The sequence below is a fragment of the Podarcis filfolensis genome (genome assembly GCF_964270895.1).
Source record: "Podarcis filfolensis genome assembly, chromosome: 18".
NCBI classification, from domain to species: Eukaryota; Metazoa; Chordata; class Lepidosauria; order Squamata; family Lacertidae; genus Podarcis; species Podarcis filfolensis.
In genome coordinates, this window is record NC_139622.1 from 12,785,552 (window position 1) to 12,922,679 (window position 137,128).

General features: G+C 51.1%; 9 protein-coding genes and 1 long non-coding RNA gene across 26 annotated transcripts in view; 4 read left to right on the forward strand and 6 right to left on the reverse strand.

Moving 5' to 3' along the window:
- CAPS (calcyphosine) overlaps positions 1-3,987 on the forward strand; it is a 4,392-nt gene extending 405 nt beyond the window's left edge. The window contains exons 2-5 of the mRNA XM_083594920.1: positions 774-872; positions 1,339-1,516; positions 2,459-2,668; positions 3,758-3,987. Of these exons, the coding sequence (XP_083451046.1) occupies positions 774-872; positions 1,339-1,516; positions 2,459-2,668; positions 3,758-3,859 (589 nt within the window). The 3' untranslated portion in view covers positions 3,860-3,987. The remainder of the gene's footprint in view (positions 1-773; positions 873-1,338; positions 1,517-2,458; positions 2,669-3,757) is intronic.
- On the reverse strand, positions 3,914-27,053 carry RANBP3 (RAN binding protein 3). 4 transcript variants are annotated; one of them, XM_083594628.1, is made up of 18 exons: positions 26,946-27,053; positions 24,242-24,297; positions 21,062-21,235; positions 17,804-17,840; positions 16,970-17,056; positions 15,427-15,498; positions 15,270-15,335; positions 14,695-14,787; positions 13,535-13,641; positions 13,175-13,264; positions 12,564-12,667; positions 12,319-12,397; positions 11,082-11,184; positions 10,149-10,273; positions 9,441-9,561; positions 7,903-8,045; positions 7,379-7,559; positions 3,914-6,641 (listed from the first exon to the last, which is right to left on the reverse strand). In XM_083594628.1, exons 1-18 carry the CDS (start codon positions 26,983-26,985, stop codon positions 6,598-6,600), a joined length of 1,722 nt encoding a protein of 573 aa, XP_083450754.1. In that variant the 5' UTR covers positions 26,986-27,053; the 3' UTR covers positions 3,914-6,597. The 4 variants fall into 4 exon arrangements, with proteins under 4 accessions (XP_083450754.1, XP_083450755.1, XP_083450756.1 ...); XM_083594629.1 differs by lacking the exon at positions 26,946-27,053 and adding an exon at positions 25,699-25,817; XM_083594630.1 differs by lacking the exon at positions 21,062-21,235.
- Positions 8,122-8,692, reverse strand: LOC310753658. The gene is made up of 2 exons (XR_014543431.1): positions 8,443-8,692; positions 8,122-8,277 (listed from the first exon to the last, which is right to left on the reverse strand). It is a non-coding gene; the product is annotated as an uncharacterized lncRNA (long non-coding RNA).
- Positions 27,054-27,817: 764 nt separating the features above from the next.
- On the forward strand, positions 27,818-33,647 carry LOC310753230 (uncharacterized protein; the record flags this gene model as incomplete). The annotated part of the gene is made up of 4 exons (XM_083594287.1): positions 27,818-27,984; positions 28,228-29,756; positions 31,267-31,332; positions 32,407-33,647. The coding sequence occupies 4 exons, from the start codon at positions 27,818-27,820 to the stop codon at positions 32,484-32,486; spliced, it is 1,842 nt and encodes a 613-aa protein (XP_083450413.1). The 3' UTR covers positions 32,487-33,647.
- Positions 33,648-36,221: 2,574 nt separating this feature from the next.
- Positions 36,222-41,310, forward strand: ZNF414 (zinc finger protein 414). Its single transcript, XM_083594736.1, has 7 exons — positions 36,222-36,917; positions 37,160-37,258; positions 37,799-37,906; positions 38,124-38,229; positions 38,866-39,392; positions 40,068-40,226; positions 40,740-41,310. The coding sequence occupies exons 1-7, from the start codon at positions 36,698-36,700 to the stop codon at positions 40,814-40,816; spliced, it is 1,296 nt and encodes a 431-aa protein (XP_083450862.1). The 5' UTR covers positions 36,222-36,697; the 3' UTR covers positions 40,817-41,310.
- A 405-nt stretch (positions 41,311-41,715) lies between these two features.
- MYO9B (myosin IXB) lies at positions 41,716-86,427 on the reverse strand. 12 transcript variants are annotated; one of them, XM_083594322.1, is made up of 42 exons: positions 86,314-86,414; positions 74,646-75,539; positions 68,361-68,455; positions 68,054-68,116; positions 67,447-67,546; positions 66,841-66,941; positions 66,421-66,550; positions 65,940-66,029; positions 65,215-65,331; positions 64,661-64,795; positions 64,132-64,253; positions 63,645-63,786; positions 63,365-63,560; positions 61,615-61,690; positions 59,658-59,747; positions 58,416-58,529; positions 57,866-57,905; positions 56,956-57,078; positions 56,420-56,500; positions 55,822-55,932; positions 55,368-55,490; positions 54,226-54,375; positions 53,437-53,603; positions 52,312-53,214; positions 51,600-51,657; positions 51,055-51,185; positions 50,327-50,481; positions 49,789-49,979; positions 49,456-49,554; positions 49,077-49,253; positions 48,693-48,734; positions 48,410-48,521; positions 48,174-48,247; positions 47,781-47,973; positions 46,866-46,994; positions 46,335-46,440; positions 45,774-45,905; positions 45,201-45,324; positions 44,077-44,124; positions 43,052-43,185; positions 42,741-42,880; positions 41,716-42,366 (listed from the first exon to the last, which is right to left on the reverse strand). In XM_083594322.1, exons 2-41 carry the CDS (start codon positions 75,492-75,494, stop codon positions 42,742-42,744), a joined length of 6,162 nt encoding a protein of 2,053 aa, XP_083450448.1. In that variant the 5' UTR covers positions 75,495-75,539; positions 86,314-86,414; the 3' UTR covers positions 41,716-42,366; position 42,741. The 12 variants fall into 12 exon arrangements, with proteins under 12 accessions (XP_083450448.1, XP_083450449.1, XP_083450450.1 ...); XM_083594323.1 differs by lacking the exon at positions 44,077-44,124 and having other exon boundaries at positions 86,314-86,427; XM_083594324.1 differs by lacking the exon at positions 59,658-59,747 and having other exon boundaries at positions 86,314-86,418.
- A 1,233-nt stretch (positions 86,428-87,660) lies between these two features.
- Positions 87,661-95,122, reverse strand: HAUS8 (HAUS augmin like complex subunit 8). Its single transcript, XM_083594830.1, has 10 exons — positions 94,995-95,122; positions 93,705-93,757; positions 92,911-92,932; positions 92,428-92,508; positions 91,614-91,684; positions 91,098-91,172; positions 90,637-90,795; positions 90,392-90,533; positions 89,465-89,606; positions 87,661-87,919 (listed from the first exon to the last, which is right to left on the reverse strand). Exons 1-10 carry the CDS (start codon positions 95,113-95,115, stop codon positions 87,799-87,801), a joined length of 987 nt encoding a protein of 328 aa, XP_083450956.1. The 5' UTR covers positions 95,116-95,122; the 3' UTR covers positions 87,661-87,798.
- A 1,051-nt stretch (positions 95,123-96,173) lies between these two features.
- Positions 96,174-99,366, forward strand: MPV17L2 (MPV17 mitochondrial inner membrane protein like 2). Its single transcript, XM_083594954.1, has 5 exons — positions 96,174-96,388; positions 97,295-97,465; positions 98,042-98,118; positions 98,201-98,329; positions 98,834-99,366. The coding sequence occupies exons 1-5, from the start codon at positions 96,211-96,213 to the stop codon at positions 98,903-98,905; spliced, it is 627 nt and encodes a 208-aa protein (XP_083451080.1). The 5' UTR covers positions 96,174-96,210; the 3' UTR covers positions 98,906-99,366.
- Positions 99,367-103,333: 3,967 nt separating this feature from the next.
- Positions 103,334-112,927, reverse strand: RAB3A (RAB3A, member RAS oncogene family). The gene is made up of 5 exons (XM_083594866.1): positions 112,625-112,927; positions 106,719-106,946; positions 106,268-106,386; positions 105,306-105,430; positions 103,334-104,051 (listed from the first exon to the last, which is right to left on the reverse strand). Exons 1-5 carry the CDS (start codon positions 112,835-112,837, stop codon positions 103,861-103,863), a joined length of 876 nt encoding a protein of 291 aa, XP_083450992.1. The 5' UTR covers positions 112,838-112,927; the 3' UTR covers positions 103,334-103,860.
- Positions 112,928-126,667: 13,740 nt separating this feature from the next.
- The window catches only part of LOC310753308 (3',5'-cyclic-AMP phosphodiesterase 4C-like), a 53,386-nt gene continuing 42,925 nt past the window's right edge, over positions 126,668-137,128 (reverse strand). For all 3 annotated transcript variants that reach the window (XM_083594453.1, XM_083594454.1, XM_083594455.1), the window contains 9 exons: positions 136,723-136,816; positions 134,441-134,628; positions 133,933-134,031; positions 133,362-133,526; positions 132,654-132,753; positions 131,560-131,714; positions 131,108-131,230; positions 130,206-130,388; positions 126,668-129,663 (listed from right to left, as the gene is read on the reverse strand). In XM_083594453.1, coding sequence (XP_083450579.1) covers positions 129,163-129,663; positions 130,206-130,388; positions 131,108-131,230; positions 131,560-131,714; positions 132,654-132,753; positions 133,362-133,526; positions 133,933-134,031; positions 134,441-134,628; positions 136,723-136,816 — 1,608 coding nt within the window. In that variant the 3' untranslated portion in view covers positions 126,668-129,162. The remainder of the gene's footprint in view (positions 129,664-130,205; positions 130,389-131,107; positions 131,231-131,559; positions 131,715-132,653; positions 132,754-133,361; positions 133,527-133,932; positions 134,032-134,440; positions 134,629-136,722; positions 136,817-137,128) is intronic.

The following is a 137,128-nucleotide window of genomic DNA, read 5'->3' on the forward strand; positions in this document are numbered from 1 at the left end:
CTCCCCTGGGTCTTGGGATGCTCTGGCCGGTTTGATCCCAGCCGAGGGAATTTTAAATTTAATTCCCCAAAGAGCCAAGGAGGGAGATTTAAGTGGAGGTTGCAAAACCAAGGCGAGGCTGAGCCCCGTCCAAGAGGCAATTCCGGGTTGTGGTCTGAGAGGGATCTCGGGGGAGCGGAGCCAAGAGCAGGGGAGGAAGGCGGACGTGGTTTGGGAAGGAGGGAGCCGGCGGACAGGAGTTTCCCAACATGCTGGGGGCTCCAGAGGGGGGCCAAATTTTCTTTTAATTTTTATCTACGATACTTCCTTGTTTATAGTACAGCACATTATTGCTTTCATTTTATGGATTGATGGTAAAATTCACGTTAAATTGCAGTTGTAGGGTTTGCTTTTAAAAGTCTGGAACGGATTAATCCGTTTTACATTCCTTTCTATGGGAATGCACTTCGGTTTTGGAACGGACCTCTGGAACGGATGAAGTTTGAGAGCCAAGGCACCACTGTATTCTTAAATGCTCTGGCCTCCTAGACAGCACCCTAACCACAGCTGACGGCAGCGAAGGTGTTTTGGGGACCATTTGCTCCCGAGCACTGCAGGGGGTTGGGCTGGATGACCCCTTAGGGTCCCCTCCCAACTGATTATGCCAGAAAATTCAGTGGGCCCGCAATGACTGAACATTGGGTGCGACCCATTCATTACAACACATTTTAGCAGGGCGACAGGGAAGAGGGCGAGGGGCCTGATCTACCCTGGGTGTATTTTTCCCTCTGCAGATTCCCCGGCGCCAAGGTCAAAATGGAGACGGGTGCCATCGTGAAACTCCGGGCCAAGTGTCTGGAAAGAGGGGCCTCGGGGATTAAGGGGCTGGCCAGGTACGTAAAGGACAGATTTGTTCTGTCTGACAGCCGTTACTCGTTTCTTGCCGAATACCAGAGCTTTTCCCCCCTAAAAAATATATTTAGGGGTGCTCTCATTTTGACTCAAGAAAATCACCAATTTATAGTTCAAATTGGGGGAAATAAACACAGTAAATGGACAAAAGTACAAATGATTCACAAAATATTTAGGGGTACGCATACCCCCGTGTCCCCTCTAAAAGCACCATTTTATTATCTTGTCCAGAAATATTGGCATGTGTTTTAATCGCCCCCCCCTCCAAGCGTAGCGATTTTAATTTAATTGCAAACGCTTTAAACAGCTGTTTTCGCTGGCAAGTTTACCATTTCATCCTTCCTGTAGACCACTTTGTCAATATATTTTTTTGCACTCCAGCGGAATATAGAAAATAAATAAAACAAATATCTCACGGGAAAGCAAAACCTTCCTTTTCTCTTGCAGGTTTTTCCGGGTCATGGATGACGACCGGAGCAAAACCTTGGACCTGGAGGAATTTGTGCAGGGGCTCCGCGACGCAGGGGTCCCCCTGGAACGGGCCGAAGCGCAGGAGATTTTCGCCTTCTGCGACAAGAACCGGAGCGGCACGCTGGACTTTGACGAATTCCTGGAGGCCTTGCGGGTGAGCGAGTCTCGTTCCTCGCCGTTCTAATGTAGACTGCCTCCATCCATGGAGGCTCCATTTCCATGCCGCAGCAGCAGAAACTCTCTGCAACGGGCCCTGCTTGTTTTAATCCTTGCGTTTTATTCTGTGAACTGCCCTGGGATCTCATGACGAAAGGTGGTATACGGATCAAATAAATAAATAAATTCAGAAGCACTCCTGCGTTAAGTTGTCCGATCCTCTTTCCAAAGTTGGTGGTCGTCCCTGCCTCCAGTGGCAGAGAGTTCCGCTGTTTAACTCTGCACTTCATGAAGACGTTCTTCCTTTTATCTATTCCAAATTTCCCAACGCTCAGCTTCGGTGTATGCCCACGAATTCTACTTGTATTATGAGAATTTTATTTTTTATAAGGCCTGCATCCCATTACCCCAGTTTTCCTTGAACTAAAAAGGTCGCAAAACCTCCTTTAAACTTCCCCGCCACCCATCCACGTTGCTGCCCCCACCTAGCAACTTTAAACAATCACAGGCAACAAGCAGCTAATAAGAATATTAGAAACTAATATCTAATTCCGTTCATGCAACAACGATAGACTCTCATTCTCTGCGATTCTATTACATACTTTCTGTTTAAGAATTTCTAAGCTTGGAGCTTCTATTATCGCAAGGTTACTGGGTTGTGACTGTTGAAAGGCTTGTTTGCCTCTGTGATATTATTTGACTACTTGTTCTAATTTGGTACCTGCATCCATCATCCATCTATCTATCTATCTATCTATCTATCTATCTATCTATCTATCTATCCACACACATTACTAATATTCTTATTAGCCGCGTGTTGCCTGTGATAGTTTAGAGTTCATCTATTTTTGCAATACAGGGAAATTCCTTTGTTAAACCCCTTAGTAACTGACAGAAACTGCCACCTTGCTTCTCTCTCTCTCTCTGCTTCTCCTCCCAGCCCCCCATGTCCAAGGCCAGGAAGGAGGTCATCCACCAGGCCTTCCAAAAACTGGACCAGACGGGCGACGGCCTGGTGACGGTGGAGGACCTCCGCGGGGTCTACAACGGCCGCTCCCACCCCAAGTTCAAGAGCGGCGAGTGGACGGAGGAGCAGGTCTTCCGTTCTTTCCTGGACAGCTTTGACTCCCCGGACAATAAGGACGGGAAGGTGAGAGGAAGGGACACCCAGGGTCATCTAGTCCAACCCCCGGCAATGCAGGAATTTTTCCCCCAGCGCGGGGCTTGATGGGCTGCTAGCCTGATTCGGCACAGCTCTTCTCAGGTCCTTTGGGATGGAGTAACCTGCCGTTTTGGCTGCCGCTCCTCCCACCTGCATCGCTAACCATTGCCCATGCTGGTCCCTGGGGATCCCAAAGCCCAGGGGCCACAGATCGCCCTGCCTGGACATAAAAACCTGGCTGGTTTTCACCTTATGCCAAAAACCGCCCTGAGATCTATGGGTGAAAGGAGGTATAAAAGCTGATATAACTGGCCACAGTGGGGCATGCTCTGGTTATCTCCCGCTTGGACTACTGCAATGCGCTCTACGTGGGGCTCCCTTTGAAGGTTACCCAGAAACTGCAATTAATCCAGAATGCGGCAGCCAGACTGGGGACGGGGAGTGGCTGCCGAGACCACATAACTCCGGTCCTGAAAGAGCTACATTGGCTCCCAGGACGTTTCCGTTCACAATTCAAAGGGTTGGTGCTGACCTTGAAAGCCCTAAATGGCCCAGTATACTTGAAGGAGTGTCTCCACCCCGGACACCGGGGTCCATCTCCCGAGGACGGATCCCTCCCTGCGAGAAGCGAGGTTGCAGGGAACCAGGCAGAGGGCCTTCTTGGTGGTGGCTCCCACCCTGTGGAAAGCCCTTTCCCTCAAGGCAATAAACCATCTGACTTTTAGAAGACATCCGAAGGCAGCCCTGTTTAGGGAAGTTTTAAATGTCTGATGTTTTATTGTGCTTTCAATATTCTGTTGCGAGCTGCCCAGAGCGGCTGGGGCAACCCAGTTAGCTGGGCAGGTTATTAAGAATAATTTTTACGCCGAGAACTGCCCCAAGATCTATGGGTGAAAAGAGGCATACAACTTTGGTTAGTACTTACATAACGACGACCTTAGAATCCGAGAACTGCAGAGTTGGATGGGATCCCCGAGGGTCCTGTAGTCTTTCCCCCCGGCAAGGCAGGAATAAATGGTCGTGAGGGTGGTGCGTGTCGAATAGGCGGCAGACCCGTCAGGCTTTCTGTACCTGCAGGTGACGGCCGAGGAGTTCCTGAACTACTACAGCGCCGTCAGCGCCTCCATTGACAGCGACGAGTATTTCGTGGGCATGGTGAAAGCCGCCTGGAAGATTTAGCGAGAACGGAAGAAAAACCCAGCCAAGCAAGCAAGCAAGGACTTATTGTACAAGTTTTGTCTCTTTTTTTTTTAATGTAATTCCCAAATACATCTGATATGACAATTGTACAGAAATCTTCCAAAACACAGGGGGCGTTGTCTGAGTCTTTTGCTTTTTTGGGGGGAAATCGTATTTTGCTTTTTCCCAACTAGTTGGGCTCGAAGTGGGCAGGCGGCGGGGGGAGCGTTGAAAACGGGGGGGAAGGAAGGGAAAAGTTTCAACGCAGCAGCCTTCTTCTCTGGCCCAGCCAACCTTCCTCCATCCCTGGGGAGAGGAACAAGGATGCCATAATAAAACGCAGGGCCAGGGAGGGGGGACAGAAAAGGGGGAAAAACAGTGTTTTCTGACCGGCTAAAGTATGCACAGGAAACGAGAGACGAGAAATTATTTTTAAAATTCCATCTTCCCGTCTGCCCTCTCCTCTTCTTTCGCCACAAGTGACCTGTGTCCGGCTCCAAACCACATCCATAAATAGCTGCCAGATATATATATATGTGTGTGTGTATAATTTCTTTCCGCCCCCCCCCCCGAAAGGATGAACTCTGTGGGAGGAAAACTGTTTAAACACATTCAATGCAACGTTAACCACTGGAACCATTCGAGCGCTGCCCTCTTGCGAACCCTTTCGCACATGCGAGACCCAAATGGGGGAGCCCTCAGCCCCCTTGCCACGCCTGCGTAAACACACATCTTGCGAGTCTCTCTCACGCCGAGGACCAGATTTTCCCACCCAATTTTCTCCGGTAAAAACAAAGAGCCGGGAAAGTTGTCGCTCTTCGGAGAGGCAGAAACGGCCAGCGCTGGAGGAGCCGTCATGCGGGGGAGACAGGAGCCGGGGCTGCCTCGGCTCAAGGGGCAAAAACGCCCTTTGGCCTTCTGGGCACTGCTGAACTAGAACTCCCGCCTTCCCGGACTAGCTGGGAGTCGTAGTTCAGCCGCACCAGGGCTCCCCACCAGGCATGGCCCTGTTGACTTGGAACTGTGGGCCCAGCAGGAGTAGCGGCCTGCTTTTCCAACCATTCTCCGTGGATTGGTGTATCTCCCCCCCTCCGCCTTCTTGCCAGCCGTTTCATGCGTGGCCCGGCCGAGGTGTAGGAAGCAAGGGGGTGTCCCCCCAAATCCCACCTGTGCCCCCATCCAGAACCTGAAGGGTGCCATGTCCGGTTCCCGGCCACATACGTTTTGAGGCTGCCTTTGTTTTACCCTGGAGGCATCTTCGCCGCCCACTAGTAATCCAGAAAAAGACGGAGCGACCCATCTTTGGCCAGTAAAAAGCCGCAGGGGCAGAGAATAGAGCCCCCCCGCCCCGTCCTAAAGATGGTGATTCCAGGGCACGTTCCGATTTTTAAAGTAATGAATAATAACACACAGCAGCAAGTTTTTACCAAGCCAGAAAAGAAATAAACACACAGACCCGAAACCCCAGGTAGGCTGACCGAGGGGAAAGGCGCTTGGGGCGGGTATCTCTTTTCTCTCTTTGCGTGCCCAGCAAATATTCCCAGATTGGCCGGGGCGGGGGGAGCAAATCAAAGCCCATTCTCACCCTACAAACTGGCTGTTTGGCGCTGTGACAAGACCAGGAGGAAATTTGGGGGGAATTTGCTAGGAAGGAAAAACCAAGACACACACAAGCCGACAAACACATTGGTGCCAGTTATATATATATGCGTGTGTGTGTTAATATATATATATATGGCTTTGCTTGTCTTAAATAAGAACAGAAAAGAAGGTCCCCCCCCCCATTTGCTCAACACACAAGAGAGATGGAGGATCTGGTTCAAAACTGCGGGGGCTACCTTTCGAAGAGAAGTTTGTGCCACGACTGAAGCCAGGCAAACCAGTAGTAATAATAATAATAACAGCAACAAACCGGAGGAAGGAATTGGCCTGGTGAGATGTGACTGGGGGGAAAGGCAGAGTTTAAAAACATCCCCCCCCCAAAAAAAATTAGCAAAGCCTCTCTCCGCATCAGCCACGAGGCGAGGAAGGAGAAAACATGACAAGAGATGTCCGTCGGACGAAAGACGGGAGCAAAAAGGTTCTTCTGTTGGGGGCAGTGTTTTTTTCTAAAAAAAAGAGGAGGGGAAATGGCAAATTGGGGTGAGGGGAGAGAAGAGAGTCTTCCGTGTGGAATCCGGCAGGGATGGCGGTCGGAGAAGGGATTCGTCTGCGGCGCAGGCCTGGAGGGCTACCGGAGAGGAGAATCGGGAGGTTCCCCGTGGGCAAGTCGTGGCAAGTCTCAAGGCGCCTCCCCCCCCCAAATATTCGCCAAGTGTGGGGGGGGGCAGAGAGAGGAAGGGAGGAAAAGGGGATTCCTCTCCTCCCTGGGCTCATCAATATGATGAGCATTTTCTTTCTCTTTTTGTACATGTCCCAAAACCACATTCAGCCTGTTTTGTCCAAAGTCCGCTGCGTTTTCTCGTTTTAATATGGAATCGACAGATCCGCCCCCCTGCCCCGCCCCCCAAAAGTCCAACGCACGATGGGGGAGGAAGGGGGGAAAGAAAAAGAAAAAACAAAAAACCAGAACTGGGATGTGCAGAGTTCGTCAATCTCGAGCGCTTCCGTCGCTGCCCGGAGCAAGAGCTGGTTGGAGGGAGGGCGGTCCTCCCCGCCCCGCAAGAGGGGGGTCTGCAAAGAGGGCGGTGGTGTCGGCGGGGGGCGGCGGCTCTTGCCGGCGGCGCGGATCGCGGCTGCTATGTGCCGCCCGTCGTCTGCCCGTCCCCTTCGTTTGTGGGACCTGCGGGTGGGGGGGAGAGAAGGAGGCGATGCAAAAGCAGCCGATGGCGCTCACCTAGGGAGACCAGAGCACGGCTCCAGGCGACTAGAGTAATTTCCCCCGCCCCTAACGCTTCATTACGAATTTTCTGCAGCTGCCAAATAAATCCAAATGACATGCAGATAAAAAAATAAAACCCACAAAATAGGATAACGGACGACCCTCCATATAAGCGCCCTCAAGGGCTCGCTGCGAAGCCGGCACACAAAGGGGCAAAAACGATCTTAAGAGAACATGAAAATGGAACAAAAACCACAACAGCAAAGCCTTGCGCCGTTCTTTGAGGGTTGTGGAAAGTTGGGAGTTTGAGCAAAGTTGGGAGGGAGCAATTACAGTGGATTTTTGGTTTTTTAAAAAGTAATAAAAATAATATAATAATTTATTCTTTATACCCCACCCATCCGGCCGGTTTCCCCAGCCACTCTGGGCGACTTCCAACAAAGGGTTGAAAAGACATTAAAACATCGGCCAGATTGGCGGGGAAGAAATAAATAATAATAATAAACATTCCCACACACTCTACAACGCTGTGTGATTATCTCCCTTCCAACCCCCAACCCCCCAACAAAAAACCCCCATTCCTTGCAAATCCTCAAACCTCCTCTGCCGTTAGTAAAGCCCCCGGTCTAGGAAACTGAAAATGCAACGCCGAAAAACGTGGGAGATTAAGGCCCCTGGAAAAGGGAGCCCTGGCTCACCACTTCCGGGCGACCCCGAGGGGGCGAGGACGTCGTCGTCGCTGTCCTCCTCGTTGGACTGGGTCACTTCGGGCTCCGGCGCCGCACTGCTGGCTTCCTGCTCCTGCTCCACCCGACTCCGCAAGGCCAGGATCCGGTGGTGCAAGGCCGCATAGAGCTGCCCCGTGTCTTTGGAGCTGGCCTGCGGGGCAAAGAGGGGCTCGCTCTCAAAACCCCTTCACCTCTTCCCCCTTCTTCTTCTTCCTAATGTAACCCTAATACAGGGGTAGGCAAACTAAGGCCCGGGGGCCGGATCTGACCCAAGCGCCTTCTCAATCCGGCCCACGGACGATCCGGGAATCAGCGTCTTTTTACATGAGTAGAATGTGTGCTTTTATTTAAAATGCATCTCGGGGTTGTGGAGCATAGGAAAATTGGGCGTATATATTTTAAAGAATTCCAATTTTCGCACAATTTAGGCTAATGCAATTTCTGCGTCAGTTTAGGGGGGGAAAGTATGACACATGGAAATCCCGCCTCCTTACCGATATAAGGAAGACCTTGACTCCTTGGTCCTCTGTGTCCATCGCTGTGATTCGGATGCTCTTTTCGCTGGCTTTGTCGATCTGCATCTGAGCCCACAGTTTGGTGTTCAGGATTAGCCGAAGACTGCCTTGCGTTCTCATCACTGAGGAGAGAGAGAGATTTCAAAAGAGCAAACAAGCGTTTATTTCGGATCACAGCGTCTCCAGCCCCATCGTTCAGCCCGGACACCGGGGTCCTCCTCCCGAGGGCCTTCTGGCGGTTCCCTCCCTGAGAGAAGCGAGGTTACAGAGAACCAGGCAGAGGGCCTTCTCGGTGGTGGCGCCCTCCCATCAGATGTCAAGGAAATAAACAACAACCTGACTTTTAGAAGACACCTGAAGGCAGCCCTGTGTAGGGAAGATTTTAATGTTTGGTGTTTAATTCTGTTTTTAATCTGTTGGGAGCCGCCCAGAGTGGCTGGGCGAACGCAGCTGGATGGGCAGGGTATAAATAATAAATTATTATTATCATTATTAACAACAAAATGACTTTCAGAAGACATCTGAAGGCAGCCCTGTTCAGGGAAGTTTTTAATGTTTGATGGTGTTTTTCAAGTTCTGTTGGGAGCCGCCCAGAGTGTCTGGGAAACCCAGCCAGATGGGCGGGGCATAAACTTTATTATCCTCATCATTTTTGCATCATCTTGCTGTCAGAAAGCTCCTCCTCGTTTCCGTCGGAATCAGTGGCATTTGAATATCTTTCTAAGGAAGTGCTCTATCTCCTCTGGGGGTCCTGCTCAGCCCCAACGACCGGCTTAATAATAATAATAATAATAATAATAACTTTATTGTCATTGCCCCCTCTCGGGGACAACGAAATTACTTGACTGCTCCATAAAAACACTAATTAAAACAATACAGTATAGTACAGCAAGGAAGATTAGATGACTTTCAAAGTCCAGGCTTCCCATTCAGGGCCGAGATCGCTCTGGAGAAGAAGCTGTTCTTAAGACGGCTCGTTCTTGTCTTCATCGTCCTGTATCTCCGTCCCGACGGCAGGAGCTCGAAGAGACAGTGACCAGGATGCGATGGATCTTTTACTATGTCCAGTGCCTTCCTATGGCACCTTGTGGCATAAATCTGCTCTAAGGTGGAGAGTGGGCAGCCAACAATGCTCTCTGCTGCCTTAACAACTCTGCACAACCCCATCCTGTCCTGGGTAGTACAGCTTCCGTACCACACACATAAGCCATAAGTGAGCACGCTCTCAATGGCACAGTGATAGAAGGCAAGCAGCAGTTTCTGCGGAAGATGGTTTTTCCTTAAAATTCTCAAAAAGTACAATCTCTGCTGCGCCTTCTTCACAAGCCCCCTTGTGTTGACACTCCAGGACAGATCCTCTTGTAATTCAATGCCCAAAAATCTGAACGTTGTTACCCTCTCCACACAGACCCCATCAATCAACGCTTTGCAACGCTTCCCCTGGCAGACGCTTCCCCGGCTGGCCCCCGGCTGCGACCCCCAGTTCACGGGCGCTTCCCCTCTGCCCCTGCTCTTACCAAGGCGCGACTGTAGCGTCCCGTCGTCCGTGGAAGCCATGTCGTTGAGCCGCAGGAGTCCCCGGCCTCTTTCGACCCAAGACTGGGAGTTCTTATCAAAGACAAACAACTTGCATTGTATCTGCAACAGAGGAAAGGGGCTGAAGGACGTTAGCAGCGAAGGCAGCAGAGATCGAAAGCTGCAGGAGGAAAGACCGCCGTTCCCCGCAAAGCCCTGCGAACGGGAACTCCAGGACGGGCCCAGCGCAGAAGGCGGAGGCGGCAGCAAGGAGCATCTGCGGGAAAAGGAAACTGGAGCATGCGCAGAGCGCCGAGAGTGGCGTGAAGGAGGCTGCGAGGGGAACTGGGGCCGCCAATCAACAAAGTGTAAACCAAGTCAATGGACTATGCCGAACTGGCAAAACTGGGAAGCTCAGAAATCAAGAAGACAAGAACTGTGCCTTGGTTTTTTGAACGGTTTCGGGAGTCAGGTGGACTTCCGGAAGGGATTCCATTCGAGAACCAAGGCACGACTGTATATTATTTTATATTTAGTATAGTATATCATATAACACTTGCATTGTTTAGCCTGCTCCTTCTCCCAAATCAGGATTCAAGTCCACTTCTGACGGCTGCTGTGCTTCTGACCAATCCAACTGTCTTAAACGTTGCAAATGTCCCTGCAGAGATGGCACATGGGATGCTGCCGTTGCCACTTCTCCTGCTTACCTGTAGGACGTTGCTCTCGGCTTCTTCCCCCGTGATCACCTCCACCTTCTCCAGAAGACACCTCCTGGCCGTCGCCTTCGTGTAGGCTGCAGCAGACTCGGCCAGCGACTCTGAAATGTTGTTGGCTGGAGAACGGATAAGCCACATCATCATCATTATTATTATTAAAATTAAAATTCAATCTTCACTGGTTTAAAAATGAGACAAGACACACAAATAATAAAAACACAGCACATAACTCACAAAAAAAGAAAACAGTACAACGCGAAAACACAAAAACGTATCAGCCATCGACTTCCGACCTCCTTGCTGAGTTTCTTTGCTTCCTTGCTACTCGCCTCTATTTTTCAATAAACTTAGCCTGTATTATATCTTATTTGTGTTTTTTATACCGTATGCAATTCCGAGAGTTACTCAAAGCATTCCAAAGTTTTAATATAAGGACAATATTGTTTAAAATGTTCTTTTAAATACCGCCTATGAACCTCCCATTCCTTTTTAAACTTTTGGGTCAACTAAAACGGAAACACCATTTACCTTCCTGCCACAGCAGTACCTATTTATCTACTTGCACTGCTTTGCTTCCAAACTGCTAGGTAGGCAGGAGCTGGGACAGAACAATGGGAGCTCACTCCATCGCAGGGGTTCGAACCACCGACCTTCTGATCGGCAAGCACAAGAGGCTCAGTGGTTTAGACCACAGCGCCACCTGCGCTTACCTTAAAATAAAATAAAATAAAATAAAATAAGCCGCATTATTGGTGGCGGAGTGGAGAGGGCTTCTGAAACGTCACAGCACGAATGGTTCCTCCCCTCCCTGCTTTGACACCCGGGTCGAGGAAGAGCCCAGCTGCCAAAACGCACCGGACTTCGGTGCGTGCGACTCTTGAGTTGATGGAGAGACGGGGAGAAGAGGGAGCCCGACGACTGTACCTTTCTCGGGAGTGGCTTCTTGCGACGAAGACTCCGAGCCCGAATCTCCGCCGGCGTTCTCCTTGACGCTGTCCGTGCTGGCTTCGCTCGACTTGGGGGGGCTCTGCCGGAAAGGAGCGGTGGTCAGAAAACAGGGACACTACCGAGGAAAGGCTCCAGGCCGGCTTCCAGGGGGACGGGACCTGGCGGCTGTCCTGGGGCTGCATCCTGCTGGGAAGTTGAGCCGGCTGCCCTGCAATAAGTTCCCACCTGGGTGGGACTTGCCCACAAGTATTTGAATTCTTGAATGGACTCCCCAAGGCGGTTGTGGGCTCTTCTTCCTTGGAGGCTTTTAAGCAGAGGGAGGGGTCCCTTTCCCTTTCCCTTTCCCATTCTATGAAACCAGGACACTCAAGCACCCCGTTCCATCTTTGCTGTCTAAATCTACAGAACTGAAAGCTCTCAGGAGCAATGGACACGGCTGCCAGAAACTTGTAAAAAGGTAAAGGGACCCCTGACCATTAGGTCCAGTTGCGGATGACTCTGGGGTTGCGCGCTCATCTCGCTTTATTGGCCGAGGGAGCCGGCGTGCAGCTTCCGGGTCATGTGGCCAGCAGGACTAAGCCGCTTCTGGCGAACCAGAGCAGCGCACAGAAACGCCGTTTACCTTCCCGCCAGAGCAGTCATTTATCTACTTGCACTTTGACGTGCTTTCGAACTTCTAGGTTGGCAGGAGCAGGGACTGAGCAACGGGAGCTCACCCCGTGGCGGGGATTTGAACCACTGACCTTCTGATCGGCAAGCCCTAGGCTCTATGATTTAACCCACAGCGCCACCCGCGTCCCTTGCCAGAACCTCAATTGCCCCCCAAATGGAGAGGGGGGAAAACCTAGATTTGTTTTCACTTTGGAATTCAAAGAATTCATTGAGTGACTGAATTTGCACCCCACCTTTCTACTGCCTGGAGCTCAGGCGATGTGCATGGTTCCCTCACTTCCTCCTCCTATCCCCACAACAACCCTGAGAGGTGGGCCGGGCTTAGAGGCGGCCCCCGGCCCCCAAGGGAACTTCACAAGTCACTGCGGGGCCTTAGAGGGGGAGAACCGTGCAGGCTGCCTTGAGCTCCCAGGAAGCAAAAAGTGATATATAGAAATGCAACGAAGAGGAAGGCAAACAGATGGTCAGTGGCCTCGCAGGGATGTTGTTCTCTGTCTCTGGACTCCAGAGGAGCAAACAGGAAGAAGGGAGGCGGACTCACCAAGACTCTCTCGCTCATGTTCTGGCCAAACACAAACTTGTTACTGGGGGCCTCGGCGCTGTGCGTAGAGTTTTCTATGCTGCAGGGAAAAGAGGAACGCTCTGTTTTCCCCCGCGACAGCGACACAGCGGACTCGCCGCCCTCTCGGCGCAGAGGAAGGAGGGAAGGCCTGGGGTTCGAGGCTGCTGCAGAACCCAGGGAGAGCGAAGGGAAGGGGAGGGGGGTCGCCGGCGGTCTCTTCCCACCTGGAGCTGATGTACTGGAGGAAGTAGTTTGTGGCCAGAGGTGCCTCCGAGTTGGGGAGCCGGGAGTTCTGTGCGTCGACGGCGCCATCGGCCTCGTCCCCTAGCTGGGATGGAGACGGGAAGCAGTGAGATGCGCCGAGATTTGGGGGGCGGGGAGAGCTGAGGAAGGCCGTTGCCTCTCTCTAGCTCAGGAAAGCAGTTTCTACATGTGCCCTAGAGGGGGGGGCAGATGGGAAGGGAGGCCGTCCAGGAAAACGCTGACCCGAAACTTTGTGGGACATCTTTGGGAGAGAAAAAGGCTGAGGAATAAACCCGACACAAATCTGGAGTCCCCAAGGATTACGACGTCTGGTACGGCTCCTTCTGGCAGCCAAGCGGGTGCCAAAAACGTCTTGCTCTGCTTTCCTTTGGTCCACATCAGCGGGGGGGGGGGGGTGTCTTGTCATCTGGGCAGCCCAGGACCCCCAGACCCACTGCCCAGGCTTGCGCCCTGGGGACATCGCTTTGGCGCTGCTCACACAGCTATTTGGCTTCACTCCCTTGTCTCTCAGGACAGACGGGTGCCAACAGTATTCCCATCCTGCCTATCATACTATCAAATTTACAGGTACCTTCACACGGTCCCGTAGGTTCTGCCCAAACACGAAGGACTGTGGCGTGTTCTGGTCTGCCTTCTCTGTCTCCGAAGTGCTGTTGGACTCCTTAAGCAACGAACAGAAACACACGGTTAGAAAGCACCAACAAAACAGCTAAAAGCAGATGTTCAGGGGGGGATACTGGCCCAAAAAAGTGTGTCTTTGGGAGCCAGGGAATGCCTGCACTGAGGGAGCCCCCCGTATTCCTGCAGCGAGGGTCCCCCCAACACCACAAGCCAATCATCAAATTGCAGAATAAAAACCCAGGACCGGCAGACAAGACGCCGGCCCACGTCTTCCCCTCCACCGACACCTCAGGGCTCCCGACAGACTCACCTTCTCCTCTGTGTCGGGGCTTTTGGGCACGGCGTTTGTTGCGGATTCCGACACGGCAGCCACGGGATCCGGAGGGATGCTTACGCCGTTGGTCCCGCTGCTTGGAACTGCGGAGGAGAAAACGCCCCGTTTAAAAGCAGGCAAGGAGCACCGGCTTCGTTCTGGCAAGAGCCCTTATTTCTCAGCGACGGTTTTGTTGGTTTTTAAAAGCGGGGCAGAATCGCAAGGGCTTAAGCAGAGCCCGGCTGCGGGATCAGGCCCATCTCGTCCAGCGTCCTGGTGCCCCGAGGGGAAGCCAAAAAGAGGGACCTACATCCATGACCCATTTTTAGCATAAAGCAAAATCAATACAGTCGTACCTTGGATTCCAAACACCTTGTAAGTCAAACGTTTCGGCTCCTGAATATCACAAACCCGGTCTGTGTACTCTTTTCGGAAGCCAAACGTCCAGAGCTTCCTGCAGCCAATCGGAAGCCGTGCTTTGGTTTGTGAACGTTTTGGAAGTTGAACGGATGTTCAGAATGAATTCCGTTTGACTTCCGAGGTACAACTGTACTTGGATGGGTTTGGTTCCATTAGCACAAGGAGTTCGGCTTCTGCGACAGAAATCTCCCTCTGGCCCGGAGGGTTGGGGAAAACCCCAGAACACATTTAGGCTTCCCTTTGGGGTCTCTGGTTGGGTGAAAGGTCAAGGACCCCTGGACGATTAAGTCCAGTCCAAGGCGACTCTGGGGTTGCAGCGCTCATCTCGCTTCAGGCTGAGGGAGTCGGCCTTTGTACGCAGACAGCTTTCCGGGTCATGTGGCCAGTAGGACTAAACGGCTTCTGGTGCAGTGGGACACCGTGACGGAAACCAGAGCGCATGGAAACGCCGTTTACCTTCCCGCCACAGCTGTACCTATTTATCTACTTGCACTGGTGTGCTTCCGAACTGCTAGGTTGGCAGGAGCTGCGGCAGAGCAATGGGAGCTCAGCCCGTCGCGGGGATTCGAACCGCCCACCTCCTGACTTCACCTCCAGCGCCATCCTGGTTGGACAGGATGCTGGGCTTTGATGGGGACCCTCTTACTTGCCAGAAACAAGGCTGCTCACGGAGCCAGGAAGCACGTCTGGCTGCTCCCTGCTCCTGGCTGCTTCCCGTGCCCAGGGGAGTCACTTGCCTGTCTGCGAGAAAGCCTTTGGCTGTGGGGCTTGTAATACTGCCGGGCGCAGGACGCTTCTCTGCTGTTCCTTCGGTTTCTGGCTGGGGACCCCTGCGGGGGACGAGAACAGAAGAAAGGATTCCCTTGGGCCTTCCCCAGGGATGAAGGAGCGGATTCCCTCCCCAGCCCGGTCCAAAACTCACCCGCAGCCCCTAACCTGGATGCCCTCCTAATGTTTTTATAAGACGCTCCCTATTTTGGGGGACTCCGATTTAAGAAAATGTGGAAAATTTGGAGGAAAGGTGGAATATTTTTTTTTATTATTATAATATATTTATTAAAGTTTAGGAATTTATTTAAAACAGAATAAACAGAACAATAAAAACAAAAACAATAACAATACATACAATCCACAAAAGAAAAAACACACATACAAAACAGGTATAGTTTCCATCCCTTATATTCATAAAACTTACTTTCCCGATGGTACGAGGAGGTCGGGAAAGGAAAGGTGGAATATTAACATAGTCATACTGGCAGCAAATACGCCCCTGTTTCCCCAGTGCCCTCGGGTAAAAAAACTTGTTCCTTACCTGCGCTGGGCGCCTGGCCATGGATGAGAGTGGGGGGCTTCAACCTGAACCCAGTGCTTTTTTCCTCTAGAACGCAAAACGAAAAACATTGCTCTCTCTCTCTCCCACTTCCAAAACTGGGAGGGGGGTAAGGAGGCAGCCCAGCCGAGACCCTCACCTGGCTCAGAGTCGGAGTTCCCCGCCGAAGGCTCGCATAAGCTCGATGGCATGAAGACATTGTTCTTTGTCACTGGAAGAGGAGAGGGTGAGAGAGGATGCTCAGAGCCTGGCGGACAGTGCCACCCCCCCCCAATTTTGCTGCCCACCCCCAGAGAATCAGCATAAGGTGGCAGTAAGTGGGGAAGCTAGGAGAGAGCTGAGTTCGAATCCCCACCCCAACTTCTTTTTTAAAGGGTATGTTTCCTTTTCCCCGTTTTTAAATGCTTTATTTGAAAACTTTATAACAGAAACGTACAATAGATGTTATAGGCAAAATGAGAAACAAAAAATACACAATTATTAATTTTTAAACTAACACTTGCTTTGTACATCAATTTGTACATCCAATCTTCCCCTGCGTTCCCAAATTGAATTCCTTAAATGCGTGCTTAAACTTACTTTCTCCACGTTATTTAACTAGCTATAAATTTTATTCTATAAAATCATCCTATTTACACACCGAAGCTCAATCCAAACCTGCCAACGGATTGATCTCTTGACAATGTTCTTTTACACACACTCTGTATATATCCCACTCTCTGATAAATTTTTCATCTGTAACGTTCTCTTGGCCTTGCTGATAATCCCACCAGCTCAGAGTACTCTCTTATTTTATTTTGCCAGTCTAATTTGGATGGGATATCCTCTCCCTTCCAGCCTTTTGCGATTAGAATTCCAGCAGTGACTGTAATATACATAAAGACTCTCCTGAACTTTTTTTGGATTTCATTAGCCTTAATTCCTAGCAGGAAGGCTTCAGGTTTTTAAGGGAAAGAGCATTTAGAGTATTTTGCTCTATAAGACTCACTTTTCCCCTCCCTCAAAAGGCTGCGCAGCTATCCCAGAAGCCAGAACAGCAAGAGGGATTGCTGCTTTCACTGTGCAGCGATCCCTTTTGCTGTTCTGGCTTCTGAGATTCAGAGTATTTTTTCCTTGTTTTCCTCCTCCAAAAACTAGGTGCGTCTTGTGATCTGGTGCGTCTTATAGAGCGAAAAATATGGTATGTTTCCAACTGTCCCTGGAAAGGTTAGGGGACAAGACACGCAGCTCCTTTCGAAGCAATTTCTACGAAATGGGAGGGTGTATTTTCCCTGGTGCTGAGGAAAGACGCCCTGCTGCAGTTAAGAGAGAAACAGCTTGTGTGTGTGAAATCAATACTGAGTGGCATCCCAACCAGGACACCACTGACTCCCCACAGCAAGCACCCATAAAAACAGAAGACAAGTTTTGCTGGATGAGACCACCAGCCCATCTGCCCCAGAGCCGTTTCATTTCTCACTTAATTTGCTCACACCCTTTCTCCATTGCTAGACAGTGAATGGGCAATTTATGTCACAGCCGTCCTTTCCGATATCAGCCCAGCACAAAATCTGGAGCCCAGAGCTGTGTTTCCCGACAGCCGGTCCCATTCCCAGATCTACCTCCCCTTCCGGCTCCTAGCTGAAGCGCATTGCAAGAAAAATGCCGCAAGCCCCCTGAGAAAATAAACCGTCCTCCTTTACCTGACTGTGAAGGCGGGAACTGTGTGAGGGAAGAGGTCCTTTCGCGCTTGACCGGGGGGCAGTAGCTCCCATCCTCTCGGTCGGACTCTGTGGGGAACGAGAGAGAAAGAGAGAGGGTGAAAGGGAAGCCCACTTTGTACCGTCTCAAACTTCGGGGTTGAAACCCAGCTAACAGGAGGGACCACCTGAAAGTAGGCTTTGAAAACAGATGGGCACTCCTCTGATGGCTGTGTCTTCCATGCCGGCCCTGTCATGAGATAGAGTGGGGCAGCTGCCTCAGGCGGCAGAAGCTGAGGGGCGAGGAGTGGCCAGAGTTGTCACTGCCATGCAGCCTGCCCTATGCCTGCTACGGTGTCTTCCCACCAGTTTCCGAGTAAGATTCAACTACTAGCCCTGGGAGAGGGTGCCTTCTGGTCCTCAGGCGGCAAAACGTCTTGAGTGGGCCCTAAGGAAGGGGGTGTCTGTGGTCCCCCAAGTGCTTCTGGCCTCTGACCCCTGGTAGCCTCGGCTGGCCAGCGTGGCTGTCGCTCACAGCTCTCCCTCTCTGATCCCTTGTCTGGCCCTCCCCTGGAACCCACCACCTCCCTCTCACGCCCGACGTGAAAGCCGGCCCCACCGACTGCCGGGAGTTTTTTTTACTTGCGGGAGCGAAACCCTTGGCCGGAATGGCGGGAATGAAATAAGCCCATGCACCCTGGCCGGCGACGCAAACATTCCGGCCTTCCGCGCAACCCATCCCGACAGTGTCTCTTTCTGGCACATCATCACCCCGAGAATGGGAATTCGGGGCGCCTCTGGACTGTCTCTAGGCAGCGGACACGAGGTCTCCCTCACCTTCCCCGTCTTCTGGACTTGACCCATCTGCTGACCTCTGTAACAAATATATATACACGCGTGTAAGAGTTAGATTGCATCGCCCTCCCTCTCTCTCTCCCCCCCCCCTCTCTCTCTCTCTCACACACACACAATTATTGGGAATCCAAGCCTTGGCAAATCGCCCACCTTGAAAACAACTCATGTAAGCGAAAAGGATCCAGTTCATTGCTGTTTGGTCAAATTTTATTTTACAGTGGTACTGTGGTTCCCGAACAAATCGGCTCCCGAATGCTGCAAACCTGGAAGCAAGTGTTCTGGTTTGCGAACATTTTTCGGAATGGCTTTTCCGATTGGCTGCAGGACGGAAGCCGCGCCTCGGTTTCCGAACGGTTCCAGGAATCGAACGGACTCCCGGAATGGATTAAGTTCGAGAGCCAAGGTAGCACTTTGTATGCAGACATGGCAGCTAAGAAGGTCCCACAGGTATACGTGAGTGTCTGGATTTAGCACACTCCAAGCTTACTTTTAAATTGCTTAAGTTAAAAAGAAAAGGAAAGAAGCAACTGTTTTAATTCAGGTTGCAGGACTCTTTGTGATGACAGACGCAGCCATTCTTTCCCTGCTTTCCTAAGGACTCGGGAAGTCATAGAATTGTCCTCTCCAACTCTGCAATTCTACGATTCTTTGACCCAAAGGATCCTCTGGTCCAACCTTCTGCAATGCAGGAATTGCAGCTGAAAAGCCCATCGCCTTCCTCTGTCGAAGAAGACCTGTTACCGCCAGGAAGTTCTTCCTAACGTTTAGCTCAGCTGGACAACCATGAAAACGTTTTTTAAAAAAACAACATTTTTTTCTGTATTTCGCCCCCTCCCCAAAAGCTATTCGATGCTATTAAAAATTCAATTAAAACTAAGTAAAAATTGGCCAAAATCACAGAACAGGAGAGCAAGTTTGGGAGCTGCACCCAAGGATGGAACAGGAGGAGGAAGGAGGGAATCGGAGGGAAGGAGAACTTCAGGCCAATAAATGGGAAATCTGCGGCCCTCCAAAGGTTGCTGTGTTTCCAGTTCTCGTTCCCGGCTTCTGGAGCTGCTGGGCGACCTGAGCCCCTGCGGCGTCTGGGAGGGCCAGCCTGGGGGGCAGACTGATTTTAAAACACTGCCAAGGCTGCAGCGCTGCCCCAGATTAAGGGGCAAGGGTGCTGTCTTCGCTTCGTTTTCCAAATCCCGACACTTCCAAAAAGGGCAGGTGGCAAGCGTTGTGTTGGAAGAGGCGTCCCCTGCCAACCCCCAGCCCAAAGATATGCTGCTAAGACATAACCCTGAAGCACCCTCCTTCTCCCTTCCACTGAAGGGCACTGGCTCAGGGGCGCAAAGGGTGCCCAAGGCCCCCCCGGCGGCATATCCAGGCATGGCTGGCAAACAAAGACCCCCGCCTGAAACCCTGGAATGCCGTTGGATGCCAGTCAGAGTGGGCAACGCAGAGCTAGGCTTCAAATCCCCACTTGGTCATGAAGTCAAGTCGCAGCCTCTTCACCTCCTTTGCAAGGCTGTTGTAGGGAGAACTTGGAGAAAGAGGTGGGAGATGAATGCAGAGAATGAGCTCTTCTTCTGCTGACCTGCTTAAGGAAGCCGGAGGGCCCAGCCGGAGGGAGATGCCAGCTGCCAGCCTGGCACCCAGAGATCTCCATGCGGTTGCAAAATGTGCCTGGCATCTGAGGGGTTTCGAACACTGGGCAGGACCGCCATTCCTGACCTGGAAACACCCCATGCTCCCCCTCACCCCCCAAAGTATGGGTTCCGGCATCACTTTGGGCTCTTCGGACAAAGGGCAGAATAAAAACAAAAATAATACCAGCCCTTTTGTACAGTTGGGACGCGGGTGGCACTGTGGGTAAAACCTCAGCGCCTAGGACTTGCCAATCGCATGGTCGGCGGTTCGAATCCCCGCGGCGGGGTGAGCTCCCGTCGTTCAGTCCCAGCTCCTGCCCACCTAGCAGTTCGAAAGCACCCTTAAGTGCAAGTAGATAAATAGGCACCGCTTTATAGCGGGAAGGTAAACGGTGTTTCTGTGTGCTGCACTGGTGCCGGTTCGCCGGAGCAGCGTCGTCACGCTGGCCACGTGACCCGCAAGTGTCTCCGGACAGCGCTGGCTCCCACCTCTAGAGTGAGATGAGCGCACAACCCTAGAGTCTGTCAAGACTGGCCCGTACGGGCAGGGGTACCTTTACCTTTCTTTGTACAGTGGTGCCTCGGGTTAAGTACCTAATTTGTTCTGGAGGTCCGTTCTTAACCTGAAACTGTTCTTAACCTGAAGCACCACTTTAGCTAATGGGTTCTCCCGCTGCCGCCGCACGATTTCTGTTCTCATCCTGAAGCAAAGTTCTTAACCCGAGGTACTACTTCTGAGTTAGTGGAGTCTGTAACCTGAAGCGTATGTAACCCAGGTACCACTGTATTTCTATCCACCACCCCCTGCCTTGGAGCTCGTGGGGCATCTGTTAGCCGTTTGAAACCTCTAAAAACAGGACTGCATCCTTGGCACTCTCAAAGATGACACCCAGTTTCGTTCCCTCCCTTACTAAGCACACCTTCGCCCACCCCCGTCCCAGAATTCCCACTGAATGCGCACCCAACCCAATCTCGGAACTCCTGTTCCAGCCTGAGCTCGACCCTCCCAAGGCCCACACAGCGGGTGGCCACCCTCACCCCCGGATACAGGGCAAAGGAAACCTGTTCCGATGTCTCCAGGCCGGGCTGGCCACGCTTGTGCCCTCCGGGCACTCCTGGAGCACCAACTCCCAGCAGCCAGCAGGGCCAATGGTCAGGCCCGAGAGCGGATGGCAAGTCAGAGGCCTTGGGAGGGCGTCCGATTCCTCGGCCAGAATGGAGACGGGTGTGGGGATCACGTCTCTCCCTGGGACAGCTTCCTGTCTCCATCAAGCACCTGAACTGTGGCGATTTGGCCAGCCTACTGTACAAGGAACCACACTGATTGCATGGCCCCCTTTTTTGCCTCTGGCTGCACCCTTGGGGGAGCGGGGTCCTCGGGCTGCGGAAATTAGGAAAAACTGTGTCCTCTTCTCTCTGCGCTGCTGACTTTTGGGAGGGAAAAACCAAAGCTCTGGGAAGGCATCTGTGCCGCTGCAGACAAGTTAAACTGCAAGGCTGGGTCATATATATTTAAGTGCAGAGAAATTTGGGGGAGGGGGGAGAGACAGAACTCAAGAGAGAGTTTCCGTGGACGGCCTTCCCGGCCAGCTTTTCCAAGACTTACCCTCGCCAGTCCGGGCCGAACCGGAAGAATGCGGGAATCGGCCCCTGGGGGGGCGGGAGCCTCAAAGTTGCACCCCCCTGGTGACTTGGGGTGACCCGCAGGCCGGCGAGGAGGCTCTGCTTCTCCCGGGGGGTCCTCGCCTGAGTCCGACACCCCTTTTTGCTCTGCAAGGGACTGGGGGGCAAAGGAGAAGAAGAGCCCTTCAGTGCCAGGCAATGGAAGGAGGGAGGAGGGCGCGGGGGGGGGGTCCATTGGGAGCCGGGCATCACGGCCAGCATCATGGTCCCGCAGCGTGAAGGCCCCACGGCACTCCTGTGTTTGGGGCGCTGGGTTTGGTTCTTGGGGCAAGCAGGCCTCCTGAGGTCGTGCTGTCTCCCATCAATGACCCCCCCTTGAAAAAGAGAGATGAGACCCCGAGGAATCTTTCAGGCCTTATTTACGGGTATCGGCAGCAGGGTGTTCTGGCTAGTTGTGCTTCCGCTACCAACTGTCGCATTTAAGCTGTGGTTCCTGCATGACACGGGGCTGGACTGGATGACCCCTCGGGTCCCCTCAGAGCAGTTTACAAAAAACAAAACAAAAACCAGTACAGTGGTACCTCGGTTCTCGAACGTAATCTGTTCTGGAAGACCATTTGACTTCCGAAACGTTCGAAAACTGAAGCACAAAGGGCCGTCTGCACACTCACTCAGTTGAGAAAATGGAAAAACATGCCGCAGAAACCATTCAAAAACGGAAGCATTTACTTCCAGGTTTTTGGCATTTGGGTTCCGAAACGTTCGTCAACGGAGACGTTCGAGAACAGAGGTACCGCTGTACTAAGAAACAATAATTGGCAGGAAAGCAAAAAGTCCTTAAACCGCCACCGATCGCTTTGCAAGGCTGCAGCAACAGACACGGGGCTTTCCAGAACAGCGGATCTAGGTTGGGACTGTTTTCCCAGGCGCCTCCTCCCCTGAACTATACGGCCTGAACATGCAGGCCTCTTCCTAGGTCCTTCGGAAAGGCAGAGTATGCGGAATTCGCGCTTTACTATCCTCCTGCCACGAGCAACGACCCTGCAGAGGAGGATTTGTCTCTGGCATGAATAACACCCATGCGCTGGATAGATTATCACGGCTACTTCAGACATCCAGAGCGCCTAAAGAAAATGCTATGAGCCAGGCACTTATAAGAAGATCAGACTGTCCCTGCCTGTGGGCTCACAATCAAACATATGCAACACGGGGGAAAACAGAACAGCACAAGGCAAACTGGTGGGTTCAAAACTGAACACCCCTTCCGATAAAACACCACATTGCCAAGCTATTCAAAACACAACTTTTTTGTAGGAGTGGCTCAGCCTTAAAACCGCCTGAGACAAAAACACACAGAGACAAAATAATAATATTAAGACTCAGCCCCATGGGCCGGGTATATTTCCACTCCAATTTGACAGAGAAAACACGCAATTCTCAAGTCCAGCAGAAGCCAGCGGATTCTCAGGGCAGCAGAGGCCACCGTGTTCCAACAATCACCACGGGGCAAAAAACCCAATGGCAAAAGGAGTTGCAAAGCCGCTGCAAGGAACTCAGGGCCGCCGCCCAAACAATTTTTAATCTACCCATCATATGAGTTTCCCAAGTCGCCGACTTGCCTACAACTAAATCAGCACATGGGTAAAATGAGCAGTTGCTCCCAAAACAAGGGGCTTTGGGCTTTAAGATCAGGGCCAAGGTGAGGGCTGCCTTCCCTTCCCAGGGGCTAGAGGCAAAATCGGGCAGCGGAGCGACTGGCACAAGCAGCGGTTACCTTTGTACAGTAGGCTAGATTTTACTCACCTTTGTGCATGTCCGCCCCGCGATCCGGGTCGTCAGAGTCTAAAGACACACCCCAGCCAGCCCCCCACCAAAAAAGAAGGTGCAAAGGGTGAGGAGGGGTGTGTGGTTTGGGGACAGCACCAAAGGCCACATTCTCCCTCACCCCTGCTCAAGATATGGGGTGCTCTCTGGAGTCAGGCTCACCGGCAGCCTTCCTTCCATCACTTTGGGTGCCAGGCAAAAATGTCTCTCTATAGCTGGGCCTTCGTATTTCTGCAGCCTTCTCACAGCTTTGGCAGGACGGGGGGGTTATTGGTTTGCTTTTTGTTCCGTTATGTATTTTGCATTTTTTCATTGTGCACCACCCTGGGATCTCCGGAGGAAGGGCGGTGGGCAACTTGAGCAAGCAAATAAAATAAAAACGAACGAGATAGTACGCACACAGGCGTGTTGCGGCAGACGGAAATCGTAGAAGGCGCGACGCCCTCCCTTTTTTGCAAAGCGAGAAGCTTTTTATCAATGGTCTGCATTAAACTGCGTCAATCCTTTATTCGTTCTAATGAAAAGAAACCTGCCTCCCCATTGATGGAGGACCTTTCTAGCTGATTGAGGAAAGGCCCAAATTCAAGCTGTGTCGTCTCCTGGTAGGACCCCCCTCCCCAACAGTCCCCCCCTCAGTCACACTGGGGCTGAAGTCCAACCAAGTCTGGAGAGCACAGACAACACTGACCCTCTCAAATTTACAGTCAATTCTTAGGCTGATTCAAAGTGGGGGAGTTTTGTTCTTCCCAGCTGAACTAACTGATCCAATCGAGTCCTAACTGCGACTCTCTCACCATCAACCGCAGTCCCACCAAGAGACAGTTTGGGTCCAGTCAAGAGCTCCCAGCCTGGCCTACCTCGCAGGGGCCTTGGGGAGAAAACAGTGGAAAGGGGAAGGAGAAACAGGCATGCCACTTTGAGCTCCTCGGACGAAAGGTGGGATATAAATCAAGGGAATAAAGAAGGGAGCCGTGCCCAGTGTTTTCACAGTGTAGGACTAACATGGGATGCACACGCCCCACTGTTGTCATATGACTGTCTGCCCTGCAGGATGTAAACGCGAAGACGGGAGCAGGGGGAGACTTGCAAACCTTTCCTTTTCTGTACAGAAACCTTGCTGTCCTGCACCCCGTCTCCTTGGGGCCTTCCCAAAGCAGGGATTTCTGAATGTGGGCAGAAGGACCCTTTAGTCCCCCGAGGCTGAGGAACTACAGCCACCAGCAGCCAGCCCTGTCGCTGTCCAGGGGCGATGGCAGCTGTCGTTCAGCAGCAAGCAGAGAGCCAAAGCTTCCTCGAACCCAGTCCCTCTCAGCCCCCGCTCCAAGCCCAGCTTCCTTACCTTCTGTGCCTTTTCCTTCTGAAACACAAAGACGGGAGGGGCGATGGCTGGCTTTTCTGCAGAGAGACCAAAAGCAGAAAGGCACTCGGGTTAACGCAGAACGCACAGCCTGCTGCTGTCTCCACAAATGCACAACCACACAGTGTATGTGAAGCAAAGCTCCACCCATGCTCAGAGGCACTCTCGCCTCCCGGAATTTATTCTGCCTGAAGCAGGCTTGGTTTCCCCTTTCCCTGCCTGGCTCAATTCTCTCTTCCTTTGCTGATCCTCTCCTTCGCAGCCTAAAATACCTACCTGCACCAATATGCGCTATACACAAATATACATATATATATATATACACACACACATGCGCAGGATGGGCGGCTGTTCTTAATCTGGTCTGCTCCCCAGCCCAAGCACCCTCTGCCTATGCTCAGAGGCGCTGCTACCTCTCAACATCTATCATGCGATAGATGTTTATGTGAACTGCCCTGAGACCTTCGGGTTTAGGGCAGTATAGAAATTTAATAATAATAATAATAATAATAATAATAATATCATTCCCTCGCTGTTTATTTCCATGAGGAAATGGAGAGCGTACTCCTCCTCCTCCAAACACGCCCAGGCGCTCTGCCCATGCTCAGAGGTCCCGCTGCCTCTCATCCTACCCCTCCGCCCATGCTCAGAGGCATGGCTCCCCTTCGCTTGGAGAGGCTCGGCTTCTGCAGCCCTCCCTCCACCGTTTAACCCTTGGCCCACCTGCCCTGGGGAAAGCACTCTTCCTATTCTCAGAGGCACTGCTGCCTCTCAACACCCATCATTCCCTTATTTCCCGAGGAACCGGAGGGGCGGGCCAGAGGTGGCGACACGCCAGGCTCCTCCTCCAAACAAGCCAGGGCCCTCCGGCTCTGCTCCGAGGCACGGCTCCCCTTCGCCTGGAGGGGCTCGGCCTCTGCAGCCCTCCCTCCACTGTTTAACTCTTGGCCCGCCTCCCCTGGGGCAAGCACTCTGCCCATGCTCAGAGGTCCCGCTGCCTCTCATCCTAAGCGGGACTCCACTTGCTGGCGCCACTCTGCCCATGCTCAGAGGCACTGCTGCCTCTCGACACCCCCCATTCCCTTACTTCGCGAGGAAGCGGAGGGGCGGGCCAGAGGCGGCGACACGCCGGGCTCCTCCGCCTGCTCCGCCCAGGCTGCCCTCCCTTCCGCGGAGCCCAGCGCCCGCCGCGCTCCCTCGGCCGCCCAGTCCTCCCCCGGCGCCGGCCCTCTGCCCATGCTCAGAGGCGCCCTCTCCCCGCCGGCCAGGCCGCTCCCTTTGTCCGGCCGGGCCGCGCCCTCCCGGGCCGGGCCTGGCGGGGCCGGGCGGCGCCTCCTCCTCGGGCCCGGCGGGCGCCTTCTCCCTCCCCTCCGCCCCCCCCTCCGCCCCGGCCCGCCGCCCCTCGCCCGCCGCCGCCCGCCCCCCCCCCCGCCGCCTACCTTCGTTAGCCAGGTCCGCCATTTTACTTCCTCAGCCACTCCCCACAATGCACCGCGCCCAGCCCGGGCAAAAGAGCCGCTCTGCCCGGCCGGGGAGCCCGCGGGGAGCAAGGGCGCATGCGCGGCCTCCGGGCTCCGCCTCCGAAACGAAGGCGGGCTCTCGCCCAGGCGCAGGCGCAGGAAGGCGTCATAGAGGCGGCGCCCCCTCGCGCCCAAAAGCCGGTACTGGCGCCTGGGTCTAATAATAATAATAATAATAATAATAATAATAATAATCATCATCATCATCATCATCATCATCATCATCATCATCATCATCATCATCTGGCTGGGCTTCCTCAGCCACTCTGGGCGGCTTCCAAACAAATATTAAAATACAGTAACGCATCAAACATTAAAAACTTCCCTAAAGAGGGCTGCCTTCAGATGTCTTCTGAATGTCAGGTAGTTGTTTTTCTCTTTGACATCTGGTGGGAGGGCGTTCCACAGGGGGGGCGCCACCACCGAGAAGGCCCTCTGCCTGGTTCCCTGTAACTTGGCTTCTCGCAGTGAGGGGACCGCCAGAAGGCCCTCGGCGCTGGATCTCAGTGTCCGGGCAGAAAGATGGGGGAGGAGACGCTCCTTCAGGTCTACTGGACCGAGGCCATTTAGGGCTTTCAAGGTCAGCACCAACACTTTGAATTGTGCTCGGAAACGTACTGGGAGCCAATGTAGGTCTTTCAAGACCGGTGTTATATGGTCTCGGCGGCCACCCCCAGTCCCCAGTCTAGCTGCCGCATTCTGGATTAGTTGTAGTTTCCGGGTCACCTTCCAAGGGAGCCCCACGGAGAGCGCATGGCAGTAGTCCATGCAGGAGATAACCAGAGCATGCACCACTCTGGCCAGACAGTCTGTGGGCAGGGAGGGTCTCAGCCTACGTACCAGATGGAGTTGGATCTTTTAATTCAAATACTGCACCAGGTTATTAGATATTAATGCTGCTAGTCCTTATGGGAAAGACTAATAGTACCGAACCCCAAAAAACTGTGTTATTACAAATTTGTAAATGGAGTTTAATTGATGTTTAATAAAGTTAATTTGAATTAAAAGAAATTAATGTTCAGCCTCTCATCTATCTCCCCAGCCAGGGAACCACTTCGCTGCGTCCGAAAACATCTCGATCACAATCCGCAGTGTGCAATAATAATAATAATAATTCATTAATTAGATTCCTGTCAACGTGCCGGATTTTAGAAATCCTCACTCACCTCCCCAGCCAGCGACCCACTTCACTGTTTCCCAAAACATCCAGGGGGCTGCCCCTCTCCTCCAGCACAGCGCCTCCAGCTCATCCCCCTCCTCTGGGCGCCTGGGGCAGGGGAGACCCCCACGCAGCCCACCCTTGAGTCCCCCTTTATGATGGCGGCGATGACAGTCCCCCTGCCCCCTTGGGAGGAGGGGGAGTCCGGCTGCCCAGCTGGGGCTGCTCTGATCCTTCCCCTCGGGCTCCAAGGGTCATCTAGCCCAACCCGCAGGCCAGGGCCCCCCGGCAGAACACCACTCCGCCTCTGTTGGTTCATTTCTTTATTTCATTTTTAAAAATGCATTAAATTTCTTTTTTTTTTAATTTCAAAACAATTGACTTCCTTCCCCCTTTCTGCGGTTCCTTAAATTAATTTTTTGATAAAAATATATTCTGCGTATCCGAATTCATTTCATCCGCTTTAAATATATACACCTATAAAAACTGCAGGTCATTACAACTATCTGCCAGTGTTCTTGTCTGTTGGCAATTTATCTTTCAATATTCAATAATCCATTTCCATTCTTTTATATATATATATAAAAGTTGGTTATCTTGATTTCTTAATTTCCCGGTAGGTTTTGCCATTTCTGCAAAAAGTCCCCCCTTTCCAGGACCCACGACGCTCTAGCCGCCTCGCTCGTTCCCCCTTTCAGCAGCCGCGACGCTCTAGCCGGCTCTCTCAATGCCTCTTCCCCCCTCCCCTTCCGGGATCCACGTTTCCGGCCGCGCCAGGCGGTTGCCGCGGCAACCAGGAAGTGCTGCCTGGCGGGGCTTCCGGTCCGCCGGTCAAAGCCTTCGCCCGGGGGCTTTTCTTCTCCTTCCGCCGCCCCAGCCATGGCGGACTCCTTCAAGGCGAAGAGGCTGCCCAAGGGGAAGCGGCGCTCCCCGGAGCTGCACGCCTACGACCCGTGGGGCTGGGGGGACGCCGAGTGGGACTGGGAGCTGCCGCCGCCGCCCCCCCGGGTCTGCTGGGAGTCGGAGAGGCTGGCGGCCAGGGAGGGGTCGCCCCGGGGGAGGGGCAGAGGGCGGGGTTTCTGGGGGGCCCGCGAGGAGCCCCCGAGCTGGGCGGGGCCCTGGAGGGGGAGGGGTCCTCGCCGAGGGGGGAGGGGGCGGGATCCGTGGGGGGGAGGGAGCTCCCCCAAGGAGGAGGAGGAGGAAGAGGAAGAGGAAGGAGAACACTGGAGGGGGAGGGGATGGCGCAGAGGGGGGAGGGGCTCTCGCAGAAGGGGGAGGGGTCCTCGTAGAGGGGGGAGGGGCCGGGATTCGTGGGGGGGAGGGAGCCCCCCCAAGGAGGAGGAAGAGCCCTGGAGGGGGAGGGGCCGGGATCCCTGGGGGGCAGAGAGCCCCCCCAAGGAGGAAGAGGAGGAAGAGCCCTGGAGGGGGAGGAGTCCTCGCAGAGGGGGGAGGGACTGGGATCCGTGGGAGGGAGGGAGCCCCCCCAAGGAGGAAGAAGAGCCCCCCCAGCAGCAGCAGCAGGAGGAGGACCCCTTTAGCAGGAGGAGCCGGTGGGGCAGCCGGGAGAGGGAGCCCCCCTCGTGGGAGCAGCCGCCTCCGGCCAAAGCCCCCCGGAAATCCCACTGGGGTGGCAGCCCCAAGAGGGAAACGGGGACGCGGGTGCTGCTGACCCCGCCAAGGCAGAGCAGCCCGGAGCAGGGGCCCCCCCACAGGCCACGGGGCTGGGGGGAGTGGGACTCAGCGAGGCACGGGGTCCGGGAGCAGCGGTCGCCCCCCGGCAGCCCCCCTCGGGGCAGGAGCTGGTGGGGCGAGCCGGAGAGGAGCCCCGGCCGAGAGGAAAGGGGGCACAGGAGGCCGGCCGAGGAGGAACCCCGTGACGAGGCGCCCTGGGGCGGCTCGGAGCACGGGGGCATTTTGGGCAGCCTGGAGCGGCTGGCATGGGAGCCGGGCGGGGACCAGTGGAGGAACCCCGACTGGGTCAAGGACCAACCCGCGACCCTTGCCAGGGGCGGAAGCCCCGCAAGGTCCGACTGGCAGCAGAGCCAGAGCGGAGACCCCGACGGCTGGGGCAGCTCCGCCAGTTTCCAGAGCGGGTGGGCGGCCGACGGAACCGAGGAGGGGACCCCCGAGATGGAGGAGGAGCTGGGGTGGGACGCTGCCGGAGAGGACAGCGTGCCGGCGGGATCAGACGGCGCCCGCCCCGCCCCGCAGAAGTGGACGCCGTGCCAGGAGGTGGTGGACTACTGGACGAGGTCGTGCCGCACCTGCCTGAGCCTCCGCCAGAGGAGGAGCCTCATGTCCTTCTGCCCGCGCCCCACCTTGCCCGACAGGAGCCACGAGACGCCCGCCCTCAACGCCGACATTGCCAGCCTGGGCATTGCGCCGCATCAGAGGGCGGAGCTGGTCGATGCCCGGAAGCTGGAATGGCTCCAGGACGAAGTTCTGGACACGCTGGCCCCGGCCATGAGCGTCTACGAGATGGCCGAAGAGGCCCTGGAGAAGCGGGTGCCTGTGGACCCCCTGGAATTGCGGGAGAGCGCCCAGCGCCTCCTCCGCCTCCTGGGCAGCGTGAGCGCCCGGCTGACCCTCCACCGTCGCGTCAAGGTCTTGCGCGCCATCAACCCCCGCCTGCAGTCCATCTGCTCCAAGATGACCAGCCGCAACTGCAACGGGATGCTCTTTGGCGAGGAGAAAGTCCAGCTCCTGAAGGAGCTGCTGGCCAGGTTCCCCCAGCTCACCCAAAACAACACCACCTACAAGCGGGCCCGCACTCGGCGGAGGAGCAAGGTGTACAGCGGCCCCCCGCCCCAAGGCGCAGGTAAGGCCGCCTTTGACCGCACCCTAACGCTGGTGGCCAGCGCCAAGCCGGTGCCCACCCTCGCCCAACATTTTGGGCCCAAAGGTTGGGGGGCACCAGCTTGGGGATGCCCTGGGCAGCTCCAAAGTTGCGTTGCCTTTTAGCTCTTTAGCACGTGTCCGTCAGCCTCCAAGTCTCCCCGGATGTGGTTGGGCTACAACTTCCAACACCCTGGAGACCCGGCAGGAAGGAAATGCTGGGAGCAGAAACACATTTTAGTAGGGTGGCGCAGGGATCTAAACCACTGAGCCTCTTGGGCTTGCTGATCGGAAGGTCGGCGGTTCAAATCCCCGCAACGGGGTGAGTTCCCGTTGCTCAGTCCCTGCTCCTGCCAACCTACCAGTTCAAAAGCATGCCAGGGCGAAGTAGATAAACTGCGGCAGGAATGTAAACAGTGCTTCCGTGCGCTCTGTTTTCCGCCATGCGCCAGAAGCCGTTTAGTCCTATTGGCCACACGACCCAGAAAGCTGTCTGTGGACAAACACCGGCTTCCTGAAAGCGAAATGAGCGCCGCAATCCCATAGCCGCCTTAGACTGGACTTAACCATCCAGGGGTCCTTTGCTTTTACCTTTTAAACGCCGAATAGCACCAGCCCAAGAGGGCTGAGTATATATAAGTTTGAAAACCCACTTTTACAAGAACTGAAGAAGAGTGTGCCAGCTGTGTGGAAGAGCTCTGTGGATTTCCAGTAGGCCTCCCTCACCCCCAGAGCGCCTGGGGCTCCTTTCTTTAAGACGCCTTGGCTAGCAGTAGCCAAAGGCACTGAGCCTTGTGGCCCATTCCAGGGCGGTGCTGCTACTCCTTGTGTCTTAACTGGAGTCCTTGTTCATTGCCAAGCCTTCTTCCACAGTTAGCTTGGCTGCCATTGAGAGGACCAGCTGCTTTAAATTTTTTCAAAGAGGAAGGGGCATGTTCCCTCCCACTGAACAACCAGGGGAACTTTATTTTTTTTGCCCCACAGCTTTGGGAAGACAAGTATCTCCTCGGTTATCAGGAAGCCCCAAACAGGGTCTTTCCTGGAATCAAATTCCAAGCCGTATTATTATTATGAAGGGACGCGGGTGGCGCTGTGGTCTAAACCACTGAACCTCTTGAGCCTGCTGATTGGAAGGTTGGCAGTTCAAATCCCTGAAACGGGGTGAACTCCCTTTGCTCGGTCCCAGCTCCTGCCAACCTAGCAGTTCGAAAGCACGCCAGCGCAAGTAGATAAATAGGTACCGCTGCGGCGGGAAGGTAAACGGTGTTTCCGTGCGCTCTGGTTTCCGTCACGGTGTCCTGTTGTGCCAGAAGTGGTTCAGTCCTGCTGGCCACATGACCCGGAAAACTGTCTGCGGACAAAGGCCGGCTCCCTCGGCCTGAAAGCAAGATGAGCGCCGCAACCCCAGAGCCACCTTGGACTGGGTCCTTTACCTTTTACCTGCCATTAATTATTATTATTATTTACATCTCTACCCGACCTTTTTCGCCAAGGAACTCAAGGTGGTGGAATGCTTTGCTTCAAGGAGGAGCTCCAGCAGACGGACACCGTCTCACAAGGTGAGCTCCGACCCGCACAAATGATCACCACCTTGTAGTAGGTGCTAGGAGCTGAGATATATAAACTAGGCACCAAACGGCTCCTTAAACCAAGCTGCCAAAACGGAATGTGCAGTTGCTCCTTTTTTTATGCCTGATGGCTCTAAAGTCTTAATTTTCAAAAGATGGCCTGGCACTGATTCAGTTAAACCTGGTGCTGTGGTCTAAACCACTGAGCCTCTTGGGCTTGCCATCCGTAAGGTCAGTGGTTCGAATCCCCGCGACAGGCTGAGCTCCCATTGCTCTGTCCTAGCTTCTGCCAGCCTAGCAGTTCGGAAGCACACCAGCGCAAGTAGATAAACTGCGGCGTTGGGAAGGTAAACGGTGTTTCCATGCGCTGGTTTCTGTCACGGTGTCCTGTTGCGCCAGAAGCAGTTTAGTCCTGCTGGCCACACGACCCAGATAGTTGTCTGCGGACAAAGGCCAGATCCCTCGGCCTGAAGCGAGATGAGCACCGCAACCCCAGAGTCACCTTGAACTGGACTTAACCGTCCAGGGTCCTTGACCTTTTTCCTTTTTCCGTACTTCTTTTTCTTAATGGCGACAACAGACCACTAATAACGTAGGAATATTCTTCACAACGGCGAGCAGGGGGAAGCGAAGGCAACAATGCCCTCTAACGCCGTTCCCCGCTCCTGCTCAGGCTGCCCAGAAAAAGCATTTTGGTTCCAGAAATTCATTCCAGCCCTGCGGATAAAATCTAACTGATAAAATTCTACAGGATCTGGGTGTTAGCGCGTGAAAGCGGTCCAGATCCGGGGATCCCCAGATGACTATTCCAGGCGGCCGACAGGCAGCTGCAGAATTCGCATGGCGGATGTCGAACGCCGATCAGGGGTAGCGAGTTCGTGATTTGCCCACACAAAATCTAGGGGTTCAATCCCAGGTTTGGGGTTTCCTTTTGCAGGTTGAGGTGGCTGACTCTCCTTCACCCCAGGGTCTTAGGCAGAGGTCGGAGGGCTGTCTGCCAGGGCTGGGCTAGATGACCGCTGGTGCCGCTTCCCCCTCTACAGCTCTGTGATTCTGTTATTCTAGGTATCTGGGCCGGCACAGATAGCTCCCTGCCTGAGACCCAGCAGGACCATGCGCTGAACTGGTCCGACTTCGGTTCCTGATCGGTCGGGGATGGGGCGGCGGAAAAACCAATGGTGCCCGCTTGCCAAACTCCCCCCCCCCCTTCTCAGGGGCTTAACTGGCCCCACAGACACCCAGAAGAAACCCCCCTCTTACCAGGGGCAGAGGGAACTATTTTTGCAACAGAGGGGAGCAGAGGGGCCAGGAAGCCAGAAGCGGACCATTCCTCTCGACGGAAGAGATCCCCCCCACGCTTGCCCCCCGCCTGCTCAAGAGTCTGTCCCTTGGCGAGCCAAGCAGGGCCACCATTGAGCAGTTGGGGGGCCACAGGGCAGAATGGGACCCCGGGAGCCAAGAAGACAACTCTTTCAAACACAACTCTCCCCAGTCCTCTCTTGACTCTGCAGCGAGACTGTCTGCCCCCCCCCCCCCGGGTGGGCAAGCTCAAGCAGGGGTGTTTTATTGCAAACACACACCCCCGAAAGGCCTCTTGGTTTTCAGAGAGAAGACATAGCTTCCTTCCATTACAAGAAGAGTTTTTTCTCCCAATGGTGCAAAACTGTTTCTGTTTGAACTTGATTTTTTTGTTGTTGAAAATTTTCTGTGTTTTTTTTTGGGGGGGGTGGGGGTGCTTGCTGGCACCAGGAAAACCCAGACCCCTCCTTTCCCCCCTCCCTTTTAAAGGCCTTTTGCCTCGCAACAGAAGGGGACACCCTTTTCAGCTCTTGGGACTTTCCTGCGTTTTCGTTTCCTGACGGAGGCATCTTGTGGCAGGGAGTTGCAGCTGGGCTCGTATATTTTGTTGCCTGCTTCCCCCCTCAAAAAAAAGTTTTCACCTGGGGGCAGGAAACAGACCCTCCATGGGACTTTTTTTTTGTTTTTTTGGGCCGACGGTTTTCCCATGTCGGATCTCTGGCGGACTCTTTTTTCCCTCCTTCACCCAAATCGGCTGCTTGGCTGAATAAACCACGTCCCGGCGGTTGAGGTCCAAGAGGAGACCCCCCCCCCCCCAGGTTCAGAGGACCACGTTTGCTCTGTTCCCTGAAGGACGTTTGATGGATTCCTGCAAAGAGGGTCCCGGGGAACCAACCGATTCCTTAGCGGTTTGCAACCAAAGCGGCGATCGGAACTGGAGCAAGACCTTGGAAGTCTGTTTCTTGGGGACCTTCTCTAGTTGAATAAATGTTCTTTTGTCTTCACAAGCCGTGTCTTTTTGGTTAATGCTTCCCCATCGCACCAGGAAACACGCGCCCCCCCATTAAAATAGAAACATAATTAAAAACGCACAATGGAATCATGGCTGTCGTTTTGAGATGTTGGAAGAAGGATGAGGGGCAAAGGGGGCGTTCGCCTACGAACTGGTTAAGCGTCTCGCCTGGAATTGGCCTTTCTCTGAGTTTCCCTGTATTTTCTTTTTCTTTTCTTTCTGTTTTGAAATAAATTCTTCTTGGTTTTACAAATGCAAAACATATACAAACACAAACTGCAATAACAAATCTGTATAAAAGAGATTCTCCCCATCTCCTCTTCCTCTCTGTGGGGTCCCATTTTAAGCATCTAAAACTGCATATTCCTCCAGACTCCAATTTTTATATCAGGCCATATTATCCACAATCATTTTGGCACTACAAGTGAGTCAAAATCCTGCTCTTGTTTCCATCTGCTTACAGTGGTCTCCTAAATGACTTCTAAAATTTCCCCCATTCTTTTATAAAGTTTTCCAGTCAGTTTTGCCATCTCGGCAGAGTCTCTGGTAGGGACTTTTATTTTCTTTCCAGTTCTGGGTTAATAAAATCTGGGCAGCCGTTGTTCCATACATGAAGAGTCTCTTCTGCTCCTTTGGGATGTCGGTACCTGTAATTCCGAATAAAAAAACCTTCTGGTATCTTAACAAAAGCTATTTTAAACAGAGCTTCCCCGTATTTTCAAGCCATAAAAGCCCCTTTTGTGGAATGCCTGAAAGATTCCTATTGGGACTCAAAAGAGAGAAGGGAAGGGAGGAAGAAATGAGTATAAAAAGAGAGAACGAGAGAAAGGAAAGGAGGAAGGAAGGTAAAAAGATAGAGAAGGAAATAGAAAGAAGGAAAGGGGAGGGAGGGAGACAAAAAGAAAGAAATAGAGAAGGAAAGGGGAGGAAGGGAGGAAGATAAAAAAAGAAAGAGTGAGAGAAAGAAAGAAGGAAAGGGGAGGGAGGAAGAGAGAAAAAAGGAAAGGGGAGGAAGATAGGAAGATAAAAAGATAGAGTGAGGGAAAGGAGGGATGAAGGAAGGAAGATAGAGAAGGAAAGGGGGAGGGAGGGAGGAAGAGAGAGAGAAGGAAAGGGGAGGGAGAAAGATAGAGAAGGAAAAGAGGAAGGAAGATAAAAAGAGAAATAGAATGAGAAAGGGAAGGGGGGAAGATAAAGAGATAAGAGGGGAAAAACAGAGTGAGGGAGAAAGAAAGAAAGGGAGAGAAAGAGAGAAGAAAAAGAGGCTCCGGGCAGGGACCTGCCTTTCCCGCGGGCGCCACTGGGGGCGCCCTCCCTCCGTCCCCGCCCCGGACTTCCGATCTCGCGAGAGCTGCGCCAAGATGGCTACAAGGTAGCAGCTGGGCCGCCTTTGGTGCTGCGCGAGGAGGAAGCGGAGGCTGGAAATCCGCCCCGTGGAAAAGCCGGCGCGGCGGAGAGGGGAGCCCCGGCCCCGAGATGGTAAGGCTCTTCTGGTCCCCCTTGGCAAGATCGGGGGGGGGGAGTCCCCTTTGAACCCCCTCCTCTCCTGGAGGGGCTGCAGAGATTGCATAATAACCGTGCTCAGAGCCAGACACGCGAGTTGGGCCCGTTCACACGTGCACAGGGGGAGTGTGGAGACGGGCAGGGAAAGGGGGGCCTTGCTGCCCAGAACGCACAAAAGCGGCTTGCAATGTTAGCCCCCCCCCCGACCTCCATGCCCGGGATCCGAACCCGGGGCCTTCTGCATGCCAAGCACCCGCTCAGAATAAACCCAGGTTTCCAGTGGGTTTCATGGGTGGGAATAAAGGGCTGGTTTTAATTCAGAGATTCACGGCGCAAGGCAGGTGCTCTAACCACTGAGCCTCACAGCCCTTGCCTGAATTTCAACAGCCGATTTCTACAACTTTTCAATGGGGTGTTTCAGCTATAAATATGGTGTGCATGTGGGATTATTGTTTTGGTTTAACTATTTACTTTTGACTGAAGGTTGGTCTATAAATGTTCGTAGTAGTAGTAGTAATAATAATAATAATAATAATAATAATAATAATTAATAATTTATTATTTATACCCCACTCATCTGGCTGGGTTTCCCCAGCCGCTCTGGGCGGCTTCCAGCAAAATATTAAAATACAATAATCAAATATTAAAAGCTTCCCAACTTGTTTTGTTGTTTTCGTTTATTTACTTTTGTTTGAAGGTGTATAAATTTTCGTAATAAGAATAATAAGAATAGCAACAGTAACAGAAGGTAATATTTTGCCTGAACACAACCGCCAGCAATATTTGAGCGCTGGGCATGTTCTGTAGACAAAAGCCCACCAAATCCAGCGAAGGGGCTTTTGGGACGCCCTACCTTACAAAGCTGCTGTGGACTTTATATATATATATATATATATATATATATATATATATATATATATATATATATATATATTCAAATGTCAAAAAGAAACCCTGCATGTTGGTTAGCGGACATCAGTGCTGATGACTGAAGGCTGCCAGGGGAAAAATAAAACGAAAGCAGCTTTTTGAGACAAATTTTGGCTTCTCATTAGCCGCCAAAGAGGAACCTCGTTTCTGTAGTTTTGCAAAACAACCCGCTTTTGAGAGGGAGATTCTGATTTTGGTTGCACGGTCCCCTCAATCCTCCTCCTCCTCCTCCTCCTCATCTTGTTTGCATTCTCTCTTCCCCCAAATAAGAGCCCAAGATCAAGAGCAAAACCCCCCGCCTGTCTGAATAGGAATCGGGTCAGCCAGAAAAACCCGATGTCTGTTTGGCGTCCAAAAATCAAACCCGGCCCAACTTCTTCAAATATCCCTTTAGCCCAGAAAGGCTCTTTAGATGGTTTATCAATATGCTATTTTATAATGGTTTTGCCCTTCATGATTTGATCTCACCACCGCTCCCCCCCAAGGGCTGCAACAAGTGGATTAAAAAACCCCAGCGACCAATTTTTAAAAACCCAAATAAAGGAATATATTGTGACTGTGATGAATTCACTGTAAGGGGGGGGCGGGAGTTCACTCTCAATCAATTCAAGAATGCAAAGAAGCAATCTTCCCTCTCCTATTTGGGATAATAATAATAACCAGCTGCCCCCTTTCACCCCCCCCCCCGGCCAGGAGAAGACGCCGCCACCCCCTGCTGCCCCACTTGCACCCCAAGACCTCCGGGCGTCCCCCCCCAGCCGCGCCAGGAGCAAAGTGGAGAAGGAAGAGGGGCCCCCGCCGTTGGTGACCTCTCCCGTGGCCTCTTTGGGGGGTGAGTAGGGGCAGGAAATCAGGCCTATTCCCCCCGCAAAAAAGAAAGCCAGCTTTCTAGTCCTCATGAAGGCACAAGGAAGTGGCCTTGGTCCATTTTGCTCTGTACTGCATGCTCGGACCAGCAGCAATTCATATGGGGAAGGGGGGGTGTGGGGCTGGGGGGGCCTTCACAAGCCCAGCAGGGACCCTGCCGCGATCCGCAGCCCGGAGGGAGCCACCAATGACGTCTCTTCTTCCTAGGCCCGGCCAATTCGGGGGTTTCGGCGACCCACAGCCACCCCACGCCGAGCGGCGGGGGGCGGAAGCAGGACCTGCGGCTGCCCAAGAGGAGACCCCCAGGTGAGCTGGAGGCCGGGGCGGCCTTTCTTAGCAGGGGGGGGCTAAGGAATGGGGCGCACGGGGCCCAGTTTGGGGGTGGCCCCCTCTCCTTTCTCCCCAAAGGTGGGGCCGAGAACCTTGCCCCTCCTCACCAGCTCTGCTGCACAACATCCACATTTTCCCAGGCTGAGAGTTTTGCCCACGTTTTCCTCCGGCCCCCCACCACTGCCAAGCGGCCCTTGGAAGATTATCCAGGGAGGGGAACACGGCCCTCGCGCCGAAGAAGAGTCCCAGTTTCCTATGGATCCTGTGTGTCCCCCCCGCCCCGTTAGAAAACCACTTCTGGTCGATGTGCCTTTTGCCCTAGAGAGGACGTGTGTCGGTTGTTCCCATTTCACAGAAAGGGAAAATAGAGGCACAGGGCTGCGAGCTGCTCCAGCCTCAAAGCGGGGCTGCCAAGGCCTCTTGAACCGTAGAATAATGGAATTGTATTGTTGGAAGGGGCCCACCAGGGGCCATCCAGCCCACCCCCCTTCAGCTAATTCTCTTGCCTGGCCCTAGGGAGACGCTACCAGTGCTCTGGGGACGGCTGCCGCCTGGCCTGCCGCAGCATGAAGGAGCTGCTGGATCACATTCGGGTTCATTATCGGCCCACACAGTCAGTGGAGGGTAAGTTCAAGGGGGGGCGAGATCTCGAGCTGCCTTTGCTCCCTCACACTTTCCATCACAGTAACTATTTTTTGGGGGGGTTGATCCCCCCCCCATTTTTTAAATGTAAATAAAACAGAAAAGTTGTAAGGATGGAAAAGAATCGGAAGGTGAAAAGCAAGGCTATAGAAATGGGCTTGTAGAATGAATGAGGCCAGCTGCCTCTCCTGTTTCCCAGGGAAGATTTTCCGCTGTTCCTCTCCGGGCTGCCTGGAATCGTTCCCCAACATGCAAGTTCTCATGGAACACATAAAGGTGCACTACAAGCCGAACCGCTACTTCAAGTAAGGCCATATTATTATTATTATTATTATTATTATTATTATTATTATTATTATTATTATGTTGATGAAGGGCAGGATATAGAGGGGGCCAAGTAAATCTACTCCCAAAGCTCAGGTTTTTTCTGGTATTTTATGCATTGTGATTTGCTGTTTCTATCCCATTACAGAAGAGCTATTCTTTATTGTAGTAAGTGTAAACTAATTAATTACTTGCTGACGTTTGATTTTAGCGTTTACTATGGGATTCTAATGCATTATTGCGCATAGCTTTATTTGGTATAAGTGGTCTATTTTAAAGTCATTGTGGCTTTTTATATAGGATCTGAATGTTGTTGTTAATGTTTGATGCTTTATTATTAATTTTGTGTGTGTTGGAAGCCGCCCAGAGTGGTTGGGGCAATTCAGCCAGATGGGCGATGTAATAATGATGATGATGATGATGATGATGTCAGGAGTTGCCCAAAGGCATGGGCGATGGAGGCCCCCCCCCCGTACACCCGTTTCTCATTCCTCCCTGTTTGGAGCAGCTGGGATTGAGCCGTCAACCTCCAGAATCAAAAGATGGGTGTAGCGTGTGGGAACGGGCCCTCCAGAGGTCCTCCATCCCAACCCCCTGCAACCTGTCCCCCCCTCCAGGTGCGAGAACTGCATGACGCGTTTCCGGACGTACCGCTCCCTCTTCAAGCACCTCCACAGTTGCTCCTCCGCCGGAACCGCCGCCGTTGCAGCCGCGGCCGCCGACACCCCGCCCCTGGCGCCGGAGAAGCCCCTCCCGGAAAAGGAGCCCCCCGGGAAGCTGCTGGAGGTCCTCCCCAAACTGCAGACGGTCATACAGCAGCTCAGGAAGGAAGCCATCCTCCCCGGCGAGATGGAGGCCCCGCCGCCGGCCCCCGACCCGCTCCCTGCCGGCCCCCTGGGGCCCTTGCCCACCCTGCCCCCGGGGCCCCACGCCTTCCCTCTGCTGGAGCCCTCCCTCTTTGGACCCCCGCCGCCCCTGGCCAGGTTTCCGGGGCCGGCTCCCCACACGCTCCCGGGACCCTTCCTGCCTTACGTCCATCCGGGGAGCTACGCCTTGCCTCCCGCCGCCGTCCAGAGCCGCCTCCGCCCGTTCCTGCCGGGACAGGGACTCCCCATCTCCAACGCCGTCTGGAAGAAAAGCCAGGGTGAGCGGAAGACCTTCCCCCCCCCCTTCGCCCCAGGAGGGTCTCTCTGCCCCCCGTTGTTACCTGTCTGCCAGTCCAGCGATTGCGCCCAATTTGCTCAGATTTGAGATTGCCCTAATCCAGGTTTCTAGTCCTCATGACTGCACGGTGGGGGAATACTCGAGAGGTTTGGGAACTGCCCTTAAATGTTTCGCTCTCTGTAAGGCTCCGCTTGATCCGGAAGCTGCAGTCAGGGCAGGATGCTGCAGAGAAAGTGTTTTAAGCAGTAACAGGCAACACGTGGCTCATAATGTTCTAACAAAATATATGTAACCTGTATTATTTCACAGTTCTTAAACCATGGGTAGGCAAACTATCACCTTCTCAATTACATGAGAAGAATGTGTCCTTTTATTTCAAATGCATCTCTGGGTTATTTGTGGGGCATAGGAATGCGTTCATTTTTTTTTTATTTCCAAAATATAGCCTGGCCCCCCACATGGTCTGGGGGACGGTGGACCGGCCCCCTGCTGAAAAAGTTTGCTGACCCCTGATTTAAATCATGATTAAATCAAATCCGCCCTGGAGAGAAACCTCCCCAGATATTTAGGAAGCTGGCGCAGGTTTCCATCTGCTCTTAAGCGTATTTGTCCGTTTGCTCTGGGGCTGAGCTATCTCTTTTTTGCGCCCCCGCAGGGCACTCCTCCAACAGCCGCATCGTGTGGGAGCACACACGGGGGCGCTACAACTGCCTGCAGTGCTCCTACTCGACGGCGTCGCGGGAGGAGGTCACCCAGCATGTCGAGGACCACCGCAAGAACCCCTCCCCGCCCGGGCGCCTGGACGGAGAAATGGGTGAGTGGGGGGCTGGCGGGGGCCCTCCCCTTCGTCCCCGGCACCTGGGGTGGCATGGGAGGCTGCTGGGTTGCCTGGCAGGCGCGGGGGACCTCCGGTCAGGACTACAGCTCCCGTTGCCCCCGGAGTTGTAGTTCGGCAGCACCCGGTTTCCCCAAATCCTACTCAGAGCAGAGCCCAGGGTCTACTCAAGTTTGGTCAATGCTGGGATGTAATGTCGGACTCCGTGGAGGTTGGGCTACAACTCCCATCAGGGGGAGGTGAGGGGAACTGTAGTTTGACAGCTTCTCACTGACCTGGCTATGCGCACTGGGAGTTGTAGTCCAACCATCTCTAGCTGGGGAGTGCCCAGTTTAGCCAAGGCGATTTGACTCCATCTGTTGGGGGTTTTTTTTGCAGTTTTTATCAGTTCTGCGTTTCTGCAACGGACAAGTTTTGCTTTGTGATGGATTTTAAATGTCCCTTAAAAACAACAACTGATGCCTCCCCCTGTTTTCCTCTTTCCTCCACCAGACTTTGGGGTGGGACTCCCCTCGTTCCACCCCAGACTGACGCCGGAAGTGGAGAACACCCTCTTCTCCCCCCTGTGAGGCTTCCACGGTGCTGACGCCCCCCCCCCCTTTTGTCACCATCACCATCTTCATCCCCCCTTTTAAGGTGCAGTAAGGATGGTGGGGGAATCCTGGCTCCTCCCCACCCCCCCAAAAAAGGGGTAGAGGGTGCAGACACCCCCAGGTAGTCTTTCCTCTCCAACCCCCCCCCCCCAGAATGCGTGCGCACAAATGGATGGTGTTTGATGGGAAGGGGGTTGAAATTTAATTATTATTGATATTAATTTAATCTAGAACATTTTCCGGTGCATTCTTCTTTCCTCTTTTTTCTCCCCCCCCCCCCAAAAAAAAGGGTTTCTCTTGCTTTAAAGGCAAAATGCTCATTTCCCCCTGTTCTCTTGGTGAGGACACCTCCAGACCCTCCTTCCCTAAAGCCGATGATCAGGTTTGCTCAGGTTTGTTATAGCGGGCTATTTGCTGCTTTTGCAAAAAAACACAAAAAACCAGAAATAAAATGGGAATTGTACAGAAAATGTGAGCGAGCCTTCTTGTCTTGGGGTGTGTCTTTTGAGCCCTATTTTCAAGGGGGGGCGGTGACAAAGGCAAACAAATACACCTACCTCTTGCCGGGTGGGGGGGCAAGGAACATTCTTTGTTTTTAAAACCCCCGCTTTGTTAGATTTAAGCAACCCTCCCCACCCCTCTACTCACACACAGAGAGAAAAACTGCTCAGGATTCAAGGCGAGTTCCACCAGCAAAAACACAAGCAGGATTTTTTGGGGGGTGTGGAACTGCGAGGAGTGAGGTCTGCAGCGAGAAGCCTTCTCTCTGCTCCTGCAGGGATGAAGGGGGGAGCCCACAAGCGCCCCCCCCCACAGCCTTGGCCAATTCCCAGAGTCCAAACTCCGTCCCGCTGCCAAGAACGACTCGGACTCCCTTCTCCTCTCTCAAAAAAGTGCACGGTTTTAATATGAACAACGATGCATCTCGTCTTCTTTTTGGTCTCTGTTCAAAGCGTTATTACAAAAACAACAACAAAACACAAACCCAACAGTTCTTGTAAACCACTTGGAAAGTCGTCGGACAGGACGGAGGAAGGGGATGCGAAATGGAAAGGGGGGCGTCTCTCTGCCCCCCGGCTCCCCTCCGAGGGGTCCGGTCGGAGTCTGTCAGGAGAAAGGGTGAGCAAGGCACCATGGACTGGGGAGGAGGAGGAGGAGAAGTGCTAAGGCCGGTTCCCCAGGCTGCTCACAATCGCCAGCTCCTTTTCCGAGGACGGGACGCATCCGTAGGCAGAGGGCCAGGAGAACTTTCCTTGTGGGGCAGCTCTGGAGCCAGGCTTGCCAGAGACCTGCTGGTGACCCAGAGAATCAGGAGGGTGGAGGAGACCCCGGGTCCTGGGGGCCAGGGCTGCAGAGAAGCGGCTGGAGCTTGGCAGTTCACAGCAGTGGCCCCTCCTGGAGCAGCAGCGGAGGCGGAGGGGGCAGGGGGCAGCCTTGCCCCGGCAGGGAAGACCAGGGTGCTTGGCGATCCGGCCGCGTCTTTGGCAGGTGGGGGAAGGCCCCGGGCGCAAGGGGCTCACTGCTTCCTTCAAAGAGAGAACGGGGACACAAGGGGCTGTGAGCAGCCGGCACCATCCAAGAAGTATCTCAGAAACGACGGGCAGGGTGGCACAGCACCGCCCAGTGGGTTGCTGGAGGGGGTCTCGGCGGTGGGGCCTGAGAACGCCCCCTGCCTAAAATCCCAGCCAGTGTGGACCCCACTGGTGCACCAGAAGGCACGAGGCACAGAATTTTGTTCCTGTTTTAAGGCAGTCAGGGAACGTCCCAGCTCCAAACCCCGGGGCAGCGCCATGCTGGGGATGGGAAGGGCTCCTCTTGCCTTCGGACGTCTGCTGCCAGCGCTGGGCCAAGGGGGTGGTCTCGGTCCGAGGCAAGTTCCCCGGAAAGCAGAAGCAGGCACCTTAATACTGGCTGTCGGGGTCCGGGCGGCCCCCTCGCTCCTCCAGCAGGCTCTCGGTGCTGGCCGACGTCTCCGAGTCCAGGTTCTCCTCGTCGGAGCCCCTCTGGTCCAGCTCTGGCAGTCGGTAGGTGATGTCTTCCCTGTGGCGGAGAGAGAACGGGAGGGCCATGCTCACATTGCTCCTGCCCAGATTGCCGCGGCAATCGCTGCCCCTGAAATGCCAGGGCAGCTGGGAGGGATTGGGAGGGAAACAACTCCTCTGGCTCCCAGCCAACCCCCCCTCCGCTCCCCCCGGGGGGCCTGCCACTCACTTCTCCTCCTTGATCGACTGGATCCTCTCGATCAACAGCTCTTTCTCCCGGTTGTCGGTCTCCTCTCCCTCCGGGATAGCGCCCAGTTTCGGCGCAGTGCCATCGTCCGACCCAGCCTCTGGGGAGCCTTTGCTCTGGAAGGAATTGGGGTGGGGGGAGATAGCAAGGTCTGGCGTCTGTTCTGGGCCAGGAAGGAGGCAGAGAGTCCTTCAAAGCCCGTCCAACCGAAAAGCCTCCTCCAGGGTTGCAATGAGACACGAAGCAGCACCCTTTGGGTGGGCAATTTGACGCTTGCTTTTCCCAGGTGGCAAAACCAACCGGAGCAGTGCGGAAAGGGCACTGAGGAGGGAGGAGGAAGATTGGGGGGGGCAGCGCAGGTAGACGGGCCACTCTTGGGTCTACCTCACAGGGCTGTGGTGAGGGTGAACTGGGAGGAGAACCCCAAAGGTTTCAGTAGCCTCACAGCCTGCTCCAAGCTTCCTACGTATCCAGAAATGTTTGTTCTTACACACCGTGAGATTTGGGTGGGGGAACACGCCCGACACAGCATTAAAGGCTGCTTCTGCCCATGTGCAAAGAACCTTCTTCCCTTGCCACCAAGCAGACACAAGCCAGCCAGCATATGCTACTTTAATTATAATAAAAGGCACATATATATGACTGTATATATGAATAGAACGTCAGGTGTTAGTGTGAAATCCTTTTTTTAAAGAAAGAAAGAGTGGGGGTGACTTCCAAGGCAGCCCTGAGAAGACTTGCAGCAGTTTCTATTTTCTGAAAGAGAAGCATAGCTTTACAACCTCCCCACAAACCACAATTTGGACATGACTGTTGTAACTTGGGATTCGTGCAGCCACGCAGCATGCGGCGGAGTTTGGAAGGGTACAGGTTAAAAAACAAAACAGCTCTGAAAAGTCACCTTTTCTGGCTTTGGGGGTCATGCTCTCTGGCCGTCAAAGAGAAAGTGGGGGTGGGGTGGGGGGGACACACACCAGTTGTCATGCACTGAGAGAGTGTCTACCTACCGGCGCTCCCTTGCGGGGAGAGGAAAACCCAAGTTTTACAGGCCATAGCTAGAAAAAGGGAGAAAGAGACGATGGCCACACTCAAACACGTCAGAGGCGCACACTTTCTTTCCGGACTCTCCTTGAATCAATTGCAAAATTGTCGGCGTGGCCTCGGCGGAGCCGCTTCGCAATCTGCCTGCCTGCCGCAGCAATTGCAACATGCTGTGCTAGATGCAGGACGATTTCTAAATCTATTTCCTTTCGTTTCTTTCCCCGCAGAATTCAAATTGCAACATGTGCACACAAAGATGTGATATTGGGAACGAAGGAAACATTTTTACTTCGTTTACTCCCAATGTTGCTGCTGCAATCTGAATCCCAGAGAACTGAAACAGGAGCACAACAAATTACAAAAAGGAGCAATGAGAACACAATGAAAAACTAGTCGTGATGCAGGTGTACTGCAGAGCAGGGACCCCTGGCGGTGGGGAACACCTGCCCTAATCCAACCAATCCATGTTGTATCCCAATCAGTTACACTCAAGAGTAAACCCATTGACTTGAATGGAGCTAAGTTCGTCACGTCCATTTATTTTAATGGGTCTCCTCTATGGATGTCACACTAGGAAGTGCATTATCTTATTAAGCTTTTGGCAGGGTTTTTCTCCGCTAAATTTGTACAGATGCACCTCCTTCTGCCAATGGGGAGGCTGCAGTCCAACATGGCAGCCTCTCTGTTGCTGCTGCTGCTGCCCTCTGGTCCTGCCTGGGAGCTTTCCTTGGGGACCCCTTGCTGCCCATGGGGAGAAGAGGGTGCTGCGCCGGACGGTCCCTCTTTGTCCTGGCCCTCTGGATGCTCTTGGCAGTCAGAGGGGGGCTCTGGCCTCTAGGCCCTGCCTGCGGCCTTCCTGAAGGAATCCGAGTGGCCCCTTCAAGAACAGGAGGCTGGGCTAGAGGGGGCCCCTTGGGCCTGACTCTGCTGCAGGGCTCCTTGGATGCCCTGAACTCCTGGAGGGTGCCAGCGGACGTGCCCACTCAAACCAGCAGCTCCTTTTTGGGACCGGCAGCGGCTCACACTTCACAAGCCACTTCCCCACCCCGCCAGGCACACCACAGACAGGCTTTCTCGGGGAACAGCTTACCGAGTTCTGCCGCAGCAAGGAGAGCCGTCGGAAGGCGATGCTCTCGGCTGCCTCCAGCTGGCAGATCTCATCCATCTTCACCTTGTACTTCCGCATCTGCTCCTTGATGATCATCTCCACGCAGCTGGGGGCAGAGCAGTCGGGAGAGGAGAGTGAGAGGGAGGGCAAGAGGCTGGCGGGGAGCAGAACCCCCTCTCAAGAGACCTCTGGCAGTGTGGGAGGGAGGGAAGGGGAGGTGTATATGGGAGTGCAGAGGAGACCCTGCAATCTCCGTGGGGGTGGGTGGTCACAGGTGAGGGACACACAAGCCAAGCTCCGTTGGCTTATCCTCCCCCTTCCAGGAGGGACTGATCCAGGCTCTACAGCCTCACAGGAGGGAGGCAGCTGGGTCACAACAACGAAACCAGTTCCCAGCGCAGGAGCTGGGTCTCTATTCGTGGGGCAGCAGCTCACGAAAGGCCTTGTGGGAGCAAAGGAGGCGAGAGGACCCTTCGGGTCCCCTGCCAAGCGTCTATGAGGGCTGCCACACCTGCCCTGCTAATTCCAGGCCTGGCTTCCCCTGGGCTCACTCACATGGTGGTTTTTGAGACGTCCTTCATGCTGGTGAGTGGGTCCGAGGTGTCGGGGCAGCGCAAGAGGCAAGGGGCGAAGACGATGGCCAGGGCGTTGGGAGACATGCGGTTGAAGTCCTCCACTAGGGCGACCCTGTGCCACACACACACACAGAGAGAGAAATTACATATTGGAAGAGAGAGAGAGAGACAGGACACATTGGCGGTCCCTGTGGATGCTGCCAGCATCTTTTGCTGGCCCCAGTGGGAGGATAATGCTGCCTTAAGAGGTCACTACTTTGCTCCCGGTTTGGAAACGGATCTCCCTCCTCACCCTTCTCCCTCCCCTCCCTCTTTCCTTGTGTGCCTGGTTATTTGAGTTCTGCAAGCCTGACGCTGCGACTCCTCTCTCGTTTAGAAACGCATGGTTAGTGACTTTGGAAAAGGATCGTCCGAAAAGCAGGACAAACACCAAGTCAGTGACATCCCTCTGGGGATTTCAGCTGCACATGCAAATATTGTGGAGCTGTGGCTCCACACGGGGGGGGAATGTGAAGCATGTGGGGTGGGGCGGTGTCCTTACTTGACCAGGTGGAAGACCAGTCGCTCCAGAGTGTCGTGGTTGGCCTGCGGGAGCTGCTCCAGGACGCTGTAGATAGTGCAGAGCTGCTCCTGTTTCCCCGGGAGCTCTGTGGGGAGAGGGGGAAGGTGAGAGCAGAGCATCAGGGGCCCACAGGCAAGGGAGCCCTTCGCCCGCGGCTGCCGCCAACCCACAACAGGTGCTCAGAGCGGCAGAGCTGAAGATGGAGGTTCTGCCAATTGAAAAGGATGTTTAAACAGACAATTCCTAAAAAAAGACCTGAAGCCTTTTTGCTAGGAATAACGGGGACAGGAGTCCCAAAAAAGCTGACTTATTTATGTGCGCTAGAACTTTATATGCAGAAGAAGGGATACCACCAGCGAAGGAGGAACGGCTTATGAAACGAAGGGACTCTGCTGAAAGTAATGACGAAGTGTTTAAGGAGGCGCCATTTGGGACGGAACCCGGGGCCTTCGGCATCGCGAGGGGCGCTTTCTCTCACACAGACTCGCAGCCTGGCCCTCAGAAACTCACCCACGGCCCGCAGGAAATCGTGGTACTGGGCAAAGGTCATGAGGGGGTCGGGAAGCTCCCTCAGCCACTGCTTGAAGATCCCGGTGATGGTATGGATGGGGTAATTCTCCAGCCGCACCGAGTTTGGGTCTGAGGAGGAGGAAAAATAGAAGAAGGAGGGAAGGTGGGTGATATTAGAAAAGAACTGTACGCAAATGACTCTGACCCTTCCCCAAGATCAGCGGACGATTCTCTTTTGCCTTAAGGTGGATGAGGGAGAGAGGCCCTTCCCCAGAGTCTGTGGAACCCCCTGCCACAAGGCCAGGACATCTCCTTTGCTGCAGATATGTCCTTGAGCAAGGAAGGGAAAGAGTCCCTTCTTTGCCCCGATGGAGGATAAAGCACCTGATCTGCCTCTGGCCGTGTCAAACAGTTCAGCCCCTGTAATAAACGGCGGCGGCTGTTTTTGGGTGATGTGTGAATCTGTTAACCCTCCCCACCCACAGTGTTTCTTCTCCTAGCTGTTCCCCATGCAGTATTTCCCAGCTTCTGCCTTCTGAACTAAGTCCCTCTGCAAACCACCGTCCCAAATCTATGCAGTGGTACCTTGGTTTAAGAACAGCTTAGTTTATGAACAACTTGGATTAAGAACGCTGCAAACCCGGAAGCAGGTGTTTCGGTTTGTGAACTTTGCCTTGGAAGCAGAACATGTTTCGCTTCCTGTTGAGTGTGTTCCATTTGTAAATTGAGTCCCCCACTGCTATTGGAAAGCACATCTTGGTTTAAGAACAGACTTCCGGAACGGATTAACTTCGTAAACAAGGTACCACTGTACTGTCCTCCTGCTCCTGGGAAAACTCAGGATCTGGATCCAGAGCAGGGGGAGGCTCCCACCGTTCCTCCTCAGCACCGCTCCCTGGGAAAGCTGCTGCTCACCCGCCTGGAGGGCCTGCCGCAGCTCCCGCATGCGGTTGGCGGAGCCCGACTTCCGGTAGATGCCTTCCGTGTAGAGGCCGTGCATCTCCACGTACTCCAGCAGCTTCTCCATGACGACAGGGACGGAGTTCTTCTCGCTGGTCAGGGCGCCGACACCCACCCCAAAGTGGCGGGGCTCCGGGTCGTGGTCGCCCTGGGAACGGGAGAGGGGGCAGAGCGTGAGCCAAGGGGGGCCAGCATATTTATGTGTGTGAGAGACACAGACAGACAGACTCTAAACCAGGCTTCCTTCAAGGGTTTTGGACTTTAACATGGCTGGGCCACCTGTGGCTGATGGGAGACACAGCCCCCAACCCCTGGGGGGCCTGGGCAGGGGGAGTGTGTGTCGCCCACCTTCTTTGCAGCCGAGGACATGCATCCGCTCTGGATCTTGCAAAGGCACTTCTTGTGGCAGGTCAGCTTGCAGACTAGAGGAGAGAAACGGCGTGTCGTTGGTATGTGACACCCAGTAAAATGGCAAAAATGTACAGAACCAGCACAAATGTGTGCCGGAAATGTAAAAGGAAAGGGAGGGTGGCGGGTGGTAGTGGCAAAGACGTGAGCCCCTCCCTCTGCCCCCCCCCACTTACTGCGGCAGAGACAGGCCTTCTCCATGGGCCAGATGTAGGAGCAGCACTGCTCACACGACTGCAGGATGTTCACCTGGTAGCTCCCAAACATGTGTCCGTTCAGCTCTTCGATCTGCAAGCGGGACGGGCAAAGGGAAGGGGCGTTACGGCTCTGCCGCTTCTCTCTGGAGGGAACAGCGCTCTTAACATGCTTAGGAGCATGGGGACTCGGGGAGATAGGCCCTTATTTCCACTTAAGCCACCAGGATCAACCGAATCTGAGCCCTGGCGGAACGCCACTCACCACGCGCTCCTGTTTCCGCTTCTTCTTCTGAGCCTTGCTCTGCTGTTGGGGGTCGGGGAGAGAATGAGAAGGAAAAAATATCATTCCCCCATCTCTTTTCTCTTCCCATCATCCTCAGTGTCAGCACAGCTAGGTGAGGAAAGATGGGAATTGTGGCTCCCAACCCTTTTACCCGAGGAACCGGCCTGCCAAGAGTCAAAACTGGCTGAGGGGGACAGTAAAAACAGCCCCAATGGGAGGAAGAGGTGGGGGTCTCCCCTGTGGCAGAGGGAGGATATTCTGGGCACAGGTCTCCATCCCTAAGCGACCCATACGACCCACACCCACAAAACTCTCCTGGGAAGTCTGGCTGGCCCCACAAGAGAAGGAAGAGCCGCCACAGACCTTGGCTGGCCCCAGGTCTTCCTTCTTGGCGTAGCTGCGAGCGAACTCATCGAGGAGGGACTGGAAGAGGTTGAGGACCAGCTTGACCTCCTTCTCCTCCCTCTGCTTCGCCATGTTGACCACAAGCAGCTGGTAGTTCTCCATCAAGTCTTGGTAGCCGACATGGATCTGCCCGTTCTGCGGAAAGAGGCCGCACTGCAAGTTCATTCATTTAACAGCGATCTGCACGTTGCCCGATCGAAAACGGCAGCCACCTCTGCCGCGCAGGGCTCTGGGCTAGAGGGGATTCCCCTCCGATTTGCTGAGGAAGCGCTTCCTCAGTCTGGAAAGGTGGGAGCAGCACGTTAGACACGAAGTCCCCGCTCCCAGTGCTACTTACGGGGGTGGAGTACATCGTCTTTATGTTGCCCCGGAACTTCTCGGTGGCTTCGAAAAACAAGCACTCGATGGCGGACTTTTGCGAATGGAGATCGTTTATCTGGGAGGTGCGGGGGAAGCAGAGACACGGATTTAATCGCCGATACTCTGAAGAGGAAGGTGCATTCTGTAATCTCTATAAAAACTGGATTTATCTGTTTGTGCTCTATCTGGTTAAGTCGCTTTGATTGCTCTGTTTAATGATGCAGCCATCTCAGGCATCCGGACAGCTTTTTAAGATGAACTGAAATCCAGAACAAAAAAGCCTGAGCTCTTGTGGCTGGGCCACTCTCACCTTGTTCAGAAGAAATTCGTCCAAGTACTTCAGCTCGTTGGCGTTGGTGATGTCCCTCAGGAACGGCGCACGCCACTTCTCGGGTGCAGTCTTGACTTTCCTGATCTTCAGAGTGCGGCTTCTCTTCGCCTTGCCCCCTTCTTTGGCTTGGCGCTCCTCCCCAGGGGGGTGGTCCGGAGGCCCGGAAGGAGCTGCGGGGGACAAACGCAGAGGGCGGGGTTCAAGGCGGCTCTTCTCTGCCAGCCCATAACCCCCCCCCCAGCTAGAAACCCCTCAGAGAAGACGCACAAGCCTTAAGCTTATGTCGGGGAGGGGAAAACGCTTGTTGGTATGAGGGCCACATTCTCTCCTGGGCAAGCTTCCGAGGGCCGCCTGCGAGTGGGCAAGGCAGAGGTAGGCAGAGCAACGAATGTGGATTGTATGTTTTGTACAGGAGGCAAGACGCTTGCGAGACCTGGAGGTCAACCACCCAGGAAAGGCTTCTTCTCCTGCCTCTCTCTCTTTCCTCACCACATACCCGGCTACCCACAAACCTCACCTTCTGCCGCCCTCTGCGCTGGCCCCTCCATGGGTAGCACGCAGGCCAGAAGCTGAAAACTCTCGCCCTCATCCGACACGTTGGGACTCTCCTTGAGGTTCTTCCTCTCTGGCTTTGGCCCAAAGAATTTCCACAGGGGGCTCTTGAAGGCAGACCTGATGGGGAAAAGGAGGCTTTGAGGAGGAGGGTGGCGGCAGGATGAAAGGGCCTGCCGGCGAGGAGGAGCTGCCGCTGCTTGGGATTTTATTTCCAGCATCACGCAGCAACCCCCCTTTCCCTCCAAGCTGCTTAAAGCAGCTGGCAGATGGGCGGGGTATAAATAATAATAAATCATCACCACCATCATCATACACCTGGCTTTCAATCCGGGTGGACTACAACACCCATCATCCATGGCTAAACTAGGTGGGGCTAATAGGAACCGGCTGGGGGGGGGACCCAAGGCGGAAGAACACTTCCCCCCACCCCACAATGGCTCTCAGGATCAGGGACGACTCTGTCCCACGAAAACAAGGGCTGGGACCCTAAGAGGTGAAGGAGGAGGGGCTTTGCCAACCATGAATTTTGCACCAGAGCAGCTCCTCTTGTAGAACTACCGCTAAGTTGTTAGAATGGATCTGGGAGACTAGGACAGCATTCGAGCCGAGGGGGGCCTCTCCAACGCCAATGTCTATGCTGAAAGAGCCCTGCGGGTTTTCTGCCTGGACAAGCAGAGCATGAGCACATACCTGCCGTCCACCTGCTGGCCGGAGGCGGCTGTGGGGCTGGCTGCGTCCAGGACGGGAGGAGGAAACAGCTCCTGGGCCTGCCTGGGTGGTGTGAGAGGCTTCTTGTCGTTCCGGTCACCTTCCGGCACGTTCTGAGGTTGTTGTGCAAGATGGAGAGAAGCAAACTGCCCGTGAGAAAGGAGGAAGACTCCAGCAGCAGCAGCAGCTGGATCCGACCCAAAGGGGCCTGGAGTCTAGCAAGCAGGACTGGAGCCCCACAGCAGCGATTATCCTCACTTGTGAATCCTAGCAAGCTGGTTTGATGCAGGAATAACCCCCTGGGGCTGTACCAACCCAATCCTACTCCGGCTAGAACCCCTGAAATTAACATGCACAAGCAACTTCCGTCTGTTAGTTCCGGTGAGTCTTCTCTGCGTAGAACTCAGCTGGATGCAACACGTAGGACCCTGTGCCACTCTTTGCTCAAACTGTGGTGGTGGGCAGAATTCTGTAACTGCACCCCCCCCAAACAAACCAGGTCCAATCTGCCTGAGCACGGCCCTTACCTCGGTGGGGACAGCGAGCCTGGGAATGTCGTCCAAGGAAGACGCCGTCTCCTTTTTCCTGCAAAGAGGGAGAAAGAGGCGTTTCAAAATGGAGCCACCCATTCCAGGGATCGGGGAGCCCCTTTGGGAAGCCTGCTGCTGGAGGGCTGCAGGTGTTTCTCGGCTTTTGAAAGGGGGCCCCTTGGAGGCCAAAACAGGCACAATTTCAATCTGTGTAGACAAACCATCAGCACAAAGCTAGCCCTCTTTGGCCACTGTCGTTTGGCTTTGATATTGTATCGTCTGCCTATAAAATAACACAGAACTGGGTTGCTGCATTTTTAGGGGTTGGGGGAAAGCAGCTTCCCTTTGGTCCTTTCAACACCCCTCCAAAAACGGAGGCCGCAGCCAGAAAATTGATAGGCAGGAAAGAAATCAAGCAAGTATAGGAACAGGCACACAATCCTGCATTATAGCCCTTTCTCTGATCCTTCTCAGTATCTTATCCTGACTACAAGTTCCTTGAAGCAGAGAGAGTGGCTCACCTTTGGCTATGAGACCCTAGAAAAGCTCTCCTAGCCAGAGGCTAATATGTCTCTTTGGCCATAGTTATACCATGCACTTGTGATGCACTTGTGATGCGCTGTGATGCTACTTCCTGGCTTCCCCTAAGGAATCCTGGGGGATTCAGTGCTCCTTCCACCCCCTGGAAGCCGGGTGCAGCAGGGCTCACCTGAGCTGCGGGGAGGGAGACCGGGCCGGCTGCCCCCTCTCGTCCAAGGACTGGCTCAGCCCATCGCTCTGCCCGCCTCTGGCCAGCCGCCTCTTCCCCTTCCACCTCTCCCGCTTGTCCCGCAGCTTCCCGGGGTCATCCTGGTACCGCTGGATGTGGAAGGAAGGGGGGCTGTCCAGCTCCTTCTGCGACGCCCGCCGGCCTTTGTCCGCCGGGCTCCGGAAGCTCCAGCTGCTGGCCAGGCTGCCAGGGTGGACGAGGGCCAGATCTGTGGGCCTCTCGGGGTACGTGAAGCTCTGGCTGACGCGGATTTTGGGGCTGTCCTGCCTCCCCAGTCCATTGGAGTCCTCTTTCGCCCCAGGTCTGTCCTCTTGCTTCAATACAGGGGTCGGAACGCCACCGCCCACAGGAAGCCGGTCCTCCTTGCCGCCTGGAGCTCTCTCTCCCGGCACGCCACCGGGATGCGCTTGAGGGGGGACCCCCGCCTCCTGCTCCCCTTCCGCTCTGGGCCGCTCAGGCGTGTGGCCCCCTTCCCCCCTGGACGGGCCGTCTTCCCCACTGCCGCGGGTTTCATCCACCGAGAAGGCAACATGCTTGCTCTGCAGCTCGTTGTGCTCCAGGCCCCTCTGCCGGCGGAACGCCCGCTTCTCCCGGCTGCTGGCCAGACCTTTTTGGGAGAGCGGAGGGGACTGGTCCCTGCTGTCGCCGCTGCTCCCGGCTCCTTCCTCGTCCTCTGCCTTGCCTGTCTGATCCAGGGACGCCTCCGTGGGCTCTGCCGGAGCCTGGCTTGAGACGTGCTCCTTTGGCTGGTGTAGCCCGTTCACCTGCTGCTGCTGCCGCTCTGCAAGAGCCTGTGCGACTGCTTCTTCCTCTTGCCTTTTGTCGGCGATCATTTGATGAAATCTAGATTGCAAGGTGTGGGCAGGGGGAATCAACAGTTGGTTTAATGGGGGACGGTAAGAGTAAATGAAGGGAGACACGGCAAAGGGCCTTGTAAATGAGCACAAAGGCTGAACAACGCCGGCCCTGGTGGACTTCTTGTCTGATCCGGCAGGGTTCTCCTCCCGCACCACAGTTTTCCCTCCTGGGGCTCAAAATGCGCAGAGCACGCCTTGCCCCCCTCACCTCTTGCGCTGCAGGTGTCCTCGGACCAGAGCCTGAACAAGGCAAATCCTCGCCTTCTTCCGTCCGAAAGACTTCCGCTCCCGGTACCCGCGCCACGCCGACTGGATGTAGAGGGCCGCATTCTCCCTCTCCAGTGCCCTCCGGACGCGGTAGGAACGCCAGCAAGCCTGGGGGGCCCAGGAAGGACAGGTGAGAAGCTGTGCATCTTTGCTTCTCACATTGTATTGTGTTGTTTTATGCACTGCAACTTGCTGCTGTTTTTACTGGCTAGAGTTTAGAAAGTATTTATTGTAATGGTTAAGAGTGAATCTATCATTTGCTGATATTTAATTTCACTGTGTACTATTATATTCTAATGGACTACTGAATATTACTTTATTTAATATATGTTGTTTAAAATAATAATCAGATCCTATATAAAAAGTCACAATAAATTTAAAAAAAACTTATACCAAATAAAGCAGTATGCAATAAGGCATTAGAATCCAAAACACTAAAATTAAACATCAGCAAGTATAGTAATGAAATGAAATGGCTGGGGACACCCAGCCAGACGGGTGGGGTGTAAATAACAAAATTATTGAAAATATTATTATTATTAGCAGGTAGGGGCAGATGGACCACCTGGCTTCTGGTCCATTTCATGTGGTATGGACTGAGTCTCTCCCATCTGCAAATTAATCTGCTGCCTGTCGGTGCAGGAAATCCCCAGCAGGACGGAAGGACGGGCCGGACTCTGTGTAAGGGAGCTTCTTGTGCTTCTGTGAGGTGGGGAGACGTCCCTCCTACCTGCAAGGTAATGGCCGCCTGTTGAGCCCGCAAGAAGCGCCTCCTCTCCAGCACCATCCGCAGCCAGCTCTGGAGGACGATGATCTTGCGGATGACTTCCTTGTGGAGGGTGTCCTGCAGCACCTGCCGCACGGCCTCCTTCATGAACACCTGCGGGAGGGAGACGCCAGCCGGGGTCACTTGGGGAAAGGGACCAAGACTGGCCTCTTGCGCTGCTCAGGAGCGACCGTGGCGGCTCTCAAGCCATGCTTTCCACGCAATGCCCGTTAATTTATTTCGTAAAACTTATATACGCAGCTCGACTGTAAAAACAAAACAAAAACCTCAAAGCGGTTTACAAAAAAAGGTAAAGCAATAAAATTAACAACAGCTAAAGGACTTTTGAAAAGTTAACAACAGACTAAAAGCTGATTAAAACACACCAGCTTTCTAAACATCAAGGTAGGCTTGTCTGAAGTTGATGAGCCTAAAGAGCTGGCAGAACACACCTGAAAGACGCCAGAAATCCAGTGGGTTTCAGCTGAAAAAAAGCACTGTGTATATCTAAGATTAATATAGGTGCATGTAAGAATGGCTGATAAAGATGACGGACTCTGCCAAAATGGCAAAAATGACCAGTAAAATCAGAGATCAAGAGGACAATAAATTTAATAAAGAATGGGGAAATTTTGTAAGCTGCTAGAAAGAACACTGTAAGCATTTAAAAACATTGGCAAGATTCTTAAAAAAACCAACACTTGCTATGAAATGAGAATCATGGTTACCACTGAGTTTTAAGAAAATTTGGAGAATAAGATACGATGCAGTTTTAAAAGAATATTTAGGGACACCATGGAGGGAAGTCTTGGGATTCTGAGAATCCTATTTGTAAAATGATTATGACCTAAGTATGATGACCACTGCTAAAAATGAAAACGAATAAAAAAATTAAAAGAAATAATGAATATAGGTGCATGGGTGTGAAGTGATTCATACAAGTTTTAAAAAATAAATAAATGTAACCCCAGGAAGAGGGGTTTTTGTGCTCAACCCGCCCCCCCCCCTCGCGGCTTGATCTCCACAGACAAGGATTCTTAAGCAGAGGCTCTGTGGAGGGAGATTTGGTTGGCTCAGAAGCAACAACAAGCCCCACAAGGACAGACCTTGGTCTTCCCGATCTGGTAGCTGCCGGCGCCCAGCTGCAGCTTCGTCAACAAGGCCGCGATCTCCTCCTTACAGGCTTTGGCACTCTTGGGCAGCAGGACTTGGAACTGGTCGACAAAATCCTGGGGAGGCAGCGATAAGAAGCAAACAACTTAGCAAACATCTCCGGTCTCTGAAAAGGAGAAGGTGGCAGGTGTAATTGTCTCTGTGCCCAAGGCCCTGGAAAGATGCTGCCGGCCAGAATGTATAAAAGTAGGGCTGTATAAACTAATTAAAGTAGGGTGGCCATATTTCAAAAAGTGAAATCTTTCAGTGCCCCAATGAATTGCAGGGGAGGGCACAGTTTTGCCCCAGACCAAGCCAGGACTAAACCCAGCCAGGATCTCTGATGGATGCTGAAGCAAGGGGGTCTTCTTCCCTGGCATGAGGGCAAGGGAGAGAGCTCAGGGGTACCTGGAAGGTGAACTTGGCACTGTAGCCGGACTGGCGGATTCTCACGGTTTCCAGCATCCCTGTGTACCTGAGCTGCTGGAGCACCAGGCGCTCGTCAAAAAGGAGCTCCCTCTGGAAGAGAAAGCAGGAGAGGGTCAAGCAGAGATCGGCCTGCGCTGACCTCCCCCTCCCCGATGAGAAGCCCCGTCCATCCCAAGAGCCGTGGTTTGCTGAGGTCACCAGCACTCTCTGGATCCTGCACACTGGCAGAGCTCAAGTCCGTGCCTGGCAAATGGAAGGAGCAGGATTCGACCTGTCAGGGCTGCAACTAATCAGCCCATCGTGCTAATTCAAGATTAGCCCATGTGGTGCCCCAAATATGAGGTTACACTACAGCTCCCATCATCCATGACTGTCGAGTTGCCTTTGCTGCTGGAAACTGAAGCCCCAAAGCACCGGGGCACAGATGGCCCTCATCCCTGATCTGTGGCCTTTCAGATGCTGCTGGGCTCCAGACTCCCGTCACTGTCATCCCCGCCCCTGCTGGGAGCCCAGCGACATCTACGTCGGCTGCTCCTGTGCCAGCATAATGCAACAGCCTCCGGGGGGAAGGCCCTACCTTTTCCGAGTTGGAGCGGATGCAGCGGATGAAGAAGGGCTCGGCTTTCCCCAGGGTCTCCAGGAGCTTGTTGAGAGAGGTCTGCAACGAGTCACAGGCGCGAGAGAGGAGTCAAGCGCTGCCCCTTGAGAAAGCTGGTCTGGCAGCGGAGGGGTGGGTGGAGGGAGGCCAACCTAACCGCTTTGGGTGGGCTGCATGCATACGAGTGGTTAGAATGTCGGACCAGAGCTATTATAGATTATTGAAGATTACTTTAAAGTTCTTTTATATGACCTTTTGCATTGGATCAGATTATTAGAAGGTGCGTATTCTTTGCGGCATATTTTTGTTGCTGCAAACCGCCTTGCGTTGAGTAATGCAGAAAGGCGGCATACAAATTAAAAGTGAAATGAGGAGATTATGGGAGTTGTAGAACAACAGTTTGAGAAACCCTGGAATAAATCACACTGGCTGGCTGGAATCTCAAGGGTCTTTGTGTCTCGGTTAGTGGAAGGTCCCTGCCGTGTTTCCCTCGGAGGTGAGGGGCGCCTGCTCACCTGGAACTGAGCACTGATGCTGGGCGGCTTCTTCTTCTTATGCAGGTGCAGGAGGGACTTGGTGGTCCGGTCGTGCAGCGTCATGCTCACAATGAGCTTCAGGGACTTGGAGTCCAGCAGGTTCTGCAGCCAAAGGGGACACAGCTAGAGAGCCACACCCTCCACCGAGCGAGCCCCAATCCCTCTGCAACGGCACTGAGCGCGAGGGGTTCAATTTGCACTTCCGCTGACATTGTGCAGTTGTGTGTGTGTGTGTGTTGGACAACAGCCAAGCACCGCTGTGCTCTGGCAATGGGCCTCAATGCCCCTGATTCCCCGCCTCCTCATGAGGACTGGAAACTTGGCGTTTTGTTCCAAGCTAAGACTGAGATGCCTCAAGTGCCTGATCTCTGTTCAGCAGGCCTTTGAGAGTTAGTGCCATGTAGCAGATGGAGTGTCAGACTAGGACCTGTGAGACCCGGGTTCTAAAATCCACTCTTAACGGCCACACCACACCAGCTCTCTCATCTGCTTCAGAATATTGCTGCTTATTTGTTTTTAAATGGCGTTCTTGGGCAGGGAGGGTGAGATGTAACTTTTATACATATCACAGAATCACAGAGTTAGAAGGGGCCACGAGGATCATCTTGTCCAACCCCCTGCAATGTAGGAATCTTCTGCCCCACGTGGACCTCGAACCCACAACCCTGAAACAGAGAGTCTCAAGCTCTCTCTATATGCATAGCAAGTTGACTCTGGTACTGCGTCAAATTCACACACATTTTGTAGGGCGCGACAACGTGAAACTTACGCAGTTTATTTATTCTATGCTGCCTTTCATCATCATGCCCCCCAAGCACCCCTGAAATGGTTTCTCTTCTAAAGGAAAACGAAGCCCAGCAAATCTCTGGACATTCTCCCCCCAGCTTACCTTTGGGATGGCCTGTTTCTGCTTCGGGCCTCTGCTCTTCCTGTTGAAATATACACACATATATCTGTATTTTCAAAAGTTACTGGCGCGATGAGTGCTAAGCAGCAGCCCTGGTTTCGTTAGTTCAGCGAAGCCATGCCTAGCAAATTAGATGAAGCAAAGCAGGCTCAGGGAGCCAGATAATGAGTGGGCGACTTTAAGGGTCCTGCTCCAAAGGGTGACATGGAAAGCGTGTCCCATGACACTAACCCCGCGTTGCCAACTCCTGCAATCCGGCAAGGCGCTTCCTTGCTTTGATTTTAAGCCCCGAGCCTTTGAAAAGTCAGAATTTCACGCCCTCTTTCTGTTACGCTTGAGCTTTTGTTGCGAGCAGGTCAGTAAGAAACCCGAAGGGTGGTCCCTGCAGCTGCTAACTAGCACACAAGGTAAGCTCTTCAGATCTGCAAGCACCTGCTTAGCTCCACACTTGCCACTCTCCTCCTCCGTGCAACTTTTGCAAAGCACGCAAGTCTTGGTTTTCTCTCCGCCCCCCCCTCCACCGCAAACTCACAGGAAGTGGCAAGGGGGCCTCTGGAGCCGGCTGAGCGAGTGAAGGAGCTTGCGGGGATCTTCGCCCTGCCACGGCAGGGCCTTGATAGTCCTGACTATTTGCTCATGCAAGTCCCTAAGACACGACACACACCCGACACGAGGAAACACAACACACACACACAGAGACAGCCGTGAAGAGACAGAACCACCAGGGATTAAACGGAAGAGACCCATCATTGCCCGGCATGCTCAAAGGATGGGTGACAAGAGAGGAGACGGTCCTGGGGTTGACCTGCTGTTGAACGTAGACGTTTGGGGTGTGTGAATGGGGGTGCTGCCGCTGCTTGACTACAATCACAATTTAGTGTCCTTAATATGCATGAATTATCAAGCATTAATTTGACAATATTGCTCCTCCCTCCAGGTTTTTACATAAAATGCCTGTTCAGATTCCTTCCAACACGGTTTGCAGAGCTGAATTATCTCAGGATTTATATATTGTATATACCTCAGTTGGTTAGAGCCTGGAGCTGATAATGCCAAGGTCAGTGGCTCAATAATCCTTCTAGGGGCCAGCTGCATATTCCTGCACTGCAGGGGGCTGCGCTAGATGGCCCTCGGGGGTCCCTTCTAAAGGTCTCTGGATCCGCCCCATAGCCCTGGCTCTGCACAAATGCTTCTTGTTCCACGTTGAGCTCCCCAGGCCAGCCAAGGAAGATCTCCTCCAGCCCTCCACTCATGCACCATGCTTGTGGGGGAGTGCCTCCACACACACACACACACACACGCACAAAACCCTTACCTTTGCCACCCTCCAGAGAGAGGCACAAACCAGAAAGAGGACAACAGAAATGTGTGAAAAGCCACTCCTGGGCAGATGAACGCTTCACAATGCTTCTGGGCTGTGCTGACGGCCTTCAGATTCGGATTATTTGCTTATGGCGTGCCCCCACCCCTCAATTTCTCAAAATGTTTTGCCATTTTTGCACCACCGAGTAAGCGGAGAACAAGGGGCCACGATGGCTGCTGCAGCCAGGACATTCGGAGCGGGCAGAAATTAGCCCGATTCGGACCTTCACGCTACGGCGAGGCCGAGGTTACAGCTGCGGCTCAGAGTGGGTGCCAGCGCCCTCTCCTGCTCTGCCCGCCCTGCGTGCTTGGTTCCCTGCGCCTGGCAGGCACGGAAGGTCCGTCTGCCCAGGATAGCGTCCCCCTGGCTGTCGAGCCCGCTCCTCCGCTCCTCCGCCTCTCCCCCACTTACTTCTTGCTTCCGTACGAAGCAAAGATGTCCTCAAAAGCGTTTATATCAAACTCCTCAGAGCAATCAAAGGAGAAATCAAGCACTGAGCAGCTGCAAAAAGGGAGGGGGGGGACACATGCAGAGAGAGGCTAAATAAACAGAGTAATACAGAAGCCAGCAAAGAGAACGGCAGCGGCAGCAGCGGCAGGAAGGTGACGGGAGATCATCATATCCCTCCCCCCACTCCCCAAAGTCTTCATCCTCCACATCAATTGCCGGCTCAGATGCCCAGAGAGAAAAAGCGGGTGCAAGCAACTGATGCTTTTGGGCGGCAGAGGACGGACACAGACTCCACCCCCCAGGAGGGACACAACATGCTGAAAGGAAAGACACAAGAAATCTGGAAACAGGGAAGAGGCTGCAAATACGCAGCTGCAGGAGAAAGGTGGTGCCCTGGTTATTAGGCTTAGCCAGTACTTCCCATACTTTTTGGGGGGCCGCTGCCCTACCAGTTCCATGAGCTCGCCCCCAGGGCCCCCTACCCTACAAAAAGCTTTATTCAGAATTGCAGTTTGCACGACTCACTCAGGAAGGCAACAACCCAGTGAAGTTCCCCCATCCCTCCAGATAAAATTGGGGTAATGCCTGGATCAGGGATGGGGGGAAACTGCATCTCTCCCAACATTACTGGGGGACTGGAATGGTGATGGGAGTTGGGGAGGCCAGTGACACCTGTAGGGCTGCCACCGCATTTCTCTTTCAGAACTAACTTTTAAGTTCATTTGATGGATCAATGTGACACTCAGCAGATGACCTGCTTCATCCTTAACTGTTCTCTCATGGGGCCAGGCAAAGCCCAGCTGGGGAGAAGGATCCTGGTAAACCAGACTCCCCTGCTGCTGCCCCGGACTCCACCGCAAGAGGTGCCGGCCTCCCTGGTGGCTCTTGTGGGCCCTGAAACGGCCCAGGGACACAGCTCTAGGCAGAACAGAACCAGCAACGTCAAGTAGGGGGGCCCACCAACCCAAGAGCGGAGTCATGACACCCTTTACAAAGAAGGGTGGTGGGTGCTCTCGTGAATGGTTGGATCAGAGAAAGGTGCCAAAGGGACCAGCCCACTTTAACCCTCCTTCCCCCCCCATGACCTCCTTAGCTAAGGATTTCAGATGGTTAAAGGGGTGGGGGGGTCAGCAGGAGGAGCAGCTTTGGGATTTCATGGGGTGCCTACCTCTTCCTCCATAATCCGAGCACTGGCTGGGGAGACAGGAAGGCAGAGAGAGAGAGAGAAAGAGAGTGTGTGTATACCCAGGCGGATGCAGAGCACAGGTCACTGATGGCGACAAGGAGGAGGAGGGGTGAGGAACCTCAGGCCCAGAGAACAAATGCGCTCCCCCCAAGTGTCTCTGTGTGGCCCTTGGAAGTGGCCACACGCCTCGCAGTGTGCTCCACCCACTGGTGCTTCTGCCCCCCCCCCGCCACTCAGAGGTGTCCCACTGAAAGGGGTTCCTCACCCCAGAAGCAGAGGGCCTGCGCATCCCTTCGGACTGCGGAGAGAGGGGCTTTGCAGAAGCGAAGATGCTATAAAGGGAAAGCCCGAAGAAGCCGGTGGGGGGGGGGAGGCAGGGCCCCAATCCAGACACAGCAGTGAAGGGGAGAAGCTGGCCTCCCCAAGGCACAGACCCAGAGTCCTCAGCCCCTCCCGCAAAACCAGGACATCTCTCTCCCCACTCCACCCCAGCTTCTCCGTTCCGCTAGAGTTTCTTCAAGTTGCCCCCGCACCCACCGTCCCCGGGAGTTTTCCCCTTTCAAGCTTGTGTGTTAAAGTCTCCAAAAGGTACCCAAAGGGATATTTGTGAAGGCAACAGGAGTACTGGGGTGGGACGAGAAGAAGGGCAGGGAGTGATACAATTCAAGGCCTCCCCTTTCTGGTCTAAAAGAAATAATAATTAAGAAAATAGGAGTAGTAATCAAAGCCTACCGATAAACCCTCTCGATTGGGGTGTTGGCTTGCTGCAGTTCGCCCAGGGGAACTCTGGGTCCGTGGCGGACCACGCCTGGCAGGGGACAAAGAAGAGAGAGAGACTCCGTTGGCACTAAATTGATTCCCGGTGGCAACAAGCGGTCTTTCCTCTGCAGTTTTTGAGGTTCTTCTTGGTTTCAGTCGCTCGGAAAGGCTGCTTCCTGACAAAGGCAAGAGCCACTCAAAGAGGGAGCCTGTCCTCCCCTTGCAGGCGTTTTTGTTTTTATGTCAGCTCTTTCCTGGCCTGCTCATCCAAACTGACTCCTGTGCGGTTTATTATCGCGTAATCTGTTATTAGTTTACAGAACACTTAATGCCAAAATAAGCTTCACAGCGGTATAAAAACCAGTTAGGAAAACATTAGCATCTGATTTCCCTTTCTCCCCTTGTGCGTTGTGTTGTTTTAGGTTGTAAGCCTACAGGGGCGACCTTGTCTTAATGGATTGTAGGTAAGCCGCTCGGGGAGCCCTTTTGCCTGAAGCCCGGAGTGTAAACGCTCTAAAACAAACATTAAAATATACACACACGTAATTAAAATGCGCGGCAAAACAAACCCACTGAAACAACACGGTAATTAAAACAGGAGACTCAGGTCGAGAGGCTGAGGAATGCCTGAGCAAACAGATACGTCTTCAAAAGCCGTAGGGATGAGAGCGAAAGAGCCTGCCTTTGCGTCACCACAATAAAGGAATGAAAAAATACAAAATCAACTTTAAAACCTGGAATGCCAGATTTAAGGTGGAGGGAGCGCTGAGCCAAAGAGGTGTAAAATGGAAAGCGAGAGGGAGGAGGGCGTGAAAATAATAAATATTTTCATTTATTGAAAATAGGGGCACCTAATCTTATCCTTGCTTAAGGCGCCATATTACCAAAGTCTGCCCCTGAGATGACGCCAGGGAAGGAACCTGGGATCTCACGCAGGCAAAGCAGGAGCCATGGCCCTTCACAATGCAATAACAGACGAGAAGCGATCAGGAAACTGCAGATAAAGGGAGCAGGCTGCAATAATTAATTCAAGGGCCTGAAAGAATAAAGGAAGGTTTTAGACGGCTCGATAAATGATATCAGCCTTGGCACAAGCTGTGCCTTCCTGGGGTCAAAGCTATCGCCATTATGCGGCAAATAATTACCAGCCATTAAAGCTGCAATCCATCCCTTTTCCAGAGGAGAAACCCGACTTTTAGGTCTGTTGCAGCAAAATGCAAGAGAGGAGTCTTGGCGGCACCTTAAGGCTCAACGCCACGGAGAAAAACAGGCGTCTTTTTAAGGTGTTGCACTTCTGACCCAACAGGAAAAAAGTCCTCCAAGCGGCAAAGTGTGTAGAGTGCTTGGGCTCAAGAGAGGCTTGGGTTCAAAGCTCGTTGGGTGACCTTGGGTTGCTCACTGTCCTCTCCTGGCCTAACCTGCCTTGCAGGGCCGTTGTGAGGGGGAAATGTGTCCAGAGGCCATAGACAAAGTGTTCATTGCCTCCAGTCACAAAACACGCAGGAATGTATGGTATGCAAAATGAACCATGGAAAGAAAAGAAGGGAAGTAGTTGACTTAAGGTTATTTAAAGGAATATTTGGAAACGTCAATTAGAAAATTTTATATATATAATATATATATATATATATATATATATATATATATATATATATATATATATAAAACCCTGCAGCCTCTTCCCCCGACTCTCGCCGATTCAGGGTCAGAACCTCACGCTCACCTGCCATTTTCTGGGCTCTCTGGCGGCCGCCCTCCGCAAAAACGGCCATGGCTCGGATGGCGGCTCGGAGCGTGGCCCACCGGAAGACGGCCACGGGGTCCATCCCAATGAGCTCCCGGACGTAAGCGCTGTCGCTGCTCCGCAGCAAGGCGACGATGTCGGGCCGCATGTAATCCATGTTCTTCTCCCGGAAATCCTGCAGGGAAGGGAGAGCCGATGAAGGCGAAACGCAGAGCAAGGCGGGCAGCCCCTGACCTGGTGCTTCTGCGCTCCCTCCTACCTTTATCTGGTATTTCACTTTGCCTGCAAAGTGCTGGATGATGAAGGCCGGCTCCAGGACGGGCGTCCCAATGAAGAACCTGTTGTCCTCGTGCTGCTGCTTGAATTTGGCAAGGAGGGTCTGGCTGGTGGCGTGCGGGAAGCTGAAAGAAAAAGGCAAACGCTTCTCATATTGTTGTCGATGGCGTCTGTCGGTCTTGAGAGGCAAGGGAGTGTGGTTCCAGGAATGAAATAAAACTGACCAAAGTGACCTCCACGGAGCGCAGGCCTGGGCAATGTGCATGGAGGTCCTGGCCTGTCAGATCACACACACACACCCAAAGGAAAGCAGAGCAAGACGTTTGGCACCAGCTTGGCTGCAGGAATTGCCAGGAGGGGGCATACAGTACGGTTGTCTTAGGGACCCTCCATGAAAACGTCACTCTTTCCCGGGGTTTGCTCTGAGCAAAGCTCAGTCGAAGGCCAAGCTCTGCACCAACTGAACTCACTTGCTTTCCTCGTCCAGCAGGTAGAAGAGGCCGGTGGGCTTCTTGCTGATGAGGTGGATGCAGGCCACGTTGTCGGTATAGTCAATGTTGTGCCACGCGATCCCTTCGCTCTGATACTCTTCCTGTGGATGAATGAAACAGACCCTTGAAAAGCCGATGTCCCCTGGCCTCGTGAGATAGGACCTGGGGAGGGGCGGCGTCCAATGGAATTGACTGGCAGAGGGCAGGACAAATGGCCATGCGGTGGTTTTAATTTATGCAAAGAGGTGGATGCTGCTTGGATGGCTTTGAAGGAGGATTGTTTTCATTTCATGAAATTCATGAAAGTGGGTTTTCAAGCAAGGAAAAACAATAAATTATCAGTAAGATCCAAGCAATTATCCTCACATCCAAGCAAGAATAGAGGCATTTTCACTCCCAGCAGGGTGAACACCCTCAAAGAAGCAAGGCCTGGGGAGAGAGTTCTGTGGGCCAGAGAGAGAGGCTTGGAGGGCCAACATTTCAGCCCCCCCAACCAGCGATTCCTTACCTGTTCGAGCTTGAAGATGTGCTGGTTGAAATAATACTGCAGCTGCTCGTTGGCGTAGTTTATGCAGAACTGCTCGAAGCTGTTGGTGTTGAAGTCCTCAAAGCCAAAGATGTCGAGCACCCCGATGGAAAAGCACTGTGCAGTGAGAAGGAGGGAGGGGAGGGAGGGAGGGAGGAGCGAAGCAAAAGAGGGTGGCGTCAGAAGGACAGCGGGGCCCGTGATCTTTACCAACTGCAAGCGGCAAGAAAGGCCACGCTCATTGGTGTGTAATTGGGGCAATATATATTGCTAGGACTGGGCAATATATTGATATATCGTCCCAAACCGATCTGGTCTGTGTCATGATATCGGTTTCATAACTGCTGCAAATCATGATGCGTGTGTCTGTGTGCATGCTATGCAAAAATCACGATGTGGGGGAAACCGCGAAGCCTGCCATTGCCTCTACATTCCAGACATCGTGATATATCAGCATATCGCAATGTTTAGCTGACGACATTGAAAAGCAAGTATCGCCCAGCCCCAGAGGCTGCTGTTGTTCCCTGAAGACATACCACCACAGATTCCTCCATGTCCTTCTTGTTGAGGAGTGCGTGGTTAATTCGCAGAACTATCCAGTCGAAAAGGGCGCTGTAGAGAGACTTGGCCATGGAGTCACGAGCTGTGACGGCCTGCAGGTTGGAGAAAGAGGCACAGACGAAGGAACATTGAGGAAATCTCGAAAGATCAGGCTTGAGGGGGCCCTCTTGGTTCTGTTCCAGGCACTCTCTATGGCTTCAAGCAGACTGAACCCAGGCCGTCTCAGCTGCTGTAAGGACACCGTGACGAGTGCCAGAGTGCAGGGAAACGACATTTACCTTCCCGCTGCACCGGTACCTATTTCCTCGCACTAGCGTGCTTTTGAACTGCTAGGATGGCAGGAGCTGGGACAAAGCAACAGGAGCTCACCCTGTCGCAGGGATTTGAACTGCAGACCTTCTGACTGGCAAGCCCAAGAGGCTCTGTGGTTTAGACCCCAGCGTCACCCGCATCCCATATGCTGTAGCTGTATCTCTGTGACTCCCGCTGTTAGGACACTTCTTTCCTTTTTTTTTTTTTTTTAGTTGTTTTCTTTCAAATCATGAGAACTGTCCTAAGGCAGCTTATGAAAACCTCGAAATAAAGAAGCCCATCGGCTCAGCTCACCCTGTGATCCAACCTACTCCTAAAAAAAATGTTGCCTTTCTCTGTGCTCTACCAGTAACACTCGTTGGCCAGCTCTTAGCGCACGCCAACTCACCTCGCTGAGGCTGTAGGGCAGGATCAGCTTGTCGTTCGCAGTCACCGTTTTTCTTTTCGTTAATACTTCCACCAAGATTTCACGTTTCACCTGGAAGAGTGGGGAGGGCGGGAGCAAGATCAGGAATGAATGACCTGAGAGAGGCAGGCGGAGCCAGCCTGCAGTGGTTTTGCTACCCCTTGGCCCAGAGTGTCCTCCAGGGACCTGCTCCCTCAGTCCATGAAATATATCCATTAGATATATGGGAGTTTGGCATCTGGAGGCCACATATATCCCCCCCCCCCCGAGATAAACCTCCACCACTCCTGGATCGCTTTTAAACTCCAGGATGGAGAACTTCCGTGGCCCTCAAAAAAAGAAGAATGAGAGAACTAAATGTTTGGAAGGAATAATAAATAAAATGTTAGGTCTCATTGTCCCCTCCATACCCCCCCCCCAGCAATCAATCGGCAGATTTTCTTAATGAGGAGGGGTCTGGAACCTTCAGGAGCTGGGAGAGAATGTCCAACACTTCGGGGGGTCCGACCTCCAGGCCCTCGTCCCGACCTGCTGCCCGCTTCTTGTAGGTGACGTTCCCCAGGTACAGAATAGCAGACAGGACTGAAAAAATCCTGGAGAAAGAAAAACACAGAAAGTAGAGTTGAAGACACCAGTCTGCATGTGCAGGTGTCCAGAGCGGCTGGGGCAACTCAAGTTGGATGGGCGGCATGATAAAAGATAAAACTGGCTGCAACTTTCTAAATATCTGGGTAGACTTGTCTAAACAAAAATGTTTTTACATGGAAGGCTTCCCTTTGGGGCATCTAGTTATCCACTGTGAGAACTGGACACCGGACAAGGTGAGTCCCTGGGAGTCCGACCCCCCTCTTGCAGGGCTTTTCAAATGTTCTTATGCACTTACTGCTTTTTGGTTGCCGGAAGGAAGCCGACCATCTCCATGGCTTGCTTTAACCGTTCAAAGTCGTGCTTGAGGTCTTCCCCATCTTCAATTTTCAAGTTATGCTGCAAGAAGAAAAAAGTAAACAAACGACTCAATCTAAGCACAGAAACAAAATCGTGGTCTCCCTCAAAAGATGGCGCATGTTCCTTCCTTGGAGGTTTTTAAGCAGAGGCTGTGGATGCTGCAGCTGAGATTCCTGCATTGCAGGGGGCTGGACTGGATGAGGTCCCACCCAACTTTACGATTCTATGATATGTGTGTGTTAGTATTAAATATCATGAATAAAACAAAGATAACTTTTTTTATTAAAAAAAGAAGAGGGAGGCACATGGTGCTCAGGAGCGGGGTGTCCAGCTGGCTGCATCAGGCCTGACCCGGCTAGGAAACCCTCCTCAAGACACGCGACCTCTGGCCTTCTGGGGCTGAGCAAGGCGATCCCTGCTGAAGACTTGAGTGGGAACAAAGGAGGCCTGTTTGGGGTCCCCCCCCACCAGTACCTCTGGCAGACACAAAAGCGCCTTTTCCATCTGTCCCAGCCAGGCTCACATAAGGAGGGCCTTTGTGTACCTGGTTGAGGTAGAAATAGTCTTCGGGTTGCTTGAGGTGGAATTCCTGACGTTCCTCCTCGCTGACGCCCAGCAGCAAATAGTAGAACACATGGTAGTTCCTTCAGGAAGAAGAACGAACACACACACACAGGTCTGTTAACAGAAGCCGCTTGGCTCGCTCTTTGCATAGCTTGCGCACCTTTCTGCATGTGCTCCTGAAACCAGACTGAAGTGGATCCAGACTGTCCGTAGAAGATGGTCAACGGGCCCCCTAGACAGGTATGGGCCTCTGCAGATTTGGGAAGTTATCTGCCCATTCCTGTTTACACCCCTGAGTGTGCCCATTTTATCTTCACAACAAGCTACACAGTGCATTAGGCTTAAAGGGAGTGTCTGGCTGTTGAGATTCAATCCCAGGTCCCAGGGATTTTGCACATCTTAATAGATTTCTGGCTTCTAAATTATTTGAGCCCTCCCTCATTCATCCACCCTTATCTCTCCTCGGTTCCTACTCTGGGTGCATAATAATAATAATAATAATAATAATTTATTAGCGATGACTTTCCCTTTTCCGAAGTGTAAAATGCACCATGTATTTCAAGTTAAACCACAGACTTTCTCCTCACCTTTCGTTCTTTTCCCGGGACACCAAGCGAGATTTTTCGAGCAGGTACTTTTCAACCACAGCCCTGGAATCCACCAAGAGAAAAAAAGAGTGAATGGAGGAAAAGAAAGACAAGCTGCCCCCCGCAACAAGGTTCTATGGTGCTAGAATCTGTGGAGCCAGGCAGGCCATTTTCCTTATGAATGACAAGGGGGCAAGGAAGAGAGGGGTTCTCACTTCCAGCCATATTCTGCTGGTGGGGGACAACTGCTTTGTGAAACAGTGAGAAGAACGCTGCCCCCCCCCAAGAGCCTGGAAGCTGCACTCACCCCCGGACAATGCCGTTCTCCAAATAGTTGACCTGGATGAATTTCCCAAACCGGCTGGAATTGTTGTTGTGGGCCGTCTTTGCGTTTCCAAAGGCCTGCAGTGAAGTGAAATAATGAGGCAAATGTCCGCAGCAAAGTTCAGAAACGACTGACAGTAGCATTGGTCAGTTAAGTATTTTTGCTTATTTACTTGATGGGGGGCAGCTCCCCCTCCCCCCTCAGCTACACTCATGGGCAGTAGCTCTCGGGGTTTCTTGGACTGCTGACAATCCCAGTCCTAAATGGATTGCTGGGACATTCAGCGAGGAAAGCCTGCGCCCTATCACTGAGCTGTGGCCCTTGCCCTAAAAATAATGTACGATTCTAGTCCTCATGGTCTACAAACCATGGTCTATGCTTATAAAGAGCTGAATTGTTCCTCTTCTCTACTCAAATAACTAAAGGCAGCCAGGATTAAACCAGAGATTTTCCATACTCAGCAGGTGCTAGGCTCTGCTGTTGACACTCGGATAGAGTAACAAAGCTCTTTTTCTCTCTCACACACACAGCTCCAAGTGCTGGCAGTACATCACCCAGTCTTATTTAAATCCAGAAAACCGTACTATATAAATTTATCATGCTTGTAAAACAAAGTTCAGCACCAATCCTCCTTTGGACCCCATCAGTGAGGCCGAGAGGGAAGTCCTGTCGTCTGGCAGCTCATGCACCCTGCCCAGGTTTGCAACCCGTGGAGGTTACAGTTTGACTTCACCCCCAGGTTCACTCTGTTGTCTCTCGAGACAGATGGATGCCAGAAATGAGGCACGGAGGCTGGACCAAGCAGCTTTCTCACCTACTCCCCTCCTGCAAGTGCACACACACACACTCCTGCGTTGTGGCAGGCAGCTGGCTGCAACACCCACAACATTTAGCATATAGCTCACAGGCCTGGGCGGAAACCAACCCCAAACTGGGGCTGACTCATTTATCCTAGAGTCACAGAGCCAACACAACATCCTTGTGACATCAGAAGAATAAGCAAGGCTCTTTCTTTTTTTAAAAAGAGGAAGTTAGGGCCTTCCCTCACCCTCCTCTCTCAGAAAACCTGTTGACTTGATGACCTCCTCACCATCAGCTGCAACCCCCTGGGCTGGAACCAGGAAGAAAGTGAGAAACGGAGGGGAGAGAAGATGAAGGAACAAAAACCACACCAAACAAAGAGCAAAGGTGGATTCCAGAACAATTCAACTCCAAAGGTTGCAGGAGGGAAGGGAGGGCTTTGGTAGGAGGGCTGGTGCAAGACAACAGGCAGCCTCCTGTGGGAGGGAGTTCCACAGCCTAACCCTGCATTTTCTTTTGTCTGTCCTGAACCTTCCAACATTCAGCTTCACTTCGTGAATTCTAGCGTTATGAGGGAGGGAGAAGAACGCGCTTTCCCCAAGCCATGCAGAATGTTATAAACTGGATAGTCACCTCTCACTCGCCTTTCCTCTTTACTATAAAGACCCGGATGCTGCAATCTTTCCTCCTTGGGGAGTCACAGCTGAATGTCTGTTGGCTGGATGACTAAAGAAGGCTTTAGGTCAGGGGTGGGGAAGGTCTGTGGCCCTCCAGATGTTACCAGATGCCACCACCATCATCCAAGACCTTTGACCCTACTGGCTTCAGGGACTGCTGAGAGCTCAGTCCCCAACTCCCTGCACTTCAGGTTACATTCCTAGATTTACGCAGGCTCCATTTTGCTGAGAGGTTTTTCGTTGTTCCAACAGGATGCATTGAGGTCATATTGAGAAACACCACAAATTTTGAACTGGGAAGCCTGGGTTTAAAAGCTGCCCTGACCGATCTCCTAATTTCCTTTCCTCTCCACCCCTTTTACAATTACCCATGTAAGCCGCCTATGGTTTTCTGAAAGGAACCCAAGAGTGTGATGACCTCATCTGTGTGGTATTTAGCCCAACCACAGAGCAAATTCTCCAAAGCTGATTAAAAAAAATAAAAAAATAAACCCAAGCTGGGCCATATAAAGTCCCCAAACCGTGTCTGTGGCAGCGAAATGTGGCCATTTTTGAGAAAGGGTATCCACCTATTCTTACAGCCTCTCAGAGAAAACCCCCCACCCCCACAAAAACCCAAAGTAAGTTGGTAGATTAAGAGAACGAAAAAGAAACGCTCTCCAAAATGCTACCTGCAGTGCCAGGACAGAATCTGTGCCACAAAAGGCTGCCAGTAGCTCTCTTCCCGCCCCCACCCCCCATTTTGTTGGGCTTCATCCCCTGGCGAGTCCAGTGGCATGGAAGAAGTCGTCCCCGAAGCCATGGAAGCCAAGGGCTTGAGATGAGTCTGGCTCAACGCAGAACTCTCTTCCGTGTGCCAGAAGGCAGGCATGACTCCGAAAGCATCGGAGCAAGAGTCCTTTCTCGGAAACCTCTAAGAAATGAATTTCTGGAGGCAGATGTGTGTGTGGGGGGGTGTTTCTTCCCAACTACTGCACAAGAATCTCAGCTTCCCAAACAGCCTGCAGCCACACAGGCATTCTGGGAGGAGTCCTCGCATTTCCTTGTGATATTTCAGAGCACCTGAAGACCCTCAGTGCTACCTGCCGCACCCTCCCAAAGGCACCCACGATGCCTGTGCTCTGATGCCACTGCTGGGCAAGAGGGCGCTGGCGCTCAAGCCCCCTAACTTGTGGGCTTCCCAGAAGAGCTGCCCAGTCGGGCGCTGGGCTAGATGGGCCGCTGGCCTCAGCCATCAAGGCTCTTCTTAACTTTCCCTCAAATGGAACCTGAAAGACTTCCCTTCCCTTCCCTCTCCCTCTCCGAAAGCCTGAATGAGTTAGCAGCAACCAATGCCATGCCATCAGCTGATCCCGAAGGGGCTCCCCACAGCCACCTCCTTCCTGTTTTGGCCGACAGACCACAAGTGGAAGAAGCTCAAAGAGGTAGCCAAGCCTCAGAGATCTTCACTTCTGCTTTCTGGCGGAGGTGGGGAGGGGAGAGGGAAGGACAGACGCACCATGCAGGCGCTGTGAAGCATCCTGCCCAAGTCACTTTATGAATGGAAGCAAGATTATTTTTGGGGGGGGGGGCGGGGGGGCAGCGCCTGTCTCTGTTTGCCAGCTGAGGTGGATCCTCCTTACCTGGGCTTAAGAAATCAGAGATGCTAAGAGAGTGGGGCTTATTTATGTGGCAGAGCAAAATCACAAGCCTTGCTGAGAAACTCACTAGAGCAGCCTTTCTGAATGTTGCTGGACTACAACTCCCATCATCCTTGACCGCTGGTCCCGCTAGCTAGGGGTGGTGGGAGCTGTAGTCTCCACAACAGCTGGGGGCCCAAGGTTGAGAAAGGCTGCAGCAGAGGACGGGGGAGCACCTGCAGCCCCTCCAGATGCTACTCCCATCATCATCATCATCCTCCTCCACGGAAGACTGGGCCATGCTGGCTGTTGGGTTTGATGATCCTTGGGAGCAGGAGGGCCACAAATGTTTCCCCAGCCCCAATTTAAAAGCTCTTGGGCTGAGTTCCTGTTTGTGGGTTTCCTGCAGGCATCTGGTTGGCCACCGTAAGAACAAGGATGCTGCACTAGAGGGGGCCCCCTTTGGCCTGACCCTGCAGGCTCTTATGTTCTGGTGATCTCAAGCAAGCAACCACAGACCTGGGTGTTACACAAATAAAATATTCAGGTAAAAATACGGAGACATTTGGACATAAGGGGCAAGGGCAGCAAGAAGCCTGAGCCAGCTTGCTTTAAAGCTTAACGGTGGCTGTGTCCCGTCCCCCCCGTTGTTATTTTCTGCTTTTAACAGTATTTATTTTATTATGTTTCTGGAACCCCGCCCAGATTAAAGGCTCTAAATGCAAATAATAAATAGAGCTGACTGGTCTGCAGCACAGGAAAATGATTATTATGGTTATTCTGAGGAACGCAAGAAACTGTCTCATCCCAGTTCAGACTAATCCGTTGTTTAGCCAAAGGTGGTCTGCACTCTCCAGGGGTCTTTCCTTCCTACCAGGAGATAAAGGGGCAGAACCAGGGACAGTCTGCCTGCAAAGCGGCTGCTCTGCTACTGAATGACTGGCTCCCTTCTCCAGGGGTCCTTAACAACTTGAAACCTGAGCTGCAACCGGAAGAAAGTCTCTCAGATGCTCCTCCCATGTATAGGAGGAATAGAGTGCTTTTCCTGCATGCTCCTGAGCTGAGCAGATGCCTTCTCTTTCCATTTTTAAGCACCTGCTGGGAATTTGTCTATTACTTCAGGCAACTAGGAATACACATTTCCACAACAGCGGGCTCATTTTTTTTACATACGGTTTTATGTACTACTATTGTAAACTGCTCTGGGGTGTCCAGGGCCTTATGGGGGGGGGAGACCTCTGGTGGGGGACATGTCATGCTCCTTCTGGGGATAGTTGTCCACCTTTGGTCCCCACCCTGCACTCAGCTGTCAGTGTGCAGCAATGGCCACACCCTGGGAGCGGCTTCAACTGGCTGGCTAAACCAGGCGAGGGGTGTTGGTGGGTCTCAAACCCTCAGGGGATTCCCTTGCATGTGAAGACAGGCTCCAGAGGATGGAGTGGACGAGAGCAAGAGAGGCTCCAACGGGAAAGAAGGGGGTTTCTGCCCCTGTTGTAGAGGGAAGTGAGGGGCAGGTGGGGCTTGACCATCTGGAAGAAGGGAAACTCTGACCCTAAATCTCCTCTACCTGGTGGGAGATCTTGGGGAGAAGAAAAGGCTCAGGAGCAAACCTTCCTCAAATCCAGAGTCCCTAAGGCATTTGGACGGCGCCTGGTGTGCTGAAGTGGTAAAACGGCGCAGGCTGGTCTTGGGAGCACCCTGGAACTCTGCAAGGACCCAGGAGTGACGGAAGCTGCTCACCTGAGTTGCAGCCAGCCTATTTGAGGAAGAGGGTTCTTTGCTCTCCGAGGATTAGGAAACAGAAGCAAGCATGTGACAGAAAAAGAGCAGTTGGGGGGGGTGAGAAAGAAAGGCCTATGCAAAGCAGAGTGCAGCTCTACACTGCGCAGAAAGGCTAGGTCTTTGTGGAGACTTTTGCTGCCTCTCGCTCTGATTAAGTGAAACCAAGCCATGAGGTCAGCTGCAGCTCAGGACTAGAAAAGAAAACGGCAGCCAACATCCAATGACCGCCCCCCCCCGCTCCTGTTTCTTAAATCTCCATTTGTGAAAGACAGCATGGGTCAAATATGACTAAATAAGGAGAGATCTCTGAAATCCCGGGAAAAATTGGGGGGGGGGGAGGAAGATGCTGCTAAGGGTCAGGAGGAGAGCCCTGCACAGAAAACAAAGCAGCGCCCAGCACAGAGGAAAAGGCCCCATCTTAGTACTTCCTTCCTCAGAGCTGTCCAAAACCTCAATAGGGAGCGGCTTAAAACCCATATCAGAACGTCAGAGGAGCCCTGCAGCAGCTGAGTCCAGACAAAGCGAGCCCATGTAGACCAGCCTCCTGTCCTTGCAAAGGCAACCTGATACCCCAGGGGAAGACTGCAAGCAGGAGCTGGAGACAACAGAAGCATCTCTCCTCACTGGTGAATCAGAACACAGCCTTCGCAGCCGCTAGCCCTTGGCAGCCTGACGCATTTGTCAAACCCTCTTTCAAAGCCATCCAAGTTGGGCGTCATCATGACAGCCCGTGGGAGCAAATCCTACACTGGCTCCCCACTACGCTTCCAAGTGTTGGTGCTGACCTTGAAAGCCCTAAATGGCCTCAACCCCGTACAGCCAAAGAAGCGTCTCCACCCCCATCGTTCAGCCCAGGCACGGAGATCCAGCTCCGAGGGCCTTCTGGCGGTTCCCTCCCTGCGAGAGGTGAGGTTACAGGAAACCAGGCAGAGGTCCTTCTCGGTGGTGGCACCCTCTCCCATCAGATGTCAAGGAAATAAACAACCACCTGAGTTTTAGAAGACAGCTGAAGGCAGCTCTGTATGGGGAAGTTTTTAAATGTTTGATGTTTTACTGTGCTCAATTTGTTTCATTTGTTGGAAACCACCCAGAGTGGCTGGGGCAACCCGGTCAGATGGGTGGCATATCAATAATTTTGTTGTTGTTGTTGTTTAGCCAAGCCCTGGGTAAAGATGTACTTTCTTATGCCTGCCCTGAATCTCCCGTAAGGACCTAAGAAGATTCAAAGCGAGCCCATCTAGACCAGCCACCCATCCTGCCCCCAGTGGCCTGAGCTCCACAGAAGCAATCCTCCCCACTTGAGACCCCCAGAGACCGAACCCATCCTTCCCGGTTACAAAAAGGACTTGACAGCAGAGAGAGAGAGAGTTTTACGGGTTGCCTTTCACCTCCAGCACCGGTCCAGCGCCCAGAATGGTCCTCTCCACCCCGCTGGCGTAGCCCTTCTGGCTGAGGGCGGTGAGGCAGTGGATCAGGAAGTTGGTGCTCTGCGTCTTGCCGGATCCGCTCTCCCCGGAGATGACGATGCACTGGTTGACGTGCTTCTTCAGCATGGTGTGGTAGGCCACGTCGGCGATGGCGAAGATGTGGGGCTCCAGCTTGCCCAGCTGGTGGCTCTCGTACATCTGGACGTACTTGGGGTTGTAGATGGGCAGGAACTTGAAGGGGTTGATGGCGATGAGGATGCTGCCGGCGTAGGTGTAGATCTTCTGCTTCAGGAAGCGCCGCTTGAGGTTCTCCAGCAGCGTGGCCTCCGTCAGGTTGGGCAGGTTGCACAGGTCGTTGACGTCCTCCTGCAGCCAGGGGAGGAAGCCTCGCTCGACCAGCCGCCGCGCCTCCTCCCGCCCCTCGTCCTCCCCGGAGGCCACCTGCAGGTGGACGTACTTGATGCTGCCGTCCGTGTTCCTCTCCTGCAGCAGAAAGTAGTAGCCGTCCTGCCGGGGGTGTTCGTCCTGCGCCCGCCGGGGCCACAGCAGGACCCTGTGCACCGGGGAGTCGTTCCCGTCCAGCACCCACTCCTCCCCGCCCGACTCCTTCACCTCCACCAGCACGTAGTGCTTAGAGACGTCCAGGCTCAGGGAGCCGATGACGTCCCGGATGACGTCGGCGGTGGTGGCGTCTTTGGTTGCCGTCACGCGGCAGCAGGAGGCGCTTTCGGCCGAGAGCTGGGGGTAAATATGAAGAGTGTAGGCCGCCTTCTCGGGGCAAGCTGCACCGCCGGCATCTTTCGCGCTCATCCTGCCTCGGCATACCGCCCTGGGCTCGGCTGCGGGGCTGGGTATCTGGAAGGAAAAGGAAGGAGAGAGACGGGTCAGGGGAGGATCCCAAAGCGGAGGCGCTGGGCAATGGACCTGGGAGACCGGGGTTTGAATCCCCACTCAGCCGTGAAGCTCACTGGGTGACTTTGGGCCAGTCACTCTCTCCCAGCCTAACCTACCTCACTGGCAGCATTAGAAACTCAAGATATATATGAAGGGCACAAAACGGCTCCTTAAACCAAGGTTGCAGTCGCCAAAACGGAATGTCTAGTTGCCATTTTGGGGCAAGGCAGCTCATTTTTTCAAATGTGGGACTGACTGAACATCTGGCTAGTTCAGAGGACAACCTTGAGCCAGGTGAAGAACTTTGAGAACTTAAAGATGGCGGAGACGTCAGGAGTCACCCTTGGTCTGACTTGAAACAAGGCAGCTTTCTGTGTTCCTATGAAGAGCAGCAGAAGCGTCTGTAGAGACGAGGTGAGCAATGTGGCCGGGAGTCAGCAGCATCTGGAAGGGGGCCAGCGCCCTCCTGGGGCAGAGATGACACGCCCCCTCACAGCAGGAACATTCACTTTGCACTGTTTGCTACAAGCTGCTCCGAGTCTCTGCGGCAAAGCCTGGGCGAAAACATACCCAAAATCAAACTCTCCAATACACAAAAGCTGCTTTGGATGGGGAAGATTCAGGAGAAATGGCAAAGGGACACATGTGACTTTGTTTTTTTAAGCTCCTTGAAGACACCAGCGTTGCTCCAGGTCTAGGCAAGCCCAAACCACCATCACCTTGGATTTCTGATGTCCCAAGGGACATGGTACAATGTGGGGGATCTTTCCCACCTCAGGGAAAATTTCTACAACACATTTTTCAGTGGAAAATTTTCTCCCATTTTAAAAGAAATCCGTAACATCAGCTAGCACATTGTAAGATGCCAAACCGAGCAGCTGGGATGAACACGGCAGTAATCAAATCTGCAAATCAGAAGCTGCAATTAGCTTCTTTCACGTGATTAGTCTGAAGTGGTACATACATTCACAGTCAAGGATGTAACAATTCAGAGTGCGTTCACTTTCCCCCTTAAAATCAGCTGTGAGGAATGTTATTGCCATATCTTGAAACACTTGCAAGTATTTCATTAAAAAGTACTTTCCAATGGTTGTATCAAACCAAGTTCTGCTCCACAGTAGCCCCCCAGTGATACAGATGCAACTGAGTTTGTAATGTCCTATAACTTCATTGGGTCTACTCGTTTGATGCAAACCTAAAAGAAGCTTCCAGTTTGTTTAGAGCAGGGGTGCAGAGAAGCACGAGGCGACAACAGCCACAGCCGTCCAACTGACAGGCCAATCTCAGCCTCGGTGCCCAGGCGCAGAGGGACCCCAACATGCAGCCACCTGTGCAAATGGACAGTGACATTTTTTTAAAGAGCCCTATGCACACAGAATAAACTGCAGTTCTCGATGGAAGGAGCCACACCTTAAGAAAACTTGTAAAAACAGCCCAACACTGAGCTGCGAGAGAAGGTAAAAACTCAATGCCCAAGCAGGTGGGCAGGGTGAAGGAAAGCAACCCGGCCGAATCGCCAGGGTCAAGCTGAAAGGGGAGTTGGATGGCCCTTTGCCCTTCCAACTCTACAACTCTGTGATTCTGCTATTCTCCAGAACATTGACTAGCAGAGCCAGTCGCCAGGGTCAGTTTCATACATTTTTGTGCCTGGAGCTGAAGAGCAGATGGGTCTCCCCTTTCCCCAAGCGTACCCTCCTCTGACCAAGTTATTTTGGCGTCTGAAACAAGAACACCTCACCATCACCTGTCCTGGGGAGCAAAATGACAGCATTGTGTTAAAAACTGAAGAAGAACTTAGCAGCAGGATCAGGCCAAAGAGTCCGGTGGCTAAGCAGCTGCCCCCCAAGGGAAGCCCACAAGCAGGAACGGAGAACAGCTTGCGATTCCCAAAAACTGAGATTCAGAGGCACCATCATCGCTTACAGCCTTTGATGGTATATTTGTCTTGATTTTGAGCCATGTAAATTGGAGATCATTACTAAAGTCTGGTGGGAACAAATTCTGCTGTTCCTTTGTGAATAAGGTCTTCCTTTCGTCTGTCCTGAACCTTCCAACATTCGGCCCCAAATTCCAGTGCGACAATGGGAGAAGACCTCTCCCTATCTGCTTTCTCCACACCACAGATATACAGCTTTTAGCATGCCCTCCTTGCTAATACAGTAGTAAATGAACCATTTACAGCCTTTTTGTGACACCGAAAGTCAGCTGTCAGCTGCCCATCACGTTGTACTCAATGGGAGAGGCAGCCTGGCAAGGTCTGGGTTCATCTGTCACACCAGCCACACTCAATTGACATGACCACAACCGGCCCTATCATCTTATCATCAAGGAGCACTTGCCCTCCAGGATATTCTGAGCCACAGGAGGAAACAAGCAGCTTGATAACCCCCAGGGTTTTAGCAGGCAGCACTGCCATTCAAAAGATGCTCTCCAAAAAGCGAGTCCTGAGCCTGAAAAACAGCCAGGCATCATCAAAGCAGCTCAAAAGAAGGCAGGAAGAGCCAGGCCAAGGGATGAGTGTTTGCTCTCATTTGTTCTCCCCAAAGGAGACAAGAGAATAAAATGCATTGTCATTAGGCCCAATTAAAAGGTCACAAAGAACCCAGGAACATGTGCAGTGTTTTATGCAAGATAAGGTTACCCCCGGCTAATAGCCACACTGAAGATAGTTGCAGCAGGAGGCCCCTGAATTCTGGTCACTGGGTACCACAAGTGGGGAGAGTTGCTCTTGAGCTCCCATGCCTCTGCCCCCTTTTTTCCATGGGTAGGGAAGTGGCGCTTCTGCTTCCCTCCCATAGGAAATACAAAACAAAATGGGCAGCCTTGCCACAAATCCTGGAAGGCATTGGGACGGTTTACCTGAGCCTCAGGAAGACGGCAGGAAAGGGGGCCGCAAAGAGGAACGGGTGAACGGCTGCCTCCCCATTGGCAGAAGGGAGGCAAGGCAGGACCCACCCACCGCAAGGCTGTTTCTGTGACCCTCTGATTTAGCCAAAGCAGGCACCCCGTGCTGCCTGAAAGGAGAGGCCAGGAACAGACACGGCTTTGTCTCTTGCTGCCCGTGGGCTCTGGCGGAACAAACCGGCTGCAACGTGACCGCTTAGGAAACACGCCTACTTAGGGGAGAAGTCAAGGGTCAGGCAAATTCTCCCCAGGCATGTCTTGAGTTCTTACCAGAGTGGAGAGAGGCCGCCCCGCTCTCAAGGCAGATGAGGACCCGGAGAGCTCACTCCTTCCTCCCTTCCTTCCAAGGGGAAGGCATGACACATAGGGAACTCAGCTTACTTCTCCTTCAGCTAAGCCGCGGAGGGGAAGCTGTGGAATCGCTTTCCTCTGGAGGTTTTCAGAAGGCTCTGAATGCCCTTTCCTGGGCACTGAGAACTACAGCTTCTTCCAATTTGGAGCAATGGTCTGTTTGCCAAGGGAGGGCCGTTCGGCTAAGAGGGGGGAGCTGCTATTTGGGCTAGAGCCGAAGCAGCAGAGAAAAGGGAAGCAAATTTCTGGCTTCGTAGAAAGTAATTTGCCACAGCCTTTTGCAGACAGAAGTTCTGAGGCTGTTTCTCAAGGCCCAAGGCTTCGCAGCACAACCTGACAGAAAGCACCTCAGTGTCAAAGGATTTGCAAAGCGCGCAGAGAACTCTTACCTTGTGCATATCACAGCCTCTGGAAAACACGGCAGAGTGTCTGTCCCCATCCCATCCCGCCAATCTGTCCGAGGCAGCGGTTTCGTCTACATAAACCCGTAATTTTGAGCTGCATGTTTAACCAATGAATCATGCCAATGCTAAAAAGGGAAAGCTACCATTATAGCAAAACTGGGCAGCCAGGGGGTGGGTGGGGGAATAAAAGGCACATTTCTGCAAGTGAACCACTTTGGCTCAATAAGTTCTTCCCTGCTAAACTGGGATTTATTGCCGCCCCCTCTGGAGGAGGCAGAATCGTCACAGAGGCAACAGCCTCAAATAACTCATTCAAAAAAAAAAACCCCTCCATCGACCCGCACACTTTATTTACAAATATGGGCCTTTCTGTCCCTGCCGACAGAGATGGGAGATTTCTGAAGGTTCCCAGAGTTGTGAAGGGCAGAGATCCCAAAGCTATGGCAAAAGGAAACAGAGAACTCCCCCAGACTGCTGAAAACATTACAGGTCCTCTATAGAGGAACTCCAGAAGCTGCTCTGTACCAGCTCAGACCATTCGCTCCACCCAGCTCAGTATAGTCTACACTGACTGGCAGCAACATCTCTCCTGGATTTCGGACAGGAGACCACTCCCACCCCTACTTGGGGTTCCTGCGGACTGAACTTGGGACCTGTCTGTCTGTCTGTCCCACCCCTGAGCAACTTACTTGATTTTTATGAGAAGGGCAGTAAGATTCTAGTCCTTGTGCTTATGCCTAAAGGACTGGTTTAAACAGGAAGCTGCTGCACAGAGTCAGACCACTGGTTCACCTGACGCTCAGCATTGTCTACACTGACAGGCAGCAGCCCCACCTAGAGATGCCTGGGATTGAACAGGGTGCCTTCAAAAGCAAAGCAGGTATCCTAGCAGCCAGCTACGACCCTTGATCATCTTGGTCGCCCTCCTCTGCCCACCTTCCAGCTTGCCAACATCCTTCTTAAATTGTGATGCCCAGAACTGGACACAGGATTCCAGGTGTGGCCTGACCAGGGCAGAATAAACTGGGACTATGACTTCCCTTGACCTGGACACTAGACTTCCGTGGATGCAGCCTTGAATAGCATTCACCTTTTTTGCTGCTGCATCACACTGTGGACTCGTGTTAAGCTTGTGGTCCACTAAGACCCCTAGATCCTTTTCACATGTCCTGCTAGTGAGCCAGGTATCTCCCATCCTATATCTGTGCACCTGGTTCTTCCTGCCTGACATTGCAGTGCAGAAGCTGACATTTGTCCTGATGGAAATTCATTTTCTTTGGGTCCAGTTCTCCAATCTGTTGAGGTCACTTTGAATTCTGATTCTGTCTTCTGCGGCGTTGGCTACCCCTCCCAGTTTGGTGTCATCTGCAAATCTGATGAGCATCCTCTCAATTCCTTCATCCAAGTCCTTTATAAAGATGTTGAACAACAGGCCCAGGACAGAACCTGACAGCACCCACTTGTTACTTTTATCCAGGATGAAGAGGAGCCATTAATGTGTACTCTTTGGGTTCAGTCGGTCAACCAGCTACAAATCCACCTAAGAGTTACTTCATTCAACCCACATTTTACCAGCCTCCTCACAAGAATATCATGGGGAACTCGGTCACAAACTTGACTGATATCAAAATACACTCTATTCGCAGCATTCCCCTGATCCACCAAGCTTGTAACTCCACCCAAAAAAGAAATGAGGTTTGACTGACATGACTTCTTTTTGAGAAACCCATGTTGCGTCTTAGGAATCATGGCATCCTTTTCTAGGTTCACAAACCAACTGTTGAATTATTTGTTCTGGGACCTTTTCTGGTAGCGATGTCAAGCTCACCGGTCGGTAGTTACCTGGGTCTTCTTTCCCCTTTCTGAAGATGGGAACCACATTTGCCCACCTCCGGTCTGTAGGGACCTCACCTGTCCTCAAAGAATTTTCCAAGATCATAGACAAAGGCTCTGAGATTACATCCGCAAACTCCTTTAGCACCCTTGGGTGCAGCTCATCAGGCCCTGGAGATATGAATTCACTTAAAGTAGCTAGGTGTTCCCATTCCACCTCTTTTCCTACACTGACAAGTTAATGCAAATTTTTGCTTTTCGAAAGCAGACAATTCAGCTTTGGCGGACTCACACTATTGTAAGATAGCACCTCTCTCTCACACACACAAACGAAAACACACAGAGAGAGATCACAACCATTAGGCCTGGGCCTAAAATATTTAAGGAGCTTCCCTTTGAAAGGCAACAGGACCACCTTTGTTTGAGTGCTGTATTGTGTTACAGCAGCTCCACTAAGGTCCAGAGCTTCCATGCTCCATTTCACTACTAAAAAGGCTTTTGAGAGCGTTAGGAAACAGCACTAAGCACACACACAAGAGGAGGACTTTGTAGACATGAATGGATTTTTTTTTTGGAAAAAAACAAACACAGACCCAAACAACAACAGCAAGGAAGGATTTGCTAATCCCTGTGCAAACATTGGGCAGTTCAGTGCCAAGGGCACAGGACTGTGTGTAGGTGCAGCACAGTATTTTACAGATTGCAACTGCTTCACTGATTATCTGTTAATTATTCTATATGATTTATGCTGTAGTTGCGATGTTCTATTGTGCTCTCTCATGCTATTGCGATTTATTGATTGTGAGCCGCTTTGGGGTCCATTGGAATGTAAAACGGCATAGAGATATAGGAAATCAAGTCAAAAGCACACACAGGTCTTGTCTTTTAAACAGAGCAAAGAAAGAGAAACACATAGCTTTTTAAAAACCTAGAGCCTTGAATATGAATGCTCGAGATCAGCCACTGAGGGGCTGCTCCCGCCGCCCTACATGTGATTTGAACCCAGGGCCTGCAGCCAAGATTGCTGCCCACAGAGGGAGTGAAGCCACAGAACTTCCCTGGCAAGCTGAGATCACAAGTCCTGGGGCAGGGTTGGAAATCAGATGTCTAGCCCTGCACTCTCAAAAAAAGGTCCCCACAAAGAAATTTAAGATCTGTCCGGGTTGGAATCTCCTCGACCCATGAAGTGCAATAAAAGGGTGGGTAACTGAGGGCTAAAAGGATACTACTCAAGCGGTTTATTCATACTCTGGATTATTCAAGCTAACATCGTCCATGAATCACTCTTTTCCTCAAAAAAGTGCTGTCTGCTTGAAGTTTCAGCCACCAGATATGTGTGTCTTCTTTTTCATACACACTTCAGCAGACAGCGTGTAACCCTCTTTCAATTATTCAGGGAGACAAATGTTTAAGGTTGTGTGGCAGGTCTGAGAGAGGAGCCCAGAGGCCTGGCACTCTGCCCCTATCACACAGCCCAGACGCTTCGGGGTTTGGTTTGAGTGACACAGAAAACGGACTGAGTCAACCTCTGAAGGAGGGGGGGGGCAGGCGGGAGAGAAGAAATCTCTTTGTTTAGTCAGCTAGTCATCCTCCAGACGCAGAGAGCAAAAGGCACGGCTCACTTTGGAAGAGAGAGGAAGTTATCAAGAACATCTGCAGCTGAAAAATGCAGAGGGGAAGCGGGGGGGGGGACGGAGAGGGGAGAAGGCAACCTAGGAGGCTCCCGCATCAAGGGGCCTCCTCCAAGTTTGGAAGAAAGAAAGTGGGGACTCCCCCTGCCTTCCCCACCCCACGCAAGAACCGGCGCCTCTGAAGTCCGAGGTTAGGCAAGGTCTTGAAAGCAAGAGAAACCATGCAGAAACTTTTAAAGCCTTTTTTTTCACAGCTGACAGCCACACACAGCCACCCAAGGTGTCTGCTTATCACACTGAGAGCATTGGTGCATTTAATCCACATCCCATCACTTCCTCAAGCCAGTAGAGACAAGAGCTCTCTCTCTCTTGTTCTCATGAACACCTTGAGGGGGAAGGGAGGGTTAGAGGTGGCAGCTGCACGGCTGGCGAGGGGGCAAGGACAGAGGAAACCTCGCCAAAATCCCATTTTGAAAAACACAATCCAGCATTAGAGGCCTCCTAACCAAATTTATTGGGCATTCCTCAATTCAAAATGAAACAAAACCCTGCTTTCCCTCTCTGCACAGAACATCCATAAATGACGCTCTCCTTGTGTGTTGACACCCGCCTTGCCTCAGAAGCACACAGGTGAAGCACCTGCACCATAAATTTAAAGTGCACCCTGCCCCAAATTAGAATTCTGGAAACTGTAGTTTGCCCCTCACAAAACTACAACTCGCTAGATTCTAAGAGTGCATCCATTGAGCCACACTAGTGTTGTGTGTCCCCCCCCTCCACCACCCCACTTTCTCCTTGACAGGAAACTTTAAGAAGTGAAACCTCTTCAAAAAGAGAGCAATCCAAAAGGCCTGGCTTGATATTTCTGGTATTTCTTGCCCTAACTTATCCCCTACAGATTGGGGGGGGGGGCTGGTATGTGCAGAGGGGGTGTGAGGGGTGGGGAAGAGAGAGAAAAATCTGTTAGTTACAAAGTTGACGCAAGACGCAGAGGCTGCTGCCCAAACCACATAAGGGTGTGAGCGCACTGCACTGCTCGATGGAAGGCTGCCTCATGATATCATCTTCGGACGCGCACCCAACCCGACCAGCCCCAAAAATCCCTGCTCTCTTGAGCGCTGGCGAGTAAATTTCAAACAGACACACGGGGGGGGGGGCAGCTAGGAGAGCAGTGGTGCCAACTGGCTGTTTTAAGTTCTTCCTAGGTCTGCCGGGGGGGAGGGAATAAACAAAATCAGACGGCACCACCAGCCCTTTCCTACCACTGTAATCAATCCAGACACATCGCGGCGCTCCGAATGGGGTGGCCCTATTAGTAACGCATCCTTGAGGCAAAGTGATGCAAGATTGCGCAGCCCCCGCCGGATGGGGACTGCTCTCCAGAAACCGGGATTCATCGCCCAAGGGTGCTGGCGGGAGAGCCCAGCCCCCAACCCCCCGTCTTAATTGCAGGGAAGGGAGCAGAGAGTTGCCCCAAGGGCCTGGCAGAAAGCGGCAGGAAAGAGCCAAGATCTCCCAGGTTGTACACACCAGGCCCAGCACCCGAAACAGAGGCAGCAGAAGGGCTCCAAAATGATGCCACTTCTTCCTTCCAGCACAATGAACCAATTACCGTATTTTTTGCTCTGTAAGACTCACCTTTCCCCTCCTAAAATGTAAGGGGAAATGTGTGTGCGTCTTACGGAGCGAATTCAGGCTGCGCAGCTATCCCAGAAGCCAGAACAACAAAAGGGATTGCTGCTTTTGCTGCGCAGAGATCCCTCTTGCTGTTGTGGCTTCTGAGATTCAGAATATTTTTTTTCTTGTTTTCCTCCTCCAAAAACTAGGTGCGTCTTGTGGTCTGGTGCGTCTTATAGAGCGAAAAATACGGTAAGTGGAGCAAAAGGGAAAGATGCCGTCACTCACACCCTGATCCGCATGGACAAAAAAAGATATATAAAGGCAGCTCACAGGGTCCCTCTCTGGATAAGCAACCTCAAGATGGGTAATCTTAATAATAATAATAGAAGTATAGCGTCCAACTACCTGCAAACCCCCCCCACTGTGCCCCCAAAGCTCTCGGCTTTCAGGTAAATCCCTCACCTTGGGATCCAGGACTGACCAAAGAAATCACTGTATCACACACAGTATGTACTGAAATTATGGGATTCAGTCTCACAATATGTTGCGATGGAGGACTCTAAAATAACAACGGGATCGTAGAGATGGAAGGGATCCCTGAGGGTCATCTAGCCCAACCCCCAATGTGAGGCTCAAAAATTACCTTGTTTTCTTACCCCTTTAATGTGATGGTTTTATATTTCTCATTGTTGTAACACTATTTTCCATTGTTTTTAAATCTTTCATCGTATACTTAACGTATCATGATGTGTTTTACGCTCTCTGTTTTCTTCCATATCTTCTCTACTGGTCATTGACCGAGAGAAAGCGATAAAAATATTATACACACACACGGTGTTCTTTTCTGGGGGGGACACATACCCCTAAACATTATGTGAATCTTTGTACTTTTGTCTGTTTACTGTATTTATTTTCCGCAATTTGAACTATAAAATGGTGATTTTCTTGAGTCAAAATGAGAGCACCCCTAAGCATTTTTTTAGAAAAAAAGCACTGTATATAATAATATAGCAAAATATAGTATAGTACAGTATATGTAATGCAATGTAATATAGATTATACAAATATACACACATATACATGTTACACACACACAAACATAGCATATCGTATCACATATTATATTATATTATATTAGCATGTATGTACTGTATAACACAATATATATTATATATATACACACATAGACAAATATATGTTATATATACACAAACGTATCATATCATACCTTATATTTGTATGTACCCTATAACGTAATTTATACATTATATATACACACATATACACGCAAACATATTATACCATACCATATATTATAATATATATGCATGTACCCTATAACATAATATATACATTATATACATATATATACACACACACACACACACACACCAGACTGTCCCCCCCAAGGACCCCCCCCCAAACTAGCTCAGCAAACGGAAAACCCCGTGTGTGTCTTTGCTGCCCCCTTGGACATAACATTGGGGGGGGAGGAACTAAGCCCCGCCCTCTCGACCACACGACATGGGACCCCCCCACACACACCTCATTTGAATGGGGCTTCCCTTCAACTTATTTTACTGGGGGGGGGGCGTGTGTGGAAGAGAGGCAAGGGGCCCCGGACCTGGCTTTATTATTATTATTATTATTATTATTATTATTATTATTATTATTCGGGGGGGGGTCTTCTAAAACTACTTCAGCCTCAGTCCCCTACCCAAGGGAGACGCCTTCTTAGAGGTGGTACACGAAGCTGGGGGGGGGAGAGAATTGTGCCCCCCACAGCCCCGCCTCCCCCAAAACATATTACCTCAGAAACCCCCAAATTACCTCATAACCCCCCCAAATCACCTCAGAAACCCCACAGCTTAATTCATAACCCCCCCAAACTACAGTACCTCAGAACCCCCATCATAGAAATTACCTCATAACCCCCCCAATCCCCTCAGTGCCCCCCAATTTGCCACAGACCCCCCCTCATGTTCCCCCTACCTGCGAGCGAGGCCGGCGTCTCCTCCGGGCTTTCTCCCCGCGGCTGAGAGGCGACGGCCAGGAGCCGCCTCGCCCCGCCCCGCTCCCTTCCCGCCCACAGCGGAGGCGGCCACTTCCGGGTTGGACGGCTCCACGGCGCACGCGCGGAAGGGGGAGCAGGAAGCGGAAGTGGGGGACGGCCGCGCAGGCGCAAACCGCGCAGGCGAAGCCCGAGCGCCGCCCGCTGCCCTTCCTCGGCTGCCCTTCCTTTCCTGGGAATGGTTAAGAGTCGGGACTTAATAGGGGTTTTTTTTTGTGAATTATTGAATATTCAGAAATACGCAAAAGAGATATGGATATTTCATTTTGTAAAATGTTATATTGCTATTTTTTTCAGCAACGTACAAAAACGCATACCCATCACTAAGCAGAAATAAAAATTATTATTATTATTAAGTATCTTATTAGGTATTTTGTGGTTTTAAAAAAAATATCTTTATTTGCGTCAGCCATAGCAATAAAACAACAATGCGATAGTCAAAGAATAGAAATAAAAAGTGAATGATGTAAAATACATTTTAGGGTTTGGAATCAAGTCAAATAGTGGACCTTATTCTGATTGCCCCAGCTAAAAAACCTGGCCGCCTTTGCTGTCACCTGGTCATCTCGATCTGCCAAGAGAAAGGACACTCTGGCAGTGGCTGAACGACCGGGAATGGACAATCAAAGAGGGTTTTGCATCTTGATTTTATTCTGTGAACCGCCCCTAAACCCCCGGGTATGTTGTTGTTGTTGTTGTTGTTGAGTCGTTTAGTGGTGCCCGCCTCTTCGTGACCCCCTGGACCAGAGCACGCCAGGCACTCCTGTCTTCCACTGCCTCCCACAGTTTGGTCAAACTCATGCTGGTGGCTTCGAGAACACTGTCCCACCATCTCGTCCTCTGTCGTCCCCTTCTCCTTGTGCCCTCCATCTTTCCCAACATCAGGGTCTTTTCCAGGGAGTCTTCTCTTCTCATGAGGTGGCCAGAGTATTGGAGCCTCAGCTTCAGGATCTGTCCTTCCAGTGAGCACTCAGGGCTGATTTCCTTCAGAATGGAGAGGTTGGATCTTCTTGCAGTCCATGGGACTCTCAAGAGTCTCCTCCAGCACCAGAATTCAAAAGCATCCATTCTTTGGTGATCAGCCTTCTTTATGGTCCAGCTCTCACTTCCATAAATCACTACTGGGAAAACCATGGCTTTGACTATACGGACCCCCGGATATAGGGCGGTATAATAATAATAATAATAATAATAATAATAATAATAATAGATAGATAGATAGATAAATAAATAAAACAGGCCAAAAGAAGACACTGTTGCAACCAGACTTTGCAGTGAAAGAGTGACGTGCTTTAATACAAAAATTCAATGTAATACAAAAATTCAAGCAGCCTGGCAGAGAGGGCGGCTTCAGCTGCCGGATTCGGGATGAGAGGCCTGGAGGGGGCCAGCCTGGGGGTCGGGGCCTAGCCAAAGTAGAGCTGCTTCATCCTCTCGACCCCCTGGGCGTCTTCAAATACCTTCTGGCAGCGCAGGGAGGCCTCTTTGCCAACGTCGGCCGACAAGTCCAGTCCGTGCGCGAAGGTCCTGGAAGAGGAGGAAGAGAGCGTGAGCAGAGAAGCAAACAGGCTCATCTCTTTGCGAAAGATGTAGCAGGACCCATTGCTAAGAACATGACGTCCTGACGGCTCAGACCAACCAATGTTCAACATTGTCGCTCCAACCAGGCGCTTCCTCGAAGGAAACAATGGCAAGGGCCTTCCCCCTATTATTTCTCCCCAGCTTCTGATCGCTCAGGTCCAGCTCCGAGGGCCTTCTGGCGGTTCCCTCCCTGCGAGATGTGAGGTTGCAGGGAACCAGGCAGAGGGCCTTCTCGGTGGTGGCGCCCTCTCCCATCAGATGTCAAGGAAATAAACCACTATTTGACTTTTAGAAGACATCTGAAGGCAGCCCTGTTCAGGGTAGTTTTAAATGACTGATCTTTCGTCGTGTTTTTAATTTTATCGTGTCTTTAATATTCTATTGGGAGCTGCCTAGTATGGCTGGGGAAACCCAGCCAGAGGGTGGGGTATAAATAAATTATTATTTATTATTATTATTATTGGTTCCATTGCACCATTGAGGCTAATGACCACTCAGGGATCTCCAACCATACCCAAAGTATACCCAAGGAAAGCGGGCACGTCCCTTAAATCCAGTGGGTCTGCTCTGACTAATCCCTTCGTTTCCAACAAATAAATGAGTTTGTAGCCAGCTTCTCCTGAATAGCATCACGTGGATGAGCCTAAATCCTCCCCTGGAAGGCGTTTGAGCCTGTGGGCCACCTTGTGGCAGTGAGTCCCATAGGTGAACGGGCTGCTGAGTGAAGAACAGCTTACTTTCTGAAGCACTGAGCGACCAGTTCTAGTACTTATGAGCAAAGGAGAATACCCTCTCTCTACGCATTTGTTTTCTGCAATTCCTGTCTTATTCTTGGTGTTCCTTCTAAGCCGGTTCCAAAAAGGCCCACAATCTCACTGTTTGGTAAAGTGAATCTCCAAGCACAGCAGATGCTCTACTTTAGCAGGAGGGGAAATGGGACGTCATATTTCTGTCTCATTCTTTGAAAGTTTGTGTTCCCAACACGGAGAAAGTCTGAATTCCCAATACGATTCACAATCTCCCTCAGCCCCTTAAGAACTTGCCTCTTCCTTCTCCTCCTCCACCCAACCAAACAGGAACAAAGTGCCTTAGGTATAGGGTAATAGGACCCCTGACCGTTAGGTCCAGTCGTGGCCGACTCTGGGGTTGCGGCGCTCATCTCGCTTTATTGGCCGAGGGAGCCGGCATACAGCTTCCGGGTCATGTGGCCAGCAGGACTAAGCCGCTTCTGGCGAACCAGAGCAGCGCACGGAAACGCCCTTTACCTTCCCGCCGGAGTGGTACCTATTTATCTACTTGCACTTGACGTGCTTTCAAACTGCTAGGTGGGCAGGAGCAGGGACCGAGCAATGGGAGCTCACCCCGTCATGGGGATTTGAACCGCCGACCTTCTGATTGGCAAGTCCTGGGCTCTGTGGTTTAACCCACAGCGCCACCCGTGTCCCTTAAAGTGCCTTAGGTTCTTTTAAAATGTGCTTTTACTCTAAATACCTTGGCAGCTCGGCAGCCACCTCCAAGGACGTCTCCTCCAGCTCCTTCGCGACGCTCAGGCCCTTGGCGTTGTCCTTGGCGTGCTCCGGCAGAGCTCTGCGCAGAGCGTCCTGCGTGGCGGCCAAGGCCCTCTGCAAGTCGTCTGCAAGTCGAGGGAAGAGATTCAGAGATCCTCTGAGGTGGCAGGCATCAAACCAGGAACCCTCCCCATTGAAAAGCAAATTCTTCAAGAGGATTGTTCCCGGTTGCTGCAACTCCTGCCCTCGAAGGTCTTGTGAGGGCTGTTTCTTGGACCAAGCTGAAACTGCAAATCTCCCTTGCTGTCAGGGTGGATAAAAATCAATGATTTTTCAAATTTAAATCAGATTTTAAAAAAAAATAAAATAAATCGGATTTTTAAAATAAAATGCTTTTGGAGGAAAAATCTGCTACCTTTCTCTTTCCCCAGTCTTCTTGTTCATCCTGCCTGCTTGGGTGCCACAGCAGTTCCCCAGGTTATCTCCCATACAGGGTAAACCTGTTTGGAACTTAAAGCCTAAAGCCTGCCTTCAGGGATCACACTGCGCTCTGCCTAATCGTGAGTAAAACTACGTTTTGTTACTTGTGAATAAGCCTGCGGTGTCTTTATTCTCTTAGGAGGGATTCAAGGGGTCTTACCAGGAAAATAATAGAACCCATTTCAATCTGGACAAACCAGACTGAATTGCTTATTGTCTTAAGAAACTCACATTCGTTTGCAACCAGCTTTCTGCTGCGTAAGAAGGGGAAGGGACTCTGCTAGGTGAAGGAACTTGCTAGCGCAAGTTAGGAAGGATATTCATAAGCAATATATCCTCTCCTGCCACCCTCAACATTCCCGCAAGCAGATGCTTCCTGACGCCACATGGGGCTGAATCCTCGGCCGCTGAGGTGTATCCACTCCCCTACCTAGATACTGGCTCTTGTCCTCGCCCAGGTAGATCTCGTTCACCGGCAGCTCGTGTCTTGCCGTGTCCAGGGCGGTGGCAAAGTGCCTGTATTCCTCTTCGAATGCCGGGCTCTGCTCAAAAACAGGAGCAAGAGCTTCAAGCTGGAAGTCCGGGTGGTGGAAAGAAGGAGAGACGTTAGCCGCAGGACAGACTCAAGCCAGCCCTGTCCTCAGATCTGCCCCCTGGGAAGCGGGAAGCTCATACCTGTCTGCCCAGCGACTCGGAGAGCTGGCGGTCCTTCCTCAGGTGCTGCAGCCTGCGCCGTTTCTTCTGGGCCTCCGCCTGCAGCCTGGCAGCCTCCCTGCTGAGGGTTAGCAGGCTCCTCTCGGATCGCCCTTCCAGGAAGGCGGTATTCTTCTCCATCTGTTTGCGATGCAATGTTGTCGGGTTTCGAACACGCGTCCACAAAAGGCAGGTGAAAGAAGAAGTATTTAGTGCGGGGGCTTTTAAAGGGGGGGGGTCTCCCTCCTCCTCCTTCTCATTTATATACCGCGTTATATTTTAAAGGGAAAATATCTCAAAGCCATTTACAACACATTAAAGCAGCGTATGAAGCAATCCAGAATAAAACAAACTCAGTCTTCAAGGGAAATATTTCAGATCCTTCTCCAAGTGATGTTTTGCCGCCAGCTCTCAAAGCAGGGATAAGACTGTTGGTCTTGTACCTTCAGGGAGGCATAGGTCAACAGAAGTGTCTCCGATTCCAGCATCCGAATCAAGTCGTCAGAATCAGGAGAGACCTGGAAGAAAACAAAGCCGATTCTTTATCAAATGTGTGGGAAACTGTCGAGAAAAGCAGGGAGGAAGGGCGATCTGCTGCAATTCTCTTTACATGCTTAAGAAAGTATAGCACTGCCATTTTTAAAATTCTAGAAACCTTAGGTCCCAGATGATGATGATGATCATTAAGCTATGAATTGCCTTCTAAACTGGTGTCTCAAAGCGATTTACACATAAGATAATTAAAGACAACTAAAAGCACAAAAACACCAAATGCATTCAAAAGAAGACAAGTGGACCCTCGTGGCCAAGACCGGCTCATCCGTCTGGGAAAGTTTACTGCCACCAAAACGCCTCCCTAACAACAGATTTGAGAGTATCTGTTTGACAACAGCTCAACAAGAACTTGTAGCCCCTCACTAGAAAATAAAATCTGCATTCAATGTCTCCGTATGACTCACCAGGCTCTGTTTTTCTCGGGGGGTGGATTTTAGGTGGTGTTTCGAACTCGATGCTCTGGGGCAGCTTTTGCCTAGAAGTGGCAACCAGAGAAAAGACAAACACACACACATACAGTCACATTCCAGTTAACAGTCAAAAGCCGATAGGAGACTGGGCTACAACTGGGAAGGAGGGAACCCACAAATGGCTGCAACGATGACCCCCCCCCGCTTTTTCCGTTTAGTGTTTTCCTGTGCTTGTATACCTGAAGGAGCGTCTCCACCCCCATCGTTCTGCCCAGACATGGAGGTCCAGCTCCGAAGGCCTTCTGGCTGTTCCCTCCCTGTGAGAAGTGAGGCTACAGGGAACCAGGCAGACGGCCTTCTCGGTGGTGGCACCCTCTCCCATCAGATGTCAAGGAAATAAACAACTATCTGACTTTTAGGAGGCATCCGAAGGGAGCCCTGTTCAAGGAAGTTTTTTATGTTTTGAGGTTTCATTGTGCTTTAAAATATTCTGTTGGGTGCCTTGGACACCTCTGGGTGCGGCTAAACTAAATTTGGGGGCGCCGGGCGGATCTTTGCACCCCGGCGGCGCATATGCTAAAGACGTCTCTGGGGGCGAGCTCAAGGCGTCTCGCCCTGGACGAAAGGAGTTGCCTTAAATATCCCACATGGGGGGAAAGGCATCATTGAACCCCTAGGTCTTCTGCGGGACATGCCACCCCACCCCACCCTTCCGAGAACCACGCAGAAGTTCTCTCGTTGAGGGGGAGAAAAGAGGCCAGCACCTCTGCAACCAGTTCAAGGCTGTAACTGGAGGGAACACACGTACTTTTGATGACAGAGACCTCCAGTTCAGGCCGGGATCTTCCGTGGCTCTCCACCAGAGTGGACTGCAAAACCTCGTGAGGGTCTAGAGGAGGGGAGGAAAACCCCATTATACTTGGTCTCTAAGGTGCTACTGGACTATATATATGTATAGGAATATATATATTCCAATTATCCTGGTTTGCCAGAGCGGCTCCCAAGCGTTGAGCTAATTGCATGATGGAGACAAATAAACACAGATCAAAATTAGAAGTGGCTGAATTGAAACCGCAAAGAATAGACATTGTCTTCGAAGAGCCAGTTGCATAACGAAAGCGATGGGGGCTTCTTGTATTCCAGGAGGGAATCACCAACCCAGATCGCCTTCTCGACAGATTTAACCGTGTTGGAAGGAACCCCACCATCATGTGAACTTGCCCCCAAGAAAGGTCCACCCCAGAGAGCCCCTTCAAGATGCTTGACCCCCCCCCCCAAAAAAAAAACTCACCAGCTGTGGCTTTGGCAGCAGCCTGGAAATGAAGAATAAGACATGGCAAGTTAGGCATGGGCTGTTATGTCATGGTTCAGGAGTGTGAGTGTTTCAACACACTCCAGCAAGTGGACAAATCAAAATACAGTGGTACCTCGGGTTAAGTACTTAATTCATTCCAGAGGTCCGTTCTTAACCTGAAACTGTTCTTAACCTGAAGCACTTTAGTTAATGGGGCCTCCTGCACCCACAGAACAATTTCTGTTCTCACTCTGAAGCAAAGTTCTTAACCTGAAGCACTATTTCTGGGTTAGAGGAGTCTGTAACCTGAAGCGTATGTAACCTGAAGCATATGTAACCCGAGGTACCACTGTAAAGGGGTTTACACCTCTCCCCACACCCACCCCAAGCACGTTTCGGTGGAATTTATTTCAAGGATTATTATTATTTATTAGATTTATAAATCGCCCTTTGTCATAAGATCTCAGGGTGGTTCACAGAACAAAAAACAGGATAAAAACAAGTAAACAATTAAAACAAAACAGCAAAACAATGATGGTCCCCTTCTCACAGACACATTTTAAAGGCTGTAGAATATTAATCAGCCCAAGGCCTGGCTGAAGATGAACATTCTCGCCAGGAACCAAAAATCTATAATAAAGGCACCAGGCAAACCTCCTGAGAGCAATCCACAAACGAGGAGCCACAACCCGTTTATTAGTGATTATTTTACCAAAGACTTCTCAAGAGCAAGTGACACACAAACCGAAAGCGGAAACGCCAAAAAGAGGAATTTCACATCCAGATCTCACCTTTCCGGGTCCTTTTTGATAGTCCAGGTATCGCGAGGGCACGATTCTTGCCCCTAAGGAGGCAGAAAGGAGGCAAAAGGGAAAAGCGTGAAACGGGAAGAGGCAAGGTGCCTCTGAGCATGTCAGGAGCGGCTTTTCTGAAGACTGTGGCAGGAGGGGGCAAAGCGCCTCCCCTCTCCAGAATGGCAGCAAGCACGTGCAGAGTTCCCCTTGCCCTCCCCAATGGGCATAGCCAGGGGGGCAGCTGCTCACCCAAAATCAATAAAAATTCTGAACTAGCTGAAGTTCTGCCTCCCCCAACATAAATCATGACTATGCCCAGGCAGAGGGCCTTCTCGGTGGTGCTGCCCACCCTGTGGAACGCCCTCCCATCAGATGCCAAGGAAGTATACAACTATCTGACTTTTAGAAGACATCTGAAGGCAGCCCTCTTTAGGGAAGCTTTAAATGTTTGATAGTGTTTTTAATATTCTGTTGGAAGCCACCCAGAGTGGCTGGGGAAACCCAGCCAGAAGGGCGGGGTATAAATAAATAAATTATTATTATTATTATTATTATTATTATTATTATTATTATTATTACCTGCAGAGACCTCTGTCCCCCCTGCGTATATGCATCTCCTTCTCCCCCCACCCACAACATGTGCATCACACTTACCCCCATAACCCCCCCATCATACGGGTCTTATTTTATATTATAATTATATGGATCTTCCGCCCTTGCTCAGGGGATTTCAGGGTGGCTTACAAAATAAAGCAAACAAATGATTAAGATAAAACAGCAACGAGCAACTAGGGAAGAATGGGAAGCCAAAATTGCTGGATTATGCCCAAATTTGTTTTATTTATTTATTTTCTATACCGCCCTAAACCCGAAGGTCTCAGGGAGGTTCACGTGAAATAGCTAAATGGCTAAACTAACCGGGAGACTAAGGAATCAAGAAGATAAAAGGCTTTAAAAAATAATTGGGGGGGGGTTATAACCTATCTAGGAGACCGTTGTAAACAAATTAAAACGTTAGCTGGAGTTTTAAAAAAATCACTTGTAAAGAAACGAAGTTTGTGGACAATTAAGAAAAATGAGAATTATGGATTGTAAACTTGGCAAAATAGTCATTAGGATCCATTTAAGAGATGGAGGGAAGTCAAGAGATTCAGAAAATGTATATAAATAATTTGTTGCAAAATTGTACATGTAAAAATACATTAAAGAAAAAAGAAACCGCGGTGCTCCCGAGCATGTGCAGAGCGCGGCCGCCTTCTCCCCCGAGCATGTGCAGAGCGCCGTCACCTCTCTGCTTGGGCCGGGCTCCCGCCTTCTCCTCCGAGGCCGGGCCGGGCTCCGCGCGGAGAGCAGCGCCGCTCCGGAAAGGCGAAGAAGCCGCCGCCGCCGCCGCCTCCCTTCCCGCCATCGCCCTCAGAGGAGAAGCCCGCCAAGGCCACAGAGACGGAGGAAGCCGCGCGGCCAGAGCGGTCCCGCCCTCGCTTCCGGGCGCGCTGCTTGCCTCCTTCCGCTCTCCTAGGCGGCGTCACGTGGCTCTGTCGCTCACGTGACCCCGCGGCGGCGCTGGCTCGGACTCTGACCCTCCTCGTGTTCCCCTGGGCTTCCCGCGAGGAGGAGGCGGAGGAGAGGCCCGAGGTGAGAGTGCCTCTGAGCATGCACAGAGTGCCGCAGGCAGACTTGCGAGGGCGGGCGGAGGCCAGGGTTAGTTAGTTAGTTAATTAATTAATTAATAATAATTATACCCCGCCCATCTGGCTGGCATTCCCCAGCCACTCTGAGCGGCTCCCAACAGAATATTTAAAACGCGAAAAAAAGCACACTTAAGCTTATACCTAAAACTACAGTGGGACCTCAGGTTACAGACGCTTCAGGTTACAGACTCCGCTAACCCAGAAATAGTACCTCGGATTAAGAACTTTGCTTCAGGATGAGAACAGAAATCGTGCGGTGGCAGCGGGAGGCCCCATTAGCTAAAGTGGTGCCTCAGGTTAAGAACAGTTTCAGAGTAAGAACAGACCTCCTGAACGAATGAAGTTCTTAACCCGAGGTACCACTGTACTCAGTTGGTCTCTAAGGTGCTACATTATCATTTTTTAAATTCTTCTGGAAGGATTCTTTTGGAGACTTCCTTAGCTCATATAACCTTTTTGAAGACTTGATTCTTTTAAAGGAGTTTTTAGGCTTTTAAGAAGAGTCTTTTTAATTATCTTTTTAAAGAATTGTTTTAACTTATTTTGACTACGGCAGACCAACACGACTAGCTACATAAACCTAAAAGACTTCCCTAAACAGGGCTACCTTCAGATGTCTCCTAAAAGTCAGATAGTTGTTTATTTCCTTGACATCTGACGGGAGGGCGCCACCACCGAGAAGGCCCTCTGCCTGCTTCCCTGTAGCCTCACTTCTTGCAGGGAGGGAACCGTCAGAAGGCCGTGGGAGGAAGCTCACCATCTTGTTTGTGTCTCCCCCCAGCCAGCCGCAAGGCCTGCAACAAAGCGCCGAGATGATGGCCCGTGGCCGGCAGATCTTCTCCGTCTACTGGAAGCCGCTCTTCCAAGGCCGCCTCCTGCTGGTGACCAACACTGTCAGCTGTGGGGGGCTCCTGGCCGCCGGGGACACGCTCCGCCAGGCCTGGGAGATGAGGCAGGACCCCAAGCGCAAGCGGGATCTGGCCCGCACAGGTGAGCCCTGCCTACCTCTTTCTCGAAATGGCCTTTCCACTGCGCTGCCTGGGATTTCAATCCCCGGGGGTGGAGAGTCAGGCCATCGGTCTGTGGGTCGTGGCCGTTAGCCATGCTCCTCGAGAGGGCAGGAGGGTGGCAACACAAGAGCAAGGCTTTCTGTATTACACGGAGGTCTGTCTGTTTTTGCTATCAATTTCACGTTTTTGTGGCTCTTTTTATTTTGTTTTTCTGTGTGGAACCCAGTTTAGCTACTGATTGGTTGTGTGACTGCAGTACATTGTATATTGCTTTCATTTTATGGTCGCGTTAGATAGTAAAATTCGTGCCAAACGGCTGTCTTAGGTAAGGTAAAGGGTCCATTAGGTCCAGTCGTGGCCGACTCTGGGGTTGCGGCGCTCATCTTGCTTTACTGGCCGAGGGAGCCGGCGTACAGCTTCCAGGTCATGTGGCCAGCAGGACTAAGCCGCTTCTGGCGAACCAGAGCAGCGCACGGAAACGCCCTTTACCTTCCCGCCGGAGCAGTACCTATTTATCTACTTGCACTTTGACGTGCTTTCGAACTGCTAGGTTGGCAGGAGCAGGGACCGAGCAACGGGGGGATTTGAACCGCCGACCTTCTGATCGGCAAGCCCTAGGCTCTGTGGTTTAACCCACAGCACCACCCGCGTCCCTAAACGGCTGTCTTAGGGGTTCTTTTTAATGGTCTGGAACGGATTAATCCATTTTTGCCTTCCTTCCTATGGGAAAGTGCGCCTTGGTTTTGGAACGCTTTGGATTTAGAACGGACTTCTGGAAGTCCCCCCCACCTCAGCTTTTCACAAGCGCTCCATTTAGACTTCCAAGCGATGGAGCCTCTTTTCTTTGCCTGTGGAGACCACAAATATGCCGCCTTCTCCTCCTCAGCCCACATGTTTGCCATCGGCTGCAGCATGGGCCCCCTGATGCACTACTGGTACCTGTGGCTCGACCGCACCTTCCCCGCCGCCGGCTTCAGCGGGATCCGCAGCGTCCTCAAGAAGGTTTTCATCGACCAGATCGTGGCCTCCCCGGCGCTGGGCGTTTGGTACTTCTTGGGTAAGTAAGGACATATATATATATGCTATCTTTATTGTCATTGTCCCATGCAGAACAATGAAATTGAAAAACTACATAAAACATTCAAAACCCCCAAAAAAATCTGAAACCCCATTTTAAAATACACTATACTATAGAGATCCCTTATGCTGCATTTAGAATCAGAATTGCATTTGCGTAGAAACTGTTTCTCAGGCGGCTAGTCCTGGCCTTTATAACCCTATTTGATCTAACCGCTAGGAGAAAAATCCCGATTGGGAGGGATTGTATGCGTGTGGAGTGGGTCAGGTAGGGACTGGGGCTCAATAGCCCTCCTGCGGCGCAGTGGGTGCGGACAGGATTCCTGCACAGCACGGGGTTGGGCTAGATGACCCTCGGGGGGTCTCAACGCTACAATTTTATCCTTCAGAGCTAATCTTCTGGGCAGGCAATGGAGAAGGCCCATCTCTCCTGGTTCTGGGAGACACAAGGGGAGGGGGAAACTCCCTGGATTTCCCACCAGCCAGACTCCTCTCCTGCTTCTGCCTGGCCTCATCCTGCACCCCCCTCCCAGGCATCTCCTTTGTCTCCCTGCAGGGATGGGGTCTCTGGAGGGGCAGACGCTGGACCAGAGCTGGCAAGAGTTGGAGGACAACTTCTGGGAGTTCTACAAGGTAAGGCTCTTCCCTCCCCGTCCCTGACATCACATCCTGTCCCGTGGGGCGGCTGACCCCCATTTCCTCTCCCCGCTCGCAGATGGACTGGTGCGTGTGGCCCCCGGCGCAGCTGATCAACTTCCTCTTCCTGCCCGCCGCCTACCGGGTGCTCTACATGAACGTCATCACCCTCGGCTGGGACACCTACCTGTCGTACCTGAAGCACCGGGTGGGTAAACTGAGGCGGCGGCACAGGGCGCGAGTTTGGGGTCTTCGGTGGAGAGAGGGGTTATCCCAGAACTGCAGCCTCAGATCCTTTGAATCATGAGCTCAGGGACCATGTTCTCTTGTAGGGCAGAGGTGGGCAGGACACCAGAATAATTTCTTATTTATACCCCACCCATCTGACTGGGTTGCCCCAATATTTTAAAGCACAATAAAAACCTCAAAACTCAGCCCTCCAGATGTTTTGGGACTACAATTCCCATCATCCCTGGTCCTGTTAGCTAGGCATGATGGGAGTTGTAGTCCCAAACAGCTAGAGGGCCGAGTTTGGGGCTGCCTGCCTGAAGGGATCATTTCAGCAGGCTGTGGTCCGTCCAGCTCACGACTGTCCGCCCAGCAGCAGCTCTCCTGGGTTTCTGGGTCAAGAGGATACTCTCTGCTCTAGCCAGAGATCTCACCAGCTGCATAGATCCCCAACTGATGAGATCCCACTCCGCTTTCTCTTTAGCCTAAGCACCCATCACTCAGCCTGGAGGAAAACGAGGAAGCCGACACAGTCGAGATGGAAACGACCGGGTGAACGAGGGCCACTCACTTCTGCCAAGGTTGGATCCAGAACTCGTGCTGGAGCCAGCTTGGTGCCCCACCAGATCGGGTGACTGGATCTGGGAAGCAGGCACCGTCGCCCGGGTGCGCAGCCTTCTCTCCTCCCAGCTGAGGCCTCGACTCCCTCTTCCAGCAGCGCCTCGGATCCGGAAACGGGCTGGGGGGCAGATTTGGCACGGGCATCTCCCGGCTGCTAACCTCGGCCCTTCCCAGTTCATTCGAAAGTGCCAGATCTTCCCAATTAAAGAAAAAGCAGGTGGCCTTTTTTTGCACGCCGTTCCAAAGACAGGTGCTTCTTCTCTCTGGTTGCCGTCCTTTTAATGACTGATGTTTTAATGTATTTTGAATCTGTTGGAAGCCGCCCAGAGTGGCTGGGGAAACTCAGCCAGATGGGCGGGCTATAAGTAATAAATTATTCTTATTCTTCTTATTAAATTATATTTTGAGTGCGGCGGAGCTGCCAGGCTCCTGACTGCAGTCAAACGGCAGTGGCTGGCCACACGCCAAGGTTGCAGGTTCGATCCCTGTATGGGACAGCTGCGTATTCCTGCCTTTCAATGGGTTGGAAGAGATGATCCTCTGGGCCCCTTCCGACTCTAGAATCCCATTCTTTCCTCGTTTCTAAAAACTTACTCAGCCTCCCAGCCTCACCACAGCCAAAGCCCCCTATCAAAATGCAAGAGCAACAGCGAGGTGCTCCCTGCTTGCGGTTCCCAGCAGGTAGACTGCCTCTGTTGCTGGAGGTGCAGCCGCACCACTAAGCCCCAGCCCACTCCCCAAACTGGGAGAAAACCCCTTTGAAAAGCACCCGGCCCCCCTTGCCACATCAGACCCCCTTCAAGCGCTCGACCTCCCCCTTTCCTCCACAGGGACTAGCAGCATGGAACGCTTCTCGTGATCAGAATTTTATTTCTTCACAACTCTCCTTGGTACCACGATATTGGGATTTCCTTTCCACCCCAGAGCTTTTCATTGTTTTGTTTTTTTAAGAAACTGAACTCATTTTGACACTTCCGACAGTTTTTTTTTAAATACAGTACAGCATATATATATTTTTATATTTATATATATATAATTTTCCCCATAGAAGTAAACTTCACAAAGAGAGAGAGAATGTTTTGTGTCTAAATATCCGCCAAAACGAAAAAAAACCCAAAACAGTACGTAGCGTTTGCATGAAAAAAGAAAAGGGGGGTTGTGGGATGGAGGGGGTGAGGAATGAGAGAAAGAGGGAATGTTTTAAAGAATGAGAGTTTGGTCGTTTGAGAAGATTGAAAGCCAGGAGTTCTCCAGGTGAAGCGGGGAAAGATCGCTTGCGGGTCCGAGGGGGCAGGGGCAAAGCAACCTTTTCCCTCTCCTCCAGCACAACAGCCTCTTCCCCAACCTGGTGCCCTGCAGATGCCACCAGCCTTGGGCCAAAGCGGCTTCGGGTTCATAGGAACCGCGGTCCAAGAAAAAACCTGGAATGGAGGGATGCAGGGAATGCAGAAGCTGAACAGGGCAAAGCAGCCTTCCAGATGTTGGCTGGGCTCTCAACAGCTGGCTGCTGGTGGGATCTGGAGCCCCAGCAGCGCCCAAGGGGGCAACAAGCCCCCCCCCCCCGCCCCGAGTTGGAAGGGAAGGCAAGAGGCAGAGCCCAAGCGAGCCCTGCTCCAGAGTAGGCCCATTGAAACAGGCCGCCCTACGCCAGCCACGTCAGTTCATTTCGGGTTTACTCAGAGTGTGACAGAGGCTGCAGCTGAACTACGCGGAGAGGATACCACCCCAAAACCTGGGAGCTGTAGTTTTCAGGGTGCTGAGAGGTTTTAAGAGACACCCCGCTCCCTCAATTCCCCTTAGGATTTCCAGGCAGGTTTTATCACCTGCATTACGATCTCAGTTTTAGCGCTTGGGATTCTCCTCTTGCAACTTTTTACCCCGTCAGCATTTCCCAAAACTTGGGCTTCTGCGTGTTTTTCAAGACTACAACTCCCATCCTCCCTGGCTAGCAGGACCAGTGGGTCAGGGAGCGTTGAAAGTATGCTGAGAGTTGGTAGGGGACCCCGATTCCCTTTGCAGAGCCTACCGTTCCCCCCGTTTTCTGGGAAGAGGGACTGGCACTGGAATCTGCTCTGTGGTGGAAATCTGTGCCTCCAGCTCTCAGCGTCCTTGACAAACAACGCTTCCCGTAATCCTTTGGGGGAGCCTATGGCTGCTTAAAGTGCAACGGTGCTGCCTTGACTATTCAGTGCAGACGGGGCCAGAATCTGGCCCCCAACCCTGCAAAATGCAGATAGCCAAAGCCAACCAATTCCCAATTGCAAATCAGTTGCATCAACACAAGCTGCTGAAGAACTCCTCAGCCTGGGGGTCTGGAAGATCAACAGGACTGGATCAGACTGGTGGACTTTACTGGGGAAGGTGGTTCCACAAAAGTGAAAACGTCCGCAGAGCCAAGTTTGGGGAACGCAGCCCTAAGTGGTCTGCGCCATCAAGGACCCAAACATGCTCCCAGAGGGTGTATGTCAGGGCAAAGAGGAAGCTGCGTTATACGGAATCCCATGTCGCTCAATATTGTCAACACTGACTGGCAGCAGCTGTCCGGGGTTTCCAGCACGGTGCAGATCACAGAAACTGAACCTGGGACCTTTCCCTCCCGGAAGAAACTAAGATACTGGCCCTCACGGTCCAAACGGAAAGGATGGAGTTGCCTGTGATGGTGAACCCACTCTGGGAATTGTAGCTCCATGAGGGGATGGGGGTCTCCAGTTCCCAGGGATCTTTGGGGAGGGTTTTTGTAGTGCATTAAATGCTGTCCTACAGTTCCCTGGAAATTGATTGTTAAACCGATTTGGGATTTGTAGCTCTGCGAAGGGAACAGCACCCTGAACAAACTACTATTCCCATGATCCTTTGGGGGGAGTGCGAGCAGCTGTCATTTTTAAAGTGGTGCGATACTGCTTTAAACATGGATTAATCCGAGGAGGAGTTTAGCGGCTGCTCCTTTTGCCAACCTCTCCTCCTCGACCCGCCTTATTCTCATTCATCTTAATAAATACGGTGGTGTTGTTTTTAAAAAAGAGAATAACCTACAAGCAACTGAAAAACCGTGTATGTTAACATTTTCTTTAAATAAAAAAAAAAAACCCCAAACGCACGCTCACACGCACATGAAACATAAATAAAACCACCAGCAGCACAAAGCACGGCACGGCAAGAGGATCTCCAAACACACACACACACACTTCAGAGTCTACTTCTATTTACAGGGAACGGGCCTTGGGGATTGCATTTCCTTTTTCCTGTACACCAAGGAAGACGGGAGGAGGACTGGAAAGGGGTTTTCGCAGGGGAAAAGAAGGGAGAGAGAAAGAAAGAGAGAGAGACGCAAGCCATCCTCTGCAGGGCAGCGAGGGGAATCGAGGAAAGCTCTCCTGGCGGCATTTTGGCGACGCCGGACTGGCAAGGAGGGTCTTTTCCCTCCCCGGCTAGCCAGCCAGCGAGGCCAAAGAGAGTCTGGGAAGCTGGGAGATCTGCGTCCAGACAAACTGGAGGCCAGGAGATCCCCGCAACTGCACATTGAGCCGTTGCCTAGATCTGAAAGCATACAGAGCCAGGCATCGTTTTCTACACTGCCGAACGAGGCTTCAGAAGGGAGATCTGCAGCCCTCCAGATTTGTTGGGGTTCCCAGCTTCCTCGCTGACCGCCGGCCACATTGGCTAGCAGGTCAGGAGCTGGAGGGCCGCAGATGTCCTGCCCTGAAGACGCCACAACAGCCACACGCCGCCCCTCCGGGAGGAAGAGAGAGGGAGAGGAAGGACCCCACAACTGCACAGCCGGAGGGGCAGGCACGGAAGCAGATGTGGGCCTCCCCGCTAGCGGCGTTGCAGGACTAACCCTGCTTTGGAGGGGGGGGCCAAACGGGGAGGGCGGCAGCTGCAGAATTGAAACACGGGGACCAAAGCAATTCGGCTTCACAAGAGTCAGACCGTTGGGTTTGTCTCACTCAGCATATTGTCTACACTGACCAGCAGTGGCCCTCCAGGTGTGTGTGTGTGGGGGTGTTGTTTCCAGCTCCACCTAGAGATACCACTGGGGACTGAGGACCGGAGGGCAGGCGCTCTACGGCTGAGCAACAGCCCAATTGCTAAAAAACAAAATTAAGACTCCGGTCTTTGCGGTTGCCTTGCGAGGAATGAGGCCGCTGGTCCATTTAGCGCAGCGCTGCGCCCACTGGCTGGCAGCAGCTCTCCGAGGTTTCTTTCCCCCAGCCTTACCTGGAGCCAAGGCCAGGAACCGGAACAGGGAGAACTTCTGTCGGCACGGGAAGCAGCTGCTCTAACCGAGGAGTCAAACCCTCGCGGCAACGGCAGGTCCAAGCACGGGGTGCCTGCTCTGCTCTCTCCAACAAGACAGGGAGTGTTTTTGGGGGGGAGACACACAGAATGCATGGACAAAAGAACCAGCAAAGGAAGGTGGAGGAGGAGGAGGAGGAGGAGGAAGAAAGAGGAACAGCGGTGGACACCCAGATTTGCAAAACCAAGAACAGCTACAAATCGAGAGGCGTGTGGTCCAATAAATAAATAAATAACATAACATAAAGAAGAACCCAGAACAGTGGAAACAGCTTCCTCTCGACGCTGACCACCCGCCTCCCCAGCCCGCCCCACAAAGAAAAGACGATCCACAAAGAGAAGACAGGCAGGGGGCTGAATTCTCACCCGTCCCTTAAAGGAGAGTGAGGGGAGGTGGTTTGTTTTTAAGCTTTGACACCCCTCCTAGGTTTGGGGTCTCGTCCCCCCCACCCCCACCCCAAAAACCAACGACCCCACAAAGGATAAAGCAATGGGATGGGTCAATGGGGGTGGGGGAGACATGAGGCAGGCAAGGAGGAAAGTGCGGCAGGAGGGGGCGGGGGGAGGTTCGGGGGGCTCCGCCTGGGAGTCTCTTCAACAGGCACAGTCCTGGTGCGGGGGGGCTTGCTGGTCGGTCAGCTGCGGACCCTGCTTGGCCCCGGTGACGGCGGGGTCGGCCGTGTCCAGCGACTCAGACATCTTTTCGCAGATAATGTCCACCAGGCGCTCAAAGGTCTGCTTGACGTTGATGTTGTCTTTGGCGCTGGCCTCAAAGAACTCGAACCCTGGCAAAGAGGGGAAGGGGGGGATTTTCAAAAATGAAATAAAATAATGAACACACAGAGAGAGACAGAGAGCAAGGGGGGGCAGGAAATGCAAGAGAGCCCTGGAAGGAGAAACAAGGATCTCAAAACGCCCAGCAGGACCCCCGACAAGGCAGAGACCCTCCTCGCTTGGCCAAACACAAGAGGGGAGACAGAGAAATTGCCCCCACCCAAGGGCAAACATCTCTCAATCCCCCCCTCATTCTTCTTCTTCTTTCATTACCACATCATTAACACCATCCTCATCCTGAATCGTCTGATTATTATTATTATCATCATTATTATTATTGTAACTGTTAGCATTATTCCATTTATATGCAGCCAATCAGAGCAGCCCCCGACAGAACATTAAAAACACAACAAAGCGTCAAATGTTTTAAAAAAACCTCCCTCCAGAGGGCTGCCCCATGGAAAATGGGAGCCAGCTTGTTTTCTGCTGCTCCGGAGGGTAGACCTGAACTCATGGCTTCAGCTTCCAAGAAAGGACCAAATATCAGGAAGAACTTTCTGACAGTGGAAGGGCCTCCCTCCTTGGCAGGTTGTGGCCTCTCCTTCCTTGGAGGTTTTGAAGCAGAGGTCGGGCGGCCATCGGTCTGGGATGCTTTAGCCGAGATGCCTGCATTTCAGGGAGCTCGACTGGATGACAGCCAGGGTCCCGTCCAACTCAAGCAATTCTATGAATCACCATTAATCATACCACTTACTATTACAGTGGCACCTCGGTTTCTGAACGTCTCAGAAGTTGGACATTGCGGATTTCAAACGCCAAAAACCCGGAAGGAAATGCTTCGGGTTTTGAACGCTTTTGGAAGTAAATGCTTCGGTTTTTGAACGCTTTTTGGAAGTCGAACGGTCTTCCAGAATGGATTACGTTCGAAAACCAAGGTGCCACTGTCTTTTAGCCGCTGCCACCACCATCTGTATTATCGCCATCATGAAACATCATTATTATCACCATTGTTTTTACTACTCTCCTCTCCATCGTCATTATTACACTGATACGCCGCCCTTTCCTCCCAAGAGCTCCGGCCGCTGCCCATGGGCCTCTCCCCCCGCCATCGGCACATCAACCCTGCGAGGCAGCCTAAGCCATCCTTGGCGGCCGAGAAGAAGCCTTGCAAAGCCCTGAAGCCTCTCCCCCTCCTGGATTCCTGCTTTCTACCTCTCTCTCACTCCCACAACCCCCCGAGCGCCTTCTTCCGGCTGCCGACTCACCCAGGTGCTCGGCCAGCTGGCGGCCCCGCTCCGACGAGACGACCCGCTCATCCTCCATGTCGCACTTGTTCCCCACCAGCAGGACCTGGGCGTTGTCCCACGAGTAGGTCTTGATCTGGGTCGACCTGGCGGAGAGACGGAAGCAGCAAGGGGGGGGGGTCACAGGAAGACTGTTCGGACAGCCCAAAAGACCACTCACCGCCTCCCCTTCCTGTGGAGCTTCGAAGCCAGGTATAGCCAAACTCGGCCCTCCGGCTGTTTTGGGACTACAACTCCCATCATCCCTAGCTAACAGGACCAGTGGTCAGGGATGATGGGAATTGTAGTCCCAAAACAGCCGGGGGGGGGGCCTTCCAATGACTGGACTATGTGCTTCAGAAGCTGAGAGCTCTCTGCCCTCCATTGCCCCCCATCTGGGCTAGCAAAGGGCAGCCTTAAGTCTCTTTCTCCCCCAGAGTACACTTCTGTATTGCCCGCACTCAGGGTGGATTTGATTTAAATCAAATCGATTTAAATCACAATTTAAATCATTAGTAAGACTTGATTCAAATCACTAGTCAGTAAGACTTGATTCAAATCACTTTTTTTACAGAAAGACTCATTCTTGCTGGTATAATCTTAATATTTACAATCAGAGTAAGGCTTCCTTTTTTGGAATAATAAATTTTCAGAGTCCTTTTTTAAAGTTATATCAAAAACTACTGATTCGGTTATACTATTAGAAACACATTGACAGAAAATAATCAATTCCTTAATAACAGTTTAAACAATTTATTTAACTAGAACAATAACGTTATAGCATATACACGGAAAAATACGGTATATCTTGGTACTGTTACAGTGAGGCTATTATTGGATTATAATGGGAAATTAGTAAAAATTATTATCAAAAAGATGAATAATAGTCCAGAGGCTGGTGACACCCCCCTCCCACCCCCAGGGTCTCCTCCCCCGGGACTCACCAGTCCTGGACGGCGTTGAAGGACTCCTCGTTGGTGATATCGTACATCAAGATGAAGCCCATGGCTCCCCGGTAGTAGGCGGTGGTGATGGTCCGGTATCGCTCTTGCCCAGCCGTGTCCTGGGGAAAGGCCAAGAGAGGCTGTTACGGAGGGGCACGGCAGGATCAGGCCCCCAATCCTGTCCCAACATCAACCGGAAGGAGCTCCTTCTTGGCGGAGAAATGGGGCTCTTTCAGTCACATTGAAAGATCACACCTGAAGGCAGCCCTGTTTAGGGAAGCTTTTAATCTTTGATGCATTACTGTATTTTAATATTTGGTTGGAAGCCACCCAGAGTGGCTGGGGAAGCCCAGCCAGATGGGCGGGGTATGAATAATAAATTATTATTATTATTATTATTACTCCTTCTTTCCCTTCGCGAGTGACCCCGTGAGGCGGGCCCTTTCCTTACCCAGATCTGCAGCTTGATCCGCTTGTCGTTGCGGTAGATGGTCTTGACTTTGAAGTCGATGCCGACGGTGCTGACGAAGGCCGGCGTGAAGGAGTCGTCGGCGTAGCGGAAGAGGAAGGAGGTCTTGCCGACGCTGCTGTTGCCGATGATGAGGATCTTGAACATGTAGTCAAAGTTCTGGTCGGAGGACTCTTTCTGGCCATAGCGGGCGTCGGTGGCGGAGGCCATCTGGGGAGGGAGGGAGGGCAGGCAAGGTGGTGAGACACAGGGGGCCGGCCGGGGGGCCCCTCGCTAGCACCCCAGGAGACACCCGTGGAAGCCAGGAAGGATTAAAGAGAAACCAAAGCATGAGCTCCATGCGCTCTCCGTCGGGCTGCCTTGGAAGGTGACCCGGAAACTGCAACTAATCCAAAATGTGGCAGCCAAACTGGGGACTGGGAGTGGCCGCCGAGACCACATAACCCCGGTCCTGAAAGACCTACATTGGCTCCCAGGACATTTCCGAGCACAATTCAGAGGGTTGGTGCTGACCTTGAATGCCCTAAATGGCCCAGTAGACCTGAAGGAGCATCTCTACCCCCATCATTCAGCCCGGACACCAGGGTCCATCTCCCAAGGGCCTTTTGGCGGTTCCCTCCCTGCAAGAAGCGAGGTTGCAGGGAAGCAGGGAGAGGGCCTTCTCGGTGGTGGCGCCCGCCCTGTGGAACTCCCCCCCGCCATCAGATGTCAAGGAAATAAAGAACTATCTGACTTTTAGAAGGCATCTGAAGGCAGCCCTGTTTAGGGAAGTCTTTAAGGTTTCATGTTTTAACGTGCTTTTAAGATTCTGTTGGGAGCCACCCAGAGTGGCTGGGGGAACCCAGTCAGATGGGTGGCATATTGATAAATTATCATCATCATCATCATCATTAGAGATCTGTTTCTCAAAGGAGCCTCCCTCAAAGGGCAGTTTTGAGCGTAAAATGGGCAAAAATAAAATACTAACGATAAAAAGGCTCACAGCCCTGTCTTTCCCCCTTATCTTAACCATGCAAAAAAGGACCAGCATTATCAATGGTGCAACAGACTGGGAAGAAAACGAAACCCAGTTTCCGTTCCACATCCACCTTCCTCCACCCCCTCCTGCAATGCAGCTCAAATGCGAGCTGGCAAAAAATGCTTGCGGAGGGGAGAAATAATAATTAATATGTGGTTGTTAGTCAAAGTGACACCCAGAGAACGGCCTTCTGCTGGGGAGGAATGTCTATGCGAAGGAAAACAAGACGGCAAAGGCTTTTGGCATGGAAGCCTGTTCGGTTCCCCTTTCAAATCCCATCATTCACTGCTGTGTTTTGCCGGGCACGATAAAAAATACAGCATCTCTACCTTTTTAAATAAATGCATGTATTTAAACGTCGGTGGGGATGCATCAACCCCAAGGCAAGTTTTAAGAATCCGGAACAGAGACAAGGACCGTTCATTTCCGGCTGGGGGCTTTCCACGAATCCGTCGCCATCTTTTCCAATCGAGCCCCCCCATCTCATTCGCCCACTGCCCCAGATCCCTTTCTAACCCTGTTGGATTAAAAACGCTGAGCGAAATAAATTTGCAAATCTCTCTTTGCGGACAACGTCCACAAAACGCTGCTTCTGGCCAGATTTCCCCGGGAGTCTGGGGGTGGGGAGGGCCGCAGCCCTATTAAACGGCCCTTCAACCTGCACGCTTTGTTCCACGGCCTACTTTTCCTTCTGCATAACCCTTTTAGCTAATTAAATGGCCAGCCGCTCGCATCAGGCAAATCTTGGGGCCGCTGAGCCGTTCCTACAGGAGGCGTCAAAGCGATCTAAACCGGGATTTTATGGGAGGGGGAGACACATTTGCACCCTCAGGCCGGGGAGGATTAAATAAATAAAAAACCCAGATCCTAGTTAGCGGTATTTTCGTGCATCAGGGAGGGGGGTCCCCAAGCTGCGTTGGGAAGGATGCGTCCCCCTGTTCACCCCAAACCTCCAGGAATTTAAATTCTGGCAAAGAAGCTAAACCCCCAAAAAGGATAACAAGGAAACAGGATTAAGTGAGATCAAGGCAAGAGACAGGCAGCTTGCTTTTGCCAACGCAAAACTCCTTATTTCCTTCGAAGAAATGGAGAGATGCCCCCCCCCACCACAGATGACCGACAACTTGCACCCCGCCCCGCCTGCCTGTTTGTGGCATGCAGGATTGACACCCACCCACCAGCCCCAGAAAAAAGGGTGACTAATTTGGGAAGAGTGTGGATACGGGAAGAGGGCTGATCTGGCTTTTTCAGACTACAGCAATCTCAAGCCCTGACTGCAGTAGGGTGTCAATGCGGCGCCCCTCCTTCAGATGCCATTGGACTACAAAGCCCATCATCCTTCTCCTTCAGCGGCACTGGCCGATGGGAGTTGTAGTCCAAAAACGCACCAGATATTCTTGCACATTGACTCACACTTTCCCCCTTCTTCCCAGCAAGGGGGAAAAAACCGTGCCTTTGTGAGCAAGCAAAGGAGAAGAAGAGCCACGTTTTCCTGCGTCAGAGGAGGCGGTCCGGAAAGCTAAATTTGCCCACGCGGGATGTTCTGTCCCTGGTATCGGGAACAGGCTGCCTGCCGGCTGCGATCCTGCAGGGTCTGCTTCCTTCTGCAACCCCGACGACACACTCAGAGGGGTGAAAGAAGCTGTCTTATGTGGAATCCAGACCAGCTTGCCCAACTAGCTCAATAATGCCTGTTCTGACTGGCAGCAATGGCTCCCCAGGGGGATGAACTTGGGACATGAATGCAAAGCGACTGCATTCAAACTTTCTTGGGGGGCAGGAAACGCCCTGCTTTCAGCTCCCTCCCCACCCAGAATGGGGACCCCCACCCACTGATCTTGCTTACGGGAGGTTATCAGGGCGGTTCACAGAATAAAATCAAAATATAAAAATACATAAAATCAAAACAACAACATATCCATGGTAATAACAATATTACATGTCTCCTCTTCCAAGGGTGACTGAAATAAGATGACAGTCGTTTCACTGCATAACTCACATTTGCCCCAAGAATTGTTCTGATAATAATGATAATATTATTATCTGCTCTGTATCCCATATTACCTCTGAGGATTACTCGATATAGATATCTCCTCTTCCAAGGATGATCAAAATAATATTATGGTTATTTATTACATAACTCACATTTGCTCCAAGAATTGCTGTAATAATCATAATATTGTAATTTGTTGTGTATTCCGTATTTCCTCTGAGGATTACTCACATATTAAAGTTGTTTATTACATATCCGTATTTATGTAATTATTCCACTTCAGCTAGGCCTTTGGCTGATTTGACATCCAATGCCCTTTTAAAATGTGTCGGGGAGTTGGGGCGCTATTGGATTGTTCTCGTTTTTATTTTTATTCTGCATGTTGTGGTTTTATATTGCGATTTTATCTTGTGAACTGCCCTGAACCTGCGGTTATCAGGTGGTATACAAATTTACTTAATAATAAATATATTTATTGCCTAGCCCGCCACTCCTCCAAGAATCCCTCCAATAATGCAGAAAACAAGTACCGTATTCTACTTATTATGCAGCGTCTCAAACATTGTAAATCTTTGTTGCATTTCCTCCAGACGCTTCAGTTGCTCCCACCCTCCCCTTCCCCATTTCATCATCACAACAGCCCTGCGAGGCAAGACAGGATGAGAAGACACTCAATGGCCTCCAAGGTCACCCGGCGCATGGCTGAGCGTCGATTTGAACCCGGGCCTCTCCGGGGCCCTCGTCTACCTTGCTTCCCCCTATCCTGCCCTCCCCCCCCGGCCCTGCGTGACCCCAAGGGCCACATTGTGCGCTGTGCAATTGTCCCGAGGGCCGCATGGGTAAGTGGGGCCAGGAGCAGGAGGAGCCACCGCTGCAAATCTTGCCTCCAAGAGGCCTGGTCCGAGTTCGACAACAACATTCCAGCCAGTCCAAAACCAAGAGGAGGGTGCCAAGGGCCTGGTAAGAGAGGCCCCGGGGCCGCATGCGAGATTCGATCTAATCCTGCCAAATACAATCCAACAGCCGACAACAACGGAGGCGGATGCTCAAGCAGCAGGGCCCCATCTCTTTGCCTGTCCGCAGATAGACTGCTCCTGAACAGGGGGCTCTGCCTGAGCCACCCACAGGCCGTCTCCTCCTCCCCACACATTTGGCTCACACACACACAGCCCACTTTCAAATGCCACCCAGGCAGGGCCGGATTGAGGTTTGATGCGGCCCTCAGCTCCTGAAGGTAACGGGGCCCTTTCTATGTCCAGCTGTCCTTTGTCAACAACAAATTGTCGCTGTTTTTGGTGCTGAATATATGCTATATGGTCATTTATGGACCTCAGAGGTATCTCAAGCCCTTTGCACATGTTTCCATGCAACCAGTCCATGCAGAATGTCGGCACCCTATATATAGAAAGGAGCAAAGCAGGGATATTTGAGGGAGCAGACGGGGCCCATGACTTACATCCGAGGAGCCGACACAACACAAAACACGGTTGCTGGATGTAGGTTTTATTTCATTTGTTTGTTATCTTATATTTTGGAAATGGACATCCAATTTTTTCTCCCTTTAATTTTTGGGGGGCCGCCAAGAGAGTGGGCCCCAAGCTAGAGCTTGTGGAGCTTAGACGTAAATGGGGCCCTGCACCCAGGCCAACAGCCATCACCAGCCCCGGTCCCCGCAGAAAAGACGTCGATCTTGGCGACATCAATAGGGCCCAGCTGGTTGCCCTTGGCACCCGGGCATCAATCATTCATACACCAGGCGTTGCATGGCAGCCCTTTGGCCTGGACAGCCGTCCATCAACAGGACACACGCTCCGTTCTCCCCCTGCACAAATCTGATCCAGTTGCAAACGGATGAAAACCAAGAGGATAGGAGGTGGAATTGCAAAAAAGGGGGTACATTCTGGAAGCAAGGGATGCATGCAATGCTTCAATAGGTCTACTCCGAGTAGGGCTAACGCTGGCCCAGTCCATTCCATTTTCTCGCCTTCCCGTGTAAAAGGCAAGGCAAGCACCCAAAACCATCACCTCCTTGCCTACATTCAATGCTGCATCGCTCACCCCAGAAAAGCACGCAGTGGGTTGCAATTATGGTCTGCCAAAGGGGGTGGGGGTGGGGAGAGGATCCAAAAAACGTGAATGAATTGTCTCTCTCCGCCTTGATTTTTCGTTTTTTAGCTTTGCAACTGGCAAGGTCTCTCTGCATCAGAGGAATTGGAAAAGGGGGCAGAGGGAGAAAGAAAAAAACCCATCTTAAGCTCGTTTTTGTCACCCGAAAGGTGAGCTCCTGCCAAAGCGATTGGGATCCAGCGCCTTACAAAACGCAGAGGTTTGGGAAGGGGTTTTTTGCGTTGGGTTTTTTGCTTTTTTGCAAAAAGCTGCCTCCCCCCCCCCCCCCATAGCAAATAAGGCCCGCCAGATCTGGCTCCTTTTCCAACCTGCGCTGCTCGCTCCCCCTCCCCCCCCCGTCCCTCCTTTCCCAATCCGCCTGTTTACCATCTGCATCGCCGAAGCCTCTTTTGCCAGGCCAGCAATTCCAGCTTAGCCCATCGCCGCCCAAATTCATAATAATAAAAAAGGAAAGCACCGCTCCCGTTAGCAAGCCAGCATCATCCCTGTCCAAAACACCTCCATTTTTAATTATTTTTTTGGATAAAGAATCCAGCGCTTGAGGCTTGGCTTTTTTCCTCTCCCCCCCCCCCCTTTGCAATTTTGCATCTTCTTTTTTCTTGCATGTGTCAAATGAAGGTTACCAGCCCCCCCAGAGACGCGTTCTTTCGCATGCAATGCAGGGATGCAAAAGGTGCAATGCAGGAAAGGGGAAAAGACGGCCCCGGGGGGGTGCAAAGCTTGGGGGGGTTGCCCAAGGCGCGCACTCACCTCGGGAACGCGCTTCGGGTCTAGCAGCAAATGCAGCAGCAGCAGCAGCACAAGCGGCGCGAGGCGACGGCACCTGCCTGCAGAACCCGGGCTGACGTCACCAGCGCTCCGAAAGGGGAGGGCGGCTATGCAAATAGGGCGGGTGACGTCAGGGAGCAAGGCGCCGCCTCCGCCTTCGCAGCTCCTGGAGGCGGGATCGTGGGAAGCTGCCATCCCGCCACGCGATTGGTGGATCGCCTAGGATTGGCAGCCCCGTAAGCAGCTCGATTGAAACCCAACGGGGCTGATTTCTAAGGAGAGAGAAACCTCGCGAGATTTCTTTCTCCCGCCATTCCCCCCCTCCCGCCTTCTAGGCGTATCTATGGCGAAGCAAATCACGTGACCCTGAGGGAAATTTATTTATTCTTCAATTCTATTTTTATTCGAGGGCTATTAAGCCCTCGAATAAATGCTGGTCATGAGGGGCATTTATTTATTCTTTTTTTTTTTTTTAAATAATTTTTATTACGTTTCTTTTCATAATTTTGACAATTCAATACAATACAGAAAAACCCAAATACAAGAAACAATTTTTGATTTTTTTAACAAAAAAGAAAACCATTGGACTTCCCCACACCTTCCAGATCTGCGTTCTTTGTAGTAGCAATATCAGCAATTTGTTACCTTATTTCAAACCTTGTTGGAACTTTCCATTATTATGTACCCATATTCAGTATATTGTATCTTAACTTTGTTACCTTTTAAAATAAACATAAAATGTTTGATTCACATTGACTTCTTTTCTCATTTGTCATTAATTTTACCATTTGCTTAATCATATTTGCTAAAGCGTAACCTTTCCAAAAACATGCACTGTCTTAAAGTTCATACAGCTTATAGTATTTTTGCAAATAGTCTTTAAATTTTTTCCAATCCGCCTCGACTGATTCTTCATCCAAATCTCGGATTCTGCCGGTCATTTCAGCTAGTTCCATATAGTCCATCAACTGCGTCTGCCATTCCTCCAACGTGGGTAAATCTTGTGTCTTCCAATTCTTTGCGATGAGTATTCTTGCTGCTGTGGTAGCATACATAAACAAAGTTCTATCTTTCTTTGACACTTTCTGGTCTACCATGCCCAGCAGGAAGGCCTCTGGTTTCTTGGGAAAGGTATACTTAAATACCTTTTTCAGTTCATTGTAAATCATTTCCCAGAAGGCCTTCACTTTTGGGCAGGTCCACCAGAGATGAAAAAATGTCCCTTCTGCCTCCTTACATTTCCAACATTTGTTATCAGACAGGTGATATATCTTAGCTAGCTTGACTGGGGTCATGTACCACCGGTATAACATTTTCATAATATTTTCTTTCAGGGCACTACATGCCGTGAATTTTATCCCGTTGTTCCATAACCTTTCCCAGTCTTCAAACATAATGTTATGTCCGACATCCTGTGCCCATTTTATCATGGCAGATTTAACTGTCTCATCCTGTGTATTCCACTTAAGCAGCAAGTTGTACATTCTCGATAATACCTTAGTTTTTGGTTCTAACAATTCTGTCTCCAATTTCGATTTTTCCACTTGGAAACCAACTTTTTTATCCAATTTAAAAACCTCTTGAATTTGAGCATAGTGTAACCAATCTCGCACCTTATTTTTTAGTTTATCCTTACTCTGCAGTTTCCAGTTGTCTCCAATTTTTTCGATTATTTCCCAATATTTCGGCCAATAGGCCTCCATATTGGGTCTTTTTCGAGCCTTGGCCTCCACTGGTGATAGCCACCTCGGGGTTTTACTCTCTAATAAGTCCTTATATTTCATCCAGACTGCAAAAATTGATTTTCTGACAATATGATTTTTGAACAGTTTATGAACCTTAACCTTGTCGTACCATAGATATGCATGCCAACCAAAAGCATTATCAAACCCTTCCAGATCCAGGACATCAGTGTTTTCTAACAAAAACCAATCTTTCAACCAGCAGAAGGCTGCAGATTCATAATATAACCTCAAGTCCGGCAGGGCAAACCCTCCTCTTTCTTTCGAGTCAGTTAGTATTTTAAACTTTATTCGAGGCTTTTTGCCCTGCCAGACAAACCCAGATATATCCTTCTGCCATTTTCCAAAACATTCCACTCTGTCCACGATCTGTAGGGTCTGAAACAAAAATAACATTTTCGGCAATACATTCATCTTTATAGCTGCTATTCGACCCAACAAGGAAAGTTTCAATCTTGACCAAATTTCTAAGTCCTTCTTAATTTCCGACCAACATTTTTCATAATTGTCTTTAAATAAGTTCAAATTTTTGGAAGACAAATAGATCCCTAGGTATTTCACCTTTTTAACCACATTTAATTCTGTTTCTCTCTGAAACCCCTCTGTTTCTGTAGATGTCAAGTTTTTGGCCAAAACCTTAGTCTTTTGTTTGTTCAACTTAAATCCTGCAACCCGACCAAACTCATGAATAAGTTCTAAAACTCTTTTTGTACTGGGTTCTGGCTCCTGTAATGTCAAAACTAAGTCATCTGCAAAAGCTTTCAGTTTATATTGTTTCACTCCGACCTCTATCCCTTGTACCAACCGGTCCTCCCTAATCATGTTCAATAGCACCTCCAGGACTGAAATGAATAAAAGAGGGGATAGAGGGCACCCTTGTCGTGTCCCTTTTTCAATTTTAAATTCCTCCGTCACCACATTGTTCACTATTAATTTAGCTTTCTGTTCTGAATAGATTGCTTCTATTCCATTTTCAAACCCCCGTCCCACTCCCATCCCTTCCAAATTTTTCTTCATAAACTTCCAAGATATATTATCAAATGCTTTCTCCGCATCAATGAAGATTAAAACCGCCCTTGTGTTCCTATTGGTTTGCAATAGTTCCAAAATGTCAATGATGTTTCTGGTATTTCCATATAAATGTCTACCAGGGAGAAAGCCAGCTTGGTCCTTGTGAATTACTTCATTTAAGACCTTTTTAAGTCTGCTTGCTAAAATGTCTGCAAATATTTTGTAATCCACATTCAGGAGTGAGATGGGACGGTAGTTCTTAAGCTGGGTCTTTTCAGATTCTAGCTTGGGTATCAATGTGATGAATGCTTCTTTCCACGTTTCCGGTGCCCTCTTCCCCTCCATGATCTGGTTGCATACCTCCATCAAAGGCTGTGTCAAGTAGTCCTTCAAAGTCTTGTAGTATTTGGAGGTAAGCCCATCCGGGCCTGGAGATTTGCCAAGTTGCATATTCTGAATGGCACCTTCAATTTCCTGTTGAGTTATTTTACAATTCAAGATTGATCTTTTATCTTGGGTTATTTTTGGTAGTCCATTTATCCTTAAAAATTGATCTATCTCCAACTCTTTCTGAGGCCCTTGTGCATAAAGTTCTTTGAAGTATCTGTGGAAGCACTTCCTGATTTCTTCTGGTTTCTGAACCATTCTTCCTTCAATCTCTAGATTTGTCACTGTATTTAACTTTTGTCTTTTTTTCAGCTGCCAAGCTAGCAGCTTTCCACATTTGTTTGCTGATTCAAACGATCTTTGCTTCATCTGTTTGATTTTCCATTCGATCTCTTGATTTATCAGTTTAGAGTATTGTGCTTGATGGAATTTGATTTCTCTCAGCACTTCCTTTGACTTGGGATTGGTTCTCAGTTTCTTCTCACCTTGATATATTTTCTCCAATATTTTATCCTTCTTTCCATTCCAGAGCTTTTTCTTGATTGTATTTTGTTGTATCAGAAACCCTCTCATAACGGCTTTACTTGCGTCCCAGATCATTCTTTTTTCAACTGTAGTGTTCAGGTTGATTTCAAAATAGTCCTTTAACGTTTTTTGGGCCTTTTTCACAATCTCTTGATCTCTTAATAAGGTGTCATTCATTCTCCATCTGAAGGAACCGGTTTGGGTAAGTCTAAGTTCTAGTTTCAAAGCATTGTGGTCGGAGCATGTTTTTGGGCAGATTTCCACCTTTCTAGTCTTGGGTGCCAGCCCTCTAGATGTCCAGATTTGGTCGATCCTTGTCCATGACAGGTGGGCCTCAGAGAAGAAAGTTCCTTCTTTACCTAGGGGGTCTTTTGTCCTCCATATATCAATCAGATCCAAATTGTCAATCAGTTCAAAGAAAGTTTTAGGCAGTCTGCCATCTGATGTTAAGTTTTGATTTTGAGACTTATCCATATGTGTAGATACCACTCCATTCATGTCTCCCATCATTATGATGTTGTTGTAGTCCATATAGTCCAGCATGGTCTCATGCAGCTTCTTAAAAAATTCTGATTTCCCGTCATTTGGCGCATATATTCCTAATATCAAAATTTTTTCTCCTTGTGTCTGGATTTCAATCGCCAAGATTCTTCCTTGCTCATCTTTAAATACAAATTTTGGTGCCAGGCTCTCCTTGGCATATATCACCACGCCTCTTTTCTTAACCTTGTCTGATGAAATAAATTCTTGGCCTAGTCTTTTGTTAACTAAGACTTTTCTGTGAAGCCTGGTCACATGGGTTTCTTGTAAACAAATAATGTCCAATTGTTCTTTCTTCAATATGTGAAATATTTTCCTTCTTTTTTCCGGAGAATTTCCGCCATTTATATTCCAACTAAGTAGCTGCAGAGACATCCTGTACTGTTTTGTTACACCTAGAGTGGTGTATCTTCTGGTCCCGAGGGTGTAGGGCCTGCTCCGCCTCCAGGCGGAATCCCAACTTGTGGTAGAGGACAAAGTGCTGCTGCTTCTTTTTGGAGATCTTCACCGTGATCGTGCAGGAACTTTTGTAAATCCTCTGGTGTTTTTATCTTTACCTTCTTCTGCTTGTAAGTAAATGATAACCCTTGTGGAAACTCCCACCTATAACGAATTGTGTTGATTCTCAGCAGTCTTGCCAGTTCTGAATAAGTGGTTCTCAAGTCCAATAACTGTTTTGGGATGTCTCGGTAAATTTCCACCCTTTTATCTTGTATCACCAATGTATTTGCGAAATGTAGGCCTAATATTTTGTCTCTCTCTTCCCTTGATCTCAAAATTATCAAACAATCTCTGGGTCTGTCCTTCCTTACCAATCTTCCCAGCCGAAAAGCTGACACTATTTTAAAGTCAGTTTCTTCCTTAATGCCCCAGAATTTTGAAAATTCTGTTGTCAAAAATCCAATTAAATCTTCTTGTTCAATTTCTGGGATTGCTCTTAATCTGAGGTTATTCTCACGATTTTTCAATTCCACCATCGAGAGGTAGGCTTGTTGTTCACCAATTTGTTTATGCAAAGGTTTAACTTCACCTCTAACTTCCTCGACCTCTTTTCTAGCTGCCGTTGCAATTTGAACAGCTTCCCCAGCCAAATTACGGTTTTCTTGTGTAGCTCCTTGCAATTTTTCAATTGCTTGTGTATGCTGGGAAACCTGATCTGTCAATTTCTGGATCGAAGATGTAGCTTGGTCAATTTTTGATGATTGGTTGTCAACCTTTTGATTTAAAGCTGCCAACTGCTCCAAGATTTGTTTCAGAACTCCCTCAGATGCTCCTGCTGCCATATCTTCCTCTGCTGGAATTTTAGACTTTTCGGCTTCTGCCTTTTGTACGCCCAGCACAGCTGGAACTGATGATCTGCGTCCCTGAGTCAAAGTTGTTTGTACAAGCTGTGCCTGCTTTTTTTCCTTTTCCTTCTCCTTAGCTTCCTTGGCTTTGGCTGCTCTTGTCTTTCCTGTACCACTCATCAGTCAATGTTCAAGGTCAAATTGTTATTGTCCCATGGGAAAGACAGATCCAATTTAAAAACAATCCAGTGAGAGAGAGTAAACATAAAAAGCTGTTCCCAGGCCTTATATTCCCAAAATCCTCTAGGGGGAGTACCACCAAAGTTTCAAAAAGAAGAAGGCAACTTTTCCGCCATTAAAGTCCCCTGTATGTTAAAAAACAGAAATGCAATAGTCCCAAATGGTAATAAACAAGTCCTGCAGAGTACTTTAAACTTTTAACAAAGTTTCAAAAAGGTGCCTACAATTTGTATCCAGTCCAGCTTGTTAAAGCTCAAAAGCTCAAGGGTATCCATACGTCTGTAAAAGTTTGTAACAATTTGTAACAGTTCCGCAGTTAAACAGTTTCCCCTCCAGCAGCCCGACGATTTGGAATTTAGCTTTGAATGATCTTACTGGGGAGGATCGCTCCAATTTTCCTTTTAAAAAATTGCTCACAAATAAGTCTATCTTTTCTCGTTAACAGTCACTTCTGAAAGTGCATGAAAGTCCCTCTTTAAAACATCCCTTTTCAGCCGCTTTTCGCTTCTCTGATCCCTTGCTTTGATCTTGTAAGCAGCTCCGGGAGGCGGACTTCCTTTTTAACGTCTCCCGGTTACAGCCAAAATTTTTTTCAAGAATTTACTGCCGAATTTAACGTCCTTACTCACGGGTTTGTTGTTTCAGTCGAATCTTTAAAGGAAGAAAGGTCGGCGCTCATCTGCAACAGCTGCGCGGCTTCACTCCCGCAGAAAGAGCGATGAACTCACAGCACCGCTACCCCTCTTTCACTCCGGAGCCCCTTACGGGGTTCCTTTCGCGATTTCGGGGTCGCTCCAGGTGCCCGCCGAGTCCCACGGCCACGAGCTCACTCTGCTCGTGGTTTTTCTTGATGGGTCGTCGCTGTGCCGCAGCGAAACGACCCTTTCCTGCGGAGCCCCTCTTCAGACTAGAAGAGGACCGCCATTACAGTTTCGCGCCGCCTTTATTCTTAATTCTGTTTTTATTCAAGGGCTATTAAGCCCCCTCAGAGTCATTTAAATGCTGGTCATGAGGGGAATTTATTCTTAATTCTGTTTTTATTTGAGGGCTATCAAGCCCCTTCAGAGTCATTTAAATGCTGGTCATCCAGAAATAAATCACGCAAATCAGTAGAAGGGGAATTTCCGACCACTTTTTCACCTCAGGATAGTCTGCTGTTGTGCTTTTCTGTTAAATTATCGCCATGATTTTTACCTCACAAAAAATGCTCATCTGATGTTGCAATCAAAAATAAAATAAAATACCACATATACAAGCCCACTGGTGTCAAAGCAATTATATAATCCACAAATCTATGAGGAACGATGCTGGAGATTGTTCTGGCCATATAAGATCAATTATGGATTGAGGGATTTTTAAATAATAAAAAATATCAAGTCAAATACACGGTTATTGCTGCTGTTACGATGAAAACATTATCCATCTTTCAACATGGCAGCCCTTAAAACTTTGGAACTCGCCGCCTCTTGACATGATTTACATTTTATTCTGGTTTTTATTTGATGCCTTAATGTAGCTTGTCAACCGCTTTGAGATATCAATAATATTATGCCAACATTACATCACTCGGATTAGCTTTCCAAAAAATTTCCCGATTTTATCTGTGTTCCACTGGCAATTTCTTTTTAAAAGAAAAATATTGTATTTCCCCCATTTCTACAGCGTTTCTACATCTAAACAAAAACCAAAATTTTCTTCGACTTCCCTCCTCCGTTCTCTGCGGTTCCTTATTTTATATCCCAATTCCAACCTGTTTATAAATTTACCACTGTCAATGTACCAGGCAAACACATACACAAATATATATGTCTGAAACAGTACAGGAAAAAAAGTCCTGAAGCCATTTTTTTGTCTCTCCCAAATTGACCTCAAATGTTTCTCCTGCAAGGAGAAAGGAAATGGGGAAACCTCTGTGCTGACAAATCCTGTCTTAAGGGCATATCTGTGTGTGAATGGGGTGAACCTGTGACCTGGGTTCGGGAACTGAGTATTCGCCATCACAAAGGAATGGCCAGAAAGACATCTGAAGACAGATTCCCTGTTTAGGGAACTCTCGGGACTATTTAATTGCTCATCGTCTAACATTGTATATGCCATCAAATGCCAACAGTGTCCCTCAGCTCTCTATATTGGACAAACAGGCCAAACCTTACGCCAAAGAATTGTTGTTGTTTAGTCCTTTAGTCGTGTCCGACTCTTCGTGATCCCCTGGACCAGAGCACGCCAGGCCCTCCTGTCTTCCACTGCCTCCCTCAAACTCATGTTCACAGCTTCAAGAACACTGTCCCACCATCTCGTCCTCCGCCGTCCCCTTCTCCTTGTGCCCTCCATCTTTCCCAACATCAGGGTCTTTTCCAGGGAGTCTTCTCTTCTCATGAGGTGGCCAAAGTCTTGGAGCCTCAGCTTCACGATCTGTCCTTCCAGTGAGCACTCAGGGCTGATTTCCTTCAGAATGGATCCATTTGATCTTCTTGCAGTCCATGGGACTCTCAAGAGTCTCCTCCAGCACCAGAATTCAAAAGCATCCATTCTTCAGCATTCAGCCTTCTTTGTGGTCCAGCTCTCACTTCCATACATCACTACTGGGAAAACCATGGCTTTAACTATACAGTCCTTTGTTGGCAAGGTGATGTCTCTGCTTTTTAAGACGCTGTCTAGGTTGGTCATTGCTTTCCTCCCAAGAAGCAGGCGTCTCTTAATTTCGTGGCTGCTGTCACCATCTGCAGTGATCATGGAGCCCAAGAAAGTAAAATCTCTCACTGCCTCTATTTCTTCTCCTTCTATTTGCCAGGAGGTGATGGGACCAGTGGCCATGATCTTCGGTTTTTTGATGTTGAGCTTCAGACCATATTTTGCGCTCTCCTCTTTTACCCTCAATAAAAGGTTCTTTAATTCCTGGAGGAGGAACCGGCAAGCCACTCCAGTATCCCTGCCAAGAAAACTCCATGGACAAAGACAACACGCCAAAGAATAAACGGACATAAATCGGACATCAAGAATCACAAGACAGAGAAACCAGTAGGAGAACACTTCAATCTCCCAGGACATTCTATACAAGATCTCAAAGTAGCTGTATTACTACAAAGGAATTTCAGAAATAGACTGGAAAGAGAAGCTGCTGAATTGCAACTCATTACCAAACTGAAAACCATGGAGAGACCTGGTCTGAACAAAGACCTTGGATTCTTATCTCATTATACATGACAAAGCCATTTTTCACCTTCTCACCCCTTGCTTTTTCCTGTAAGACCTATTGCAGTCGTTAAGAGTCGTCAACAGGCTCATCACAGCTATCTGCCAATCACCCATTCCCACCACCCTTCTGAGTAATACCCCTCCCCACCTTCTCACTATATAGAAGGATCTGGCAACTTCTGTTTCAGTGTATCTGAAGAAGTGTGCATGCACACGAAAGCTCATACCAAGAACTAACTTAGTTGGTCTTTAAGGTGCTACTGGAAGGAAAAAATTTTTTGTTCTGTTTAGGGAAGTTTTTTAATGACTGATGTTTTAATGTATTTTTAATCTCCTGTTGGAAGCCGCCCAGAGTGGCTGAGGAAACCCAGCCAGATGGGCAGGGTATAAGTAAATTATTATTATTATTATTATTATTATTATTATTATTATTATTATTATTATCCTCCCAACCTCAACCCCAACCTCCCTCCTCAACCACCTCAACTCAATCACCCCCTAATTCCAAAGCTTCTCCTTTTAAACTCTCAGTTACGTACTAAGCTTGGATCCTAGACCAATAGGCAGGTAGGATCCTACAATGCAACAACCCGATTGGTCCAGTCAGACCCCAGGAGGGAAACATAATCAACCAATCAGATGGGACACTAATTGTGTAAATATTAAAGCCTGGGGTTTGGGGGGAAATCCATTCACTGTTTTTCGAGCTGCAGTAAAGAGCATGAAATCTGAGTATATTTCACTCTCCCTCCTGGAACCACAGCCAGTCAGAGGCTGGCAGGAGAAAAAAGCCAAAAGAAACACTTGTGGAACCAACTTTTTCCGTCACAAATGTCCTCTATACTGGAAAGGTCCACTATTTTGATTATTATTTTTGGGTGCTAGAGGGGAGAACGAACGGGATTTGTATCGGTTCATAAATCTGTTGCAATGTGGCGGAAGATTCTACAGACTTGCCATGGGGCCACAAGGTGGCAACCTAACTCCAATTTTAAGTTTAGGTTTTGGAAACACCCAGGTTGTGGCAAGGATCCTGGAAGAATCCCTTCACAGCTGCTGCAGAGGAGAGGCACTCTGCACATGCACAGAGGCACGGGTCCCGGCCTAGCTGCACCACCCTCCGAGTGCCCCTATTTCCCAGGATTTACAGATCTGATTTGATCCCACTTTTCTGCTGTTTAGGGAAGCTTTTAACATTTGATGAATTATTGTATTTTAATATTTTGCTTGAAGCCGCCCAGAGTAGCTGGGGAAGCCCAGCCAGATATGGGTGGGGTATAAATTATTTATTTATTTATTATTATTATTATTATTATTATTATTATTATTATTATTATTTATTTCCTTAGCACCTCCCTGTTTTCATGGGAGAAATGTTGGAAGGGGATGGAGTTATGTGGCCCCCCGAACCAAGGAGATAAGTGGCTATCCAACTTTTAGAAGACATCGGTTCTGTTTCTATATATGTTGGAAGTCGCCTGGAGTATATTAATTTGCTGTTTGAGGGATTGTTTTTAAAAGTCTTGCTATCTCATTTTTGACCACATCCGGCTTACCTTGGTTTATGGTTCTTACATTCCGGGTTCCTATGCAATATTTTTCTTTACAGCACTGGACTTTCCTTTCACTTCCAGGCATATCCGCAACTGAGCGTCCTTTCGGCTTTGGCCCAGCCGCTTCATCAGCTCAGGATCTACTTGGACTTGTCCTCCGCTCTTCCTCAGTAGCATGTTGGACGCCTTCCGACCTGAGGGGCTCATCTTCCAGCGTCATAACTTTTATATGCCTTTTGTCTTTGTCCATGGAGTTTTTGTGGCAGGGATACTGGAGTGGCTTGCCGGTTCCTGCTCCAGGTGGATCACCTTTGGTCAAAACTCTCCACTATGACCCGTCCATCTTGGGTGGCCCTGCACGGCAGAGCTCATAGCTTCTCTGAGTTATTCAAGCCACTTCACCCCTTCGCAAGGCAGTGATCCACGAAGGGATCACTTTGGCCACCTCATGAGAAGAGAAGACTCCCTGGAGAAGACCCTGATGTTGGGAAAATGGAGGGCACAAGGAGAAGGGGATGACAGAGGACGAGATGGTGGGACAGTGTTCTCGAAGCTACAAACATGAGTCTGACCAAACTGCGGGAGGCAGCGGAAGACAGGAGGGCCTGGCGTGCTCTGGTCCAGGGGGTCACAAAGAGGCGGACACCACTAAATGACTAAACATTTAAAAGTCTGGAATGGTTTTGTATGACTTCCTATGGGAAAGCGCGCCTTGGTTTTGGAACGCTTTGGTTTTGGAACGGACTTCTGGAACACATTAAGTTTGAGAACCAAGGTACCCTGTATATATATATATGAGAAATGGGAGCTCTTGCAAGCCGGCCCAACTGGCCCCCCAACTGCAATCCACAAATCCTCGTGGAGACATCTTGAACCGGGCGTTGACATGCATGCAATGAATCAAGGGTGCTGAGGGGAAGCAGCAAGCCGGCAGCAAAGATAAGCTGTCCCACCTTGGGCTTAAATATTTATGTTATTTGGAAGCCGGGCCTGTCAGTGACGGATTTGCAGAGAGGGAAGGAGGGTTGGGGGTGAGCGGTGAAAAGGGGCATTTGTCATCTTCTCCTTGAAAGGCGGCTTTACAAGAAGAACGTCAAATGCCCCAGGCAGAGCCTCTCTTCTTCCATGAAAGAGTGTATCATAAGACACGGCTTGCCCTCTTGATAAAGACTTGAGGAATGAGATTATCACCCCTCTTTTATCGTCCATTTCGGGTCACCCAGCCACTGCCCCAGTGTCCTTTCTCCTGGCAGATTGGCAGATCAAGATATGAGACAGAGAGAGAGAGAGAGAGAGAGAGAGAGAGAGAGAGAGAGAGAGAATGAAAGAAAGAAAGAAAGAAAGAAAGAAAGAGAGGAAAAAAGGAAGAGAAGGAAGGAGGGAGGAAGGAAGGAAAGAAGGTGTGTGTGTGTGTGAGAGAGAGAGAGAGAGAGAGAGAGAAGGAAGGAAGGAGGGAAAAAGAAAGAAAGAAAGAAAAAGAGAGAAAGGGAGAGAAAGAGAGAAGGAAGGAAGGAAGGAAGGAAGGAAGGAAGGAAGGAAGGAAGGAAGGAAGGAAGTGTCCTTCAGGGGTCATCAAACCTTTTCAGTGGGGGGGGCCGACTATATTGGGGGGGGGATGAATGAATTCCTGTGCCCCACAAATAACCCAGAGGTGCATTTTCAATAAAAGGATACGTTCTACTCATGTGAAAACACATCCGTGGGCCGGATCCGGCCCCCGGGTCTTAGGTTGCCTCCCCCTGGCCTAGTCCTCATGGTTCTGAAGAAAGGAGCTGTCTCAAGAGCAGTGTAGGAGGCAGTGGGTCTGGAGGGCTTTGGGGAGAGTTTCTCCCAGTCCTACCTAGACATGCCCTGAAGGACTGAAGGATTGAAATAGTGTTACGGAAATGACATGGGGGACACATCTTTAAAGTTGTTGCAATGTTACAAACATTATGCCTGAATGTATCCTTTCGACTTGACAGGCCAGGGAAGATGCCTAGCTTCATAAATTCGTAGAAAATCCATACTTTAACCGACTCTCCTCATTCCAGCGCCATTTGAACCTTGAGAGAAAGGTGAATTTGGGCTCCACCTCCATCCATGAACCAAGAAGCGGGAACAGGGCAACCCGCCAGAATTCCCCAAGCGGGAGAGCACATCCATGGCACCCCACTCAGGGCGTGATCAAGGGGGCAACGATAGACATCCGCAGAGGCAGGTGTTCTGAAAGCCCATCTCCAGACAAGTCCGGAGGGCAAGGACATGTCAAGAGTTTCATTGTTCTTTCAGTGATGGGGACTTGAGAGGCCTTGGGAAAGGTGTCTGATCAAGAGACCTAATGTTGAACTTGTGTCACCCTTGTATACTCCTCCACGAGGACACAGGTGGTGCTTTGGTCTAAGCCAGGCACGTCCAACAGGTAGATATTGATGTACCGGTAGATCACTGGATGTCTGTGGTAGATCACTGGCTCCCCCCCAAAAGTTCAACATTTAAATTACCCTGCACCCCCCTAAAAACGGGGCTTTCGTCCTCCCTTAGAAAGCTCAACAACCCTGACCTCAACCTCCCAAACAACTTTGACCTGAACCCCAAAAAAGCAGGTAGATCACTGCCAGTCTTGAACTGTGAGTAGATCACAGTCTCTTGGGAGTTGTGGCCACCCCTGGTCTAAGCCACTGAGCCTCTTGGGCTTGCTGATCAGAAGGTCAGCGGTTCGAATCCACACAACAGAGTGAGCTCCCATTGTTCTGTCCTAGCTCCTGCCAACCTACCAGTTCAGAAGCACATCAGTGCAAGTAGATAAACTGCTGCGGCGGGAAGGTGAACGGCGTTTCCATGCGCTCTGGTTTCCGTCACGGTGTCCCACTGCTCCAGAAGCGGTTTCTCCTGCTGGCCACATGATCCAGAAAGCTGTCTGTGGACAAACGCCGGCTCCCTCGGCCCGAAAGCGAAATGAGCGCAGCAACCCCAGAGTCACCTTTGGCTGGACTTAACCATCCGGGGGTCCTTTATTTTTTACCTTTTACCCCTCCCCATTTGTGGCATGCTAGTGATGTAGTGATGATGCCTCTCAAAGTGTATTCTGGGGGAAAGAGGGAAGGTTTAAAAGAGGAGGTCGCCCCATGCTCAGAGGGCCCTTTCATATTGCCTAGTAGCCTCTGGTGCCCTTAATAATCGTAATAATAATAATTTTATTATTTGTACCCCGCCCATCTGATTGGGTTGTCCCAGCTTCCAAATGCTTCTGATGTTTTGTTTTGTTTTCACAATGAAGTGGTGTATATATAATAATAATACTGTAATAATAGATGTGTTCTCAGCCATCGTATTGTCGGCTCTCTCTTCCTTTGAATTGCTTCCTAAATTTACCTGTATCTCCTTCTCCCTGGCCTCATCACTGCCACTGCAAACCGCCCTGAGACCTCTGGGTATAGGGCGGTATATAAATTCCATAAATAATAATAATCACAACCAACTCACCACACTTCCATCTTCCCACCCGCCAACATTTCTTTTGCCCATTTTTCTGTTATCGCAAGATCTTTGGTGCAGAGACTTAGGTTTCAAGTGCTGTAGCTTTATAGCATGATTTTAAAAATATATATAAAATAAAATAAATCAGCATTTGGTTTTTTTACATGGAAATTATACTGGGGGAGACAAGGTGCCGTAGAAAAACAAAGTGCCGTTCCCAGCCAAGGGCTCAGCGGCCGGTCAGGAAACTCAAAGTGCCATGTGGAAAAAAAATATTATATTATATACACACACACACACAATGCAGTGTTTCTGAACGCAAGTCACAGTAATATCAGTATCGGACAACGAAACAGGGGTGAGCGGACTGGTTGTGAGGGTTAGCACACTTCAAATTCAACACTTCCAGGTTATTATTGTTAAAACTTAAGGCTACAAAAGCTCCGTAAAATATATACTCATCTAATAAATTAAAGGTGGTAGCCTCGTTTGCTGTGGCTTGGGGACTCCCCCCATGCCAAATTCCTTGCTTGTACAGTGGTGCCTTGGTACTCAAACGCCTTGGTTCCCAAACGCCAAAAACCTGGAAGTGAATCTTCCGGTTTTGGGATGTTTTTCGGAAGCCGATCGTCCAATGCGGCTGTCGGCTATTGTTTCCTGGGCGCCTGCCCCATCAGAAGCCGCGCCTTGGTTTTCGAACATTTCGGAAGTCAAATGGACTTCCGGAATGGATTAAGTTTGGCGCTTTGGTCTTTGCTCTTTATTTTGCGTTTTTGTTTTTGAGGCTTTTTCTGTTCATTTGTTTCTGTGACTGTGCGGAACCCAGTTCAGCTACTGATAGATTGATTGTGTGACTGCGGAAATGGATAAAAGGCCCCCATCCAAACAATGACTATCATCAGGGCAGCCAAGATTTTAAAAAGAAATTTACCATCTACAATACTGTCTTATTTATTTTGTAGCACAGTGCATTGGTAGTTGCTTTCGTTTTATCGATCCATGGTCTCATTAGATAGTAAAATTCACATTAAATTGCAGTTTTTGGGGTTGCTTTTAAAAGTCTGGAACTGATTGATCCGTTTTGCATGACTTCCTATGGGAAAGTGCACCTTGGTTTTGGAACGCTTTGGTTTTGGAACGTACTTCCGGAACAGATTCAGTTTGAGAACCAAGGTACCACTGTATATAAGATTCTTAGAGTCTTAAGGGGTCTTCTCTAAAGATGAATTAACCCCGCAGGGTCTCTCCCCCTCACATACACCCCCCCTGGATGTCTTATTCACTTCCTATTTTGTTCCCGGGAACATCCCCAACCCCGATCTCCTTTTAAAAATACCCAGCTTCATCTCTTCCCAAATCCTGAAAGTATTTATATCTGTTCTGCCCTTTCGGGGGGGGGGGACACTGCAAAAGGGGGAAATGGAAAATGGAAAGGGTGGGGGAGGAAATGTAAGGGGCGTTTTCATTCCGAAGCAGTGCCTTGAAGAGAAAAAACATGGCAGATTTCTTCTTTTTTTAAAATAGCTGTCTATAAATATTTCCATCGAGGAGAAAAGACAGCGCGGGACGTTAGCCTGCCGAAGTTTGTTTCCAGCGCGGCTGTCGGGGGCGAGGAAACGTGGAGCAAGGCCTGGATTCCTGCAGGTTCCAGGAGCAGACTTAGAAAGGGAGAAGATAAAGGAGGCGAATCTCCCACTGCAGGGCAAGGGCTTCTTGCTCCCATGGGGAGCCTGTTGGGTGAAGAGCAAGAACTGGAGGCAATTTCTCAGGTCACTGGAGGGATACTGGTTTGCTTGTGCTGGGGAGAGCGGCGTTGGGTGCTTTCTCTCTGCACAGCCCTCCGCTTGCAGAAGCAACACCCAAAGGGGCCTTTCCAAGCCCAGTGCAACTCACCCATCCATCCCCACGTCACACGCAAGGTCTCAAGCCAAAGTGGGATTCCAACCTGGACCAAGAATCGGGATTCGAACCCTGGACCACCCACAGCCCAAGCTCCACCACCCCACCAGTGAAACCAACATTGGGAGAGAATGCAAGTCGGGCAGTTCATATGCATTTAGACAGACCCCCAGCGGATCCTCAAAGTCAGTCTCACAGACGGGGAGAAAGGCCATTTCTCAGCCCGGTGAGGTTACTGAAATATACTCAGAGTCAGTTACCCAAAATCATTTTTTAAAAAATAAAAAAATGGGAGTTGTCAGGGACGGAACTGGCGACCCTCTGCCCACAAAGCCTGCGGTCGCCCATGGATCCTCTTCTCCCGTGGGCTCGATCCCCATTGGAACCACGCAGTTCCCAGGAGGAAGGGGGAAGATTTCTCCCCACGGCTGGGCTTGTGGCACAACCCTGGCTCCATGGGCAGAAAATGCTGGGAGGAAGACAAGAGGGGCGAGGCGTGGCCTTCTGCCCCTGGGCACACGCCCGCCGTTGGCGTTCTTCCACAGTTTTCTCGGGAAGAGGGCAAGGAAACCACCATGGCGGACCTTTTCCGGTGGCGGAGAGGCCTTTCAAGACACACCCACCCCGTGACGCCACCAAGATGGAGCGACAACAGTGCCTTTTCCCCAACCCCACTTCCCCCGTTACGTCCCAAGGGGCAGGAAGGTGATATTCCCTTCTTGATCAAGACCGGCCTCGGTTGTGCTCCTTTTGGTGGTGGCCCCCGTTGCAGAGCCCCCGTCACTCTGCAAAAGTGTCCTCCGGTTATCAAAGTTCTGCATTGCCAGGACGTTCCTTGGGGGGCTGCCCTGATTGTCCATGGGGGACGCCAGAGGCTCGGGGGCCGACTCTGAGTCATCGGTGGTCCCTGGGGTTTTCGCCTCGCTGTGGTCTTCTTCCAGGGGGCTCTCGGCGCCCGAATCCTCTCCATCTTCCTCTTCCAACGTGAGCTGGAACTGGAACTTGTCCGGGGCCCCTTTCTCGGATGCCAGCCCGTCAGGGGGCGGCGGGGGGCTGTGCGGGATCATACTCTGGTACCATTCGCGGTTGTCTTCGAGGGTGTCCAAGATCTCCTGGGCGTCCGGGTGGACGAGGTCAGCCCAGGTTTCCCAGAGAGGGTGAGCGATGTAGTCGATGAATCCCACCTGCCGGAAGGGAGACAAAGACAGGGGCTGAGAGGACGCAGATGCAAGGAACGCCCTTCGCTTCCCAGGATGCCAGTCTCAATTCAAAAAGTAAAATAAAATCATGCATTTTTGCAACTGGCTCAGATAAATACAAGGTGTGACTGGAAACCGGCTGGCAAAACTCAGAAATGAACCAGAGGCATCGCCCACTCTCCTTAAAACAAGACAAGGAAAAAAGCTGTCCAGGTTGGGTCAAAACATTAAATAAAATAAATTAGGAAACCAGATGCAGAAGATGTCTGTGGCCCCCTCCAAAAGGGAATCGTACAAGGTGCAAGCGGAAAGTTTGGTGAATGGTCACAGAAAGCGGACAGCGAGAAACATTTGAACATACATTCGGCATCGGAAACCCACAAAACGCTCACAATTGTGTAGGGAGATGAAGCTGTAACTCGAAAGACAGTGTATTTCCACAGGAAGCCCCCTCGTTTGCAGGTGTGGCTCCTCCTTGGAGGGTGCTCCCCCCCAACCCATCGACAAGCCCCCCTTGGCGCACCCACCTGGGACTTCTCTATGGAGGCGTTGTGCTTGTCGCACATGGGGCTGATCTCCATGCCCTTCTCCCGCTCCCGGTCTCCCTGGTGGAAGAATTCCACCATGATCCGGTCCGTCCACTGGCGGTACAGCTCCAGGGGTTTGGTCGGGTTGCTGAGGTCTGCGCAGTGAACGATGTTCTGCAGCACCTGGAAGGGCAGATATGTGTCGCTGTCAAGCGTGAACCCTCGGGTGACATTTGGAGGAACGTATTGGACTCCCAGTACGTTTCCGAGCACAATTCAAAGTGTTGGTGCTGACCTTGAAAGCCCTAAACGGCCCAGTAGACCTGAAGGAGCATCTCCACCCCGGACACCGGGGTCCCTCTCCCGAGGGCCTTCTGGTGGTTCCCTCAATGCAAGAAGCGAGGTTACAGGGAACCAGGCAGAGGGCCTTCTCGGTGGTGGCACCCGCCCTGCGGAACGCCCTTCCATCAGATGTCAAGGAGATAAACAACTATCTGACGTTTAGAAGACATCTAAAGGCAGCCCTCTTTAGGGAAGTTTTTAACAACTGATGTTTTAATGTATTTTTAATCTTTTGTTGGAAGCTAGCCAGATGGGTGGGGTATAAATATTTTTTTTAATTATTATTATTATTATTATTATGCCCATGACACCGATGGAGGAGTCTGCCTGGCAGGCAGCAGACTCCCCTGTGATGATACATTATGTTGAATAAAATTATATCCTGATTTTAATCTTTAATTTAATTGGATGCAGTGGCAGGATGGATGAGCAAAAGTGAGCTGAGCTCGAATCCTGCCAAGTTCGTGTGTCTGAGAAATGGGTCAGTTTCCTGCCCTGGATGGGGTTGCCCTCCCCCTGAAGGATCATCGAACCCCTGTCCCCTCCAAAAGAAGTTTCACCTGAATGCGGTCGGAGTAGTTGTCCAAAAGCAAGACCCCCAAACTGGTGACCTTCTTGGTCTCTACCATCGTCTTCAGATCAGCCAGAAGGTTCATGTGTTTGGACATATCTGTTGCCAGGACCTGAGACCAGAAACCATGGGGGGAAAGGATTTTATTCTATGCCGCTTGCCATTCAAATTAATCCCAAAGCGGCTTGCAAACAACAAATAATAACAACGTGATAAAACGTATTAGAACATCACAAATACAGCAAATCAGCAGTGAAACAATTGCAATCTATAAAACATTGCGAACAAGGCAACAACTAAAAAATAAGCCAAACTTCACAACTAAAGGAAAAGCCATATTATATGATTAACAAGAGATTATATTTATAATCTATTGAACAAAAGAAGCAATATTAAACAAAACAGCAGCTCCCAAATTAAGCTAAGCCCTGAGCTCCTCACCATGTCGATGGCCATCTTGCGAAGAGACTGCCTTTGCTTCTTGGAGATGTTCTGGAAGATGTCGCAGTTTTCCTCTTGCAGGAGCTTGAAGCCCACGGCCAGGTGGTGGTTCTCAAGTACCGACGCATCGTTGTACATCAGCGCCAGCTCCGAATCTAGGGACGGAAAAAGGGTGGTCAGTTTGACAGGTGGTGTCTCCGGATCAGAGGAGGCCATACATGTGAGTGAGAAAGAGAGTAAGGGAGAAGATTCACATAGGGGCTTGAAGCAGCCAACCAACATTTTGTGGGAATGTTCAGGGTGGCAGGAGAGGATATATTGTTTATTCATATCCTTCCTAACTTGCGCTAGCAAATTCCTTTATGTAGCAGAGTTACACAGCAGATAGCACAGCAGATAGCTGGTCGCAGGCTCGTGTGAGCCTCTCACTATTATACAATTCAATCTGTCTCAAATTGACTTGTACGTTCCTGGTAAGTTCCCTTGAATCCCTCTTAAAAGAATAAAGAGGCCACAATCTTATTCAAAGTCAGTGAAAGAAGCTGACTCACATCAGTTCACAGTTGGATTCCTGAAGGCAGACTAAGTTACAAATATGTAGATGTGGATCTGCCCCATATGGGGGTATAATCCCAGTGCTTCTAGGAGCTAGCAGAGCAGTCCTAGCTAGAAGTGGGTGAAATGAAGAAGGAAGTCAAAAAGAGGTGCTATGTGACTCGTCCTTTTATTACCTGGACAGGTAAGGTCACATGCAAAAGGAAGGATGTTCCAGCCAGGAGGAACAGGAAGTTTCGACCGGCTGGACCAAACATTCCCTCGCATGTCTTCTCTAGCATCGCAAGGAATGTTGTACTTGACTGCCTCTCATGGATCACATCCCACACATTTGCAGAACTATCAGGCTACAAGAGGCCCTTTTCCTAGTCCAGGCATCCTGTCCTCTTGTTATCGCTTTTTGCCCTTCACTTTGGGACGTCCTATGCAAAGTGGGGCAAACCTACCCCAGGCTAAGGAAGGAATGACTGGAGGAGACATTCTCAGGAACAGCTGGAAAGACTGGAATTGCCCCCAATCAGCCGACACGGCCTACTCACTGGTGTTGATCAGGAACTGGTTGGAGACCCCAGGGTGGTCGACGTCATGGATGGCGGCCGCAAATATGGCGGCCAAAATCTCCAAGTCGGTGAAGACGGCCTGGAGCAAGCAGATGGAGGGGAGACAAAAACGGGAGGAAAGTGAGGAAGACAAAGCTAATGATGGGGTGAGCAGAACTCAAACTGGGGAGCCAGGCTGGGCATTGGTCAGGAGGCAAGTGACCACTGTGGTCCTCAAGGCTGGATTACTGCAAGGCTGGGGCAGAATGTGGCAGCCAGTTTTCGGATGGGGGAATCAACTACTGAGCCTGGTTCAAGGTCTTCCTATTCATTCACAAGCCCAAGAACAAATGCCGGAGTGCTGTTGCTCATTTATTTTATTCTATTTATCTACGGTACCCTTCATCCAAGGACCACAAGGTAGCCTGCAATATAAACCATTCCCCAAGTTGACAAGCAATGAGCAACCAAGGCTTTAGTGTCATCAGCCCAGTCCTGTGGAACTCTCTGCCACTAGAGATTCACTGTGGATGCTTAAGCTGAGATTCCTGCATTGCAGAGGGTTGGACTGGATGACCCTCAGGGTCCCTTCCAGTGCTATAGTTCTTTGATACTGCGAGCCACAAGCTAAAAAGAAGCCCAGCAGAGTTATGTTGCGTGACCCCCCAACTCTTCTCCTCCCTGCCTTCCCCAGAATTTCCTCTTCACCTCCAGAGCCGGCATGGAGAGCAGGACGTGGGTGGACTGGGCCACGTCGGCCGCGTGGATGTTGTTGTGGTAGGCCACGTCCGCGTGGTAGTGGTCCTCCAAGGTCATCATGAAGGTGATGAAGGTGTCAGCGGGAATTTGGAAAGATTTCAGCAAGTCTCTTTCCTGCAGGGCGAAGGGTGCAGAAGAAGGCGCCCCTGACTTGTCAGTCATTTAAATAGCACTTTTCGTCCCACATCTTTTATGATGATCCAAATCGATTACAGTAGTGGTGCCCGCCCTGTGGAACTCCCCCCCATCAGATGTCAAAGAAATAAACAACTATCTGACTTTTAGAAGACATCTGAAGGCAGCCCAGTTTAGGGAAGCTTTTAATATTTGATTAATTATTGTATTTTAATATTTTGTTGGAAGCTGCCCAGAGTGGCTGGGGAAGCCCAGCCAGATGGGTGGGATATAAATAATAAATTATTACGGGGGAGGGTGGTGCCGAAGAGGCTGGCTGGTACAGGTCCCCACTGCCCCCTTCCCATCAAACTCCTAGCACCCGTCCCCCAGGGCCCCCTCTCACCTGGAAGATGCTGTACATGACGACTGTCAAAGGGCGGTGGCCAGAATACTCAGAAATCTTGAAGACGTCTAAGCCCCACTTGTTCACGTCTTCCAGTTCCTAAGGAGGAGAGGGCAGGGTTGTCAAAGCTCTGCTGGGGACCACCCCTTTCTGTGATGTATGTCTGATGTATTTGGGGGTGGGCTACAGGGTGGGCAATTTCAGGAATCTATATAAGAGCTTGCACACCATTGTTCTGGGTTCCTCCTCCCTCCTGTGTGTGGGGAGTGAGGACCCTGTTGCAACAGTTCAATAAAGATCAGGTTCACTAGCCGCTTTGCTTCTCAATATTCTCTGCTTGGCCTCTGTTATTTTCTCCTACCAGCAGAGAACCTACATAAGGACTCTAGACGGGCTCTTGGGTACCCAAAAGGAGCAGTGTTTTTTCTTATAACAATCGGATTTGCACCCAGCTTCCTGGAACCGGGAACCAGCTTCCCCCAAGCCCCGCACCTGCCCTCCTCCTCACCCTGGCCAGCAGACCCTCCTTCTCCGTCTTGACCCCGAAGCGAGGGATGGCGGCCACGCAGCGGAAGCTGGACCCGTGCGTCAGTTTCTTCACGCCGCTGATCTGTGACATCGGCCGCTTCTTCTTCTTCTTCTCTTTGTCCTTCTCCTTAGGGACCAGGGTTGGGATCTCCACCTCATGCTGCTTGTCTGAAACAGGCAGAGGGGTGGATATAAAATTCACTGCATGCCATTCATTGAAAGAAAAATGTCTGATTTAAAAATAAATAAATTGCATTTTTAATATTTTGTTGGAAGCTGCCCCGAGTGGCTGGCGAAACCCAGCCAGATGGGTGTCGTGTAAATAAATTATTATTATTATTATTATTATTATTATTATTATTAAACACAGGTGTAAATTGACTCTGGGGCAGGCCACTTCCGGTGGGGTCGAGGGACGACCCTCTCGGCTGCCCACCATGAAACAATGCACACTAGAACCGTCTTTGGGGTGTGGAGAGCAGTTTCCCACAGGCAGGATGAACTAAAACCTCATCAGAAGCGACAAACAGCCCCCCCCCCAAAATAAATTATCCACAAGGCGAAGATTTGCATTAAGCTTTTCGAAGCCCAAAGAAAACAGGTCCCTGCCACAAGGAGCTTACAGTCTGTGATTTGGCACAGGGGATGATAAGAGGAAGGAGAGAGGACCGGCTTTTCTCGTTCTCCTCCTCGATTCTAGCCCTGCTTGCCCAATCCCCTTCTCTTTTTAAAGCCCCCCCCCCTTTAAAAAGGGCCCTGGCTGGTCCTCTTCTGGAGCATGGTCTCTGGAGGACACAGCAAAGGCGGCCCATGTCGAATATCCCCCTCCTGCCCGGCCTCTCGCACGAGTCTCCTGCTGTTCCGAGGGAGACCCCCGCCCCAATATTCCCGAGGCACGCAAGGATTGACGTCAGAGGAGGCTAATAATATTACCGACGCTATGGCAACGGGAGATGCTGCGTGCTGGAATGCCGGTCCTCTCCCCAAAGTGATGTTTCCAGAGAGCAGACAGGGTCTCTCTCCCCACCTCACCCCGGAGAGGCTTCTTCTCGCTCTTGCCTCCGTCACAAATGCACAGGCACAGAGGAAGGGAACCTCTTCCTTAATACTCGCCGTATATATATGTGTGTGTGTGTGTGTATACATTTTATATATATATATATATATATATATATATATATATATATATATATATATATATACACACACATACATATGCACGCACACACTTGTTTTCCTGCACTGTGTTTTAAATCCAGCGCTGATGTTTTAATTTGTAAAAAGCGGATATCGAAACGTAAGAAGGTGGCCGGCCAGATGGGAAGCCCACAAACAGAACCTTGGTTACGGGAGGTGCTAGTCCATATGGTTCTAAATAATTTATGCAGTAAAGCTACCTTTTACAGAGTTGGACCATTGGTCTGGTGAGGCCCTCAGCTCCTGAAGGTAACAGGGTCCAGCTGTCCTTTGTCCACAACAAATTGTCGCTGTTTTTCGTGTTGAATATATGCTATATCAGGCATAGGCAAACTCGGCCCTCCAGATGTTTTGGGACTACAGTTCCCATTATCCCTGACCACTGGTCCTGTTAGCTAGGGATGATGGGAGTTGTAGTCCCAAAACATCTGGAGAGCTGAGTTTGGGGGTGCCTGTGCTAGATGGTCATTGATGGAATAGGTATCTCAAGCCATTTGCACATGTTGCCCTGCAACCACTCCATGCAGAATGTCAGCACCCTATATATAGAAGGAGCAAACCGGTGATATTTTAGGGAGCAGGCTAGCAGGCGGGGCCCATGACTTGCTGACACAACCCAAAACGCAGTTGCTGGATGTAGGTTTTATTTCATTTGTTTTTTATCTTATATTTTGGAAATGTACATCCAGTTGTTGTTTTTTCCCTTTAATTTTTTGGGGGGCCCCCAAGAGAGTGGGGCCCTAAGCAATAGCTTGTTTAGCTTATACATAAATCTGCACTGACCGGCAGAAACTCCTCGGGGTTTGGGGTAGGAGAACCTCTCCCAGCCCAACCTGGGAATTGCCCTACCACTGAGCTATGGACAGTTTGCCTCTCAAAAGGAGTTTGGAGAGTGAATGGGCTGCTGAAGAGTGCAGCTCGAACCCACAACCTGGGCATGATCAGCACCGAGGCCAGGCAGGAAAGGAGAAAGGCGAGTGCACTCCCCTTTTTGCAGGTGAGTGATCCTTGCACCCCCAACCTTCTCTTCTCCGTCTCCCCATTGCGCTGCCCTGGGGGACTCACCCAAGAAAGTGCTGCTGATGTACTCCGACACTTGGTTTCCGGAGCGGCTGGTTTCGGAGAGGTGGGTCAGTTCCCGATTCAGCATCCTTTTGAACTGGGGGGAGAGAGCAGGAAATAGTTCAATAATTCAAAGGAGCAACTCACAGGCAGCCTCTGCTGCAGGAGAATTTGCATCGAGCCAAAAGTTAAGAGCCGTGTTTTCAAGGGGATGAGAGTTTTGGCAAACGTGGAGAATTGCTTCTAGTCCTCATGACCCAATAGGAAAGGACTCTGGGAGGCAGCGAGATGCCTCTGGGCAGATGGGATGCAGCGATCCATTCTAGATGTGGCTTGACTCCCCCATCCTTTAAAAAAATATATATATAGTGGTACCTCGGTTTTCAAACGCAACCTGTTCTGGAAGACC

Excerpts from the sequence above, each read along its gene's own strand:
- MPV17L2 (XM_083594954.1), top strand. The coding sequence starts at position 96,211 with ATGATGGCCCGTGGCCGGCAGATCTTCTCCGTCTACTGGAAGCCGCTC. Across the intron at positions 98,119-98,200 it reads ACTTCTGGGAGTTCTACAAG|ATGGACTGGTGCGTGTGGCC; the intron begins GTAAGGCTCTTC and ends CCCCGCTCGCAG. Across the intron at positions 98,330-98,833 it reads TGTCGTACCTGAAGCACCGG|CCTAAGCACCCATCACTCAG; the intron begins GTGGGTAAACTG and ends CTTTCTCTTTAG.
- RANBP3 (XM_083594628.1), bottom strand. The coding sequence starts at position 26,985 with ATGTTTTGGGAAACAGTGAAGTGGGTCGCTGGCTGGGGAG. Across the intron at positions 15,336-15,426 it reads GAACTCCGACTCTGAGCCAG|AGGAAAAAAGCACTGGGTTC; the intron begins GTGAGGGTCTCG and ends TTTGCGTTCTAG. Across the intron at positions 12,398-12,563 it reads CTCCAGTACATCAGCTCCAG|CATAGAAAACTCTACGCACA; the intron begins GTGGGAAGAGAC and ends TTTTCCCTGCAG.
- MYO9B (XM_083594322.1), bottom strand. The coding sequence starts at position 75,494 with ATGAGCGCGAAAGATGCCGGCGGTGCAGCTTGCCCCGAGAAGGCGGCC. Across the intron at positions 64,796-65,214 it reads ACATGGAGGAATCTGTGGTG|TGCTTTTCCATCGGGGTGCT; the intron begins GTATGTCTTCAG and ends CTCACTGCACAG. Across the intron at positions 49,980-50,326 it reads AGCGCAGAGGGCGGCAGAAG|CTCCTTCCGGGCCTCCGGAC; the intron begins GTGAGGTTTGTG and ends TGTCCCCCGCAG.
- RAB3A (XM_083594866.1), bottom strand. The coding sequence starts at position 112,837 with ATGGCAGCTTCCCACGATCCCGCCTCCAGGAGCTGCGAAGGCGGAGGC. Across the intron at positions 106,947-112,624 it reads ACCCGAAGCGCGTTCCCGAG|ATGGCCTCCGCCACCGACGC; the intron begins GTGAGTGCGCGC and ends CTCCCTCCCCAG. Across the intron at positions 105,431-106,267 it reads TTCAACGCCGTCCAGGACTG|GTCGACCCAGATCAAGACCT; the intron begins GTGAGTCCCGGG and ends TCTCTCCGCCAG.
- ZNF414 (XM_083594736.1), top strand. The coding sequence starts at position 36,698 with ATGCAAAGAAGCAATCTTCCCTCTCCTATTTGGGATAATAATAATAAC. Across the intron at positions 36,918-37,159 it reads TCCCGTGGCCTCTTTGGGGG|GCCCGGCCAATTCGGGGGTT; the intron begins GTGAGTAGGGGC and ends TCTTCTTCCTAG. Across the intron at positions 39,393-40,067 it reads CGTCTGGAAGAAAAGCCAGG|GGCACTCCTCCAACAGCCGC; the intron begins GTGAGCGGAAGA and ends GCGCCCCCGCAG.
- HAUS8 (XM_083594830.1), bottom strand. The coding sequence starts at position 95,115 with ATGGCGGGAAGGGAGGCGGCGGCGGCGGCGGCTTCTTCGCCTTTCCGG. Across the intron at positions 92,509-92,910 it reads TGCTGCCAAAGCCACAGCTG|ACCCTCACGAGGTTTTGCAG; the intron begins GTGAGTTTTTTT and ends CCCCTCCTCTAG. Across the intron at positions 90,796-91,097 it reads TGACCTATGCCTCCCTGAAG|ATGGAGAAGAATACCGCCTT; the intron begins GTACAAGACCAA and ends CATCGCAAACAG.